The following is a 134,490-nucleotide window of genomic DNA, read 5'->3' as shown; positions in this document are numbered from 1 at the left end:
CGCTGTCTGTAGAAACTGGGTGTATGACTGGTATCAAAAGCAGCCTCTTTCAGCTTGTTTGTTCATTTTGTGTCTCTGATTGCCCAAGTGATCCTAGGACTCTGCTTTCTTCCCGTGTTCCCGGCTTCACCTTCTGCTTAAAAAACCCAAAGTCAATTGCTGCTTTCTCTCATGGCGCTCTGCCATAAGCTCCAAGCACTCTTGATTAAGAGAGGAGCGCTATTGATTTTTTTTTCTTTTTCAGACGGTTGCCAGAGCCCAGATGACCATATAGTCTGAAAAAACACTGGCAGAAATTTCAAAGAGGTTACACAACAAGGACACACATTTTTAAACAGCCTCATATCAAAGTTAGATGACGATTCCAAGGCTGTGAAAGTAAAGATAACAGTGATCACTTTGGTAACGCCTCATAACAGGTCATCACCACTTCTTTCAACTGATGCCTTACACTCAACACAAGTCTCTGTTGATATGATGCAGATAAATACAAAACATATCTATCATTCATATATAAAGACAAGAATACTTGAATAAATAAATAATAATGTTCCCATACAGGTTTATTTTAATTTAAATGAATGGTTTGATTAGTATAAAAAAACAGTGGTAAGATATTAGCTCTGCTGTATCATGGGGGAAAAAACACAATTTGAGCTGCTGATCCTCACTCCAGTGGTTTAATGAAACCCAACTGGAGAATTAAATGCTTCCAGCTATGTATTTATCTTCATGTAGTGATTCTAATATTTACATAACAAATGTAAATGAATGTGATGTGACTGTTTTGCAGATTTTTATGGAGATTTGGTAGAAATCTGTATTGTGAAATCTTGATTTATGATTAGAAATGTCATGTCATGTCATGTCATGTCTTGTCTTGTCTTGTCTTGTCTTGTCTTGTCTTGTCTTGTCTTGTCTTGTCTTGTCTTGTCGTATCGTATCTTGTCTTGTCTTGCCTTATTATCTTATCTTTTTGTCAATGTAATGCAACATTTTGGTAGATATTAAAGCAGAAGTAAGCGATCCGGTGGTTTTGGCTAACTTTTTGTCAGCCGATGGAGTTAGCAGCCCCCGCCCTCGTCATGGATCTATTGGTCCTCGTCCCTACGTCACCACATTCACGCGCATCCCTTGGCTGCACACACAGCCCTTCATGCCGTTCTCTCTCCTCATTGGATAAAGGTTGTGGGATACAAGGAAGTATACAAGAAGTTTTCTCCTCGGCTTACAGCAGAGCAGAGTGACTGACAGACCCATGTTTCAGACCAAACACTCTATATAAGTGATTGCTGTCGGAAGATAGAACTATTTAAGACTTATATTAACACAAACATTCCGCTTAGCTACTTCTGCCTTAAGATAAAATTGATGGGTTATGATACAGAAATATTGGAGGTCCCAGTTCTCGAACTAAAGTGCATGGCTAATGATCTTGATGATGATTTTCAACCAACAGTTAAACCTTTCAGAAGTCAACATTGGCAGAAACAGACATCATAGATCATAATCTAGTAGTAGTAGTAGGCGGCTACATTTTCTCTTTTGACAGCGCAGAGCTAGCTGCTATCCTCTGGTTTAACTAAGACAGACTTCATTAAACTAAACCTGTCCTGATCCCAGCTCTGTGTAATGTAAGCAACACTTGGCCTATAGGACTTCTTTAGGCAGGAATCTCATCTTCTTACATAGCAAATTATAATATAAATTCTCTTTTGATTAATTTCACTGTAGTGTTGATGTGGTATGATGGTGGCTAATGGTAGCAAACGTTAGGTGCTTTCTTCACCCTGAGTCACTGTTACACAAAGTTAACTGTGCATGCAATTTTCAAATGAACCATTTCCCCACAATTATTACTTTTTATGGCGCTCTCTATGGAAATTAAACAGGTTAACTTTAGTGGGCTATGTTTGGAGATGTGCTGACTGCACTCCCACTCTGTCAGACTCTGTAGAGGCAGGAGCTGGTTGCTTGTTCACTTTAAAATTTAACCAGCCTGCTGCCCATTTGGATTTCTACTCCAAAGAACTTACACTAGAGTGAGCAATAAAGTGACATCCAACTGTAAAAACACATGTACTTCACCTACTGGGTATAAGTTAGCTAATATGCTGATTTCCTGCTTTCCTTTAAATCTCACTACAGCTAACAACACTGTGGTCTGTTCAGATTAACTGAGATGATTGTACATAATGCTACTGTATATGAGAGCAGAGGTCAGAGCCACATTAACCTCAGTTTAGAAACAATCCATCCTCATTGGACCACAAACGTGTCTTTACAACCTCTCATAAAGCATTCTGGAAAGACTTGGCTGCAACCAAAAACCTATCAGTGTACAAATGGGACACTTCCACACAGCCTAAAGTTTGATGGTCCACAGCGTATTCCCGAAGCTCTACTCTGTGTCCACACTGCTGCGTTTTCCACAACAGTATCAGGATGTACTCTAACCAGAGGGCCTGACGTGACTCCGGGTCACAAGTGTACTGGTCATGCGGTGTGCTGCACGAATGAATAATCGCAAACTGTTCTCTCTTTCCTCCTGTCTGCTTGTGTGTGTGTCTGCTCTCTCATTGTGAGCATGAGCTCTCAATTATCAAGGCTGGACACATGATCTCTCTGCCAGATCTCAGAGGAGCCTCAGTCACTGTCTCATGTTTCCTCACAGCTCTCTCTGACACGGCCGTTGTGGTGCAGCTATACAAACAATTGATTCATGTAATATGATACAGAAACAAATGCTTTGTCCTCAACCTTTACATTATCGGTTATAGTAAATTACAGTCTCAGTTTACTGTGAGGATAACGACCCCTGATATCAATAATCCAAGATTTACACACAGTTGTTATAATGAAAACCATAAAATAAATACTTAAAGGGATAGTTCAACATTACATCAACAACTGGCCCATTGCCATAATCCCTATAGTTTTAGGAGTAGTTTCATTACCTTTAATTGTCAGTGCAATTTATTATTAAAGCAGAAGTAAGTGATCCGGTGGTTTTGGCTAACTTCCTGTCAGCAGATGGAGTTAGCAGTCCCCGCCCTCGTCCCTACGTCACCACATTCACGCGCATCCCTTGGCTGCACACACAGAGAGGACCGCCCCTTTATGCCGTTCTCTCTCCTCATTGGATAAAGGTTGTAGGATACAAGGAAAGTTTTCTCCTCGGCTTACAGCAGAGCAGAGTGACTGACAGACCCGTGTTTCAGACCAAACACTCTATAGAAGTGATTGCTGTCGGAAGATAGAACTATTTAAGACTTATATTAACACAAACATTCCACTTACTTCTGCTTTAACTATTTTTAGAACAGTGGAGCAGAGCCGTGAGCTGCTCAGAGCTACACTACGGAGGCTAATGGAATTTCTTGGTTTCCCTCATCAAACTCATCAAATACACAATCCAACAACTCCAAAACGCTCTGGTGGACAAGTTGTGACCTGCACATTCACCACGCTATGAGATAATAATGGAACGTTATGAGAGAGAGTTGTTTTCAAGGTAAATTCATGCATGCATGTTTCCGGGGGGCAGTTTTTCGGCAAGCAGTCTCTGTATTTGCCTCTAAAACAACTCTGTCTCGTAACGTTCTGTTATTATCTCATAGCGTGGTGCATGTGCAGGTCACAACTTGTCCACCAGAGCGTTTTGGATTTTGAGTTTGATGAGGGAAACCAAGAAATTCCATTAGCCTCTGTAGTGTAGCTCTGAGCACTTCACGGCTCTGCTCCGCCGTTCTAAAAATAGCTTGCACCGACAATTAACCTACTCCTAAAACTATAGGGATTATGGCAATGGGCCAATTTGCCAAAATGTTGAACTATCCCTTTAAACACGATAGCAAAACTGCACCTCTGCCCAGTAAGCCTCAGTCTGCAGTGTTTCTGGTATTGACAACCAAGGAGATTTTCTTTGTGTGCCAGACTTGGTCCAGATGTGGAAGTGCATCTGACAACAATGCTGCACATGAGCCAATTATAGGGCCTTTCTTTCTGCCATCGGGGAAGTTCCATGCTGTTTCATGCAGCCTTGTAAAAATATGTCCAAGTCAAGACTGTTAATATTCTCCCTGACGGCGGCAGTTATAGCTATTTCATATTAAAAATGCCTTTGCTTTGAAGCAGGTGTTGCAAAATTTGGAGATCTGTACACAAGGTTCCGTTTGCCAGAGGAGCTGACAAGTTCTTTGGGAGATGATACATTTGTATGTGTTTGAAATGTCAGAAACGTCTGCACAGGCTAAACAGAGTAGGAGTTAAGCAGAATGCCACGGTGTACTTTCTAAATTTGGGTGACACTCCTGCATGAAAACCATCAGCGCGTCGTGGCTCTCTGAGACTGAGCTTCCCGAAGTGCAGCCAAACTCAAAGCTCAAACACCATAAAATCAATTACATAACATGCAGGATGCATAAACAGCATGTCTGCCCCAGGGCCCCCTGGGTAATAACAAGGCTAAATTCACGTCAACGCCACAGGCTGACATGCATTCTTTCGGCTACACTGATGAGTACGCGTGATTATGAAATCCACATTTCATCACTCGCTGCAGGTTTCTTCCCCGTGCTGACGATAATTATTAAGAGAATTACATACAGGTGGCACATGTTATTAGGAGGCACGCTGAACGACAGGAAGAAAAAAGAAGAAGCAGAGAAGGGATAGGGGGGGTTACACATAGAGGCCCATGTGCTTCTGCATCTTTTTTAAGTGTTGGTAATAAAAAGTAGTCACCACCTCCTGAAGAACTCCCGGCCAATGAGAACCCATTGAACAAACTTTTATGTGTCCTCAGGAAAATCCTTAGCATCCCCTGTGCTGCTCCCCTCAGCCAGTCCTCAACATGCGCAGGTAGGACTGACTTCAGGGAGGGAATTTCACATCCGAGGCTCCATCCACTCCTGCATCTTCTCCGCTGCGTCCCGCTGACCGAGCCCGTCTGTCTACGGTTAAGGAGGCTGAAACATGGCCTTCTACGTCCCTGCTTTGACCAGGTAAAAAAAAAAAATCTCATGTTGGATTTCTGTCAGTAATCTTTGTCTCTGAGATATTTTTTTCTTTTGTGCAGTTTCCATAACAACAGCAACTCATTTAAAACTGGGTGTTCACTGATAATCTATGTCTAATCTTCATTTAGGAAGAGGAAACGTCTATATTTCCCTCTGTGTGATAACTCAGTGACTTGATGGGCACAGCAGGATCTTTATCTTCGTGTAGATTAAAGAAGATGCCCATTTGCCTTTTAATCTGGCCCACACACGCACATAAACCTCTGCTGAATGACATTTTAACAAAGTGAAAGGGGGAAATACTCTTAAGTGATCAACACTAAGCTTCCGGTCTCTAACCCCTTGCTGGAAAAGAAAAGAAAAAAGCCTGGATGAATGAATTTATATTTGATTACAGCAGCAGCAGCTAGTTCTTGAAACTTTTGTTTGCACATTTCAGTTGACTGAACTGATCAGCAACACTGATCCAGTTCTAATTCAGACAAATGAAGAAACAAAGTGTTGGCTTACTCTGGCTCTCACTGGGTGGCAACAGAAGGAAAGTCCCATCAGATGTTCATAAATGTCAAGAAGTAAAGCCATGACATGTCATTACCTAATCGACTGACTGATTACATGATGGGATGTTTACTGGAATACACGGGGACTTTCTTCTGTTTCATTCTGAAGTTCTTCCTTCACTTTTGAACCCTGACAGCACTAAATGCAGTGTGATGTCTGGCGTTGGGTAGGGTGTGTAACCACAGCTCTTTAATCTTGGAGGATGCACATTACACACAATTATATTTACAGTAAATGTAGCGCTGCTGGTGCAGGTTTGATGAGGTTTCATTTCAGCGTACGGGCAAATAAACATTCTACGTTAAGACGGCTGCCTGCTTTCCAAACCTCTGGAGCCTTTCATGTTACTTCCAGTGACAGCTTACCCTGGTGGCTCTGTTTGTCTAACACACAAAGGGAGTTGAAGCGATTCTCTCCGTGCATCACTTTAAATGTGAAAACAAATGCAACCTGCAAAGCTGCACAATCACGAACAAACAAGACCTGTGTGGTGATTTTTAATCCTCCTGTCTCCTCCTGCTCTTTCCCTCACAACTGCTACAGAATTATAAGAGTGGCTATTATGTGAGGAGATGCTTAAAGGCAAACCAGTAACAAAATCATTTTAATTTGCTTCATGGATTATGTGACATACTGGGAAATACACGTATTTGCTTTCCTGACAAAGGTTAAATGAGAATACTCAGACATCCTTCTGGTGAGTAAGGACCTACAGTCAGGATGCTGTTTCACATGGATGGACTTTGACTGTGGCTCAGATCTAATTAATAGTCCATCCGTCGTATAAAGCTGTTGAGTACTTGAGCATCTTGACTATAGGACTAATTTGCCATGAAGACATTAAACAACACTGCTGACCAAGCAGCTGCATCAAACTGCTACAGCACAATACTGTATGTGTGGATACTGGATTTTTACTGGCATGACTTATGACAGCATAAAAAATCAGTCAAATGCAGAGCTGAGTTCCTTTTTAATGTGGCGGGACTTTGTGAAGTAAAACAAAACTCACTGCAATATTCATGCCTATATTTCCAATGGGTAAACTGTTTGCTTTCTTATTGCTTACTCAGCAACTCTGTTAGCTAACTAGAGGTTATGGACCGTGTTATTATGAGCAGCTAAGGAGGAAAACTCATTCATGTTTGTAAATCTGAGTTGGCAATATACTATATCTACAGTATCTCCTATTGATGGAAAACAATTACTGACATGGTGGTCAATAGTGAGTGTTGATAGGTGGCTGGAAATGCACCAACGCTGCAGATAGCCTACATTCAATTGCAATCCTACAGTACATTAACACAAATAAAATTAAACCAGCTGTTTTTTATAGGAGTTGTACACCGCAAATTTTGGGGAGAATATGTCAGTCCGACTGCCCATTTCTCTGACTACCCATTAAAGCAGAAGTAAGCGTAATGTTTGTGTTAATATAAGTCTTAAATAGTTCTATCGTCTGACAACAATCACTTCTATAGAGTGTTTGGTCTGAAACACGGGTCTGTCTGTCACTCTGCTCTGCTGTAAGCCGAGGAGAAAACTTTCCTTGTATCCTACAACCTTTATCCAATGAGGAGAGAGGACGGCATAAAGGGGCGGTCCTCTCTGTGTGTGCAGCCAAGGGATGCGCGTGAATGTGGTGACGTAGGGACGAGGACCAATAGATCCATGACGAGGGCGGGGACTGCTAACTCCATCGGCTGACAGGAAGTTAGCCAGAACGACCGGATCGCTTACTTCTGCTTTAATCCAACTTATTCTAGAGGGATATGGTTAGGTCTAGGGTTAGAGTTACTTAAATTGGAGAAATGGGAAGTCGGACTAATGGAAGCAAAAATATAGAAATGTATGGTCGGAGTCAGACAGACGCCATGCGCCCGCAAATTTTATAGGATCTGTTTTCAGGGGCCACAAATAAGAAAACTCATTCAGACTTGTTGTCAGTTGGAACTAACCAGAAATGTAATGCCGAAAAACTCCTAAGAAGGAACTAGGCGTGTCTTTCCTGTTTTTTCCCATTCTGCCGACATGGGTGTGAATCAAGGGGGGAGTTATAGGTTCTACAAGTGAAGACCACTTCCACGTTCAAAAAGCTGCAGTTCTCTGGCTGCCACTGGGAGCTGAGACTGGAAGTGAGCAACTCTCCATTGACCCCCATGTTAAAATAGCCGACTTTACAGCTTAAAAAAAAAACATATTTACAGCCTGGTACATTTTATTTTTTTCGCAGACAGATACCGCCCGTTAATTGGTTGCTTGGAGTTCAGTGGGCGGGTTCTCGGCCGGCTAATCGCTGCACCTCTTCAAATATGGAAAGTAGACTCCCACTAAAATCCAAGATGGCGCAGTTCAAATGTCCATAGTAGAGGCACAAAACAGACTCCCCCAAACCAATGGGTGACGTCACGGTGCTACGTCCATTCTTTTTTACAGTCAATGGTGTGAATATAGCATTAGATTAGCATTAGCATTAGGGAGATCATTTAAGTATTAAGATCAACCTAGTGTAATTTTTTATATCCAAAAATCTATTTTTTTGAAATTATTCATACAAACACTGATCTGATAAATCTACAGATCCACTCTTCTCTTGAGTGAAATTTCATATTTCATCGACAGGTATAAGAGTAATACTCACTTTCTCATCTAACTTTGCCATGAATATCAAACTGTTCACAGATAGTGAGTTTTAGAGGTGAGACGGTGAAGGCTTCCCTCCTGTCACATTCCATCAGTGACATTCATCAGGCCGGCCGGTGGATGGATAAGCAGCGAGTCCCTCTGGGGCTCTGAAGATGCTCCTTGAAGTGAAGGGCATAATGTTAGAGTGCGACACCTCCTCTGAAGACACCTTGCTGACCCAGCCATTAGTCATGTCTCTGACTGTACACTCACACACGTCCGCATACTTCCCCAGCCAGCGTACACATTTGCAAGAGAGTTCAAACAGCGGAGATGAGAGAGGCTACGGCCAAACCGCCTCATTTATTTCCCAGACTTGACGAGCTCCAACCTCTGCCTCTGGAAAGAGTCCTCGCTATCACTATCTGTCATGTTGATGATGGGTTTGGGACTGCTGTACAAAGCCGTCCTGTCTACTCAGGATACATAAAGAAAGCTGGGATAATGCAAACGAAGGTGTATTCATAATGTAGCTCTGCTTAGACAAGTGCACTGCTGTCAGAGGCCTTTTTGAAACGCTGCATGATATAACTGGCATTTATCATCCACCTTGTTCATTGTGGAAGAGTGATCGTAACCCATAGAGCCACATCTCCACTCCCAGTGCAGGCAACTGTGGTAAATAATATGTCCATGTTTAATTATGTTTTCAGTAATTTAAGTTCATTATTTAAAACAAACTAGGGCCCTGCAGCTGTGATATTGTGGAAATTTGCACAAACTATGCAGTCGGTTTCATAATTACTGAGGCCTCGTGTTGTATGAAGTGAGTTAACCATAACAATCTTCTCTGATCAGTTCAGGCTTCAATATTGATTCTGTGTAAGTATCAAAGCCTCTGTCTACATTCAGACACTGAGCCTTAAAAGGAGCCATCAGGACTTCTGTAACTTTGTGATGTCACAACAAAACAATCAGCACCCTATGCCCAGCCCACCAGGCCCCTGTGGGACTTACCCTAAATCCGCCATATAAATCTAATTAGTTCACTCAGAAAACTATCAGCAAATCAGAAGAGAGACTCACCAACCTGTTGTTACCTGAGCCCCAGGTGGAATTCTGAAAGGAGATTTAAAGCTACATTAAGGAGGTTTTTTTGGGGGGGGTTCTTAAAAACACAAATATAGGATTTTCTTATATATCAACGCTTCAAATAAAATATGGGAAAAGTGTAAAATATGAGTTTTTAAGATGGTGCAGTAACCATGGTTGATGGAAAGGTATCTGAGATAACTGCTAACTAGTGCTGTTCAGTGGCTTGATATCCTTAAGCTTTTACATGGTGCAGTATGTCTAGACTCATATCAGAATCATGGTGGAAATAGTTCATTATGGTTATGATAACACTTTATTTGACGCCTATCTCTATAACTCATTATAACCATATACTGAGTTATACTGCAGTTATAGCACTGTATAACTATAGTTATAACACTCATAAAGGCTTTATAACAATAAGCATAACACATCATAGAGTAATAGACTAACAGAGTTATAATGCTCTATAATTGTGTCATGCTTATTGTTATCAAGCCTTATGATAATTTATGAGTGTTTATAAGAGTTATACACGTTTATAAGCCAATTATAACACATTATAACTTATAATGCATTATTGATGTGGTCATTGTCAGTTACTAACAATTATAATGTATTATAATACCTGACCTTATAAGTCATGATAAAATGCTTTATAGTGTGTTATGATTATTGTTATAAAGCAGTATGATCATTTATGAGTGTTATAACTATAGTTATACAGTGCTATAACTGCATTATAACTCATTATAAGTGGATATAGTTATAGAGATAGGCGTCAAAAACAATCTTTCTTCCTCCACTTGGCAGTTACAGCCATATCAGTGGCACCAACCACTTAATAGAAAGGCTACACACCAGGAAAACTACAGTGCTCTCTCTTGTCACGGATGTGTTCATCAGGGATCCATGCATTGCTCCATAAAACATTTTTAAAGACAGAATAGCCTGTCTATAGCAGGTCATACATATCTGGCACACATACACACACACACACACACACAGAGAGAGAGAGAGGGAGAGAGAGAGAGCAATCACACAAGCCTAAATTAAGAATGTAATACTCCATGTCATAAGCCGACAGAAGCAGGCTCAGAGCAACAGGGAGGGAACAGAGCTCAGTACTGAAAGCCACAACGGAGCACACAGAAGGAGACTGGACCATTCTATGACAACAATCTAAGGACACTCTTCACTATCACTATAAATAATGTCACTATAAATCTATAACAGTATATTGTTCCATTTCAAAAAATAAAAAATAAACATGGATAATTCACAGAGCAGCAGCACAAAGGCAACATGATTAAAGTATAGTCAGTCAGAGCGTCTCCACAGCGGCTCGTCTCCAGCCCATCACAGCCAGCAGGTGTTCTCATGGATGGATGTTGACAGACATTGTTCTCTCACCAGTAGAGGCTCAGTGTGGCAGTACGGAGCGCTCAGCTCAGACTTCACCTTCTCTCTGTTTCCTACAGGCCCACACAGATGTCAACCAGAGATGTTTTCTCCATTAATCTATTGTTTTCCCTCTAAGAAAGTTGTCCCTCTTCTTGCCGCCTGTCCTTACATCACAGATGGAGAGCCAATCAACGTGGCTGTGGTCGGGTGTCAGGCTGACTGCCCCATATGTCTACAGTATGGCCCCAATGGCCATCAAATTTAATATATAAACACTCTGAGCATGTGCATTCAGAATTTCTTATGCATTGAAAGAGAGGGGCCGCCCCAGCTTTGCCCCACCTTCAGGCCTCCGTAGCCATAGCTACCACAGACACCAATCAGGAGATCCTTGGCATGGACCAATAATTGATTGTGTTTGTAGATAATAAATCATAGAAAATAATAACAATTGATTAGTAATAACATAATTTGTTTGCACTATTTTCTGGTGACAACTCTCTGCTCCACCTGCTGCCCATAACGTCCAGTCGCTGGGATGTAAAGCTGGCACACTTTGAAGGAAGAGTGTAAACGTTTTCTATCTCCTTATGTGGCCAAGATGAGCACAGAGGTCATTGGCAAAGTAATACTTCATGTCCTCCCCGTGGTGTTATATTGATTCACACACACAAGAAACTGTCAAAGAGAATGAAATGCATGGCTGAATTCCCACTTTCTCCATCATTCCTGCACAGAAAGCAACCGCCACGTCCGTCCATGTCGGCCTGCTTCCCTGTCTGCGTGGCCCTGCTGTCCCTCCTCCTGGCCCCGGCACTAGGACGTAAGTCTTCCACCCAGCAACGACGCACAATCACAGAACCAGTGTACCGTATACACTGCAAAAACTCAAAATATTTCCAAGAATATTTGTCTTATTTCTTGTCAAAATGTCTCATTTCTGGTCAAAACTAATCTCTTTCAACTTTAAATAAGACTCTCCTAAAAATGAACTTGTTTTCCACTTGTTTCAAACACATTTTCACTTGAAATAAGTAAAAAATCTGCCAGTGAAAGCAAGTTTTTTGTGCTTGTAATAAGAAAGAAAAACTTGCTCCACTATCAGATTTTTCTACTTATTTCAAGTGAAAATCTGCTTGAAAGAAGTAAAAAGTGTCTAAAAACAAGCTACTTTTAATATGTTGAGTCTTATTTTAAGTAGAATGAGATTGTTTTGACTAGAAATAAGACAAATATTCTTGGTAAGAAATTGAGTTTTTGCAGTGTATTACTGCATTTGAATGTTTGTTTGGCAAACACAGACAAAGAGGTGCCCAGGTTAATGTCATAATGCCGTGGCGTGTTGACTGTTGCTAGGTTGTTCTCTTTATCAGGACTCACAAAGCGAAGGGGCCAGAAATAGCAGACACACTGTACTGGCCTGTGTCGTAGGATTAAATCAGATTAAATGTCCCCTCTGATAATCACAACAAGCCCATTCTCTGCTGCTGTTTGGGGACACAATAATAAATCTAACGTGAATGTTTAGTGAGTGAGTGCCAGATATGGTAGGTGTGTGTGTGTGTGTGTGTGTGTGTGTGTGTGTGTGTGTGTGTGTGTGTGTGTGTGTGTGTGTGTGTGTGTGTGTGTGTGTGTGTGTGTGTGTGTGTGTAGGAAGTAGCAACACACACGTGCAACTGCATGTGACATGTTAATTGTGGTTGGTCTCCCGCTCGTTGCACTAATGACTGCTGGCTCTCTGAGCGTTAATGCCGCTGCAGACAGTAACTTTAACAACTTGAGGCCCATGCGCAGTCAGATAAGTGTTTAGTGGTAGTAAATATGGGATTATAAATACCGTCTCACCACTTGATCTCATTTCTCAGCACTTCTGTGGGATGTGGGAACAGCTTCCAGATGTGTGGTGTTCACGGTGCTCAGAGTAAATGAGCTGACTCAGGTTATTGACTGGGGAGCCCCTCTGGCTGTCACCATGTTAACTTCATTCAGGTTGTGATTTTTTTTTTTTTTTTTTTTTTAAAGAGGCGTCCTCCCTCTTCACATCTGGTTGGGGACTCATGAAGAGCGCCCTCTTCTGACTCACTCCAGGAATTAACAGTCCTTAGAATAATAATTTTATCATCATTCATACAAGCTGTTCTATAAATGATGAAAGAAGAAATGAAATCAAATACAACTGTGATAAATTACAGTTTCCATCCAGATAAATCATGAAAAAAATAAATAACAAAGGAAAGTGGTCCTGCCAAATTGACCTTCTGAAATGTTTTCAGATGACATATGGCTTCATGCAACATCGGCCGGTGAATTTATCAACATTATGTTTCCATTCCTGGGGTCAAATTTGGATCAGCAGTTGCTCCTGGGAGCTCTGCATTAAAAATCCCCAGAAGCCGCGTTGATCAGTTAAAATTTGTGCTTCTGAATGTGTGAATATATGAAAGGCAGTAAACGCGGTTGTAAGAAAAAACTGGCATTAAAAATGCATCACAGTGTATTGTGATGTTAATCCACTCTGGCATTAAAGACCTTGCTTTTCCCCTGTGTTTGCCCCCCTTCCCACCCCTGCAATACGCCAACTGAATTAAACTGACCGGTAATATATTGCATTTGTGAAACTCAGCCAAAGAACAAGTGTAACAAGATTATTTATTCTTGTTTTGTCCTGTCAGAACTCGACCTGAACCGGCTGGATGGCGATACCGTCTGCCCGCCCATGAGGAGCGGCCAAGACGACCTTCCAGGTGAAAAGAGTCATCTGTGAAACTGGGAATGATCATTTATAACCGTTTTCAAACAGAAGTGAAAGCAGCAGTTAGAAGAAAAAAACCACAAGCCTCAAAAATTCCTAAAGGAGAAAAGAAAGCATCTAAAGTAAGGTGGGGAGTTTAATTAGTGGAACAGGGTGGGCTGCCTCGTGCCTCAGGACACCTTTTAGATTTCAAATGAGCCAAATAAAATGTTCCACTTGAGCTTTACACAATTTTACTTGGAACAATTCAAACTCAGCAAGATTGTAATTGCTCACCACTGCCTTGTTTCAAACACTTCAACACATCTGCACGCACTCTGCTCTGTGGTTTAGTCAAGCCTCATCTGAAAAAAAAGAAGAAGAAAAAAGTTGTTAGGCTACTTGTTATTAGTCTGTATTAAATTCATTATCATGACAAAACATCATCATGCTAAGTTACCAAATAAATTAATCAAGAATCCTAATATGCGCAGGTCTACTGCTACTCCACACTTATGTGAGAATAATGTGAGAATATTATTCATATTTCATGAATGAATTTTAAGATCCCCACATGCATCATTCATGGTCCTCTGCAGGTTTTGATCTGATCACCCAGTTCCAGCTGGACGTGATCCCTCTGAAAGGTGTGAGGAAGGTGGACGGCTCCACCCCGCTCCAGGTGGCCTACCGCCTGGACAAGGAGGCCAACTTCCAAATTCCAACCATGTAAGTACAGTAAAAGGTAAAAGAAACCAGATAAAAAACACAGACATGTTGGAGAGAGAGAAGCATCGGCCTCCCTGATGCAGGTGTTGCATTATTACAGGTCTGGCACAGATGTTACTGCGTGGCGAGCAGCGTATAATTGGTAGAGAAAAACATGTCTGAACCTATTTGGCATCTCTTAGACAAAAAAAAAAAAAAAAAAGCAGAGAGGAGGTATTTTTATCTGTGCGTGTGTGTGAGTGAGTGGGGGGATTAGAAAAGCATGTGTTGCACTGTACTTGAATCGTTTTGTATCTCCAGGAAATCTGAAGAGGCATTTTTACCAGGCCCACTCTTGTGGTTGGGATTTGAATCTTGAGCACCGACTCCTTAAGAGGTTGAGAATGATAAACACAATAAAATAACAGGTGCTGACAGCAGCGGCTTCCTGTGGAGATTTTCCACAGTTTGTAATTAAAGGTTAGTTGTAGCAGTGTGATGCAGATGGGAGAAATAAAACATGGCCCCTCCCTCCCCAGTGGGACACCCCACACCTCTGATGAATAAAGTGGCTCCTGTTTGGGAACAAAAAGTCAATTAGTCCAATAATCCAAACTGAAGATTGCTAATCATTTCATCATCATTTGATTGGTTATGGGCAAAGCTCCATGCAATTTTTTCTATTTATTTTTTATAAAACCTTCACTGTTGAGAATAACCCTGCATGTTCCAAACTCCACACTGGTCCATTCTCAGTTAAAAAATGTGTGAAGGTCTCCAACTTCATTTGAGATAACTCTGATAACGATATTATAACTTTGGAAAGTTGCCCTCAGGTCACAGATGACTTTCTATACTCCGACAATCTGAGTCTAGAAATCATGTTCGGAGGCGGTTTAGTTTATTTGAGCGAATGAAGCACAACATTTATAAACAAGCACCGGGGTCAGCAGCAGACGGTGATGGGGGTCAAAGTGCACAACCGTGACACCCAGAGCCCCATCTGTGGTGAAGTTTGAGCAACAAATGTGCTTTTGCTTAAGGTTAAGAAAAGATCTTGGTTTTGGTAAAAAAAAAAACTTTTTCTACATTAGCTCATTTCCCAACCTTAAACATAACTCCCAATCATGTAATAATTGAATATTTTGGCAGATAACAAACTATATGTGGCCATATAATTGATATAGCCAATAGCAAACACATAAATTAACAGCAATTCCTCCTAATAGAAAATGTTTTACTTTACATTTCGTTGAAAATATTGTTGTTGTGGATTATTAATTCATGTGTGAAATTGGTTCCCTACTTTTCAATTATTCAAATTGCTACATTTCAGAAAACACATTGAACTTGGAGGTTTCAGGACTGTTGGATGTCCACAGTCCTGGCATATCTGCTTCTGCCAACAATTCAGCTCTGTGTAACAATAGGACTTTTTTTTTTTTTTATCATGGTTTTGAACACCATTGCACCAAAGTGAAAGAAATACAGGTTTCAGGACAGAGGGTGTTTTTTTTTGTTTTTTGTTTTTTCCACTTTACATAACCAAAGCCGTCTCTGGTGCTTCCCAGTGTGCCTGCTCCAGTCTGTTTTGGCTAATCTTTTCCTGCAGGCCTTAGCTTTCCTAAGAAGCTGTTATGTAACTGGCTGGCACCCTGCGTCTCCACCACTCAGGCCTGTCACACTGAATGTAAATACGTGTTTATTTCTCCTACGAGTCCGGCAGCACAGACTGCAGCTTTGAAGTCTTTTTTGCTGCAAGCTGCACTCTCCCTCCTTTTCTTCTGCAGGGCAAAAGCATCACATGCTTAAGACTTACTCACCTCGGGGGCAAAGCAAGACAGTATAGTCTTCGTTTGTTTTACTAGGTTACAGGAAACTCTTTTTTTTTTATTGCCTCACCTTGATCGTTTACAAGACAGTTAAAGTCCGGCTGCAGCGTCCATCTATGAACGTACCACCTACTGAGAATCTGGCTTGTTAAACGCACAGAAAGCTCCAGACTGGGGATACTAACCAGCACTGCATGTTATAATTGAACCAGTGATTTATGCACTGAGGCAGCTTCTTTTCTTCATAATATCTCATTTGTGATTCAATAGCATGCCTTAAAACCTCTGACATCTTTACCTCTTTGAAGCTTATAGCGTTAATTTGATTTGATTCTCAAAGACGGCCAAGCCTCTGTGTTATTTTTATCTGCGTCCCACTCTTCATTTACTGAGTGGTGTTTAATATCTGATCTTGATTTAACTTTGACATGAAAGATTTTTTGTGATTTTACAATCCAGCCTGGTCAGAGGCGTTTTGGACCTTTTCCTTTGAGTGTCATTCAATAAAAGTATGTCAAAATATCTCCAACTGATTGGACCCCTGTTGTCCACCCCACCCCCATTCTCAGGCTGAACTTCCCTCGTGGCTTCCCAGACGAGTACTCCTTCATGGCGACCTTCCGCATGATCAAGAACACAGTTAACAAGGTGTGGAACGTGTGGCAGGTGGTGGACGAGGACGGCTACAAGCAGGCCGGGCTGAGGCTGAACGGGGACCAGCAGGCCCTGGAGTACTTCCTGATGGGCGCCGACGGCAACCTGCAGACCGTCACCTTCCCCGGCCTCTCCGTGCTGTTCAACACCAAGTGGCACAAGGTGATGATCGGCGTGGAGCGCCACCAGGTCACCCTGTACGTGGACTGCCAGCCCGTGGACCAGAAACCCATCAAGGGCAAAGGCCCCATCAACACGGAGGGAGACACTCTGATTGGCCGGCTGGACGCCGATCCAGACACCTCCGTGGTGGTGAGTGAGGACGGAGGATCGCATGCTGCATTTAAAGGGATGGTTCAACATTTTGGCAAATTGGCCCATTGCCATAATCCCTATAGTCATAGCAGTAGGTTTGTTACCTTTAATTGTTGGTGCAAGAAGTTTTTAGAACAGCGGAGCAGAGCCGTGAGCTGCTCAGAGCTACGCTACGGAGGCTAATGGGATATCTTGATTTCCCTCATCAAACTCATTAAATAGGACAATCCAACAACTCCACAACGCTCTGGTGGACAAGTTGTGACCTGCACATTCACCACGCTATGAGATAATAACAGAATGTTACGAGACACAGTTGTATCGAGGTAAATGCAGAGACTGCTTGCTGAAAAACTGTCTCTGAAGGCAACGCGCATCAACAGTTTTGCATGAATTTACCTTGAAAACAACTCTGTCTCGTAACGTTCCGTTATTAGCTCTGAGCAACTCACGGCTCTGCTCCGCCGTTCTAAAAATAACTCGCACTGAGAACTAAAGGTAACGAACCTACTCCTAAAACTATAGGGATTATGGCCAATTTGCCAAAATGTTGAACTATCCCTAAAATCATGACTCTCCTTACGAGCTTTATCAGTGGAAAGGTGCACTCTGGGAAAACACACATTCAGGTTTACATGTGTGCTGAGCTCTGCTATAATTTCAAAGTTCTGCTGTCACGGCAGAGCTGCTCAGTTGGGTTCCAGTGGAAGGAAAATAAACTTAATCCCTGCAGAAAATCACATTGGTGGAAAATCTAAGCCCAACAACCCATATCTGGGATATTAATTCAAAACTACAAAGAAGTTACTCTACCATGACAAAGCATTTCAAGATTTTTTCTTCAGTATCACCCATGAAAATGCACCTCCAGTAATGGTAATGTCTCTTTTCAGTTTGAGCTCCAGTGGATGCTGATTCACTGCGATCCAAAGAGAGCCCAGAGGGAGAGCTGCAACGAGCTGCCGGCCACCGAGGTACAGTCACAAGGACTCAGATCTGCTCAGCATCTGCTGTGGTTTGTGGTTGATCTCCAGGTTGATAGGTTCTCCAGCATGTGGAAAGAAAAAAATAGAGCAGCAAGTTGCACTTCATCCAAAACAATCTACAAATTAAGAGTATTTTTATGGTCAAACTGCAGATTGGAGTTGCTCTACAAAATCTCTGTAGTAGGCAGAGCAGTTTAAGATCCAAGCAGACATGATCTCATTGGCTGTGCTAAACTAAACCTCTGCGCATGGAGCCAAAACACACAAACTCCAGTTAGCGAACTACAGACTTTAACAACATGCATTGTGCCAGATTTTTGTGGTCACCATTATTTCACTGAATACAGCATGTGCCGTTTGGCAGCTTCAGCAACATGATAAAAAAGTAACAAAATAATAAGATCAAGTCTCAGTATGGCTACTTCTAATAAAGTATAATAGACAAGGATTGAACAGGTTGTATTACTGAATGACCCTCTGTGGTGCAGCTCATACCTGCTGCTACTTGATTACCAGCTGCTGTCTGAGACCAGTACAGGTGGTTTTCCTCACCTTTGTTGCTAAGTAACAGCAAAGTGAAAAACATGAAGAGGATGACTTGAACATCTTCACTCATTTCACTGTATTTGACATGATGGAGGCTCAATAGGATAACTAGATTATTATTAGTTCCATAAAAGTAAGGTCATTTAGCCGAACTAGCAGTGAAGCTACTTCAGTGTGCCTTTTTTTACCAATAGATTTTATAGGTTAGCTTCATCTTTCATGCAGCTAGAGAAAATATGGTTCTTCATGTCTTCAGGTGTGTTTTGACAGCTAGTTTTAGCCTAACTTAACGATTATATAGTCCTGTACTGTAGCTACATTTATATTTTATTATTAATAATGTCTTTTCATTGATATCAGGACATTTTTACCAATTCCAAAACTTTTTTCACAATTTTTCTTAACAAACTTGCCTCAGTAGCCTACACAAAATCATGCTGTGTAACTTGCTATTGCCATCGCCAGTTTCTGCCTTGTCTCTTTCATGTCTGTGAGAGACAGATTACAAACAAATGGTCTTTTAGCCTATGACTGAGAAGGTAAACAAATGCGGACGCCCTATTCTGTCATTCAAAGTAATGACACCCACATTTAGCCGACTTGATATTGTCAAAATAGTGTATTTTTTACTCCCACACAGCTAATTCTCCAGTCATACAACCATCTGGTGTGTAGGGAATCATTCAGCTTCAGGGCTGCTACAGTAAGAATCTTTCTCCAGTGTTAACTGATGGGAAATCATTTAACTGCAAAAAAACAGTTGATAGGACAATGTTATCCAGGTAGGAAACCTCTGTGTAAGGTGCTGTGAAGCTCATGGCGTCTATGACAGAATATGATCTTTCATTTGAGTTCAGCTTTAGCACAAATTAATGAGATTTCTGCCTCTGAGAAATGCTTGTAGCCTATAATGAAAATGCCACTCTGCTGTCTCACATCTCATTGTGTGTAAAGGATGCTCTGCAAATTAGGATTACCTGGAGAGTGTTTTCATTCAGTCACTTATATCAAGATGCAAATGTTTCTATCCACTGTAGAGAGCAATGTTTCCTGGCCTGGTGCGCTCTATTAGATTCAGGCTAACATGGGGGAGTGTTGATGGTACTATGGGCTGTGTATTAGCATGATACTGTTTACTCACTACTATGATTATGAACAGGTTCTGCTTCAGCTGACACTTTTGGTGAGGGTGGTGTGACTACTTTCACTAACTCTCCCTTTATCCGATTTCTCTTGCTTCTTCAGATGTTTGCCAATGCTGAGGTATTTATTTTTCTACTCTACTCTTCTTTTTGCTTTGTGATTTAAAGCCAATAATCTACTCCAGGCTTTGGTTGTCTAATTGCCTCATTGCTTTGTTCTATATCTAATTTGGTTTGGTGGTTTTGTTCTTTTTTCAGGGTTTGTGTAGGTAGACATTCATGAATTCATTTATGCAGCATTTCACATGTGAGCAGCAATGCGTTCAGATTGCCAATCCATTCAGCACAGAGACGTATGGATTTAAGCTGATGCCCCAGTTAGCAGCTCCCGGCCTGCAGGCTGTTAGAGGGCGTATAAGAAGCTTGATTTAAAAGGATAACTGTTATCACTTCTCTAGCTTTAATCTCCTCTTAAAACCCATATTTGTTTTGTATTTTTTCAATCCATCGTCAGTATCTGTCCCATTTTCTGACTAGTTGTCTCCTTTCTCAGCCTGACAAATCAGTCCAAGGACCCCCAGGACCCACTGGCCCTGAGGGCCCCAGAGGGACCACAGGAGAAAATGGCAGAGATGGAAGAGATGTAAGTATTTCCTCCTTGATAACAACCATTCTCCCAACAAATGTCTTTGTCTGGCCCATTTCTGTCAACATGTAACTCTCTCTACATCTCTCACTTCCTCTGACTGTGTTGTTTGATCCGTCTCTCCAGGGTCTTCCGGGGTCTCCTGGCAGTCCAGGCTCACCTGTAAGTACAAAGTGTTGAATGATCCTCCGTTCTTTGTGCATTTACTGTGGTTAACACTTCGTTTGCCATCTGATACATTCACTTGTCTGTGTTCAATCACACACAACAATATGACTCTGGATTGTTATCCATTTATACTACTACTGAATTTATTTCTGAAATTCAAATTTTTTAGGAGAACCTTAGCTAGGATTTATTTTTTTTAATTAATTTTATTTTATTTTTTGCTATTAAGAGTTTTTTATTATGAGTATTTACAACTTAAAACAACAAACAAACAAATCCCACACACATACAGGACAGACTTGGACTCAAAAAAAAAAAGAAAAGGAGGGGGGTTGCAAGAGTGTCATTCAATTCTCATAAATAAGAAAATGAAAAAGAAATAAAGAAGGAAATGCAAATCAATTCATGAGGCTGTTATAAATAATGTCCCAGTGGTCATCCAGTTTTTGGTCAAAGTCTTTTAGCAGGCATGCTGCCCTTTCCATATTCAAGAGATCCAAGAATTCTCCCAACCATGACTCTCTGGTGAAACATCCCGGTTTGCAAACTTTCCAGTTCATAAGAATAAGTCTTTTGATGGTAAGACAGCCCAGAGTCCAGAGCCGGTCTACTGTGGCTCCCCCAGTGTTGACTGGTCTCATACCAAGTAGGCATATTGTTGGACAAATAGGGAATTTCACCTTGAAAAGTAATGACATAGTATATGATATAGCGTCTAACCAGAGAGATTTAACTGGACAGTCCCACAGTAGATGAAGCAATGTGCCTCAGGTGCCACAGTTATGCCAGCATACGTCTTGGTGTTCCTTATTCATTTTGGATAATTTAACTGGCTATGTCTGTGTTCAATCACACACAACAATATGACTCTGGATTGTTATCTATGTATACTACTACTGAATTTATTTCTGAAATTCAAAATTTCTAGGAGAACCTTAGCTAAGATTTATTATTGAAACAAATAAAGATACATGTTTTGTTCACAGCACACTACAGACCTTTATCCCTCAACCCTGGCTATAATTTATGCTTTATTTCATCAGTAACCAAATAATTAGCTACCTTGTCAAGCTAATGCATCACATTGGCTCAGTTCAGTGTAATTTCCTCATTCCACTGGCTGTTTATTGCCAACACATCAACTCCTTGATGTGTAGCTGCCTTGACACCTCAGTGGTTTTTCTGCATCCCTCATCATTCCTTCTCTATCCCCAAATCCTCTGTCTCTGAACCTGAAGCTGAAGAGATATTTTGTTAGGATTTGTTTCTGAAGCTGTGTGAGAGTGTTGTTTTCCATCACACTTCCATCCATTCCATGATCCTACTGTTTAGCGTATCCATTCTGCTTTGGACATGCTACTGTAGCAGATAAGTTGGATACAGTTTAAGTTTTTTTCTGAGACTCAGTTGAAGCACTTTGCAAAGCATTTTTGGATAGCAGGTGATTACAATGAAGGTTACATTTGTCAGAAAGCTCTGCAGTGATTTGTGGGGAAAGTGAATCAAGCTCTTGTCTTTCTTACCCTGCAGTGGATCAGTATGTGGTTTTCTAGATGCCTCTTTTCCGTATCCGCTCCTCCAGGATTAAACCTGTTTTCTGCTTCACACAAAATCATATGAGATGTCAAAGAAAGTTTGGGCTTGCTGACGACGAGCATGTCAGGATTTCAAGTGTTGGCGGCTTTCAGGGCAACTCAGAAGTCAACACAGGAAGGAAAACAAGAGTTGTCTTTCACTCTGTAACCTCTCCTCTTCTACTCATCACAGACAGACAACAAACATCCTGACAAAATGGATTTGCACTGATACATAACAGACCTGAAACTTTTCTGATTGAATGTGAAGGTAAACTGAAGGCAACACGCTTCCCGGTGTCTCCGTCATTTATCCCTCAGCTGGGCTCCTGTCTGTTATCTGCATGGCCCTGTACGAGCCGGGGCCCCGTCGCTGTGAGGAACAGCAGCCATGAGAGCGGCCCACCTTCCAATTGATTAAATGTTGACTGTCGCCGCCTCTGTGTATCTTAGCAACAGCATGGGGAGATGCAAGAAGGAGATAAAGCTTCTGTTCTTCTTGTTGTGTCTGTTTCCTAGGGCGGCAAAGGGGAGCAGGGGGAGATCGGTCTTCCTGGACAGAGAGGCCTTCCCGGTCTTCCAGGAGTTGCTGTAGGAAACATCATTTCATCTAAAGACACACATGCTTTAGACTATCTGCTTGTTGTGTGTATGTGTGTGTTATTCCAGGGCCTGTTTTTATTCTAAAACAAAATCAATATCCAAAAGGTTTATAGAATCAGCGGCCACTGGTCACAGTTTACTGGTGTGGTTGGATAAAAGGTCTGACTGTGAGCTTCTTGTCTGCAGGGTTCTTCTGGCCCCATGGGCCCCCGAGGGTCTGTAGGAGAGAGGGTGAGTCAACACTGACATCATTTCAATATCACTCATCATGTATTCCCTTTTGCACAGAGTTACAACTAGAGTTGCTGATGCATCCCTCTCTTTGCAGGGCCTCCCCGGTTTCCCTGGACCTCCAGGTCCTGCTGTAAGTGACACAATCTAGTTCATAATGTTGTGTCCGGGTCACCACTGACCCGTCTTTAAGGTTTTTAATGCATAAAAGTACCACATACATTTGTTTATAGCAACAAGTTTGAGTTTGAGTTTGAGTTTGAGTTTGAGTTTGAGTTTGAGTTTGAGTTTGAGTTTGAGTTTATTTATTTCGATCAGCAAAAAATAAACAAATAAATAGAACCACAAAAAACAGTTACACATCCCTCTAAAAGCAGGGCTGCAGGGCTGATCGAAAGGGTCAGGGCTGAGGCTACAAGCTTATAGATGCCCTAGCAACAAGGCTTTTTGACTTTGTCAGGAACCTCTAATTAAACTTTTTTTTTTCACAAAATTCTAAAATGCTCTGGTTAAAATTATGACATTTGTGGTGTTAGGGTTGATTTTGACCCGGTTATAACCATAAGGACAATAATTAGAGTTAAAACTGAACTCATAAGTGCTAAACCAACCTTTTCATGGATAAGGAAGTCTAACAATGTAACCAAGAGATGAGGAATAAATGGGATAATGAATAATTGTTTCAGTGTGTTTTACAGCTGATTTAAGACTTGGGTCAAAACCGACCCTAACACCATAGATGGTAGCAGAAAGCTGACCAGAGGAAGGTTCTAATGGAAGACAAGGGGTAGACTGACAAAAAAGGCCCAGAGACCCACACCAAAAAATATTAAAACCAATATTTTCATGGATAAGGAGCCTAACAATGTAACCAAGAGAAGAAAAACAAATTGGATGAAAAAAAGAAAAGAAAAGTGTATTTTACAGCTGATTTAACGGGTCAAAACTGACCCGAACACCATAGATGGTAGCAGAAAGCTGACACAAGACGAAGGTTAAAGCAACATGCACAACCTATAATATATGACACAGTATGTGATTATGAGGAAACTGCAAATACTGACACCTCTGTCTGTTGTTTCACAGGGCCCAGCAAGCGAAGGACCAGCTGTACGTGTTTGCTGCTTCTTCTTTGTTCTTCTGTTTGTTTTACTCCCATACAGTACTTGTAGCCAGCAGTTGTTCTCCCATATGAAGTGTACATGTGTGTGTCTAACAGGGCCCACCGGGGAAAGCAGGAACCCCAGGAGATGAAGGAAACATCGGGCCTGAGGTCAGAGACTACACTGAAAAAAAAGAAAAACATGTTTTATGAATAGACAGACCAATGTGTAAATAATGAGTAGCCAAAAGTTACTTTTACTAAAGTATTGCACTGAAGGAGAAGTTTTATGAGGATGTCTGAATCACAATGACCACCTATACCTTCAATTGATTTGATTTGGTTTGATCAGAGGCAGTGGTAGTACAGTAATGGCACTGATATACTAAGTATGTATAGTATATTGTATCTCTTTTCCTCTCTGTAAATGACACCACTTCACTATACAACCTCAGTAATACACAGCGTTAAATGAACACCTGCCTGACACTGACCATCTGAGCTTGTATTTGGTTATGTTTCATATCAAATGTTATGATTGTTGATTTTGTACCGACAGGGTGCACCTGGTCCCAGAGGGACTCCAGGTACAGCAGGGATTCCTGGTCCTCCTGGTCCACCAGGGCCTGTGGTAAGGAGCACATCTAACACACATGCTGTTGACATATACTAATTCATACCTAATTTAATTGTCTTTTCGTGCATACGTATGGGTTTAAGCAGCATGCAGATACAGATACTTGACATTTCAACATGAGTAAAAAGCCTTCTAGACAAGGTTCAGACATTAGAGTGTCAGAGGCTTCCAGGGAATGTGGTCCTGGTCTTGTCTGAGACACTACAATAAAATACTGTACCACTGACTGTGTCTTGCCACAGTTGACAAAGCTGAATGATCAGTATGTGCATGCCTTTTATCAGTATATCTGTATACTGATCACCTGCTGCACAGGTGTAACTCTAAACCTCATACTAAGCTCTATTCACTTTCCTCCTGAACTCACATCTCTATGTCAAATCACGATCTTGTGACGGCGTCGCATGCTGAGGTCTCATTTTCACATTACGTCTCTGGGAGTGGGGACTTATTTGGACATCTAAACCTCTGCGGTTGTTTTAGATGTGGCTCTGCTGTGTTTTTAGGGAGCGCCTGGTGCCAGCAGTGAGGGAAGTGGGGAAGCTGTGAGTGTTTCACTGTTTTACCTTCTGCCAAATGTTTCCTGGGTGCATGGCAATTGGATTGGTGACAGTGAATTTCTTATCAGAATGAGTCACTGAGGTGAAAGCGGCTCTGCGGCAGCCGTGCCTGTTGAGGTATCTGGCTGTCTGTTTGGTCCCGTGTCTCACTTCAGTCCTGTCTGTCTGTCTGTCTGTCTGTCTGTCTGTCTGTCTGTGTCTGTGTCCGTAGTGTCCTGCTGCCTGCCCTGCTGGACCTCAGGGACGCGCTGGTCTGCCAGGGATGAAGGTGAGGAATGTCAATGAAGGTTGTTCAGTGATTAGTCAAAGCCAAAAAAAGACTTTAGCAGTTTCTTGTTGAGACTATCAAACACAAGGCCTCCAGTCTTGACTGTCATGAGGCAGTACATTCACATTAAGTTCATCCTGTCTGAGTTGGGAAAAGCAGCTGCTTTGTGTTTTATCATATTATGTTACAACTGATACAGCCAGCAAAGATGCACATAGCCCCATTTTGAAGCTCCACCATATTTTGGCTAATCCAAAAATGGCCATGGGCACCATTGATCACTTGCAAAAGCGCGTCTCTTTCTCCTAAAAGTTTCCCCAAAATGCATCGTCCCTTTGGCATTGTGTGAGCACTGCAAGTCAACATGTTTAGATGTTTTGTCTCCATGGCAGAGGAGCATTGAAACATCCCTCATGTCCTCCTCTGAGTCTGAGCCCAGTCCTTTATTGACAATAGTTACTGTACTAGTTTTTTTTTTTGTCTAGCTAACAGAATACAATTGTGTATAAAACTGAAAAAAATTAAATTAATTAAAAAACCACCAAAAAACAGGAATTTAGGGTAAGAGTAGCCTATAAGGTTTGACATCACACATTGCACTCACTGTCAAGGAAAGGTAGCCATTTTTATTTAACACATATACAGTAAAGTAACTTCCATTCATCAGAGTAAGAAAATGTATACAGCATGATATACTGTAGGATAAACACATTAACAAAAACAAGGACAATTATAACTAGCCTACAGTGCTGTTCTTGACTCATTTTGACAAGTGAACAGACTATTGTGCATGTGATGACTTGGCCTATAGAATGAAATGATGCTGACATGTTTTGGAGAGAACAACCATTAGACTGAGAATCAACAATCAGTTTAGATTTAGATTGTTTTGATGGACATTGTGCTACTGCAGCTATCCTCACTTAATCATTTGCAAAGATGTACAAAGACATTTGCAATTTGATGAAATGAATGAGAAATACAATTCTGTTGTGAACAATTGCTGGGTGGTTTGTCCATGTTGTTTTGAGAATGTAATTTCTGTTTCGAAAAATGAGCCAATATGGAGAAAAACTGCAATTAAAGCACACAGTGGAGAAGCTGATGTGTATTTGTGGCCTTTTTAACTAAATTAATTCTTGTTTATCAGTTGATACAGCAAAGTTTCCCTCAGCACCTTTTACAAATAATTTTTAATGAAACTGAATGGAAAACATTAAGAGTATGATTAAATTGCTGATGCTCAAAGGCCTGTGTTGAGCACATCAAGTGCTTTAATTAATTTCAAACGGAACCATAAATTGTGAATGTAAAAATATATTTTGTTTTAAATGTGTCAACCACATTTCATTGTTTCCTTAAGGGTCACAAAGGTTTGGCCGGGGAGCCTGGAAAAGATGGACTGGATGGAGATAAGGTATGTTAGATGATGAACATAAACATACACAGTGTAACATGATTATCTCTCTGTTCTTCTCACAGTGGAATGAAATTGCTCCTGTTTGTTTCTTCCCACAGGGAGATGCAGGAGAAGCCGGTCCTCAGGGGCCACCCGGTCGCATGGGAGATGATGTAAGAGAACTGATTCCTTTCAGTGTATTTTATTTTACCACGTGTGTCTTTATGAGGAGAAGTGATGCATACCTACTGTCTGTTGAATGCTCTTTTGTTGCTATAGGGTCAAAGAGGGCCCATTGGATTCCCTGGAGCTGAGGGAGAGAAGGGAGACAGAGTAAGTTAAACCAAGGTCTCATCACATTCTAATATACAATATATTGATAGATGCTTTCTTCAAATCACAAAGTGTCTTTAATAAAACTGGTTGTAATGTTTCTCATCACAGGGGCCTCCTGGTTTCAACGGTGTTCCAGGACCCACAGGCCCGCCTGGTGGTCCTGTAAGCAGTCTCATTTGAATCGGTCCTGTGTCATCTGCTCTTTGAACAAACAGACAGGAGGAAACTGATAACTGATTCTACTGATGTACTTGTGATTTAATCTCCTCTTTCAGGGTGTGGAGGGAATCCGGGGACGACAGGGTCTGCAGGGGCCCAAGGGTGACGATGTGAGTTCTTCACTTCAACATGGATTCTGGATTATATTTCAATTTATTATCAAATCTATTGTTTCAGTTTTAAGAACTCTGATTTGATTTTCAATTAGGGAGCTGTGGGGCCTCAAGGAGAGCAGGGACCTCCAGGAGAGAAAGGAGACGATGTAAGTATACTGATGACTTTGTGATGGATTCCTCCCTCAGCACCGATGTGAGTCTGGGTTGTAACTGTGCTGTGTGGCCTTACAGGGGGAGCCTGGGGCAGATGGCTTGGACGGACTACCTGGAACTGATGGAGCTAAGGTGAATTTGATTTTTAAAAATCCAACATTTTATTCTAAATTCACATTTAATCCTCTTGGAGCTTAAAAAAGTTAGCACTTAGAGAGCTTGTGGGGGCAACAGCAGTGAATTGTAATATGTTTTCAATCATGGAGGGCTAAAGGTGTTCTAAAACGTTTTTTATTCCAAAATAGTTGAATATAAGGGGCCACTGTAGTAGTAGTAGTAGTAGTAGTGTATTTGATCTCTAACACAAAATGATTTACAGTTGAGCATCAATCACAGTCAGTCAACCTTCCATAATACCATCATTCGTTCATCTAGTTCATAAATAGATCAAAAAGGTGTAGGCTGAAGCTATCTAGCTTATAGATGCCTACCCTTTAATTCAAATTTTCCAATTATATCCATTAGAGCTCTTCATGATTTCAGAGTCATAGAAAGAAACACGTATCCAATAATTAACAAATTGTCAAAAATAAAATCAATAGATGATTAAACAGTATAACAGTTGCAATCAGAGTCATAGAAAGAAATAATTATCCAATAATTAACAAGTGTAGCCAAAAAAAATAAAAAAAATAACAGCATTACAGTTGCAGTCAACACCCAATTATTCAATCCTGTTTATAGCTTTCTATCATACTATTTTTTAATCTATTTTTAAATTGTGTTATGTTTTTGCATTGTTTGAGATCCTCTGACAAGCTATTCCAAAGTTTTACTCCCGCCACAGAAATACACATGCTTTTTAATGTAGTGCACTGGAGGGCCCGTTTTCCCCTCAAGGCCCCAAGTATTAGCCTGGTTCACATCTGCTAATAGAATACCTTGGGGAAGTGAATTCATTGCCAAAAAATGAGTTTTGTGTCATTATTTATTTTAAAATTTGTTATCCACCCTGTCCAAGTTGCTCATAACTATACTTTACTAAAAAAAAAAAAAAAAAAAAAAGAGTTTGTTGGGCGGCCCGGGGTATTGTGGCTAATGTTAGCTGACTTTAGGAATCATATTTTACTCAGCTGTGGTTACATTAAACAACACTTGGATTCATCATTATTCCATGAAGGCACCATATAGTAGCCACTGTTGTGTTTGTGTGTGTGTGTGTGTGTTCATTATTATTCTTGTATGCATAAACTGTGAATCTGCTTTACAGGGAGAGGCTGGCACTCCTGGAGCTGTTGGTATCAGGGGGATTGTTGGTATTCCGGTAAGTCCATCATCATTATATTATATTATATTCATTGTGTTTCTACATCAATAACAGTCTGTTACAGTAATCATCAGCTAGAGGTCGTATTGATAATTACACATTTGGAGCATGTTATTTTAATTGCAAAGCCAGTGAAGGCGGTGGGCAGAGCTCCTGTCTGAGGCCACAGAGGAGGTCAGATAAATAAATCATAAAAGTCAACCAACCAGCAGGAAGGACAATCCGATGCCAAGATCACACAGCACCTTTGCCTGTAGAGTTGTGAAGTGAGAGGCGGCGGATGCGGCTCGAATAGTAAAACCCACTTTAAAAACACACTCGACACTAGAGGAAAGTACATGATATTTTATAGCCTTATCTCACAGTCACAAAGAAGCTGTGCAGTTTCCTGCTTCTATTGCCAGGAGGAAAACTTTTACTGATGTTGTGTCAATTCTTGGTTAAAGTGCATCTTGAGAACTTTAGAACTTGGAAAGTAAGAATATTCATCTGTTTTTATTGCCGCGATAAGATAAACCATAACACATGACACACGAGGTTTGTTTTCTGCCTCTTCATTCGTCATGCTAGCAGAAGTAGCAGTGTGGTCTCCACCAGTTTTGTTCTGACCGAAATAAACAACTTTCTTTGGACTGGCAATTATTTCAGTGCTAGACAACGATGGAAAGTATAGTAAACATTGATGTAAATACTTTAGCATGCTTTTAGCATATAGCTCTGGCTAATGGTGCGTTCAGGTCATATGGTGTGGATGGGAAAGGTAGGAAAGGTTCTCATGTTACTGTTTGTGTTCATAGCATAAAGACACATATTGTTAAATGGGCATTATGATGTGCGTCTACATTCTAGAACGGCATCAATTGATGTTGGATTGAATTAAACTAAACAGTGGTTGTTGTGGGGCATCCATAGTTGTTTTCTATTCAAGCAGTTTTGTGTTGGTAATGCCAAAGTAGAGAAATTGGATCAAATTAAAACAGGCTATGTTTCAGAAGTTACTGAACTGAAATGTGTGTGAGTCAGAAATGTATGATGCAACTGATAATTAATCATCTTCATTGGTAATTAATAAAAAATTATAATGAATCTGAATTTCTTAACAAAAAGCAGCTGATCTTTTTATGTAAAAAGCCAAACAAAGAAAACATTTACCATTTTTGCTTTAAAAATTAAAATTCAATTAAAATCATTTTCTGTAAATCTACCAATCAATTATTCAACTTATCATTGGCGCCTGATGTAGCGGTGAGTATGGTTGTGGAAGTTTTAGATTTTTCATGTTACCTCATTGACCTTTTGCCTGGTGTGCACTCTCCACACAGGATTGAAGGACGTGGTAATGGTGACACATTCATTTTCCGCCTCTTTACATAAAACGTGTTGTTGTTCCCAGGGCCTGCCAGGGAAGCAAGGAGTAGCAGGACCCCCTGGTGAAAAGGTAATTGGAATCATCTGCTATTTAATGAGGCGTTTCCACATTGTATATCCAACATGTTATTGCTGACGACTTCAGTAGAACTCGTGCGCAGAGTGTTTGAGCTGAGGGAAATAAGAACTGACTAATTCAGTGCCATTTCTTTTGTGGATTTAGGGTGAGACTGGTGCTGAGGGAGGCATTGGACCAGTTGGACTTCCTGGAAAGATTGTAAGATTACCCCATCAAGCCTTCTGTCACCCCCTAATTATATTCATCTGTTTACTCTAGCTGTTTTGATTCAAGCCATATTTTCAAACCCATCCAAACTCATTTGTTTCCAAACAGGGTGAGACGGGACAAGATGGAGAAGATGGAACACCAGGAGTTAAAGGAGCAACTGTGAGTTTTCTGTTTATTCTCTTTCGATATGTATTATTAAGCTGGTGGCTAAACGCTAACTGTATCTATAATACATTTTCAGGGTGAAACAGGAAAACAAGGTCCAGTAGGGCCTACAGGTCCAACAGGCATCCAGGTGAGACAGTAAAAGTTAACAGCAACATTATTCAACATCATTTGTTACATGTCGATGTATACAACATAAAGCTTTGTATTCCCAGGGTGAGAAAGGTGATAAAGGAGACACAGGGGCCAAAGGACTGAAGGGCCACACTGGGTTCAAAGGGGATCAGGTCAGAGAAAAAAAAAAAAAGTTTTTTTTTTTTAACAGAAAAGTTTTTTACTGTTTGTTACTGATGATGATGATGTGATGATGATTATAATGAAGATGATGATGATGATGATGAGAGTCTCAGGTGCAGTGAATGAAATGACGTTTTTCCATGTGGCGTTTAGGGACCTATTGGACCAGTGGGATCAAAAGGAAGTCAGGTGAGAAACATTAGAATCTCTGAACTGGTATAAAATGACTCTTCAGAGCCATTTCAACACTGACTCGCTATGTTTCTCACGTGAACAGGGCGACCCGGGTGTTGTCGGAGATCCTGGAGTAAAAGGAGACCAGGTATGTTGAGGCGCTAATTCTTTTCTTTTTTTTAAAGGAATCATCTGTTGAAAATTGCTCACTGTTCCTGTCAGTATAGGTTTTAAAGAGGTCGTCTCATCTTTGTCTGTTGCAGGGTCCTCCTGGTGTTACTGGACTCAAAGGAGGGGTATGAAGTTGTTTTCACATAGAAACACAGACTCATACCATCGTGCTACAACACCTGCTATTTTGGTTTTCATTGCATATGGATATAACACTGTAAACTAGCTGATCTTGTGCCCCAAGAAACTCTAACATATAAAACATACAATCAATGAAATATTAGCTATTGGTAATGATGTGTTTTTTTTAATAAGCGAGGAGAGAAGGGCTCAAGAGGAGCAGCAGGCATTGATGGCAGACCAGGCCAGCCAGGTCACGAGGGTTTGGCTGGACCAATGGGAGCTCGAGGGCTGGAGGGAGAACCAGGCCTTGCTGGAGCAACAGGTCCCCGAGGTCTACCTGTAAGTGTAACACGTGTAAATGTAGTGCATGGACACACTGTGACACTTCTGAAATCACTTGAGTGAAAGCTGAGATGTAGAGCTGATAGTGTGGTCCATATCATCATTTATATTATCAACCTATGATGTACTCGCTCAACCAAACTCACTTTCACTTTGACATGTTCATGATTTCACAGGGCCCAAAAGTGAGTGACGAGAAGCTTCGTGAAATGTGCTCAGCTGTTGTGGCAGGTGCAGTTTGTTCGTTTTAATTTGATCTCATCACATATTAAAGGGACAACGAGGAGTTTTGGAAAAGCGAAGCGTTTTCACACTACATTTATGAGTATCCGCGCACCGTGAAATTATTTGACCGGCGCAAGACAGACTCATGTTTTCATTCATCAAGAATTAAAGTCAGAGGTTGGAAGACGATCACATACCGTCGTAGTTCCGACCATAAATTCAGGTGGGAATTCTCATGACTCGCCACGAAACCGAAAGTAAGGAAACACTGGTCGGCTCGCCCAGCATTTCCACCACCACTAATAATAACAAAATAACCATAGAGACAAAACCATAGATTTATCTAAAATGGGCCCATTAACAAGTAGCCTGGCTCTCGCCAGACCCTTGTAGTTCCGCAAAGCTCCACCAGAGGCGCTACGCTCAGCTTCACACAAGGGTCTGGACTCGAGGCCAATGCAAACTTCTTCCCCGGAGCAAAAAATAATGAACCAATCAGGATCGCCGGGCGGGACTTTCTGAGGTGTGACGTAGCGCTGAAGCGACTGTTTGAGTCAAACAACAATGGCGGCTCGCAGTGAGGAGTCGTGCGTTGGCATTGATTCTGCTATTTCAACTGTTTTGTCGAATCTATCGAATATTAATTCTTTGAAAGATGAACAGAGAACGGTTTTGAAGGCATTTATTGGTGGCAAGGATGTTTTCGCTCTTCTTCCGACCGGGTTTGGCAAGAGCTTGAGCACGTCATTCAAGATAACGGACAAGTGGTTTATCCAATCACATACAAGATTTTTTTACAAGGCCCCGCCTTCTGAAATGAATCGCCTATGGAGCAGTCCCAGACCCTTGTGTGGAGCTCAGCGTAGCTTTGCGGAACTACAAGGGTCTGGCGAGAGTCAGGCTAATTAACAAGTGTAGGTAGCGTAGATTCATCCACATTAATATGATACTTTTTTATTGTCGCGGAATCTTTCGTTCTGCCGATGGAGAAACTCCTCGTTGTCCCTTTAACTCATATTTAAACCACGGTATGACCGTTTTATCAGAGGTAGATAGTTTTAAATGCTCAGCATGTTGATAGAATGTGTTCTTTGTTGATTCAGAGCAAATAGCAGAGTTTAAGAAGGAGCTGCTGAACAAGCCGGCTGCCCTGGGTGCTCCTGGCAGCCCCGGACCAGCAGGACCTCCTGGGCTTCCTGGAGCAGCAGGAGCAGCGGGAGCGGCAGGAGCTCCGGGGCTGACGGGTCCCAAAGGCCCACCAGGATACTTCGGGCTTCCAGGCGCACCAGGAAAGAAAGGTCAGAAAACCTTTTCCTCTAACTCAACACTGAACGCTTCGGCAAGTATGTGCTTCAACAGCACAGTGGGAGATAAACCATGGTGTGGTGATAGCCTTTTGATTTTTTTCCCTTGGGAAAACATCCAGACCTACTGTACAGTGGATGTGGTGGCAAGAAATTAATTGAAGTCTCTTGAGAAAATAAAGGACCAAGGACCCAGGCAGTCCACCTTTATCCTCACCCCGGTGTAGCACACTGAAATAAGTCATGTACAGCTCTCTGCAGATGGACGGGATTCACCCATGCATAACTTTATACAATCAATGATTAACTAAACAAGACTGAATTAGGGTGCAGTCATTAAGTTTCCTAATTACATCCCCATAACTGTGGAAACAGCGTGCCTCTCCATTTCATCTCACCATTAATTTGTGCTTCCTCTGTTTGATGTTCTCCTCTGCAGGTGAAGCCGGGGAGAAGGGAGACAAGGGAGACATGGGAGAGGACGGCATAGGAATCAAAGGGAGTGCAGGTGCACCCGGTGCACCAGGTAAGTACATCTGCTCAGGGGGAACCTTGGGTCCTCAGAAAGTTCAAAGACTTATTTCTTTTTTAATGAAATTGAATTTAAATTTAAGTTCTCCTCATTCCGCACAACAGGGAGACTTGAGACTTGCGTTATAAATGCAAATATTCATGACTGACTGCCAGTTGCTATATGAGTCAGTGTTTCCCATTGGCCATTGCTCTTCAAATGTCATTTTTACAACTAGCCTCTATGGGGTTTCAACAAACTGCTGTGTTGCCAATTTAGCACATTTATTGACAGATGTTGATACTATTTGAAAAAAACAAAAGGCAGCAGTTTGTTAAACAGACGGAGGTTCTGTTCTGTGAGAGAGAGAGAGACAAAATAAGAAAGATATGATTAACAAGTAAATACATCTGAAATCACAGCACAGTCCCAAGACTCAATTCATGTTTTGGCCTTCTCTGACTCATCAAATACACAATCCAACAACTCCAAAATGCTCTGGTGGACAAGTTGTGACCTGCACATTCACCACGCTATGAGATAATAATGGAACATTACAAGATGGAGTTGTGTTCGAGGCAAATACAGAGACTGTTTGCCGAAAAACTGCCACCGACAGGAACGCGCATCAGCAGTTTTGCATGAATTTGCCTCTAAAACAACTCTGTGTGGTAACGTTGTGTTATTATCTCATAGCGTGGTGAATGTGCAGGTCACAACTTGTCCACCAGAGCGTTGTGGAGTTGTTGGATTGTGTATTTGATGAGTTTGATGAGGGAAACCAAGAAATCCCATTAGATTCTGTAGTGTAGCTCTGAGCAGTTCGCAGCTCTGCTCCGCCGTTCTAAAAATAGCTTGCACCAACAACTAAAGGTAATGAACCTACTCCTAAACAATAGAGATTATGGCAATGGGCCAATTTGCCAAAATGTTGAACTATCCCTTTAAGGCGTTGCTAATTGTAGCAGACAAATGAGGGGACTACCATGAACACTCTGCAAGTGATAGGAACTGAGACAAAAAGTGTTACAATCGTAACTAGCGGTCTCCGCTAGTTTTTAAAAATCATACCATTTTGAAAATGATTTGGCAGCCGTGGCCACAGGCTGGGAATCACTGTGATACAGGATCCATCATGTAGCGAAGCTTTAATTCCACTCAAAAAGTGAAACCCACGTCACTGAGGCTTTGCTAACTTTGACCTTGTTTGGTGTGTGTGCCTCAGGTGAACCAGGTGCCCCCGGCATCGGCAAGGACGGCAAAAACGGAGAACGTGGTGATGCAGGAAGTCCCGGCTCCCCGGGAGCAGCCGGTCCGAGGGGAGCCTCAGGACCGCCGGGGCTTTGCGATCCATCGACCTGCATAGGCCGACTTCCACCTCTCTACATGCTCAGCGGAAAGAAATCTAGCAGCTACAAAAACAAGTGAGGCATCGCAGCTCACTGACACGGTCCAGATCTCATCCTGTCGTGACCACGTTTGAGTTCGAGGACCTCTCAGAGGTCAGTGCCACGGCGATCTTTGGGAGTCCTCGGATGTCTCCATCTGAACCACGGATCTAAGAGACACAAAGGAAAACAGAGACAAGACACAACTGTAGAATACTGTATAGATATTTTAACTCGTTTGTGATTCAAGAGAGAGCTTATCTGATGGTGCATAACCAAAGATAGCTGCTGCTGATGCCAAAGCAACGTCTTCCAGCCGACACAGGCCTGCAGGTCCATGAAATGTCCCAGCACAGCTGCTGTCCCCTGGCCTTCCATAGGTACCTTCACCAAAATAAATACCAGCAGGTTGTGAAATATTTTTAAAAATTGGTACATCTCTTTGATTTCCACTTATGCATGTACTTTTGAATTTCTTCAATAAGCTCACAGAAGTCTTCTAACCCCATGTAATGGCATGTCAGGTGCTATTTTGACCCATTCTTTTCCTCGTTGCAATTATGAGCCAGAAAATAAAACTGAATTGGTTAAGTGAAAATGATTTTAAGATTTCACAAGTGCAGACATCTGCAACAATGTGCTTTTATAAATTTAAGGATCACATTTTCTTTTTGGGCCTGGTTTTGTCATCCAATTGCTCTTTTTCAAACATTGTAATAAAGTGGTATGTTTTGGATAGTACTGAATTAAAAGTGTTATTCACTGGAACACACAGTCCGTCCTAGAGCCGCTGCAGGTACGTGCTGTTAGAGGGTACTGAAGTTCAAAGATGTACAAGTGGCAGTGAGTCACATTATTACGTGGCATGACTAAGAGAAATGAGCAGATCTGTATTCACATGGCGAGGTGATCGATCAATGAAATTCCTCAGCCGCCTCATGATAAAACGGTGTCCTATTGAAAACAAGGTCCCTGGGATTGTTGTGGATTTACTGTAATGTGGATCCAGGAAGGCATCTCACTGTTGCCTGGATACAGCGGAGAGTCAACATCATCCCTACAGCTGTCTGCACAGCACAAATACATTCACAGATCAAATGTGACCTTTACCAAGCTGCAGAACAGAGTTAGCATAGCATCCGGCCCAAACACATCCCTTTGATTCCATAGATTGCACCGTATCTCTGAGCCGATGGTTTTTAAGTTGTATACATAAGTGGAAGGTTGCACGAGGTTCCTAAAGTTTGATTTCTGCAAAAGATATACAATTGATTAACATACTCAGCTTACAGGTATGGAGCATGATGGATGGCAGGAGAACAGAGGGACACTGTTTTAAATCTATTAGGGGCAGAAGTGAGTTGGATATCAAAAAAACAGTCTGAATTAATGTGACTACATAATGTAGTGTGTTTGACACTTTTCTGGCATCTCCTTCCAAGCTTTGATCCATCTATATATTGTTGGTTTTAAGAACTAAAAAAAAACATCAGTTTAGATTTACATCTCTCTCCTTCTACATCACAGGTCAGTCAGCCAATCAGAGCACTGACTGACCAAATATGAAAGAGAAACCAAATATGGAAAGGTTGGACAGTGGGTGCAGGTGGGCGGGGCTTGGGTATGGCATCAGGAAGTTACAGAAGCCATCACATTACAGTGAGGCAGTCATTATTGATATAGAAACTTAACATGCTGTGTTTAAAGATGACAGAAAAATATAACCTTATATTTAAACAACATGGGACCTTTAACATTCATATTAATTGCACGTATAAAGACCAGAGGGGTTAGGTAAAGTTTTGGCTTTTCATATCAAAAATGAGGTGTAAGTACTGATTCAAAAAAACATAACAAAGCCTGTATTATAAAATGAATCTGTTCCATTCTTTATTATACAGTACAGTACATGTGTCTTTCCAATACTTACATTATGCTACTTATTTAAAATATCTTGGCACAAATTTACCAGGAAAGAAATGGGAAGAACAAGTTGATAAAAAATGTAGTTTAGCTATGCATTTAAACATGTGTGTATTGGTTCAAATTGAGAATAATTTATCAATATAACTTAAAACAATTCAATCGGCAAAAATAGCTAATATGGATGATGAAAGAAAGATGGATGGCCTATATGTATTACAAAATATTACGTTTGGTTTTCTTTTTAAACAACTTGATATCCCACCTTATAACACAGTCTATTGGTAATTGTAAGGAGCATTTACACATCTCAAAAATCAAATAATAATACTGATACGGTCAAATTGTTCAATAATAAACCAGTGAAAGAAAAGCAGCTAATAGGTAAATTAAATGGCATGGCTGAAAGAGCAGTTCATTCATTGCATTCCCATGTGTATGACCAAATCTGGTTTGAACTTTACTGCATTTAAAAGCGCTCTCTACCACTGATAGTCTACTTGCCAGCCCATAGGGCCCCATTGTGAACCCGGAAATGTTGAGTACCCCAAAGTTTTATGTTAGAAATAGATAGTATGGGTCCCCAGTATTCAGAAACTGCCGGATGCTAACTTATATATATTGGGCAATTAGAGTAACAGACGTAATTAGCATAAATTAGCATAATTGCCTATATGGGCAATATTTCAACAAAATTGACTTGGCTGATCTGGGCAATATTGGATTGGTTTTAGGGGTTATTGATGATGCTGAATCCATTTCTGACATTTTCAAAATTCAAAATGGCTGTCTAAACCGGAAGTGACCAGATTTTAACCGCCAGTGGGCCGATTTTGATGGATTTCAAAATCTGGTCATCGGTTTAGACAGCCATTTTGAATTTTGAAAATGTCAGAAATGGATTCAGCATCATCAATAACCCATAAAACCACTCCAATATTGCCCAGATCAGCCAAGTCAATTTTGTTGAAATATTGCCCATATAGACAATTATGCTAATTTATGCTAATTACGCCTGTTATGCTAATTGTCCAATATATATAAATTAGCATCCGGCAGTTTCTGAATACTGGGGACCCATACTATCTATTTCTAACATAAAACTTTGGGGTACTCAACATTTCCGGGTACTCATTGTTGGCAAGTAGACTATGAGGCTACATCACATCTACACTACTACATCTAAGTTTTAAAACACGTCACCAAATGCACTGATTTTAAGTGCTGAATTAAAATAAAAAATGTTTCAGTGTAGATGTAGCTTCAAAAATTTCACAATGAAGCTTTGCTAATAGGAGCAATTTTCTCAGATGCAAAGCTGCTCTGAAGGCCAAACCGCGTCTCATTGGTTGAATTGAATCTCAGAGAACAGTTTGTTGGCTAAGTGATGTTAGATTGAAATAAAAAAGACAATATCAGAAAGCAAAAGCATACACACTCAGTCTTATGGATTAGCTAGCTAAAACAGGCTGAGATCTTTGGCTAGTCTTAGCTAGCTGGTTAGCCTAACCGAGCAGCTAATTTTACAATGGCCATTTTTGGGTATAATGCAAGCTAGTAAGTCCAGCCTGCTGGAAGTTTTGGATTCATTCATTCACGGACATGAATGATTAATAATCTCTCTTTTTCAATATTTGACACCCCATTCTGTGTTTGGAATACAACCAGTTAGTCAACTATTTTTTCCCCCCAGTTAACTCAGTTACTGCAGTTTAAAATGAGCGACTACTGTCCACATAAGGATAAAAGTCAAATTCAACCTTTTGCTAACATTAGCAAATGACTTGCCAATAATTTGTCATACAAGGCAACAAAATCAGCCAAAAGATGTGTGCGGGTGCATATCTTAGATGAAGGATGTGTTAATATTTAGAAAGTAAGTAGGTTTGCTTCAATACAATCTCCAGCCAAGAGACCAATCAAGAAATATTGGTCAGACTAAGAGATCCTACTGTACTGTATCTGCCCTCATATCATCTTAAGAAATTAAGTTGTGTTGTTGCAGCAATGTGACTTTCTGCATGAATAAGCCTCCATCAGGTAACCTGAGGCTCATATAATGTTAATGTTTGACCTGTTGATCATCTTGGCAAGCTTACATAAGATTTCTTAACTTGCTCCTTCAAAACTGATACCCACAATTCCCCTTTTGCTTTTGTGGTTATTGATGTATTTCTTTGTGTTTTTGAAAGGAAGACAAAGTGTTTTTGTAGGGGCTATTTAATAGGTTCGAGATGACCAATACGTCTGAGGTTGGGGAGAAGTGTAATTGGTCCGTGAGGGACGTGAGGCAAAACATCTTTCAAATGGTAACCACAATGCGATTCAGTCGTTGGGATGCAGGGAAGCAACTCTCCAATTTTAGGTTCCAAGGGACAAATAAGAAAAGCTATGTGTTTCCAGAGCAGGGCTGAGCTGCCACAGCGCAGGCTCTTAATAAGCCTCACTGAACAGAAAGGAAGTGACACGTTTAGAGAAAGCAGTGTGAAACAAGCAGCTTTTTAAGAAAGGTGAACAAAGGCGGCAATTATACCACCTCCTCAAAGCCATTCACTGCCCAAGTCCATGCATACCTCGGAGAGAATGGCCAGAGCCACTTCATTAAACATAATAGTAGATGTGTGATGGTGACATTTCTAACTCGCCGTCTGTCCTTTAGACTCAGAGCCCTGTCTGGGAACAAACGATTACAGGAGATATATGTCTTGTGCATACAATGTCATTAAAATTTAATTGGATTTCATTACAAAATTAGATACCACCCTTTTAAAATACAGATGGATGGATACTATTTTACTTTTTAGGCATATAACTAGAATTTAGCAATGAAATCCGTTCCAACTGCCAAGACTCTGCTTCATGAGCTGTGACAGAGGGAATTTTTGCTGCCTCCAGTTTATTCCCAGAATAAAATCTTATTTCATTTCTGTCTAAATAAATCAAACATGTTTACCTTTTACAAATTGGGCAAAATTCCAATTTACGTAAGTGTGACTTTCTTTAAGACCAATTCTCTTTTCCAGCCTGTTCTGCAGCAGCAATATCATCCAAAATAAGGCGACATTAGCACACTGCTACCAGCTTGGAGGCAAGAGGAGCACCAACGTGGTCATCCATCACTCTCCACACTAACTCATTAACACTCCTCCTACACAGAATCACTATCTGAATTTGAGACAGTGCCTCACACAGTCCTCCCCGCTTCCAATCAGTGACAACTAAACAGATAATTCCCTTGACTGAATTATTAGCAGCAGACTGGTAGAAGATGCTGCGAGTGACAACTATTTCTTGACTGAGTACAGTGTGGGCTGCGAAGGATAACTGATGCAAAACGGTGTGAGGCAGGAAAAAAAAAAAGAGTGTGATGTTGACATATTCCTGCAAGAAAACGCCTGGCTGTACTTTTGTGATAATTACTGATGGAACGATATAATATCTGAATCCCAAATCTTCACTCCCGGTGGGGGGGTTTAAGAGGAGGGAACTGCATCATCCTTGTTATCTCCCTATATATTTTACAGGAAGCATGCAAGTGAGAGAAAAAAAAACTGTTTAGCTGCCCTCTTTACCCCATATTAAATCTTAAAAAGTCCCCCGATGCTCAATCCCCATCCGTCCCAAGTTTCATACCAAAAACAAACAAAACAAAGAATCTGACCGGCAGCACATATTGCTTCAGCCCTCCGTACTGAGGTTATCTCGAAAAGGAAAAAGTTCTTGATTCAGACTGACACAACAAGTTCATAAATACAGTTGGATTTCAAGCTCTTTGTGTCTCTTCTTTCTTAAGTCCCCTTGACATTTTTGGTGTGGGGTCTTTGTGCCAGGCTGGCGTAATAGGCACACTGGGTGGGGTCGCACTGGCCAGGTGGACCTGGAGGTCCGGCCTGACCGTGGGGACCGGGGTTTCCTGGCTCTCCCTGGGCTCCGGCTTGTCCTGGGCTTCCGTCTTTACCATAACCAGGCATGCCGGCTGGACCTGGAGCAGAGAGAGCAGCAGTTAGAGAGCGTCTGAAAGCAACCTACTGATAACAAAGACAATGGGTAAGACACTGGCTGTTACCTATTGGGCCAGGGGCGCCATGCTCTCCTCTATCACCAATACCAGCCTCTCCCTTCTCCCCTCGTCCTCCTTTCTCACCTGAAAAGAAGAGGAAAACATAAACAGTCAGTAGGATTTCTGCACATTATCCGCCTCAGTCATTTATTAATCAGCCATTCTGAACACCAGCCAGCATTGCTGAGTGTTGACAATGGTTCATGACATAAAATTTGAAGGAATTATGCAACGCAGTGGGTCATGGACAGAATGAGTGGGAGTCAGATAGACGGAGAGCGAGCGCTTAGTCAGCAGATACAAACACAGTAGCTCTTCACTTCTCCGGCCTGTTAGGATTATGATGAAGATTGCAATGAATATGTGTTTACAGGGCAGACAGAGTAAGAGGGCTCACAGGTGGATATATAGAGAGCAACCGACTTTAATGAAACACTGGCACCAACGTTCTTTCTCCTGCTATCAGCCTGAAATGTGGCTGTAAAGGGAGGCCGATCAGTCCATTTTGTGTAGAATTGCGATTCATAACCTGAATCACTATCTGCATCTTGTTTCCACTCAGATCTTATTTCTGAGTCCTGATTGGAGGATGGTGATGGTGATGCTGGTTCCTGCTCCAGTGAAAAACTAGTACATGTGCTGCAAAGCTAAGCTATCTATCCAGCTGCAGTCAGCAGGCTAGCTCTAATGGATGTTAACTGTAATGACAACAAAGCTGTGGCTAAACTTAAAGGGATAGTTCAACATTTCTGGCAAATTGGCCCATTGCCATAATCCCTGTAGTTTTAGGAGTAGGTTCGTTACCATTAATTGTTGGTGCAAGCTATTTTTTTAGAACGGCGGAGCAGAGCTGTCTTGTAATAGCGCGGTGAATGTGCAGGTCACAACTTGTCCACAAGAGCGTTTTGGAGTTGTTGTTGTACCATTAGCCTCCATAGCGTAGCTCTGAGCAGCTCGCGGCTCTGCTCCACTGTTCTAAAAATAGCTTGCAACGACAATTAAAGGTAACGAACCTACTCCTAAGACGATAGGGGTTATGTCAATGGGCCAATTTGCCAAAATGTTGAACTATCCCTTTAAATATTTAGATATAACACTTTGTAATAACACAACCTGTACGATTAATCTGAAAAAATTGATCAAATGACAAAATATTAACGCAGGAAGTTATTTTAACTCAGTTGGTGCTGTGACTCTAAAAGTCTTAGAAAGGTCACAAACAGGATCAGTAACACCGCTGTGAGTCTCCGTCTTACCTTTAGGACCCATGGGTCCTCTGGGTCCTTCTCCTCCATTTTGTCCAGGCATGCCAGGCTCTCCAGGCGGGCCGGGTCGTCCAGAATTGCCCTCCTTCCCTGGAGGGCCCGGAGGTCCTGGACGGCCGGTTGTACTCTTCACATGAGCTGGCTGCATCTGAGCCATGAGGTAAGCCAGTTTGGCTGGACAGAAAAAGAAAATAGAGCTGAATCTCATCCACCGGTGATAAATGAGATCTAAGGACAAGGACAGATCCAGAAAGAAGTGGACTCCTCACCATCTAATTGTTTGGCCAGCTCTTCCTGGATGAGCCGTCGCATCTGCTCCAGTGATACTGACTCTCCCTGAGACAACAAGGATGTTAATGATTCACTCAATTATTAAAAACCTAAACCTCCGTCCTCTGGGAATAACGCCGTAGCATCAACATTGCTTTCAAAATCTCATGAATGTTTTCCATGGATATGACTCACCCTCTGTCCTGGGAGACCAGGGTTTCCTGAAGGTCCTTGAGGCCCAGGAGCCCCCAACTCTCCTGGTGGTCCTGACATGCCCATCATCCCTGTGTGGCCCTTTCTGCCCGGGGGACCGGGGTTTCCAGGCATTCCTGACTCTCCTGAATGTCCTTTATCTCCCTTTATACCTGGGTCACCCTTGATAAGATATCAGACAAGTCCTTCAGAATGACTGATGGGTAAAACTGGATATCATCCCTACTGTATGTACTAACTACCAATGTTAATTAATTGTTAGAAGTTCCTTTGTTTTGTTCCCCTTTATGTATGTTTAATTTACTGACCCAAAAAACCTATAATATAATAAAAACACTAGTGAAAATAGACCAGGATGATTTAACATTGGGAAAATACAAGAATTGTATTTAGCCAGCAGTGAGTGTGAGATGCCTCTGTGTTACGACTTGGCAGGTAATGGCTGTTCAGAGATCAGTATCTACAGTACAGTACATGGTAAACCTTAGCAAGCTAAATACAGCAGCAAGACAAACTCCTTTATTTCAATAAAACCCTGAACCATTAATAAACTGATATATTTGTCTCAGAATATGATCAGATCTTCACTTGATTACAACAATGAACAAACAAGATCCATTGTAACTAATGACACTGTAATATCGGTGAGGAAAAGCAGTCTGGAGGTTAGATATTCTTTGATTGGTGAAGAACACAAGCAGCATCTCCTGATGTCTCTGCAGACTTATGATGAAGACGTGTTCCTCTGCTCTCCAAACACACACATGTCTGCATGTCTGAGCTTCTTGCCACAGAGCAGCTTGACACTCCACAACAAAAGATAACAATTGTTTGTCATAAGCTTAGGCAAACCGTGTTTGTTTACACTTGGACCTGAATGAAGATGAAGATCACATCACACTTTATGTAACCAGGTCACTCTGCATAAACATTACATTACCAGTTCAATATTCAGTCCTGCACTGGCCTTGCAAGCTTGGAAAACAGTGTTTTATTTATATATTTAACAAGTCCATTTGTAGTTCCATATACAGTATATACATATACACTACTCACAAAAAGTTAGGGATGTTTGGCTTTTGGATTACATTTCAGAATGCATCTAAAATGCACTATGACCTTTACAGGTGAACTTAATTGAACCATCTCTAAACTTTTGAATGCACATGTCCAGTTCAATGTTTCACCTACTTATTGAATAACATGCTGTTCTCTAACAGGGTGATTAACTACAAACATCACAAGCACCGTCTGGTTTAGTGGTTCAGTTGTCATTGAACCACTAAATGTTCTGGTTCTGGTTTGTAGACAGTCCTCTCCTCTCCACCATGTTACCATGGTGACATCATGAGACCAAGACAACACTTTGATCAAACTGATCAAATTATTGGCCGGTGCATATTCTCATTTGTCCAGGTCATAGTATTTCAAAGGAGGTTAAATCGAAAGCAACTGGACTTAGTTATTTGTCTAGGAAGACGTTTCACCTCTCATCCAAGAGGCTTCATCAGTTCATGTAGCAGCTGACCAGGCTGGGACTGGTCCAACTATCTGGTGTGGAGACTCACTATTTAACCTCTTGTGTGGGCGTTCACAAGTGATGATGTCACTGGTTCCCTTTTGTGCTCCAAGTGCCAACGACAGTAGTTGGAGTGACAGTCGTTGGTGGGAAGTTGGTTTCGACTTCGTTAGTGCCCTATTGTGTTCTAACGACAGTCGTTGGAGTCACTTGCCAATCATCAATGATCAAATTATTGAGACATTGAGATTTTTGTTGTGCTGTAGCCACCACTGTTGTTAGCTTTTGTTTGAGATAAAGAAATGACCATTGCATCCTTCTACTTAAAAGGCCTCATGATAGAATATCACTGTAGCATCAACTTTTTATAGGGATATTCTTCAAAGTCAAATATCCCTAACTTTTTGTGAGTAGTGTATATATATATTATTTTTATTTTTTTATATCTGTATCTGCTGATTCATGTTTATGTTTGTTTATCTAGAAGTAGAAATCAAACTCACATTTACTGCATCCCTAAACAATCCTGGACAGTGATTCTGGTTCAGATGATGGATTTGTTCACATCTAGGGATGGGTACCTTTCGCATTTGAATCGATACGGTATCGATACTCGGTACCTGGGAACCGATACCGGTACCAATCGGTACCTGTTTTCGGTACTTTTTGTGTGTGTGGTAATTAAAAATTTTTTTTAAATAAAAATGTCTAAAATTTTAATATTTACCTCCTAACAACATCACAACTCCTCAGCCTTTAAGAGTATTTTATGTTTTAGGGATGGGCAATGATTTTAATATAGCCTAATGGAATAGTCATTCAATTAAAAAAAAAATAAAATAAAATAAAAAAAGTTTATGAGACTATAGTCTTGTCTGAAAAAATGTCAGTTTTTACTGTGGGAAAAGGAGAAACATGGAGAGACTCCTACAGCCATCAGAAAGCTCTGTGTGAAACTTTGTGAAAAAAAAAAAAAAAACTGAAACTGCAGTGCAAACTCTGCAACATGTGGACTTCACGTTTTGACGAGAGGAGAGGGGGAGACTTCATCCTCGTTTAGATGTGCTCTCATTACGTGACGAGGACTTGAATGGCGCCGCTGTGATGAGAAGCGGGACTCGGGACCGGACCGCTTCGGTACGGATTGTCACAACAGTTCGTTCGTCATTGTTAAATGACGGACGGCTGTTTTTCACGTAGTGATTTAAAACGACGGGCTGGCTCTACCGCTTCTCCGCGTCTCATTTCAGAGAGTGAGAGAGAGAGTGAGAGAGAGAGAAGGGGGGCGGGCGCGAGTGTGCGGGGCTCATGCAGACTGCACTCTTGCTGACGCACGACGAAGGTGCGTTCAGGTACCGAAATGTGGTACCGATTGACTTTATGTGAATCGATACTCGGTACTTTGGTGGGAATTCGGTCGGTACCAAAAAAGTACCGAATTTCGGTACCCATCCCTATTCACATCCCTAGAACTCACCTTATCTCCTTTGCCACCACGATCACCAACTCTGCCTGGCATCCCCTAGAAACCAAAAGGAGAAGGTCTGAGCAAGAATTCCACACATAGTGAAAGATACAATACGATACATCAGTGGACGTGGGAGGTGCTGACCTGCTTTCCCTCAGGACCCAGTGGACCAGAAGGACCCTGGGGGGATGGAGATCAAAGTTAGCAACAACTGCACAAATCTGGGATTTGAAATCAAATTTTTGATAAAAAAAAACACACACACACAAAAAAAAGTCTCCTACTCACCGCGGGGCCTTTGGGCCCACTAAATCCTGGTAATCCCGGGCTGCCAGGCTCTCCCTTGTCCCCCCTCAGACCCTGTGTGACAGTAGAGACGAGGCTGTCGGTCACACGGCACGCACGTGGCATACTGTACTTGTGTTCTAAAAGCCTGGTTCATTACTGAGGATTCAGCAAAGATTAACATTTAGCTGCAGTTCTTATCAACATGCAGCAGTGGCCTGGATAAAAATTTCATAAACCAATCTTGCGGTGGGACATGCCAGCTTGAAGAGATTAAAATTCATATTTACAAGGGACATGTGTGGCCTGAAGACAAGCTGGTTGTGGCGGCCGCAGAGCGCAGGCATTCTCTAATGTTTGCACAAATTACAGGTTGATTCATGTTCTTCCTGCTCACCTCCACTTGTCAAGAATCCTCTGCTTTATTTTGCAGAAATGGATACGTGCTCCCTGGCTTCACCGCTCACTGCACCATCCATTTTTTGCACGGCAAATTTGGTCTGATCTGACAACACTTTTTTTTGGCAGCATCCTGATCCGATCCTGCTTCTAAATACCTTCAGCCTCCGCTAAAATCACCCTCCATCTCCTCCTCTAACCCCCCCTGCATCTGGCTGCTGCCCTCCCCCGTCCTCCGGGCTATTTCTGATGCTCTGCTCCCTCTGCTGACTGATACCATCGGCTCCTCTCTGATAGCTGGCTGCGGATCGTCTGCCCTCCAGTTAGCAACAGTTACACTTCCTCCCAGGAAACCATCGCTCAGCCCACGGACCGGTGTGCAGCTCCTTCCATTTCTTTTTCTAAACACTCTGTTGTGAATAATACCAACACGTCACATTACAAACAAGCGCCGTCTTTATCTTGCAGGTCTCACAATGTCTGTCTCAATTTGCTACAATGAATGAATGAATGAATGTTTTATTTTCGTGTCATGTCACCACTGTGGCCCATCCCATATGAGACAAGACAAGAAATAAAGAAAATGCAAAAATATTCAAATGAAAAAGAAGTTTTAGCTTCTCAGCATCGTCTAACCACACAAATTCCTTATTTGGATCTACTTTACTAAACAATTTTTGTCTTATAGAGTCATAGAAAGGACAGTAGAACACAAAATGAATTTCATTCTCCACCTCTTGGATGTCACATAAATTACAAATTCTATCATCTTCTGCTGTGCCGACATATCTGCCTGTCTCGATATGAAGACCAAGAATACAGCTCTCATAGAGCACACAGGGATCTTTTCTTTTTAGACAAATTATACAAAACATAGTTTTCTGGGCCAAATACCTGTTTTATTTCACAGTAAGTACGCAGTTTTGGTTTACCCCAAGTATCTAATGCCCATCTATCTTTACTTTGTTGAAAAAATAATTTCTTTTAATACATTAATCTGAACTTTCTCTTTGTTATAATAATGGCCTTCATATCCAGCTCTCAGCAAGATGTCATATATGTCCCTATCCCATGCCCCATTGGTCTACATTTCGTCTCCCCAACTAATGACATCTGTCACCATGCCCTCTGCTTTACCCCTGCTCACTCCTCATCATCTACCGTCCCAGTGTCTCTCCACCACGTCCCTCATCACAAACCCTCGCACACTTTAATTAACCTCATCCATGTGCTCAGCCAAACTGCACAATTGCATAAAGCCCTAATGGGTGCCATTTCTTTCTGAAGGCTGGGACAGCGCTTGGCAACGGCAGGTTACCAGGACAGAGGTCTAACTTGTCGCTCATTTCTCACTGTGGATCAGCCGCTTGTGTGTGAGTGGGCCAACATGAAGAAGAGGGATTTATAAAGTATCTTTGGAGTAGGCAAAGAGATATCATATAGTTCTGTGTCATGCAAAAGTTTAGGCACCCCTGGTCAAACTTTCTATTAATATGAACAGTTCAGCAACTAGAAGATGAAATGATCTCCAAAAGGCATAAAGTTAAAACACTTTTTTGCAATATTTTAAAAGAATAGTTCACCCAAAATTCAAATTGCACTCATTATCTACTCACCTTCATGTGGACTAAGGGCTGGGAGAAGTTTCAGAGTCCTCCGTGGCTTCTCTGAGTTACAGGGGTCTCGGTGTAGCAGTGCATGTCCATGTGATGGTTGAGAACGGAGCTCACTTTTCTCCGTCCAAAAAGACACACCAAAAAACATCCAAATACCTCCATGCTGCTCGTCTGTAATGTCCCTCTTGTATTGAAGCCCCGACATGAGAAATTGTTCCAAAAAAATTAAATAAGTCTATATTCTAAGCTTGTTTGTAGCGGAAGCTCCCAGTGTTGCTCTGCCGGAATCTCGCGCGATTTGCGGAGCCGTGCAAATCACGCGAGATTTGCACAGACACAGGCAAAGCAGTGAACTGAGACACTGGGAGCTTCTGCTACAAACAAGCTTAAAATATAGACTTATTTAATTTTTTTTGGAACAATTTCTCATGTCGGGGCTTCAATACAAGAGGGACATTACAGACGAGCACTATGGAGGTATTTGGATGTTTTTTGGTGTGTCTTTTTGGATGAAGAAAAGTGAGCTCCGTTCTCGACCGTCATATGGACATGCAGGGCTGCACAGAGCCCCGCTGTAACTCAGAGAAGGGACGGAGGACTCTGAAACTTCTCACAGCCCTTAGTCCACATGAGGGGGAGGAGATAATGAGTGAAATTTGAATTTTGGGTGAACTATCCCCTTAAGAGGGTTTCCCTTTAGGGGCCCTAAACATTCGCCTGATTTACCTCGTCTGATGATGTGGCAAACTGTGTGAATACTGAGACTTCAAAAATTAAAGGACAACCTTGACAAAAGGTTGTCCCCCCCCCCCCCCCCCGTCCCACATGACCTTGTTGGTATCCTGCATCATCAGATGATTCAGACCTGATGTAGGTATTGGTCTGCGGATGTGCTTATGAAACCTCTGCAGGGCACGCAAACCTGCTGAGGGAATTGGAGGCCGTGCGTGTGTGTGTGTGTGTGTGTGTGTGTGTGTGTGTGTGTGTGTGTGTGTGTGTGTGTGTGTGTGTGTGTGTGTGTGTGTGTGTGTGTGTGTGTGCCTCCAGGAGATGGTCCACTACAGCCTGATCTCAGCGCTCTGATGTTGCTTGACAATAAGTTTTCTCTCCTGCTGACAGCAGCCCGGTGGATTCCCCTCAACCGCAGCTCGCTCAGGGGAAAGTGATGTTCCAACCCGGTCAGGACGACGTTTACTCCCATCCTCCATCACAACCTGACAGCTCATCTCTCCTAGAAATACTTCACATCCTCCTCACACCTTCACTTACAGCCCACATACAGTAGCTCTTTCCTCTATTAGCTCTGAAAACGCAACTTTTCCCCTTTTCCTTCCTCGCTTCTTTTCTAAAAAAATCGACCTTTTCTGCGAAATACAGAATAATCTGCGCTGTCTGGGAGCTACCTGGGAGCTTGTTATTCTGACTCTGCAGTCTGCATCAAAAGCCTGGACAGAGAGACACTCAATTTCAACATGAACTCACCGGTGTGCCAGGGAGACCGCTTTTTCCTGACGGCCCCGGTTCACCTGGCTTGCCCTAGGATTGAAGAGAAAAGACAGAATGAGAAAATTGATGAGCAAGGACAGCAGGAGGAACGACTTGAGTGCCACTTTACGTCCATATCCATCTATCTGCCCGACACCGTGCTGTGTCTGTCTTGTGTTTGTGTCAGACAGCCCTGCTGTTGACTCACCGACTCTCCTCTGTGTCCAATCAGTCCCTCTGGTCCTGGAGGTCCCTTGGAGCCCTGCAAATATATATTTATATTAAAAAGTTTTATGTTGAAAACACTGCGTCCTCCATATTTCACCTTGAGGGCGAACTTCAGGCTGTCACGACAATTTGATACTCTTTACTAAAAGTGAACCTCTAATGCAGCAGCGAGTTAACTCCCATTTCGGTGGAAGAGGTAGAAAGAAAACCTAATGTGATATTTGGAGACTTGTGCAGTGAGAACAGCCTGTCTCCAAACCCCGGCCTACAGAGGATGAGTGAGCTTTTCTTTTTGAAGTGTTACATCCTGGAATGAAAGTGCTGTGGCCTTTCACTGTGTATCTGAGAGGGATTTCACTTTGCAATTTCATGAAGATGAATAGGATGAAATAGAAATGTCGGAAGATATAAAACTTAATGTTCACAAACACTACTGGACCTTCAGTGTCACACAGACATGATGAATTATGGAATGCTGCGTTGTGTCCAGAACTTGTTTTAATTTTATTGAGTATGTTTCCAGGAAAGGCAACAAAAAAAAGATCATTCACAGGACTGAGCCAGGGAGGAAAAATGTTTGCAATACTTTGAGCATAAAGGAAAACTACTCTAAAGTGGAGGAAACTGTTTTGTTTTCTCATAAAGTCACTATATACCCAGGGGGCAAAGCAAAAAAACGGACACGGAGCGTTGTAAAAGGTTTGACAGCAGAAATGATATCTAGGAACTTGAAGGATTAAAACCTGGGTGGACAACCCCCTTTCTTGGGTCATTTTGCTGGTGAAATTATGTAAATGCAAATATTTAGGTACTACAATGTCATAAATAGTCATACAACTATACAATTTGGCAGAGAGTATCTTGACACATAGGGGGTGGCATGAAAAAAAGATTCTGGGGTTTGTTGCAACTCGATTTTAAGATATCACCCTCAACATCCCAAAAAAGACCAAAAAAAAGTACTGTTCGCCTGACAAATTCTCATGAAAATTATTATTTTTCAGCACTTTATGGAGAATATCTATACCTAACATGTATATAGAAAACTTCCTTAATTCATAAGCTTCCATTTGAGTCCAAGATAGCCTTTCTACTAGCTACTGGAAAGCTACAGGCTGTCTCCAAACAATGCAACACCTATTATGAAAAACTACATGTTAACTGGCATGATGATAAAACATTCTATTTGGTCTCCCCAAAGTCAACAGATAGATAGAGAAGACCGTTGGCCACAGCAAGTGGGGCTTTGGAGATAGAAAGGCTATCTGGGACTCAAATGGAAGCTTATGAATTAAGGAAGTTTTCTATATACATGTTAAGCATTTAAATATTCTCCATAAAGTGCTGAAAAATAATAATTTTCATGAGAATTTGTCAGGCGAACAGTACTTTTTTTTGTCTTTTTTGGGATGTTGAGGGTGATATCTTAAAATTGAGTTGCAACAAACCCCAGAATCTTTTTTTCATGCCTCCCCCTATGTGTCAAGATACTCTCTGCCAAATGTTATAGTTGTGTGACTATTTATGCCATTGTAGTACCTAAATATTGGCATTTACATAATTTCGCCAGCAAGAAAGGGGTTTTGGCCCCTGTAGCTTTCCAGCAGCTAGTTGACCGGGTTGTCCACCCAGGTTTTAATCCTTGAAGTTCCTAGATATCATTTCTGGTGTCAAACCTTTTACAACGCTCCGTGTCTGTTTTCCACAAAACTGGGATTTTGCCCCCTGGGTAATATTGAGATGGACTGAGGGAATGAAAGAGACTTAACATACTGAGTTTACTTTCCTCCGGGGTCACGCTTTTGATGTTTATGCATATCAAAAGATACAAGTGCAAACCATGAAAAAAACAAAACTAGGGGAGTAATTTCCACTCTGGATTCAGGGACATGTCCCATCTCACTTCTCATAATCCTATTTTTGTCTCCTGGACTTTTATTGTTTCAGGTTGGTCTCTGTCCTACAGCCATAGTACAGAGGAGAGAAGATCTAAGTGGATAGAAAATGTTGAATACACACTTCTAAATCACCTCAAGCTTTTTTTTAAAGTAATGACCAAACTTCTTTTCTCCCTGGGTTTTGCCTCTTAGGTTACATAAAAGCTTATAGATAATGCATGATGGTTGTGCAGCCTGAGAGAAACACCTTCAGACACAACTGGGATTAAAAAAAAGGTTAAAAATCATCTAAAACAATATCTGTGATATGAAATGTATTAAAGTGAACATACCTCCTTCCCAGGTTTGCCGTCACGCCCTGGTGATCCAGCTTTCCCATCTTCTCCCTGCTCAGCACATTAGGAGAGATACAGAGAAACACCAAGAACTAATGTGAGTTTACTTCATTTCCCTGGAGAAATACAGTATGTCTAAACACTTTTGAAGTTTGGCCTAATTTTTTTTTTGTTTTATTGCAGTGTCATGCTCTACTGAGACTTTATTAATCAGTGAAGAGCTATTAGATCACATCATTGGGTGATATAAGATTGACTTCTCTGATTATCACATCGTTTAAAGGATGCTATGGCATTAGATGAAAATTAGTATGAGATGCATTTCATACATTTGAGCTCGCTAGCTAAAGTGTTCCCATCATCACATCAATGTATATACATAATACATATAAATCCTACATTTCTTTTTAACCCCCATTTTTAGCATTACAGTATATGTGTTTTGTTAAATGCTGACTTTGATCTGACCTTTCACCTCAATTTTAGGTATACCATGATTCAGTTTCTTCTGAGGAACAGGTTAGGGACTTTTAGAGATTCAGTGCATGAGCCTTCCTGTAACCGTTTATATAGCTTGTGATCTCACTTGTTGTTATTACTATGATTTTATATCTATGTGTCCATCCATCCATTAGCTATACCACCTGTACCATAGAGTGGTGGGCGGGGCTGGAGCCAGTCTCAGCTGACCTTGGTTGAGGACAGGGTACACTGTGTACAGGCTGCCAGTCAATCACACGGCCCACATATAGAATATCTATGCATCTGTGTGGATTTATTGATTCAAGGGCTCCCTCTCTTGGAGGTAGCAGACACAGGTCACCGGCGTTGGGAGTCGCAGAGCGCGGCACTGTGTGAAAACATTGCGTAATAATGTCTAGGTGTGTTTTTTAAAGGAGACATATTCTGCCTCATTTTTCACAAATTAAAGTAGTTCCCAGGTGTCTTAAAGATAAAACACCCCTAGGTTCAAACATCAAGGCTCTTTTCATCCTCTCAAAAGAACGGGTTTCAGTGCCTGTCCCTTTAAACGCAAATGAACCACTGCTTGCCCCACCTCCTCTACTGGTACCAGGTAGGGGTGGGGTTATGCAAATTAGAAACCTAGCTACAACACTGGAAGACAACTGAGAGAACAGCTTATAAAATCACATGGATTTCAACCTAGGGAACCTGAAAATTACAGATTTTTTTGTCAATTCTCGCATTTTGGGGGCAGGAAGGCAAGACAAACACCCAGATATATGTTAAAGAGCCTTCAGAAAGAGATATTTCCATAATATGTCCCCTTTAAGGGCTGATATGTTCATATAATGGCCTATCGTTAGCTAGTTAGACGTTTTGCTGAAATGATTGTTCCTTTTAGTCTGCTGTGTTGGAGCCACCTGCAGCAAGACGACTGTACAGCTGACCACAGTATAGTCTATTCTTTTCTATTCAGACCAGCCTGCCACTCCTCATTCTCCACACACGGCACACAGTCGGAGCAGAAAGCAGCTCCACACACCGTGCTGAGGCTAAATCTCTACTTATTGCATAGTTTTCTGAATAACAGTGAAAATAATTCACGTATGACTGTCATTTAGTGACAGCAACTATAAGTGGTGGAAGATAAAAATCTCAGTGTGCCTGTGGAAACTCTTCAGTGACATGGCGTCTGCTGAGAGGCTTGCCTGTCAGAGCTGTTTGGAATGAGCCGTGCCATTGGTCACGGCGCTGTCCTGTGGGTGCGTGTTGTGTGACAGAGACAAAAGCAGCGGCTGCGAGAGTGATTCTCTGTGAAGAAGACGTGTGAGGGAAAAAAAAACAAAAAAACGCACGTGTCAGACACAGCTTTGACATGTCGGCGCGGCGTGCCAAAACACCGGCTGTGGCTGTGAGCTCCTGCAGGTACAGCTGCTGAGCAGAGGCGGACGCTCACAGGCTGATATTCCTCGCTGGTTTCACCGTTTTACAGATCACACAGCTTTCAAAAACCTACAGTAGGAAGTCTGATACTTACAGTATAGAAAATGTTTTTCTCAATGTGCCATTTTTACAGTTTGTGATGGACTGCATGCTTGGTCACATGACCAATCAGGAGACTTGAAATGCTGGATGTCATTTGATAAGGACGAATGGCATAATTGCAATTGTGGGCTCATTAAAGGGATAGTAGCATTTTTTTAAAGTGGGGTTGTATGATCTACAAATAGCCCCTAAGTACTTTAATTGCAGTAGAAGACTCTCTGCACTCCTCCCGTTAGCAATGCCAGCCCATAGCCCTGCCCAGAGATTTACAACATACAGTGTTGTGAACAGACCCAAAGAAACGGCCTATTTTCGTGGCCTAAAAGAGTTTTTACCTGAAAAAAAATACACAGTTCCATTGTTCACTATAATATAATTTTTTCCAGCCCCTCAAAGTGCAGGAAAAACGCAGTTTTTATTTGGACCTAATCAACTGCTGATCGGCGGGCGCTAACCCTGGGCGGAGGGATACGTGAGTTGGTTAGGTCCAAATAAAAACTGCGTTTTTCCTGCACTTTGAAGGGCTGGAAAAATTGTATTATAGCGAACAATGGAACTGTATATTTTTTTTCAGGTAAAAACTCTTTTAGGCTGCGAAAATATGCCATTTCTTTGGGTCTGTTCACAACACTGTATGTTGTAAATCTCTGGGCAGGGCTATTATGGGCTGGCGTTGCTAACGGGAGGAGTGTAGAGAGTCTTCTACTGCAATTGAAGTACTTAGGAGCTATTTGTAGATCATACAACCCCACTTTAAAAAAATGCTACTATCCCTTTAAATTGCAAATTATAACATTTGCATAATATATTAAAGTCTCCTGTAGGAACCCAGGCCTGTGCAGACACCACAGTTTTTTTTGGGTTAACTGCTCCATCATCCAAATGAAAAAGTGCAAATTCATCAAAATAGAGTCAAAAACTGTCACTTAAAATACACACAGGGAGATTTCTGCTGCTTCATACAGTCACTCCCCAAGTACCATTTTTCTAACATTTCTAAGGTGAAATGTTTAAACAGAACACTGCTGTCAGCTTTCACTGCATGGCCTTGTCAAAATAAGATAAATGAGATGAAATTGTCTTCAAATATTTATACCTATGTCCTTTTTTATTTATATGTCAGATATCATTAAGGTTTAATTGTACATATGTAGTATTAATATCTTTCCAGAAAGTATCACAGTTCACATCTTAAAAATGATGTGTCTCCAATGCACATTATATCTAAACTCTCGATGTACTACATGTATATCCTACTCATTTTTCATGAGAGTCAATGGGGCTCCCTACAGATGCTGAAGCTCATTAGGTCTGATAATGGAGGCTACAGAATCAGTTTACTAGTCCTACTCCGAGCTGATATGTTCAGATACAAGAAAAGTGGCACACTGACCTTAGATCCTGGAGGTCCAGGTTCTCCTCTGTGGCCTTTAAAGCCCTGCACAGGGAGATAGAAAAAACACAATGTTTCAGCCACAGCAGCTTCTGCACAGCCGTTGTCTTCCATCACATCTGTTTACTGGTGCTGACTTACAGGGAGTCCCCTCAGACCAGGGTTTCCTGGTGGCCCAGGTTCACCTTGCTTGCCCTGGAAAGAAAGCAGAAACAGTTACATCTTCATGTCTTGGCACATTATACAGTCACATGTTGAGCATTTCCATCTACTCACAGGTTCTCCTGTTTCGCCTGGTCTGCCATCTTTTCCCATCTTTCCAGACTGACCCTGCAGATCAGCACATCAAACGGATTACTCAACATCTTACCATTACCTGTGTTGGGCAAGTTACTTTTAAAAAGTAATTAGTTATAGTTAAGAGTTACTTTCCCCAAAAAGTAACGTTATTACACGTTACTGAAAAAAGTAGCACCGTTAGTGACGCTGTTTATTTTGACGCTGTATTCCCATCACTGACCATTACACTTCCACATCAAAATGCAAGAACTCTACGTGTTCTCATGTATATTAATGAGGCTGTACAGTACATCAAATATGTTTTCTTACCATCAAGCCAGGAAGACCTGGTGGTCCCTGGACTCCTTTCAGACCCTCTTTGCCCTGGTGAAAACAAACAAACAACAGGTCACTGTCACCGACTGAAAAGAAATGATTAATGGCCACTATTACCACGCAGGCTGGCTGACCTACATGCTGGAGGGAGGAGGTTTGTACAATAATGACACATGGGTAATACGTTTTTTGTGGCAAAAGTGCACAGAGTGCAGCCTGACCTTTTCTCCAGAGGAGCCCGGGGGACCAGGAGGTCCAGGCTGCCCATCGTTACCCTAAAGAGAGAAGAGACAGTGTCAGTGGAGGTCAACGGAAATAGAGAGTGTGATTAGAGATCAAATCCAAACAATCTGAGTGTGTCTATTAAAGAAATGAGACAATTAAGAAAAAAAAAGTTACTTACAGGTGAACCCATTAAACCAGCAGCACCTGGATGACCAGGGGGTCCTGGGTGACCCTGTTAATACAGAAGTAATGATAAAATCAGATTATGGGCTTCACTGTCGGCAAAAGAGGACGAAGACAGAAAAGCACAAGACGCAGTCATCAGCCTCGATGTACCTTGTCTCCTTTGTCTCCGGCACCTCCAGGAGGTCCTCGATCACCTTTTATACCCTGTGGTGAAAGAGAAAGAAAGATTAGAAGAGAGGTCACGCTTCAAGAGGAAAGCATCCATCTGAAAAACTATCTGTCAGAGGAAAATAAAACCTTAAATTATTGAAAATTTAACCAAAAAAGAGACGTAGCAATGGTTATATTGCTTAAGAAATACGATTCGATGGCTTTTTCTGAGTCGTGTTTCAGTATTAAACTTCTCACCCAATTACCTGAACCTTGTGAGGTAAAAAAAAAAAAAAACAAGGTGACAGGAGACAACTACAGTGGCCATTTGGGAGCTACAAGCGTGCAGTTAGTGTGCGAACTTGCCTTTGCGCCGTCGGCTCCAGGGGGCCCTTGAGGTCCTGTTGGTCCCGGGGGGCCCTGTAATGACACAGCAGAGCATCAGTCTCTGTCCAGCCAGACAGCACAGAGCACTGTCACCTGCTCCTAATTGTCCAGCGTCGGCCCCTGAGGAGGCCGAGCTAATGATGCAGACAGAGCCTCTCCATCCTTCACACCAACTGTGACTGATGATGACAAAAGTACAGCTCGCACCTCATGCATCACGGTGGAGCAGCAAGCTTTATATTACCCCTAAGATGAGGAGTTATCATAACAGACTGCATTACAGGAGGAGTGAGCTGGAATATTACAGTACGTAATGACTTTTGTCCTACTTGGTAACCGTCTTGACCGCCTTTCCCTGGAGGTCCCGCGTGTCCTTTGTCTCCAGGGATTCCTGGAAGCCCAGGTGGTCCTGCTGGACCTGCAGGGCAGTCGGAGCACACGTCCTGAAAAGACACATTTGTTATTCGAGCATCCAAATAACAAGTTTTTTTTTCTCATTAAAGAGAAGAAACTCTTCTTACCTTCAGATTTAGGTCAGAGAGGTCTGCTGCCTTTCCCTAGAAGACAGGGAAACGAAAGGGTTAATCAATCAGGGAATGCAAATTTGGACCTCGGCTCAATTCACAAAGTATCCATTTAATATAAAATTAAAAATCTAATATAGGCTACATGGTCAAAAATGGATCTCCCACCCACATGTGGCTGCTGAACATCCAGGTCAGAGGCCGCGGGGCATTAAACTGCTGTTGTGACTCTGACGCCTCATAGTCGCTTTTACAATTCATTCAATTCATCAAACTGGGGCAACCATCCCCATGCATGGGGCAGCATCATGGTGAAACAGGAAGGGGCCTTCTGCAAGCAGCTGCTACAGAGTCATAGGCACTCTGTTGTCTGAAATATCCCTACATTAATATTCCCCTTAGTCAGAACTGTGATACATTTCTAAACGGCCCTGTGCTTTTTTTTTTTTTAACCAAACAGTGTCGATATTATCCATTACACATAATTTATTTAGAATGAAAGTCTTGCAAGAGGGAAAGGATCCTTCACATGGCAATTAGGGAAATGGGGAATACAATAAATTAGCTCGCAAGCAGAAGACAAACAACTTAGTCAGTAGAGACACACAGCTACAAAGGCACATACAGATTTTAATACACAACACATTTTGTAAGTTTGAACATTTTTTTTCTTTGTATATTTTGGGGGCTTTTTCACCTTTAATGGATAATATAGTCGAGAGAGAGATAGGAAATGGGAGGCAGAGAGGGGGAATGACATGGACATGCAGCAAAGGGCCACCTGAGTCGGGATTCGATACAGGGCCGGCTGCAGTGAGGACTATAGCCTTCGCATATGGGACGCCTGCTCTACCAATAGAGCTAAACGACGCCCTTAAGTGGAGTTGTCCCAATGTCCCAATTTCATGTAAATCATACATTCACCTGACCAGTTTTGACCACTGATTGGTCACAAAACTTGCACCGTGGTGCACGGTCCAATTTATTCCAGTTGGCCATCAAACATGGCTTCCTGCCATGAGCAGGGGGGGCAACCGCCATTCTGACATCCCACCAGTCCGACAATTCCTTTAATAGCTTATTTTTTTCCCCAAAAGGGTTTGCACTGGTTGGGCTTAGGCAATGAAGGCAATGAAGAAATGAGTCTGTGCTCTGCTGAGTAATTACACACAACCATGTGTGTATTCCTCTATCAGTATGTCTTAAAGAAGGGAGTCACCTGTTGAGTAACGCACATTTCCTTATAGAAAGCCTTGTCAGAATGGTGGGATGTTCGGCTCTTTCGTCCCTCTGCTGTGGCTCTCGTGGTTTAGAGAGGGCGAGCTCATTTTTTTGGGGGGGTAGGAGGCTAAATAATGGCCATTCATTTTTTGTCCATTGTAGGCTAATAGTTATTTCTTTGGACATTGAGGTTGTGGCTCCAAGTGGGTTTTGATATGGTGGGAAAGGGCCCAAACGGCTCTTTTAATGCTAAAGGTTGCCGACCCCTGGGCTAGGGCTAGCTGGTTAGGCTAGGCAAGTCTATTTGTATAGCCTGTTTTTACAAACTGTTTGTCTCAAAGGGCTTTACACAGCATCATAACAACATCCTCTGTCCTTAGATCCTCACATCCACTGAGGAAAAACCTCCCAGGAAAACCCATTTAACAGGGAGAAACCAGGAGAAACCTCAGGGTGAGCAACGGAGGAGGGATCCCTCACCCAGGATGGACAGACGTGCAACAGACAAGGTCAGCATGCTAACCAGCCGACATTGTTGTTACTTTTCCACCTATGTGGGCAGTTGTTTGGGAGCAAACAAATTATGTTTACATAATGCTGTCAATTATGTTGCTGAACTCACAATGGCTATTGCAGGCTGCTTTCAATGCTAACATTAGCTGTGGAGCAATTGCAAAACTTACAAAAAGCTCCTTTAAAGCAGCACTATGCCGTTTTTTCATGAAGCTAAACATCCCAAGTTTCACGTACTGTGGCTTTATGAAACATATAATGTGCACGTGTTAGCATCTGTAGCCTGTTAAGCATTTACTATATAGGTTCCTGTTTGTGGTGACCTGAAACATGTAAATTACACACATTACATTAAATTTCTCTTATGGCTTTCCTGGGTTCCTGAGGAAAATCTTTCCTACGTTCAGCAGTCAGTACAGTAGCTGACTGTCTGCCTGCTGCGTGGTGCTGAACAGGAAGCACGCACCTCATATTTAGAGCTTTTTAGCTGACAACAGCAGCCTGCTGTGGCCAAAAGTAATGGGAGAGGGCAAAACTGTTAACAATGGTGGGTCAGGAAACCAAAACAATTAGCTGAAACACACTTAAATATGGCAGCTCCTCAGAGTTTGATAATTATTTTTCATTTTCATTCACAAAATACTGAACTGTGCAGCTTTAAGTTGATCACTGATAAGCCTACCATGTATGTTTGAAGAATGATTATGCTTTTTTTAAGTGCATAATTCTGCTCCCCTTATATCTCACTTTATATGTAACATACTATATCTGGAAACACTATGTTTATATAACACGAGTGCAACCAATGGCTCAGCTTCTACCTGCTATGTCTGTACTTACAGGCTCTCCAGGTGATCCCTTCTCTCCTGGTCTTCCTGGTAAACCCTGCATTTGGAGTAACGGCAGATAAACTGATTATGAGATGACACTGCTATCTACAAAAACATACGCTAGTTGAATCATAAAACATTCAAATAACCGAGGGGAAGAAAAGACAAATGAAGGCAGGGCAATGTCAGAGGTCTTTACACAATGAGACATCGGCATCAAAAAACTTCAATAATAAATGAACTCATAGTTAATTTATGCACTTACATTATGTCCTGCTGGGCCCTGAGGACCAGCAACACCTGGTGCACCTCTCATGCCCTGAAACCCACGTAAACGCATATTAGAGAAACACTTAACCCTGAGCATAAACATATTCAATATTCATCTGTTGAGTTTTTAAATATTTACCGCAGGTCCAGGTTCCCCGTTGTTTCCTTGGGGTCCCTGTGAAGGACAAGCGTTTTAAAATGAGAAACTGTTAAATAAATACAATAAATAAATAAATAAATCATTATACAGCAGTCCTGGCTGGAATTAAAGATCATACCGGTTGTCCGACTTTGCCTTCTCCTGCAGAACCCCTGTCCCCGGGTACACCTGGTTCTCCTCGAGACCCTTGTTGACCCTGATAGCAAAGAAGCACAAACAAACAAACGCTCTAATTTCACCATCCAACTCAGTTAATGTCAGTCGGGCACACTCTTAAAAATACGGGTTCTAAAAGGGTTCTTCTAGAAATGCTGAGGATCCAGAGAACCCCTTTTTTGGAAGAAAGAGTTCTAGGGATTATTGAAAGTATGGGTAGGATCCTGTGCCACCAGGAACATACTTCCTGATAACACTTACTAATAATGATGCAAAATACAATTCCTTGTGATTACAGATACAAATACATTTCATATATTCGTTATAATATAAAAAACAAAAAAAAACAAGTTCTTCTATAGATCGCGTTGATCAAGCGGTAACTTAGTAGAACTTGAACCTCAGCTTCCCAGTCCAAAGTCAACGACATTACCCTCAGAGCTATCCAGCTAACTGTGGTCAGCCATTAGGTCCACCATGCTATTATCTTATATTACACCTTCTGATTATACTTACTAATAATGTCAGTCCTATATCTGAAATGTTCTGATACCAATTTATTTTCACAACCATAAGAAAGCAAGCTCTTCATCAGCAAATCTTGTTGACCCAAGCAAAGATTAGCTGTACCAAAAAGGGTTCTGCTATGAGGACAAGCCGAAGAACCTTATATGGTTCTCCTTAACACTTTTATTTCTAAGAGTGCAGTAATGTTTGGTTAAGAGTCGGAGAGAAAACTGTCACATTCAGCAATGCCCGTTGATCCCAGAAATAACACAGTGCTTTTAATCTGTGATGATGACAAAAAAAAACAAAAAAACACAATCTGAAGTTGACATTTTGCAACTTAGAAGAGAAGAAGTATTGTTGATGAGGGTGAACGATCTGACACCATAAATCCAGAAAATGCCCCTGTCCAGCCTCCCCAATTCTGTGGCCTCGACATCCAGCTCCTCACACGGCACAGAGCTGCTCATAATCAGAGCAGCGGTCACAGTGCAGTGGACATAGAAATTGCTTTTGCTGCTTTCAACAAAAATGAATTGTTTTTCTCATCTGTGCCGGTGGGAAAAAAAAAAAAGTTTTCACATCAACAAAAGAGCACCTGTGCATGATAAAAAAAAAAAATCCCCGGCAACCTACAAAGCTTAGACACACACACACTCTCACACTGTTACAAACTTCTAAAATGACATTACCTTTAGCCCTGGGGGTCCTTGGATTCCCTGTGGTCCTGGATCTCCCTGTAATGTCACAAAAGAACATAAATCAAGCAGTGTGCAACTTTAAGAGTGGAATTAAGCTCATTCTGAATAAATCATTTAGACATGAACATGTGTACGAGCTGCCATTCTTTATGCACAAAATTGTTTGAGAGGCCTCCGGGCTGCACCTGGCAGCTGTAAAAAAGCAGAACCGCTGTGAGCCAAATGTGTTGTGCTCCTGTGTTGCTTTAATGTGATATGTCTCAACAGTGTTTTTCCTGTTTGGCCCTGCCTCGTCAGCAGGATGGCCACATGTCAGGGTGAAAAATGATGAAGAAACATGTTGCTGCGGAGCTAAATGTGCCTAGTCAGGCTCATTTTCCTATTGCGAGGTGGTTGCAGCGTGCAGCTTGTGTTAGCGCTGAGGGGATGTTTACAAGCAGAACACATGTGGAATACAAGAAACTGTTTATGAGATTTCTATAAAGAACAACAGACATATCTATCGTTAAATTGTTGTTCCCTATGACTATGATGCTTCTGTTACCCACCAGGAAGTCAGTGAGGATTAAGAGACATGAAGGTGATGAAGGTTAAGTTCCAAACTTTATCCTATGCAGAACTTTATTTCAAACAGTAGAAGTAGAAGATATCAAAAAGAAAAGAAACATGTTGCAAAATAATGCACAGACCATCTAATTTCCATATTCAATGAGAAGAAGAAACATGTTAGACTGATAGAGAATGTATGTGACAGTAAATAGGGTAGAAATCCATCAGATTTCACTTCCATGGTTGGAGCCAACCAAATTATACATTTTTTATTCCACTTCTTCTTCCTCTTTCTTGTAAGAATCACCCACAATGCAATCTGAGTGCCACTGCCAACAGTTAGTTTCAGTTGAGATTCCACTGTCTTATGCTAGCGGTGGTGAACGTGGTCTCTTGCTGCTTGTCTGACGTCAGTTGAGGCAGTTTATCAGACGTCATGCAGGGTTCCCTCTGGAGCTACAAAAACTTTGAAAAAGCTTTTTTCACATTGGCAGTAGAAGACTTTCCCTACACGACCAAGGGATAGGGATAACCCAATGTTAACTCAGGTTTTTAAATTAGACTAAACGTGTTCAGGAAGCTGCAGTCACGGTGAGTACAGTACAAATAAAAGAAATAAAAGAACTATTATAAACGGTTTTAATCAGTCAGATTTAATTGAACTTGGTAACTGTGACTTAAAAACCCCAAAGAGATACTTACCGTCACTGAAACATGATTAAACATCTTTATTGGCTTTCTTTTATAAATACCCTGTTGCCCATAAAGTTTAAGTAAAATATTTTTTGTATCTCTTCTCATGAAATGATTGTGTCAATGTGACTTATCTTTTCAAAACTGGTATCTGGTAACATTATGGCATCTCAGGGTGATTACTGATGTGTACAAACAGGAATAAAAAGAGGAATGTGTCTGAAAACAAAAATATATAAAGTAATTGCAATTCTTAGACTATGGTTAAACATCATTCTATCTACATTGCAGATAAAACATTGCAAATGCACTGACAGGAAAAATGTGTCTTACATTTTGTCCATCTTTCCCCTTCCCTGGTGGTCCAGGAGGTCCAATCACACCAGGCTCTCCGGATGGGCCTTGGGGACCTGACTGTCCTGGTTTACCTGGCTCACCCTGAAATAAATGTTAGAACAAAATTGAATAGGTTTTTAGTCTTTTGAGGCTAAAACAGGTTCATTATCAGATGTTTTGATAAATCATTTCATGTCTTGTCTAGTAACTGCAACACTCTTCCATGGAGCTCTTGTATTGTGTATGTGGGAGCAGAACCAAATTATTTGCATAATAATTAGTAGAAAGAAGACAAAGAAAACACAAAAGCCTGAAGACAAAGAAGATGAAAAAGTCGTGTGAAGAAGGAGAAAATGTTCTGAATCGCTATTGTGAAACTCCTACATCTAGCTGCTGCTGCTGCAGGATTGGGATGAATTCAAAGACTTCTCTTCTGAAACAATGATGAAGGACATGCAAGGTCACACTCTCTCTCTCTGCAGGCTGATTTTTATTCTGCACTGCCAAAAGCCATTCAGATCATCGTCTGAATCCATCCAAGTAAAATGAAGCGGTAGCTTTTAAAAGCAGGTGACCGACCTTGTCTCCTCTCTGTCCAGCCGGACCGGGGGGCCCGATGATCCCCGGTATGCCCTGGAAGACAGACAGTTGTTGGTTTTATGCTGAAGTGATTTGTCATGATATTTCATACCAGGCAGACAGCATCCCTGTACGGGTCATGGGAGACACGCAGGCATCAGTGGGCTTTCGCTTTACATGTTAAAAGGTGGAGAGAGGAACCTACCACATTCCCTGGTAATCCACGAGAACCTTGAGTGCCAGGTTGGCCAGGTGGACCCTGAAGGAAGAAACGCATCAGCCATTAAAGGGATAGTTCACCCAAAATTGAAATTTGGACTTGGGCTGGGAGAAGTTTCAGAGTCCTCCGTGGCTTCTCTGAGTTACAGGGGGTCTCGGCGTAGCAGTGCATGTCCATATGACGGTTGCAAATGGATACCAACTGTCTTCGTAACAAAAAGACACACCAAAAAACATCCAAATACCTCCATGCTGCTCGTATGTAATGTCCGTCTTGTATTGAAGCCCCGAAATGCAAAATTGTCCCGAAAAAAATTAAATAAGTCTATGTTTCAAGCTTGTTTGTAGCGGAAGCTTCTTGAAGCTCCTCTTCCCGGTTCGTCAAATTTGGACGAACCGGGAAGAGGACGGACCCTGGTTAGTCCAAATTTGACAAACCGGGAAGAGGAGCTTCCACTACAAAACAAGCTTGAAATATAGACTTATTTAATTTTTTCCGGGACAATTTCGCATTTCGGGGCTTCAATACAAGACAGACATTACATATGAGCAGCATGGAGGTATTTGGATGTTTTTTGTTGTGTCTTTTTGTTATGAAGACAGTTGGTAACCATTTGCAACCGTTATATGGACATGCACTGCTACGCCGAAAATTTCAATTTTGGGTGAACTATCCCTTTAAGGTTTAGTAAAGTTGTCTAGTACAGTGATTCTTAACCATAGGGCCGCGGCCCACGGTTGGGCCGCCAGCACCCCCCAGAGGGCCGCAAAAAACTTTCAGTTTTGCACCTGTGGGCCGCGAGGGCCGCGGACTGCGTAGATCAGGCATGTCCAAAGTCGGCCCGCGTCTCTGGCCTCAAACAGGCTGAATGACAAGAGGGAGTGAAGCCTCTTGTCAGTCATCCAGGATCTTTGTCTCTGTGGGGGGAGGCGGGGCCGCTACCACACACACAGTGCAGCATGTGAACCTGTGAAGAACAACGCTAGGTAACGTCAGTGTTGCCAACTTGGCGACTTTCCAAACCCTCTTAACGACTTTCTTTTAGTCAAAAGCGACTAGCGACAAATCTAGCGACTTTTCCGGTGCTGTAAACGTTTCTGGTTTGGAGACTCGGACGTGAAAGCACGTCATCACTGCTGTTTTCAACAGTGCTGCCGTGCGCCCCCCGACCCCGTCCCTACAGCACTCGCCGGCGGTGTCACGGAGCTGTCCCCGCTGCAGAGACCCACTCCATGCCGCTGACACCCCCATTACACAGAGTGACATAAACAGCCTCAGCTCAGTCACTACTCACCTCATCTACTGTGATGACACACGGTCAATATCTATTGAAGTGCTATTTTGTTGAGACTTAATAAGAACATTTTTTGATTTTTGAAAAAAAAAAAAAAAAAAAATTCCAGACAGTGTGATTTTGGTAAAAACTTGTTTAGATTTGTTTATCTGTGAAGAAATGAAAAGAATGCCATTTGCAATAAAAAAAAAGTATTAAATAGTTAATTATATATATATATATATATATATAATATATATATATATATATATATATATATATATATAATATATATAATATAATAACTATATATAATAATATATATAATATAATAGAATAGAATATAATGGGCCCCGGGCCAGTTTGTACTATAAAAATTGGGCCTCAAGGTCAAAAAGGTTAAGAACCCCTGGTCTAGTATGTTGAATGGTGAAATCACAATAAAGCAGACAACTCACAGGGTCTCCAACACGTCCCGTCTCTCCGGTCGGTCCGGTGTCACCTTTAGGACCCTGGAATAAAATACATATTTATTCATATTCATTCACAATGAGTGTACCGGGAGGGAGGTGAGGGATCAGAGGCATCCTACCGCTAGTCCAGCTGGTCCCTTAAAACCTTGTTCGCCAGGCAACCCCCTTTGGCCCTGCAGAGAAGACACATGAATTAAACATGGTGGTTTTTAATATGTGGCTCTGCATGCTGAATTATCTAAGATTCACTTTCATATATTCTTTTTCAGGCTCATTATTTCAAGTTTCTCATAAAACTCCAGTGCTAGAAGGTCTATTGTGACTCCTGATGAAAAATACTTCAAATTGGTAAAGGCTGTGCAATAAACCGTGAAGTTATTCCAATGCTCTGAAATAAAATGACTAACCGATCACCTTCACCTTCACATGGTGCATTCAAAGTCAAAGATAACAGGCACAATACTTGCTCATGGGATTTCTTGGTTTCCTTCATCGAACTCATCAAATACACAATCCAACAACTCCTTGTGACCTGCACATTCACCACGCTATGAGATAATAACACAACGTTACCAGACAGAGTTGTTTTCGAGGTAAATGCAGAGACTGCTTGATGAAAAACTGCATGCACATCAGCGGTTTTGCATGAATTTACCTCGAAAACAACTCTGTCTCATAACGTTCCGTTATCACCTCATAACTTTTCCACCAGAGCGTTTTGGAGTTGTAGGATTGTGTATTTGATGAGTTTGATGAGGGAAACCAAGAAATCCCATGAATGAGCAGCTCACAGCTCTGCTCCACCGTTCTAAAAGCTTGCACCGACAATTAAAGGTAACAAACCTACTGCTCTGACTATAGGGATTATAGCAATGGGCCAATTTGCCAAAATGTTGAACAATCCTTTTTAACACGTTCTGCTTACTGTATAGTGCAGGAATTATTTCTGATTTCTTTTTGTGCAGCTTCCAGGCTTAGTGGATCCTACATGCACTAGTGTTTCTTGAATTCTATTCTGGTCCACATAATGTACTGTACATCTATAAATTGTAGCAGATAGAGAACCAGGTCAGTGCATTACTGCCTCTTACAGTTTAATTTACTTAGCCAATTAAAAAAAGTCCCCAGAGCTCTCCCATTGTGGCCGCCCTGCTCTGCTGCAGCCACGCTGGATCTCTGCTGACATCTAGTGGATCTCTCTGGGTACCGGCAGGTGCACAGATTCAGCCTTCGGTTTTTGTTAAACCCAAGAAGAAAAGATCAGCGGCAACAACACAGAGGGGAGAAACTCACCATCTCCCCTGGTTTCCCTTGATCTCCTTTCTCTCCCTTGTCTCCAGGTATTCCCTAGAGGGGAGATCAAACGATGTAAAGTTTAAATGAAGGAGAAGCAGAGAAGAAAAGGGAGGATGAAAGGAGCAACATAAAAAGAATATCAACATTCAGTCTATCAGTTTATAAATCTAGTGTGTATAAACCCAGCACAGGGTAAATATCAGTCTATATCTCTGAAGCGTCGACTAAATGTTCTCTAGAAATCCCATCATGCCACTGTGGAGTCTGGTTGGTGTGATGACTCACGGGTTCACCGGGCTCAGGGATGACGTTCGCCACCTGTGAGGGAAAAAGCAGAGGGAAGGAGATTGTTCACAACATCTGCACTGAGTGCTGAGTCAAACAGTATGGCTGACTCTGTGCATTGTGTTAACATGCGTAATAGAAAAAGTAGAGTTTTTTTTTTTTTTTTACTGACATTTCCTGGAGTGCCAGGCGGTCCCCTCGCTCCTGCTTCACCCTGAGGCAAAAGAGACAATATGTTCACGTAGTCTGCATACTGATTACCTTATTACAGCTGACAGTGCAGCGTGACCGTTACTGAGACGACGCTACTGTAAAACAGCAGGGAGAATTCAGCCTGTATGTGAATCATTTTACATTAGAAAGTTGAGCGGCGAACAAAACAGGTTTTTTTTTTTTTTACCTTGTCTCCCTTATCACCTTTTGGCCCACCTGGTCCCTCCTGTCCTCTTTCTCCCTATGAAAGAGAGGCCAAAATCACAGTTTGAGAAAAAGGCCTTTTTTAAAAATGAAATCAAGAAGAGTGGCTCGTACAGGGGCACGCAGGGAAACCCAGCGGCCCTTGAAGAGGTCCCAAGAGGTTACCCAGCCAAATTAGGAGAAGTTAATTTACCAGAGTTTGTTTCACTAAAAAATGATTTCCGTTGCATAATAATATAAAGTGACCTCTAGAGGAGTGGTTCTTAAACTTTTTCCCATCAAGGCCTCCTAAACTAAACAAATTACACCACAACCCCCACCACAACTTTTGGATGAAAATAAATGATCTTCTTTTTGCCGGAGACCCCCTAGAGCACACACTGCAGCTCATGGGAAAACCTAAATCCATCCTGTGACGTCCTCAAATGAAAAAAAAAAAGAAATCTGCATCACAAATGTCTCAAGGCGGATGACTACAATGACTTTGTGCTGCTATGTGACTCGATTCCAACAGAGGGTGCTGTCTATACTGTATTTAGATTGGATTGAATGCCACAGCAGAAAATGAGCTTTTGTGTTGGTTCCTAAACTTTTCTTCAGTCAGTGACGCAGGTCTGTACTGTGTTGTTAAAGTTGAAGTTATCTACACATACTGTATCAAACAGTCTCACAAAATCAGAACAGAGAGGGATTTGAGTAGTTAGTAGTTATTCATGAATATGAATATGATCATGTATTTGTTTAAAAGTTTGTTTTTTGTCTGTTTGTTTGTTCTGCTTACTTTCTTTGTATATTATAATGTACTATGTATTGTATTTCCGTTGATAACATGGACCCCCTCGAAAATGAGATGGCACATCTCAAGGGGCTATCCTGTAAAATAAAGTCATAAAAGTATTCTCTGTGATTATTATTTTCTTCATTCATTGATGCAGTCATGCATTATAAATATGGACTCGAGGCAGATTGTTTTACTATTATCAAAACTACTGGCCATTAATGAAATGACTGCATCAATGACTGCATTATGTATATATAACAGTGATAATAATGATGATGAGAAAAGAAAATGCATTGATCTCCAACATTCCACACCAAATGGAGGAATCAAGTTCTTGCTTAAAGGGGGAGCTGTCGTACCAGGTAAGCTACACACTACTCGTACTTCCCTACTGTACATTATTGTGTCTTCAGTTCTTCATAAACCACTGACCATAACCCACTTTTTTTTTCTTGCACGGCTGCATCATTACACGGCCGTTGTGGCCTTTGCCCATATTGCCCTATGGCCAGTCCGTCACTGAGTGTGTGTCATCAGTGACCGGTGGTGCATCAGACAACTGAAAAGATGTTTAGGCCGATTTAAAGGGACAACGAGGAGTTTCTATTTGGTTATAAAAAAAGTCTCATATTAATGTGGATGAATCTCCGCTACCCACACTTGTTAATGGGCCCATTTTCGATAAATATATCGTTTTGTCTCTATCGTTATTTTGTTATTATTAGTGGTGGTGGAAATGCTGGTCGAGCCGACCAGCGTTTCTTTACTTTCGGTTTCGTGGCGAGTCATGAGAATAACGCCGCTGAATCACCGTTTATGGTCGGAACTACGACGGTATGTGATCGTCTTCCAACCTCTGACTTTAATTCTTGATGAATGAAAACATGAGTCTGTCTTGTACCGGTCAAAGAATTTCACGGTGCGCGGAGGCTCATAAATGTAGTGTGAAAACGCTTCGCTTTTCCAGAACTCCTCGTTGTCCCTTTAAATGTTGATAATGCAAAATGTCAGTATTTATCTAACAGCACGTTCTTGGCTTTTGAAACAAGGACCATGGTTGTCTGGGCTGGCAAATATTATAAAGTAACCATGTCGACCAGATTCATGTGGTTTAACATAATTCAGCAACATGTTCTTGTACTTGACTTTCAATTGCCTGGCCCTTCCATTACTGAGTCAGTATGGCCCTGTGGGAAAATATTGCCCACCCCTGCCCTAGACAACCTTGAGGCTGCTTTAATGGATGTTCCATATTTAAATCAATACTGAATTAATAATAAAGTGAAATTTAGTAAGATGGGTTCTATACTGTAGCTCTGAATGAGCATATATACCTGCTGCTCCTTGGTAACATGCACTGAGAATCACCATCACACCTACCGGGACGCCCCTGTCTCCCCTCACTCCATCAGCACCTGGTTGTCCGGGGGAACCACCTTCTCCCTGTAACAATCACATCCATGTCACATGACAAAATAAGTTTAACTTCTTCAAAAAAAAAAGAAATAGAAGCATCTAAAGGAAAGTCAACAGCTGTGAACTCACTCTCTCTCCTGGAGGTCCTCTGGGTCCAGGTGGCCCATCATCACCCTGGAGAGAAGACATGGCCACTTTTAAAATGTCACATTTGCATCGGGAAAATACACATGTTATCTCCTAAGCTGCATATGTCTTCAGTGGTGTCCGGTGTGGTTCTGACTATACGATTAAATCACATTACCTTAGGTCCAGGCTTTCCAGGAAAACCATCTGTTCCCCGCTCTCCCCTGGGCCCCTTCACACACACAGGATTAACATTCAGATGTCATCATTTAAAGAAAACCTTTGTTTGTAAGAAGCATTTGCCAGATAATGTATGTACGGAAAAGGTAAACGCACCACAACTCACTTTAGGCACTGCGTTAAATTGAAGTGCATCAGTTTGAAATGTTTTAAACAAGCAACGGTGCTTTTACCGGTAGCTCAAGCAAAATGTCAGTTACTGTAAACACCTTTCACATTTCACTCTAAATAACTTTAAGGGTTGGAAGTTATGAAGCTCACAGGCAATAAGCTTTCAGTGTTCACAGTTAGTGAACTTACAGCAGTGGTTTGAACCTAACTGAGGTTGATGAGAGCAGTGAGAGTGAAGCACAGCAACAAAGCTGTCGGCTATAAAACCAGATGATCATCAGATGAAGACAGTCAAACGCTAAAGCATGGGTGATACGAGGGTTTCACCACTTTCACTTTACTGGTGTCATTTGTTCCATTGTTCATATGAAGGCTTTGAGACGTTATTGTAAAGGTGACACAAACCATGGATCCGTCGTTTCCAGGAAGACCATCGAGGCCGTCTTTACCAGGAAGACCCTTGGAAGATAAAGGACAACGGGCTGACATTTAGAGACCCGCGCAGGGAAACAACAATAGAGACTGAACACCGGAGACACAAAGTGCTATTAATAACAAATTATGTTTCAGAAAACAAAACAAAAAAAATACCAACTCACAGGCTTTCCAGGTTCTCCGGGTTTTCCTGAAAATCCAATTTCACCAGGTAGACCCTTCGTAAAGAAAGAGGAGAGGAGATGTGTGAATGTGTTGATGATTTACTTGTCAAAGGGAACTTAACAAAAGCTGCCGTGTCCTCATTTCACTTTCTGGAGCCTTACAGGAGGTCCAGTGTGCCCTTGGTTTCCTGGAGGCCCGGCTGGACCATGAGGACCCTGAAAGATAAAAATAAAAGATAGGTCAATATACTGTAATGGAATATAACTCACAACCATAAAATACAGATTTCAGATTGATTTTTTAAACTAATATAAACATTATGCCAGTAAAAACATTCATGAAATATTGTCTTGCCAAAATATTATCTGCTTTTCCCCAATAAACTTCTTCATATTAACGCCTAAAAACACAGTGTACGTCAGTACCAGTGAGCAGCCACTAGAGGGCGGTATTATTACACTGTGAATGCCTCGTTCAACCTTGAATACACTTGAAGACAGGTGTATTTCTATTGCGCTTAGGGGAGCAATTTGGGAAATTAATTGACATAACCTGTTGGTTTTAATCTGGCCTGTTTATTTTGCCTCTATTAAAAACACAGTGAAGACACCTGTGAGAGAGAAGGCATTCTCTGCTTCGTGGGTCATATTGAATATTGAGCAGCCCACACAATTAAAAACACCCAATTAATTTTTCTCAGTTCTCCTTGAGAAGTTGGGAGGAAACACACGGGGACGTTCGTTTAACAAGTTTATCAGCAAATACGTGTTCATTTTTCATGTTGCGAGATGTTAAGAACAAACAGAGCTCTTACAGAAGGCCCAGGGAGGCCATCCACTCCAGGCAAGCCGCTCTCGCCCTTCTTTCCCTGAAAGACAGATGAAGTTAATTAGCATCCATGTTAAAATCATTCAGTAGTGAAGCGGCTGCTGAGGACCCTGTGGCCACATATTCCCTTTTCAAATTTAGGAGCTATATGGAGAGTTTAAAAAAAAAACCTGTTAACTTTCTCCTGGCTGCATGTTTGGAGGTTCATTCCAGTATTTCTAACCATAGTACGATACATTCAACACCAGAATTTGGCAGGGGAAAAAAAAGGCTTTCAAACAACAAGGCATTAAAAGCTGTGAAAACTTTTTTTTTTTTAATTTAATATGTCTGCAATTTACCAATATAATCTTGGTAATTTTCCTGGAAAGAGCATTGGTACATGTTGTAGTGAAAAAGTTCTGAGATACTTATAATGGTTGAAGTTTTATATGTTTTCAGTTAATAAGGAGTTCTGTCTAATAAATAATAATAAACGCTATTTGGTAAGAACTTATTTAGGACTAAGCTAACATCTGTCACATCTGTTTTGAACATATACAGAGGGTTTAGAACTATTTGAATCCACCTGTAAAAAATGATGATACATATTAATTCAGTTCCCATGAACATCTCTGTGGCCTCCATGTGGCATGTGACACTCCTACAGCTAAAGCAAGGCAAAGCTAACCAGAACTAGCCTAAGCTAATGCCACAATAACATTCTTGAAGACCCACTATTTTGGTAATTAATTCGTTTTTTCCATATAAATGTGAATCATGCAACAGTTAAAGGCCCCATGCTGTGCACTTTTCTCTGGGTTTATTTACCTGCTGATATCCCTAACAAAATGTATCATTGGTTTTGAGTACCTGTGATCTGCTTAATATCGTTTATATTGCCCCTTTCTGTTGCCTCTTTCTGGAGTTCTAACAGGCACAGGTCATTTGGCCGATCAGAAGAGAGAATGAGAACCTCTCCTCTGATTGGCTGACTGTTTTAGAGTGGCATGTGGTCGGGCCAATCACAGGCAAGTAACTGAAACCTAAGCTGCATTCATACAAATTGAAAAAAACCAACTGGTCACGGTGGGCGGAGTTACCTTGTGTGTGACATCACAGAAAGGAGGAAGTGCTATCTGCTCGTCTCAAAGAGAATGTTCCTACAAATGGGCGGTGTGTGTCTCTCCGTTTATGACCAATTTGATGCATGGGGCAGTATATACGTGGCCCAGAGGCCTCCCCAAGCACCAAAAAATAACCAAAATCACATTTTTCATGCCATGGGGCCTTTAAGTACTGCCATAACAATGGGATCTGAAAGCTAGCATACTGCTGCTAAAGTTAATGTAACTTTCTTAAAGAGACTGGCAGGATCTTTGATTTTACTGTTAACACTTTTTATTATTATGTCATTTACTGTAGTTTAGTAAAACTAAACAGCATTAATCACATAAATGTAAATTGAATTATTTACATGTACTGATGCTAACAACAGGTTAAAATGGACAAGAAAGCTAAAAGGAGAGATTTGTCCTTGTCCTACCAGCAGAGAGATATTACTGCTCTTTTCTAGCAGCATTTCCCTGCTAGGGATGAATAAAGTATTCTCTATTCTATTCTATTCTATTCTATTCTATTCTATTCTATTCTATTCTATATTTTTATTCTGCAAAAGAAGTTAAAGCAGAAGTAAACGATCCGGTGGTTTTGGCTAACTTCTTGTCAGCCAATGGAGTTAGCAGCCCCCGCCCTCGTCATGGATCTATTGGTCCTCGTCCCTACGTCACCACATTCACACGCATCCCTTGGCTGCACACACAGAGAGGACCGCCCCTTTATGCCGTTCTCTCTCCTCATTGGATAAAGGTTGTAGGATACAAGGAAAGTTTTCTCCTCGGCTTACAGCAGAGCAGAGTGACTGACAGACCAGTGTTTCAGACCAAACACTCTATAGAAGTGATTGCTGTCGGAAGATACAACTATTGAAGACTTATATTAACACAAACATTCACCTTACTTCTGCTTTAACTCTATTGATGATGCTAGAAAAATAAACAAAGAAACCAAACTCTAAAGAGCAGAGATTCAGGCGGCTAGAAAAAGTACAGCTGCTAATAAGCTAATCAATAACAATAACAACACCAGTAGCAATACACAAGAAATAAAATGCCACAGTTTTCCTCCTGTTACGCATCCACAAACATCATAATCTAACCTCTGTGCAGAGCAACACCCCACAGAACAACCTCAACAACATTCTCATTACTGTGCCGCCCCGTAGTGAGCGCTGGTCGTGTGGGGATAGAGGTGAGCAGATTGGCCCTCGGCGGCGGTGACTCAAATGTCTGATGAGGGCTTTGCTGTGGCGGAGGTGAGGACTCAAGCATCCAGCCGACTCCATCAGACCAGCCCATTATCCCTGCTCTCAGCCCACCTTAACAACCCCTCACTCCCCTCCTTGCCTAGCGCCCTCCTCCATCCTTGTGTACCTTCAGCTGAGGTATAACAATCCCTAACCCTTGAGAAAATAGGTCAAGCTTCTTGTCCATCTGTGTGTGTTTTTAGAGTTGTCTTTGAGAGCGTCCTGTGGGGCTGTGTAATGATTCGGCGGGACCTCTGCTGAGCTGCACAGAGGGAGAATGTTTCTAGATATTGCGGGAATCTGAACCCAGTGTGTGTGACCGCTTGATTCATGTTAATAAACTGCAAATCCCTTGATCTCCGAGGAGCTCGTCTGGCTGAGCACAAAGTGTGTGTTCTGCTGGTAAAAAAAAAAAAAAAAAATTCTTTCATTCATGGCCAGAGGAGGTTTGGCTGGACTCTGCTGCCCAGCTGAGCAGCTGCAAATGTTGTTTCCAACATGCCGCTGATGAGGAGTTAATTGCTCCCAGAAAAGACAGAGGAAGGGATGCCACTATCTTTGTTAATGTTTTGGAAGAACAAATTATGTAGGGATGCTGTGTCTGTTTTAATTACACACTGCTGTGTGACGGGAGCAGGGTGGAGCGGGATCCAGACGCAGCACAGCTTCTGTCTGGATAACTACTCTGATAACAGCTACAGTGCAGCATCAGCTTTGATTAGCTTGAGGAATAAATATCAGTTTCTTTGTCCTAAATAATCCCACTGGAATATGATAGAGTAAATACTGTTATGGGACTACAGGAGAAAATGTCCAATTTCTGCAAATTACAGTTTCTGTTCTGCAAGAGCAGCGCTGGAGGCAAAATCAGTTCATTCTAGTCAAAAATCAGTTTTCTAAAGTCAGACTAAAGCGATACAAATCACCTACCACCTAATAGACTACTGTATGCATTTGGATCTTTTTCATGCTTTTTTTCTTGTTACGTACCTTATGGGTTTTGTGATTTATACTGTACATTACATAGTTGGATATCTGGTGTCTATTTTCTCTGGATTTGAAAGAAATGTACTTTTATTAAAAACTTATCTCATTCTGTTAATGTGTTACTAGTTTCTTGTGCCAATTACTCTTCATTTGAAAAACTAAATAGCTGGGACAGGAAAGGGACTTTAGGACTTTGACACTGGAGACCAGTTTGCCTTGTCAATCCTGCTTGGCAGCAAAATATCATGTATATTCAGAATATTCTGCATTTAGTATGAATATTTAACTAAACTAAACTAAAGATTGACTCCAGCGTAAGTTATATCCTAACTCAACATACCTCAATACAGTAGATTACAGTGTAAGTACATTATATGGCCACGACTTGAGTGGAGATCAAATATAATATACTTGTGAACAATGTTCAGATAAACTTCTTCGATATTTACCCTTTGGCCAAACTCTCCAGGCTCTCCGGGCAGGCCTTGTGGTCCAGGAAGACCCTGAGGAATAAAATGCTGGCAGTCAGCAGGAGTTCAAACAGCATGACGAGTGTTTTCATACACTGCTCCACACTGCATTTGAACAGATGACTGTTCCACAACAGCAAATCATCAAAAGCTGAACAGCAGGAAAGAGGAAACATAAAGGAAGGAAGTATTAAATCATGTTCCTTACAGGAGGCCCTGGGGGGCCGTCGGCCCCTGGAGGCCCAGCAGCTCCAACCTGTCCCTGAAACAGGTCAAACACACAAGTATGTTTTAAACATATCACAATATTCACAATGTGGTGAGTTACAACTTGTGCTTAAAACTGTATATATAATGAATCATTTGAAATGTACAGTCTTAATAAAGCCATATAGTTTTCTTAGCTATGTCTCTACATTGTTTATTGCTGTAATAATCTGCTGCCAATTACAATTTCTAATACACATTGGATAATTAGACTTAATGATAATTAATAGGTGGTTCTTCATATCTTGACTTGAAAAAAAGATAAACCATTTTATGATTGAACAATTACTCACCTTGTCACCCTGCAAGCCTTCTCTCTGAACCTGAAATTAACACAAGTAACTAATTACATTAAGTCAGACTAATGATTTTCATATTAGTATATCACTGTCTTCTAACGTGGTCTAATTGCTGTAATGTAATAAGGCCATAGGCGATCGGTAACTCTCATCTCCCACACACATAAATGGTATTTCTACAGTTTTCTTGTGCAAGCAGTAGATCATCATGGAATCATTCATGCAAATAAGATGTTATTTCTTTTTATGATAATTGAAAAAAAAAAACATACTGGCAAAATGTGCTCATCTTACTACACATACAGAGCTGGAACATTCATGATTGCAGTCATAACTAATTCTCCTTGACTCTTGAATGAAGCTTACATCATAAAATGGAAATCATCAAATTTTTAAATAATGATAACAATAATTGTAAAAATGTGTAAGTGTAGTTACAAAGGAACTTTTCTTCCATGGGACTTTTTCGTTTGGTTTTTAAACTGCTGTTTGTTGTCTATTCCACTTCACGCTACAATGTTCTTCATCATTCATCTTTAAAACAAGCCTGTAATTTCAAAGAACATTATTCTCAGAATGTTTTTCTCTGCTGTTGATACTCACCACATCACCAGGTAATCCAGGAATGCCTCTCTCGCCCTGCGACACAGTTCACACAACAAGGATGAAAAAACCCTGTTATTAGAATCAAGAGACTCTCTGAGCGAAGTCCCTCAGGCAATAGAGTAATGACACGGCAGCGACCATAATTTATGAGATGACGCGTGTTAAAATGTGTACTTAATTGTAGGCCCAAAGGAAAAGTGAAACTTGTGGGTACAGTGGCGCAGCAGTTCTTTGTGCCGTTTGTATATAAGCATGGATCTTTGTGCATGCATATGGGTGGGGTGTAAACATGTGGAAGAATCATCAAAGTGGGTAATTACAGACAGACAAATGAACTGCGTTTTATTTTCTCAGACAAATGAGTGGGCTGACTTTGATGGTGCGCGGAGGAGAGTGAGGAATGTCTGGAGAGCACAGACAGACAGTAGCCTGGGAAACTGATGATGCCTCTTTAAAATGATTCATATCAGCTTGATAACATTCTGCTTAAGGCAATATCCACTTTAACCCTCAGGTGACCCCTGGACATTTTCCTACCACCCCATGGTCAAAGGAAAGTTCACTGGGGGCTGATTTTTGGCAATGAGGTGTATTTTTGGGTCAACTCTGGATGTCCCAAATTTCTGAATGATAGTCCAATTTTTGGGCTCGTAATGAAAAATAAACACGTTAAGGATCCTTCGTCGGACGGAAATGTCCACCTCCGCCTATGGGATTTTTAATGTATTTTTGAAAAAAAAAAAATTAACTAACAGGTATCACCATGTAACGCTCCAATTTTATTACTCACATTTAGACAAACGTTTTTTGTATTACAAGTTTTCTGAAATTTTATGTTTAAACATGTAAATGAGGCAATATCTAATGAAATATGCACTGATTTGTTTACATTTACATTTCCAGAACTGAAATGGATAAAGCTATTTTCAAAATTCTTTTTTTTATTTTGTTGACATATTTGTGTCTAAAGTTTTCACCAAGGGACTTTGGATATCTCTTTTTATCACTCTGTAAATGAGAAAATACTGTCAATACCGTAAAAAAATGAATTGAATGAATGAATAAAATGTTGTATGAATGATATATCAACAAAAAAAAACCTCAGAATATAATTCTGGAATAAAGAATTAAAAAATAAAAAAATGTTCTTTTTAAAAATCAATGAAAATAGAGAACTCATGTGTTGTTGCTGCAACAACAACTGGCCAGGAAGGGGTTAAAAAAAATTGTAACCCATGTCAAAAGTGATTTTTATGATAGGTCAAGATCCAGCCTTATATGTATCACAAAGATTTTGGGAGTAACTGATGTCTAAATGTCTCTTACTATAAGTTGAAATTTTTGTCCAGGGGTAAAAATTGAAAAAGGCTGAAGGGTCGTCTGAGGGTTAAATTGATTATGATAAAGTGAGCAGGTGTTCTGCGTACGGCACAGGAAGAGGGACGTACCTTGTCGCCTTTAACTCCGTTGGGACCGGGTGCACCAGCCAGTCCTCTCAAACCCTGATGGATTTAAGATGAAAGCTTCATTAACGCAAAAGGTGAAAGAGCAGAAAGTGAACTGTTAGTAACTGTAGAGGTTCACAACTTACATCTTTCCCAGGAACTCCAGGTTTTCCAGGAAAACCATCAATACCCACCAGACCCTGAAGTGGAAACAAGTGGACAAGAAAACATGTGTAAAACATTTCCAAACTGTAAAAGACATTAGGAAAGTTTCCATCCGATTGCAGTTGCAGATTTTATTTGAATTCCCTGCAAATCGCTTTAGGTCACAAGCTTTGTGTGCTTAAGTATTTATTCACTGTGACTGTTCCCATTGCATTTTGTTTTTACTGATACATCACCTCTGCCAAATCTCAAAACTTTATTGTTGCCATATTTTGACCCCTTTCTCTGAAATTTTAAGTTTTTATGCACAGTTGAAAAGGCACATAAAACAGAGGGATGTTTATACACTTAATATTGGGTTTAGATAGTAATTTAAAGTTTGTTGTTCTACTAAAATGAAATAATCAGTGACCTATAAGGTAATTAAACTTTTGCATTTGCTTATCTAAACACCAAATGCTTGTTAAGTCTTAATGTCACAGTCTGCTCCCAGAATGTTACACACATCTCCACTGTGTCTGGGGCAAAAATACAAAAACAAAGACTTCTGAATAGTCAGCATGTACTGTACAGCCATGGCTAGCAGGGCAGCACAGATGAAGCTAAAAAAAACACAAACCTCAACAGAAAATCCAAAGAAAAAGAGCTGCCAGTGTGCTGCAGTAGCTATTAATGCTACACAAACACATTCACATAAATGTCAGCAACAGAAAACAAAAGAACTAGTTGCGGGATCTTATTTGAGTATCTGCTGGGAGTCGAGGGCAGACACAAACTGAGATGTCTCCAGTGTTAGCATGTTGATATGTAGCAGGTGTAATGCGCTAACAATGGCACAATGCTGGGAATGTCATTGGTTCTGCAGGGATTTGGTCATAAATCATAAAGTATAAAAAATTAAAAGGATCACAATAATAATAACAACTTGTTGTCTGGGTACTATGAATATCTATGTATTAAAGGGATACTTCACCCAAAATTCACCAATTTTCTACTCACCGTCATGCCAAGGAAGGGTTTTCATATAATGGCGGCGGATAGAGTTCACTTTTGAATCGTCCAAAACACACACTATGAAACATCCAAACACCTCCATACTGCTGGTCTGTACTGACCCAAGTGTCCTGAAGCTGCAACATGAAAAAGTTGTTGAGAAAAAAATAATTTGATCTGTTTTTATCCTTGTTGTAGCAGTAGCTCCCAGTGACTGCGCGAGATTTGCGGCGGGATGTTCTTCTGTGTTTACATCATACATCCAACGACAAACGAACATCTCGCAGCAAATCTGGCGCATGCGCACAAACATCAACAGAGCCACTGGGAGCTACTGCTACAACAAGGATAAAAACAGAGATCACATTATTTTTTTCTGAACAACTGACGAGCAGTATGGAGGTATCTGGATGTTTCATAGTGTGTGTTTTGGACGATTTAAAAGTGAACTCTATTTGCGCCATTACAGTATATGAAAATCCCTTGCCAGCTGGACCCCCCCTGGAACTCCTAAAGAGTTTTGATAACTCTAAAAGTTCTCCAAACCCTTCCTTGGCATGACGGTGAGTAGGAAATTGGTGAATTTTGGGTGAAGTATCCCTTTAATACATAGATATGCATAGTACCCAGACAACAAGTTGTTATTATTGTGGTCCCCCTAATTTAATCTATTTATGATTTATGACCAAATCCCTGCAAAGTTCTAGCATGATGGCATCGAATTATCGATTTTGGGTGCAGTATCCCTTTAATATTTAAACGTGGAAGAGGTGGACAGTGTCATTGCTGTAGCTGCCAACATGACTACTGAATTGAAGTGTAACCCAAAACACATCCCTGGCTTTTCCCTCAGCAAACATGGGCCCGACCTGAACCCCAGCTGCCTCCTCTAAACCACCTTGGCCTTTTCCCTTTATCACTTCACCGAGGGAACGACTTTTCCAGTTTTCACCTACAGGAAATTGCTTACTGATTGACTGAGCGGCTGACGGACAGCTCCAAACCTGGCATCAGGATGTTTGAATGGAGCTATAGAGCTGTAGCAGCATCCTCACTCTGCCGTATGGCAAAGTAATCAGTGTACTGATCCCGTATTGACTGTTTCATTTAAACTGCTTGTTGATGTGCTTTACATTTAAATTCAAGTTGACGTCTCGGTGCGATAAAGTCATTTTTACAGCTGTTTCTTATAACTCCCTGTTGTGATCACTTAATCTGTTACTCGCAGTATCGATGAAATCGCCGATCGCAAAAACATCTCGTCTTCAGCGGGAAGCCGTTGTCGATGCGGTGAGATAACCTTTCACTGGTTTATTAGCGGTCCAAACAGCAGAGAAGCATCAATGTGATGGCAAAAGGTCTGAGCAATTCAGAGGAAAAGTGCAGACATCAACAATTCACACAGGTCTGAATGAGGCGCATTATGGTCCAAACGCCCCCGCAGAGTCCGACAGGAAGTGTGGAGAGTGAATCAAGGAAGCCACATCTGTTTGTGCTATTACGCCCCTCACTTCTCTGCTCTCTCTCTGTTGTCTCTCTCTCTCTCTCTCTCTCTCTCTCTCTCTCTCTCTCTCTCTCTCTCTCTCTCCAGGTCAGAAATGAACCCTGTCGTCAGGATTTGCAGTGTAAACTCCACACAGCTTCAAGGCACGGTGGGAAAACTTGGACATGTCAAAGTAAGTCTCTCGCATCCCCCTCAGCAAGTATGATCAAGATGCTGAAACTCTACTGTATGTGCTGCAGTGGAGCTGCGTGGCCAACAGCTGTTCACACATACACATACATGTATGATGTGTGAATGTGAAAGGGATAGTTCAAAATTGAAATTTCACTCATTATCTACTCCCCCTCATGTGGACTAAGGGCTGGGAGAAGTTTCAGAGTCCTCCGTGGCTTCTCTGAGTTACAGGGGGTCGAAACAAACCCGAAAAAAATTAAATTAGTCTATTTTTCAAGCTTGTTTGTAGCGGAAGCTCCTCTTCCCGGTTCATCCAAATTTGACGTAGCTTCCGCTACAAACAAGCTTGAAAAATAGACAAATTTTTTTCGGGACAATTTCGCATTTCGGGGCTTCAATACAAGACGGACATTACATACGAGCAGCATGGAGGTATTTGGGTGTTTTTTGGTGTGTCTTTTTGTTACGAAGACAGTTGGTATCCATTTGCAACCGTTATATGGACATGCACTGCTACGCCGAGACCCCCTGTAACTCAGAGAAAATTTCAAATTTCAATTTTGGGTGAACTATCCCTTGAAGCATGGAGATCTGTTCACATAAAATTAAAAAAACAAACACTGTCACTCACGCTGGTTCCTGGACTTCCTTTGTCACCTTTTACACCTGAATCACCCTACAAACAAAACACAAAGAGATAAAAAAAAAAAAAGTTAAATCGAAAATTGAAAATCATCATTTATCATTAGGTGAAGTGTTCTCAGCTTACTCACAGTCACGCCTTTTGGTCCGGGTGAGCCAGCGATTCCTGCATCTCCTTGAAATCCCTGTGTAATATAAATTGAGGATCCTCATATCAGTGGAAGTTATTGCACCCCCTCAAGTGTAAAAGTTGCTGACTAAGCAATACACCACAGGCCAACTGGGGACTGCTGAGTCAGAGAGCTGAATCAATGTGAGACATTTTAACTGACCAACTAAGAAACCTGAAACTCCAAAAAAGAAACGGCAGCTGTCAGCGAGCAGACCTCCCCCTATGCTGCTGGACTTTGACCTGCAGCCTCACTTCCACTCCTTTTTCACACAGGGAAGCTGTAAAAGTCAATGTTTCTGGAAATTCTGAAGAAAGATTCTTTTCTTTCTTTTTTTTCTTTTCTGCAAAAATGTGTTTTTAATTGTTTTCTAACTAACGATAGTGGTTATGACGATTACATCTAATATGTATACATATGTAAGAAATTGATTATTTATTGTGTAAAAAATATTTGTATTACAGTGTTAAAGCAGAAGTGAGTGATATATTTGTGTTAATATAAGTCTTAAATAGTTATATCTTCCGACAGCAATCACTTACATAGAGTGTTTGGTCTGAATCACGGGTCTGTCAGTCCCTCTGCTCTGCTCTGAGCCGAGGAGAAAACATTTATCGTATCCTACAGTTTTTATCCAATGAGGAGAGAGAACGGCATGCAGGGCTGTGTGTGCAGCCAAGGAACGCCGTGAATGTGGTGACGTAGCGACGAGGACTGTTATGGTGCGTTCAAGGAAACTCGTATTTTTCCGACCGTGAAGTCGTACCAGTTCGATCTGGTACGAGTTCACCGGTCGGAAGTTACGAGTGGCCGTTATAGTGACTTTCACCGGTAAAACAGGTCGGAAAAACACGAGTGGGTTGCCTGAAACGCTACAAAGTCGTAAGTTGTGACTTGAAGCTGTAATTTACGGTTTCAAAAGCCTGCCTGGAACGCAGCATTAGCGAAAACGACCGGATCACTCTCTTCTGCTTTAATTTGGACTTTTGAGAGAGCTCCACAGTTAAATCCCAATTGCTACATTATCCATTTATTAAACAATAACTTTGTTATTGGCCTTTTTCGTGAAACACATTTTGACTTATCATACAGTATCAAGGAAAGCACAGGTGTAAACAATGAAGTTAATTGGCCCAGTTTCATAATGTCATGGCCTGCATAGAGCAAAGCTGTTCTGTTCTGCCCTACTGTTTACACTGATACAAAATGGTCTCAGCTATTTGTTAGTAACAAAAATCCTGATAAGTTGTTGTGGCTAAAGAACTCTTTCACTGGACCAAGTAACATCAGCATTTCTTTTGAAAAAAAAAAAGGCATACATTATGTAGGTCTAATATTCACTCTGGTTTTGCTCTGTTTTGTCTGTCTTTATCTGACTCTTTAGCTGCTACATAGACATTTGACTGTCGCTAGCTGACGTGAGTTGCTAACTTGCTACTTGTGCCAGGTAGCAGATGTTTTCAGCAATAAAATCTCTGCAACATCTGCCTGCTTGTTGTTACTGTAAAGTAACGTGACATAAACATAAGCTTGATTCATTCGCTGTAACATGAAAACATGGCTGTGTTTTAATATGTTCTGGTCACAGGCAGTACTCAAGTTTATCTTCTGATACCTAACAAACATTCATACCAAACAATGGCCGAGTAACTGTCAAAGTTATGTACAGCTACCTCGATTTACTCTGGTTTGATTCCACAACAGCTGTGGAAAAGATACTGTATGTATTTTAGACTGTAAACTAAAGTAACTAGCACAAGCTAATGTTAGTTTACTCTGACTGTCTATCAGCTGCCTGTGCTGGGTGTTGAATTCTAGCACACAGTAAATGTTGGTTTGATTCATTAGTTATATAGTAAAACATACAAATCTGTTTTGTTTTGTTTTTCTAGCTTTTAAAGATGCACAGCTATCAAACACTTGTCAAGTAACTGTCACAGTATAAAGGGCCGCTATTACAGTGATTCCCTTACATGTTAAAGGGATAGTTCACCCAAAATTGAAATTTCACTCATTATCTACTCCCCCTCATGTGGACTAAGGGCTGGGAGAAGTTTCAGAGTCCTCCGTGGCTTCTCTGAGTTACAGGGGGTCTCGGCGTAGCAGTGCATGTCCATATAACGGTTGCAAATGTATATCAACTGTCTTCGTAACAAAAAGACACACCAAAAAACATCCAAATACCTCCATGCTGCTCGTATGTAATGTCCGTCTTGTATTGAAGCCCCGAAATGCGAAATTGTCCCGAAAAAAATTAAATAAGTCTATATTTCAAGCTTGTTTGTAGCGGAAGCTCTTCTTCCTGGTTCGTCAAATTTGGATGAACCAGGGTCCGTCCTCTTCCCAGTTCGTCCAAATTTGACGACCCGGGAAGAGGAGCTTCGAGTAGCTTCCGCTACAAACAAGCTTGGAATATAGACTTATTTCATTTTTTTCGGGACAATTTCGCATTTCGGGGCTTCAATACAAGACGGACATTACATACGAGCAGCATGGAGGTATTTGGATGTTTTTTGGTGTGTCTTTTTGTTACGAAGACAGTTGGTATCCATTTGCAACTGTTATATGGACATGCACTGCTACGCCGAGACCCCCTGTAACTCAGAGAAGCCACGGAGGACTCTGAAACTTCTCCCAGCCCTTAGTCCACATGAGGGAGTAGATAATGAGAAATTTCAATTTTGGGTGAACTATCCCTTTAATCTGTTAATTTATTGCCTTTGGGTTGTAATAATGTCACATCAACTCTATTATATATGCCACACCACAGTTAGAAGATGGGCTCTATGTTTTAAATAGTTTTTCACAGTGCATTTCCCTGGTTTGGTTCCCTGCATTGTATTGAAAGTGGCCGATCATTCCCCGGGTCCTGGGTCATGCAGCCTGTCACAGTCCATTGGCCAAACCTCAGCATGCCAGCAGTTCCCCATTCTCCCCCAGCTGCTACTTCATCTAAGGGAGAGTCAACCAAGCTGCAACCCCCCACCCCTTTCACAGGAAATCAATAACAGGCTGAGAGGTAATTACCCAGAAAAAAACGTATGTATGCCCACTTAACAGAACAAGTGCATCACTGAAATCTGTGCCAAAAACAGAATGATGAAAGATCATTTTTCCCCCCGTTTTCCCCCAAATCAAAATTATTTTAAAAGGTTTAAAAATTGGCCAAATGCATGTTCACTGTTTACAAATTGGAAGGCCATATTCACGCACCCTTGGTCCAGCTGGACCCGACTGCCCTGGATCACCGGCCTTTCCTGCTGCACCCTGTCAACAAAATAACACAGAGATGAAAACACACCCATCTGGAGTCAGAATGCTTCAAACAGTGAAACCACAATAACTGCACGTCTTACTTTGTCTCCTTTGTCTCCAGATAAGCCATCGATACCTGGAATTCCACCGAGACCCTGTCAAATGATTAGAAACACATAATTACCACCAATGTGAACTTTTAAGATCCTTAATGTGACAAAATGAAATCCTCCACGTGTCCAGGTTCACGAGTGTCACACCTTCTCTCCTTTTTGTCCAGGAGCACCTGTCAACCCTATGCTGCCACTATCACCCTGTAAACAGAAGGCAAGTATTAACTTTGACTGTTCCACAGCGGACACACATGCATGACGGCCGGTCGCACACTGACAGTGACAGTGACGTACGGTCAGGAAATCAACCTGGTGGTGCCACAGAACACGGTTTAGTTCACTGGAGGAATAATGCGGAACAAAATACAAATGTTAGAGATGAATTAATGGATTTCAGGGTTCCTACACATTTGAAATTTCAAAATTCTATACTAATTAACAGACTTCTCAGTTAAAAAAAATCAAATAACTTGTGATATTTGAGTAATTAGATGTGTATCATGTAAATAAATTATGCAATTAATCATTTGTTTGCATTATTCTGAATTTGTATGCCATTATGTCACCAAATCATTTCCAGGAGATTGTAGCTAATAGCGCATACAAAATAATTAACCCAAATAACTCCAGATGAGACCAAACAGATAAGTATTAAGATAAATATATTTCCATACAATAATTTCAATTTTCCATACTTTTCCAGACCTGGAAATGTATAAAATCAAATTCCATACTTGTGTAGGAACCCTGAGATTTGATTAATCAAACAATGGATGACAACATACATTTATTTAAAGAAAAAGACAAAATTCACACAAAACAGAAAGGGTTAAGTCAAGATAGCACACAAACACATAAACACACACACACACATACATACATACAGGAGCCAGAATATGCTAACAGATGTCCCCAGCTTTGCCAAGACCCACTATGGTCTGGTCACACATCCAACCATAGACTCAAGGAACAATGGCCTTCCACTGTCTTCGCAGTTTTGCACTTGTGCTTCTGGTGTGCAACACTGATGTCATATTCTGTGCCAAGGAATCCCTCGGAATCCGAAGGCCGGACTGAGTGAAGAGTAACGGCTGTTAAATTACAGTGTACCACGAGGTCTTGCCCACCGCAAGACTTCCCTCAGCTTCATAAACCACTTTACAAGTCACAGAAGGTTGCCCTTTAATTATTTTAGGAGCTTATATCATTTTAACGCACGTCATTTTCGTTCATCGTGGAGATTAGGAGCGACCCCCCCCCCCCTCTCGCTCTGCCGTGCCTCATAACGACAGAGACATCATCTATAACAACACTGCTACGCGGGGAATTGCCTTGTTCTAGTCCGTTAAAGTTGCAATTAGAAGCAATCAAAGCGGGATGAATTCACTTTCAACCCAAACGGGTCGATGACCGACGAAGCCATCTTCGACCACAGCTTGAAAGTGGGTTTACGTCATTTGTTTGGAGCAAGTTAAGGAAAAAAAAAAAGTTTACAACAAATTGCAGCCGTCTCCGTGAGAAAGAGAAGACAGATGCTCATGCAGGAAGTCAGAGACAGAAGAGCAACAGGGATACTCTGCATTAAAGTTTGATTTAATGCAGTTTTATCAAAACCAGCCAGGTTTTCAGAAACAAGAACTACAAAATGAAAATAAATTTACCATGAAATGAGTTCTGCCGTCTGTCTGACTGCATCACTTACTTTTTTTTTGTGGGGAATAAAAATTCAGATGCACACCTTCATAATTCAAAAATAATTTAGAGGCGCATTCTCCAAACTATGACAACTAAAGCACAAACATAAGTGAAAGGACTTATCCCATCTTCCAGGCCTCTTGTGACAATTCTAAGTGTCTCTCTCAGGACAGCCTGAGTGATGCACGCTGAGGATTTTGTCAAAAGGAATAAATGATACTGGGAGACTCCCAGCTGGCACTGGCGGGCAGCACAGACACTGTGATCTGGCCAGACCGGGTGGGCGTCTGCTCAGTATACATCTACACATCCTCTGTGGTCATCTGTCCTGTAATTCTGACAATAACAGTTGTAGCATTTTCCTAGCCACTCCCTGTCAGAGTATAGATGTAATAAGATAAGATCTCAACAGTGCGGCCAGCCATAAACATTAATGTCTATCTGCGTCTGACCGCACGGTGACGTTACGTTACATCACTGGCTGACCGGCTGGTTAAGAGTTTGCCCGTTGATTGTTACTCTTGCAAAACGATTTGACATTACATCATCAGAGGGCGTTTACAGGCCTTTCAACAGAAATAAATAAATAAAAAACTAGCAACAAATTTAGCAACTTTTCGGAAAAACCTTTGTTGCAGCAGGTCACAACTTGTCCACCAGAGCATTGTGGAGTTGTTGGATTGTGTATTTGATGAGTTTGATGAGGGAAACCAAGAAATCCCATGTGCCTCCGTAGCGTAGCTCTGAGCAGCTCACAGCTCTGCTCCGCCGTTCTAAAAACAGCTTGCACCGACAATTAAAGGTAACGAACCTAATCCTAAAACTATAGGGATTATGGCAATAGGCCAATTTGCCAAAATGTTGAACTATTCCTTTAATGGGTCACATTTCAATGATCGTTAAATACTTTACTACTTCATTCTTTTTCCATTGTCTGACAACAGAAACTCAAAAATGAAAACTTTTGTGATTTTGGCCACTTAAAGCAGAAGTAAGTGGTCCGGTCGTTTTCGCTAATGCTGCGTTCCAGGCAGGCTTTTGAAATCGTAAATTACAGCTTCAAGTCACAACTTACGACTTTGTAGCGTTCCAGGCAACCCACTCGTGTTTTTCCGACCTGTTTTACCGGTGAAAGTCACTATAACGGCCACTCGTAACTTCCGACCGGTGAACTCCTACCAGATCGAACTGGTACCACTTCACGGTCGGAAAAATACGAGTTTCCTTGAACGCACCATAACAGTCCTCGTCCCTACGTCACCACATTCACAGCGTCCCTTGGCTGCACACACAGCCCTGCATGCCGTTCTCTCTCCTCATTGGATAAAAACTGTAGGATACGATAAATGTTTTCTCCTCGGCTCAGAGCAGAGCAGAGTGACTGACAGACCCATGTTTCAGACCAAACACTCTATGTAAGTGATTGCTGTCGGAAGATAGAACTATTTAAGACTTATATTAACACAAATATATCAGTTACTTCTGCTTTAAAGTAGAGTAATGCAGGACAAAGGGGCGAGACTGTCTGAACCCAGGCAGAAATATAAACATACCTCTGTGACCTAATGAATATGCAAATTAGCATTTTACATTAACTAGCAACATTCACTGTCTTTTCCAGCAAGCTATAGCTACTTTCCATTGCAGGTAGTTGTTTCCACAACTGCTCTTAACTACAGCCTGAGCCTACACAGTCCAGCTGCTGAGTGATGAACATCATTATGTTTTGTCCCGAGTACATGCACACATGCATATGAAATATGCATAGAGACAAACATGTATTCAAGCGTATGATACTCATGCAACTATCAGGATGCACACACAGTTTTACTTACCTTCTCACCTCTGTCACCTCTGACAGAGCTTACTCTGCCCTGCAAATAATTAATCAACATGGATTAATTATTATCGAGGCGGGGAGAAAAGCAGAATAGTTGGAAGGCATGCAATTTGAAATGACTATGTATCTGATCATGTATCTACCAATGACTACAGCAATGAACTGACTGAAATTCTCTCAATTAGGTATAAGATTACTGAATATTGTATCTGAGTGGTGCACGTATGAATGTTCACAGTTGTAAGTTTTCATACAGCTTCTCCTTTTGCTCCTTTGATGCCTGCTGGTCCGACGGCACCCGCAAGGCCGCTGTCACCCTGAAAACGTAGGCACGTTCACACAATAAAAAAAAAAAGAAGCGGAACAAACAACTTCGCATCATTATGAAACTTGGATCTTTTGGCACACACAATGCTTAAAGGCAGTGAGAGATGACCTTATCACCCTTTGGACCTGCAACACCAGCTGCGCCGGTTTCACCCTGTGAGAAATAAAAACACAGACGTCTGACCAAAGCTGTAGAAGAAAAGGATTCCCATTCATCTGTGGAAGTAATAGACAGGAGGAGGGGAGAGGGGGATGTCTGGAGAAGTCATGTGTCTGTACCTTCTCTCCTGCACCACAAGAACAGTTGACTTGAGGGCCTCGCTGCTGCTCCCCAACAGTCGGTGTCGGAGCGGGGATCTCTATCGGGGGGGCCTCTGTCACCACTTTCTTGGGGCACTGAAAAGATGACATTTGGGTCAAAAGGCATGATCAGACAGAGAGATTAATAATGGTGTGACTGAGGTTGCAAGAGGAGCTGATGTCCTGGAGAGTTTTAAGAGGCTCAGCGCTCTTGAGGTTATTTCTAAAACCTCTGTTTACACTCCGAGTAGAAAAAAAATAGCAAAAACACTTTTGTCAAGGTCCATCAGTCGTGACTCAGGACCACAATGAGAAGTGCATTCTCTGTTTGTGTAGTAACATGACAGGGCAGTGAGGGTTTCCTTCACTCTCATATGAAATGAGCTAGAAATGTGACTTGAGAACAGAATAGTTGGCGAGTTCTGTTACAAAATATACCCTACTTTTCGGACTATAAGTTGCTACTTTTTTCCCCGCCCTGGTGTCCCAGCTCTCGTCTCTGCACACCGCCACACAAACGCGCTCTGTAACCCGTAATCTTTTGTTCATGACGGTTAAGACTACACAAACACACACGCTGTAACATTGTATATGTTATATAACGTTTTCCACCGCTCCATTTAATGATTTTTCGTCGGCTTCGTTGTAAACAAATGCACATGGAGGAGAGGAGCGTAACCAGAACAGAGGAAAAGCGAGCGGACTGTCTCAGTTCCCTACTGTCTTTCTGTGTAAATATTTCATGTTACAACATGAAAACCTGCAGCTTATATTCAAGTGCGGCCTATATATGTATATTCTTTTAAAATGTAGCTGGTGCGGGGCGGTGCGTGGTTAAAGCGACCGCCCCATGTAGAGGCTACAGTCCTCAACGCAGGCGTCCCTGGTTAGTATCCCGCGTCGGGCAGACCTTTCCTGCATGTCATTCCCCCTCTCTCTGCCTCCCCCTTTCCTGTCTATCTCACTATGTGCTATCAAATAAAGGCAAAAAAGACCAAAAATATACTTAAAAAAAAAAGAAAAATGTAGCTGGTGCTGCCTATACTCAGGTGCGCTCTATAGTCCAGAAAGTACAGTAAACAAAAACTGTTCATGTGAGTTTTAAAGGGCCCATATTATGCCCCCCCACTCTCTCTCTCCCCCCGTCCGTCATTTCACATGAAGTGGTGCGGGAGGAGCGGTCGGTACCGCGGCCGCCAGATGATCCTTTTGAATCATTGACTGAAAAAGAGCCGTCCGTCATTAAAAATGAAATCGCGGACCGGAGAATATTGGAACGATACAGCTTCTCATCAGCGCAGCGGTCCTCATCACGGAATGAGAGACATCTGAACGAGGAAGTCTCCTCTCCCGGCGCAAAACCACCTCAATATTCTCCGGTAGCTTCTCATCAGTCGCACCGTGCACAGTTTGTGCTGCTCCTCAGTTTCACTTGTTTTTTTATTTGACAGTTTCACACAGAACTTTCTGATGGCTGTAGGAGTCCATGTATCTCTCTATGGAGAGCCACTTTTAGATTGCTGAGATGTAGAGCTGCAGATTGATTTGGGGACAATACACTAGGAATACAATATGGTTGGACAACGTAGACCCATGTGAAATGGTTGAAAAACAGCGTAATATGGGACCTTTAAAGACAGAAATTGGTGTGGTGGTTTTAGATAAGAAACCAGCTGATGTGATAAAACATAACTTGCAATTCGAATCAAATGTGATTATAACTTTTCCTTAAAAGGCTCCATTTTTTTCTAACATTGTTATTTTCTAATCTACATAATCACTCATCTATGTCTATACCACCTTTAAAAAGCTGATATGTTGATTAATGTGCATTGTCCTAATCAAATAAATCAATAAATATGCATGGATTCACAAAGCTGCAACAGTACTGCTGTAGCCTGGAATACTCACCGGTCCGTTGGGTAAATCACAGCAGGTCTCCAGCTCTGCATGCTTGGAGTCACAGTAGATCATCATCCTCTGGAGGTCAAACTGCATGGACACAATGGACCAATGATGGACAGATCAACCTCAAGAAGATAACAAAACAGTATCTCCAGAGTGGACAGACTGACATGTTGCAACACATGTGGAGACTCACATCGATCGGCACGCTGTCATACAGCCTCTTCCCAATCACCGTCTTCCCCTGGATGTCAATGTCCTCCCTGTCTTCTATGGGAAGAGTCTGGATGAGTTTGCAGTCCAGGTACAGAGACACGGCCTTGGCTTCCACACTGAGGGCGATCTTGTGCCAGTTCCGGTCAAACAGGTTGTCAACCTCGGGGTTCTTGAACACAGCTCTGACAGCGTCTTTTGTCAGGCCGACAGCGTTGTACTCCACCGCCTTGTTGTCTCCGTCCAGACGGATGGACACCTGACAAAGCAGAGGCAGGGTGATGTTAACGACAGGAGCTGCAGTCAGTATTACCATAGTGTGTGTGTGTGTGTGTGTGTGTATTCACATGGTAGGGTAAGTAAATAGAAATAATATCAGGGGTCTGAATTTAATTTGATCTGGTTAAATGAGGAATAAAGACACAATTTCAGTGTTTTAAACACAGTAACTAAAGGAGATTGTGAGGATTCAGTGTTCTGGGCCCATTTGTTGATCTTAGTCACATTTCTTACTATTTCCATGTGTCTGACCCACCTGTGGGATTCCGTATTTGTCAAAGACCTGCCAGAGGTACCAGTCTTCACGCCTTGAGGTTTTCCTGAACTTGAATGTCGTCACAAAGGCGTATTCATCCGGCAGTCCTTGGGGAAACACGTCTCTGTGAAATAAAAGACTGCAGTTGATTTCACTCTGCATGCAACACATGATAAACACAAGAGGCAGTGACCCCATAACAGTTCAGATATTAATGTACAAACCTCAAGTCAAACACAGTGTCTATGTTTCACCTGGGAACCACTCTGTTTATAGCTGCAGGTCTTACTGCTTCCTTAGAGGAGTCACTCTGCTCTGCACTATTCTGACTCTAGACTCAATCATTTTAGATTTAAAGAGGAACTACAATATGGAGGATTTGTATCTTAACTACCGGTATGCTACATTTTTACCTAGACTAAACAGCTTCGGAGTAATTGTGATGGTTTAATAAATGGCTTAACTTGTTACTAGGGAGAATGGACGTGCATGTCAATTATTGCGTACAGTATCTTGGCTGAAAGCCAACATTGCCAGATCGGGGTCGCTCCCCCGGTGTCCCAGCTCTCGTCTCTGAGGCAACGCGACACAAACACGCCCTGTAACCCGTAATCTTTTGTTTATGACAGATTAAACTACACAAATATACACTACATAACATTGTATATCGTTATGTACCACACTATTGATTGATTTCTCTCTGGCTTCATTGTAAACAAATGCACATGACCGAGAGGAGGGTTAGCAAAACAGAGGAAAAGCAACTGGACTCACATAGTTCCTCTTTAAGATTCAAGAGATGTATTAATCATTTTGTTTTCTCTTAACTGCATGTAAAAGCATGCATGGGTATTTCTTTTCTAAATATTCAAAACTACTTATTTTAGTGTACAATAATACTATTTCTCTGCATGTTAACTGATTTGGGGTGTTTTGGAAGCAAAGCTATTTGTTGTGGCTGTGTGCCCCGTTTATTTACAATATCAGCTGAGATGGGCCTGTCAGGTCATAGTTATCTCAAGGACATTTCAATCAAACGCAACTGGACTTGGTTACTTGTCTTACAAGACGTTTCCCCTCTCATCCAAGAGGCTTCATCAGTTCATGCATTTTTTTATGTGTAATTAAATATGTCTCATTTCTGTTCTTCTATCACTGAGCTTTATCTATTTCATTTCATCCTATTTCTTTTTGATATTTTACATTGTTTCGGTATTTTAATTGTGTTGTTTTTTATGTAAGCATCTTTGAGCATCTGTAAAAGTTATAAATACATTCATTGTTATTATGGTCATTGCATTATTACCTAGATCTAAAGAAGATCTAAATTTACTCTCTTTATATTTTCAGCATTAAAGGGATAGTTCACCCAAAATTCAAATTTCACTCATTATTTACTCACCCTCATGTCAACTAAGAGCTGTGAGAAATTTCAGAGTCCTCCGTTCCTTCTCTGAGTTACAGGGGGGTCCGCGCAGCAGTATTTGTCCATATAATGGTTGTCAATGGATACCAACTTTCTTCTCTCGTGATTTGCACTGACCGGCGGAACAATTTCTCATGTTGGGGCTTCAATACCAGAGGGACATTACAGACGAGCTGTATGGAGGTATTTGGATGTTTTTTGGTGTGTCTTTTTGGACGAAGAAAGTTGGTATCCATTGACAACCATTATATGGACAAATACTGCTACGCGGACCCCCCCCGTAACTCAGAGAAGGCATGGAGGACTCTGAAAATTCTCACAGCTCTTAGTCGACATGAGTGTGAGTAGATAATTGGTGAAATTTGAATTTTGGGTGAACTATCCCTTTAAGCTGTCCAATTAGGCTAGTATCTGTGTAATTGGAATTTGCATGGCACAGACACAAGAATCCAAAGTAGGTGGTAGTAAGTTGTCACACACTAACCGTTATTGTGTGTGTGGTGTGTGTGTATTGTTTGCAGTACACCTGGATGGTCACTTACTCTGTTTGCTGTACAATGGGCATGGTGCCAAGGCGAACATAGGAACTCTGGCCCTCATCCACTCTGGTTCCCAGAATATCCCTGACGTTGAAGTAGTCCATCAGGTCGAACCCTGCAGCGGAGCAGTAAAACAGCCTAGTTGGACTCAACACAGTCTCAAATGCACATAAATAAGCCGGCACCAGGCTCTGGAGTGGTGAGGCTGACTTATGGCTTTGTCAGATTTCTCGGGGTGTGCTGAGGTTTAATTGGGTCAACCCCACCACACCCTGCAGCCACTGTGTTGGTGGCTTTTTTTTGGAGAGCGATTCGAGTCACAATATTACTGAACAACTGGAAAATAGAAGCATTTGACGGCCATTCAGCGTCTGTTAGATTTGCTGCCAGAGGAAAAAAAGAAGAAAAAAAATGAAGGTCCTCGTGTGAGTTTGAGGATGTGTGCACGCACTGCACGTGTGTGTGTACGTTGCCCTCCAGTGTGTGATTTCCAAGTGGTGTGACCACACAGACCATATTTAGGTGGTTCGGAAAAGGCCACTCCCTTGTACAACAAACATGTGCTGTAGCTATGGCGATGCCAGCAGGATGAGAGCATGTGCGGCGCTAATGCTGCCAGTTTGTCCAGAAGATCTCGCTGAAAGCCGGTGGTTATGTTGTGTGGATTGAGCTCAAAGCTTACTGTGCTATTAGTGAGTCAACAAGATGAGGACAGCCTCAACATATTCCAGCCAAGGCCTCTGTAATGCAGCACAATCTATGCAGTGGAAGGTTTCCAGTGGGAATATTAACACTTTAACACTGATGTAGAAGAGGAAGCAAGGTGGTTACGTGAGAATCTGGCAAAAAAAAAAAGAAAAACTTATAGTGGATGTCATGGGAAAAAGGCAGAAAACAGGTGGTGAGACACACAGACCGCTGCTTGATAAACAGAAGAAGAAACAACACTGAAAACAAGCTACATCATAACAGGCTGAACAACTGAGGATCAGAGATCATCATCTGTCTGAGGGACTACGCCTCACTGTGTGCTGCTGAGGAGACTTTTCAAACTCAGAGAGTTCCTCTGTGCCGTCTCATTCGCCAGGAAGAAGTAATTGGAGGACATTTCTCATTGCCTTCCATTCATTTTGCCTGTGCCCCTTGCCTACATCGATTTACCTCTGCCGATCAGCAGATGGTGCTGTCTCTTCTGAGACTCACACAGAAGGATCAGTCTGCCTTGGGCCACATTTGTCTGTCAGTGAAGTATCAGCAGCATGGGAAATAATCGGAGCTTCAAACACACCCTAACTTACACACATTTTGTCATGACCAGGTCTTAGAATTACAGCTTAAAGCAGAAGTAAGCGATCCGGTGGTTTTGGCTAACTTCCTGTCAGCAGATGGAGTTAGCAGTCCCCGCCCTCGTGCCTACGTCACCACATTCACACGCATCCCTTGGCTGCACACACAGAGAGGACCGCCCCTTTATGCCGTTCTCTCTCCTCATTGGATAAAGGTTGTAGGATACAAGGAAAGTTTTCTCCTCGGCTTACAGCAGAGCAGAGTGACTGACAGACCCGTGTTTCAGACCAAACACTCTATAGAAGTGATTGCTGTCGGAAGATAGAACTATTTAAGACTTATATTAACACAAACATTCTGCTTACTTCTGCTTTAATATCTTGTATCCTCTCTTCATGTTACTCCATGTTATCAGTATGTTAGGACTATAGCCTGAACCGGGAAAGCTCACATATCAGAAGCTCTTAAAGCTCTGTGGTGCTTTTATTAATGACAGATGTGTAGTCCTTAAAGGGATAGTTCAACATTTTGGCAAATTTGCCCATAACCACAATCCTTATACTCAAAGGAGTAGGTTCATTACCTTTAATTGTCAGTGCATGTTGTTTTGAGATCAGCGGGGCAGAGACGTGAGCTGCTCAGTGAACACAATGGAGGTGAATGGTACAGGTCCCTTGTCTCTCATCAAACTCATCAAAAACACAATCCAACAACTCCAAAACACTTTCATGGACAAGTTGTGAGCTGCACATTCACCACGCTATGAAATAATCACGTATAATTATGTAACATTACGACACATGAAGCAAATACTCAGAACTACTTGCGCTTTTGAAATCACTAAGCCCAGCAGTCATGTCTGGGATGTAGTTCCAGCTATGCATTTGCCTCAAAAACAACTCTGTCTCGTAATGTTCCATTATTATCTCATACTGTAGAATGGTGAATGTGCACAACTTGTCCATGAGAGCGTTTTGCATTTGTTGGATTGTGTATTTGATGACAGGGGACCTATACCATTCACCTCCATTGTGTTCGCTAAGCAACTCCTGTCTCTGCCCCACGAATCTCAAAACAACATGCACTGATCAGTAAAGGTAATGAACCCACCCCTATGACTATACGGATTATGGCAATAGGCGAATTTGGCACAATGTTGAACTATCCCTTTAAGTTACGGCATGTTTAAACTCAAACACAGCATCTAAAGCTGAGTGGGAAAAAAAGATCACTGATAGAAATCTGATGTAAATTAAGTTAGTTTACTTTTGAATCAAACCAAAAGATCAGAGTTTATAGAGTGATCACTGATAAGTGAAAAAGTCAGTGTTGTCTCATCCTTCAGGCTTATCTTTAGAGCACTACTGATGCTACACTAAAGTCATGTTTTGCTGGGTGTCAGTCAGGCTATAGTGTAGAGGAAGCCCTGCAGCTGTGAGCTCTTGCTGCTCCTGATCCTCCCTGTGCACGTTTGCGCACCACGCCGCTCCTGTGGCTGCACGACGGCCATCTGAGCACAGAGCTGTAATTTGGACTGGCAGCAGATAGCGTATAATCAGCCCAAGAAAAAGTTATTTTGGACGGCCAAAAAAGCGACCGATGGGGTGATCTGCGGGAAAAGCCAGATGAGTTCACTGACTGGAGGGAAAAAAAAAAATTTGAAAGGCAAACACGTACACACGGTATTCTTTTAATCAGAGAGCAGACGGCAATATCTGCGTGGTAGATAGCGAGGAGCGCCGGGGCCGCAAACACACTGCGCAGCCTCTTGTGTGTGCTGCTCACTGGCCCTGAGGGGTCAGACTAGACAGCCCATGATAAACACAAGTCTGACTCAAACCGCAGCTCTCTTGGCTGTCAAATCACAATCAACCGGCAAATAGTCCTGACATTTCTCACGGAGAGTCACTCTCTCTCTCTCTCTGTGCTGTAATTATAAGCGGGAGCCTACAGGAGCTGCTGTCGTCGTTACGATAAGTGCTGTTTATCTAGAGCATCGCTGCAGAGGAGAACATCTTTATGCTCTCAGCCACAAGCTGAAGCAAACTTTGAAGATCCAGAGACTCGGCGCAGTCTGGAAAACCCCGAAACATCTTCGTCATGTCAGGGAGCTCAGACCTCAGACCGCTGTCTGATAACTTTTTGTACAAACTGGGGCCCTGTGTCGGTCTGGGCCTTCAAAAGTCACTATTGAATCTGACTATGGCCCAAGTGGCTTGTGCTACAGGAGGTTGAGGGGAAAAAAAGTCACCCTTTTTCTCACTGTGTCAACATCTAAAGTAAAAAAAGAAGACAACTAAATCCTCCTTGGACCACCCTGTGGGAAACATTGCGATATAGAAATCCATTTCTAAATGAGTAACCCTTACATCACCACAGTAACTAAAGATTTTAAAATGATTATAGTGACCAGCAGCTGTAATCTTACTGTAGGGAACACCATTTCATTTGTGGTGCTGGTGGCCAAATGTAAAAGAAATATAAATCAGTGTAGTGCACACACAGTGTATTTATGGTGTGTTCCACATTCAACTAGCTATTGGCTACAAGAAAGAAAAAATCGTATAATTTTCCGGCAGAACAAGAGTTGGAGAGAGGGTGTAACTAAAAAAAAAAAAAAAAAAGACAAACAAAACATAACTCCGACAGTTTATTCCAGTTAGAGTGCTCACCGCACACAGAGTGGTAGGTAAGAAGACATCAGTGGGTTTCAGTGATTTATCTCAAGTTTGTTCCAATTCCTACGCAGTTTAGAAGAGAGGGAAAACCACGTATTTAGCAGGAGGATGTGCTAATGTGTCCTGACAGTGGGAAGTGATGCTGTCGTCTCTAATCAGAAGCAGACACTCCTCTGCTCTCTGCTGCCAAATCACTGCTGATTGGCTGCTTTTTTTGATTGTTTTTTTGGCTCTAAGTTGGCAAAGCATCCATCCATCTATCCATCCATCCATCCATCCATCCATCCATCCATCCATCCATCAGCTACACCACTTATCCTTTAAGGGTTGTTGACGTTGGGCGAGAGGCGTGGTACACCCTGGATGTGCTGCCAGTCTATCAGAAAGCTGACAAATAGAGACAAACAGCCATTCAGACTTCACCTCTATGGACAATATAGAGTCGCCAATTAAGCCAAGTTGTGATGTGTTTGGACTGAAGGAGGAATCACAACGATAGTATTCAACAAGAGGTCCAGAAGCTTGTTGTTATCAGGCCACAGTGTCGACCACTGCCACTGTAGAAACATACTTGGATCAGGTTATGACTTCAATATTAAAGCTTTCTCTACCTGACAACAGAGGCCATATTAACTTAGCTTCTGCAGTCAAAAATACAATCACACATTTGCTGAAGCTCTGTACTGAAGTGCAGTTTTGATAGACTTTTAGTTTAGGTTTAGGTTTAGGTTTATTTATTTAGCACACATTTATATTCGATGGTGCAAGGAGGGAACGAAGCCAATTGGCTCGTACATAAGTTCCACCCCTGTAACTAATTACACTATGGCTAACAAATAAACATAGAGGAAAAAAAGGAGATAAAGTGCATCAACGTTAAAGCAAAATGAGCAAAAATGAGGAGACAGAGAACAAAGTGATTAGTAACAAATAGAGACAATGAAAATAAGGTACAAAAAATTCATAGATTGAAATCATAAAAAAGACAGAGTAAGGATGTGGGATACGGAGAGAGCGGTAAGTTCAAGAAAAGTTCAGATGTATTTTTAGCTGCTTTTTAAAGAGTGACTAGGAAGATCTGGATCTTAGCCAAGGAGGTCGTCCATTTGACTTTTGTTTATGCTCTTTGATACTCTACAGTAGTTTAGAGGGAAACTAAATCCACTGCATTAAGAGATACAGTTGCTACACAGGAGTATAGTTGTGTAAATCAATGATCAGCTCACAATTATTGTTGTTCAACTACACAACTAGATAACGCTGCATTTTGAGGTCTCTACCTCAATTTTGTTGTACCCATGCAATGACTTCTAAACAGTAGATTAAAAAAGATGTATGCAGCAAAAGTCATTTTTATATTGTGCTTGTGCTTCTTTTACTTAGATAGTTCAACATTTTGGCAAATTGGCCCATTGCCATAATCCCTATAGTCATAGCAGTAGGTTTGTTACCTTTAATTGTCGGTGCAAGCTATTTTTAGAACGGCGGAGCAGAGCCGTGAGCTGCTCAGAGCTACGCTATGGAGGCTAATGGGATTTCTTGGTTTCCGTCATCAAACTCATGAAATACACAATCCAACAACTCCACAACGTTCTGGTGGACAAGTTGTGAGCTGCACATTAACCATGCTATGAGATAATAACGGAACGTTACAAGATGGAGTTGTCCCTTTAATCCGTTTTATCCCTTTAATATAAATACACTCTTACTGTCAATAATTACAGAATATGAGGCAACAGTCCACAGGGAGATGGTAGGATTTTCAGTTAACTATGCATGGTTAGGAGAAATATATACAGTAATAGTTAGTGGTATTTTATTAGATCAAATATCAGTCTTGTGTCACCAATATGCCATGTTGCTCTCCAGTGAGAGCAACGTGGCTCTAAACATGTTTTAAATGTCATTTTTCATGTTGTGTTATGTGTATGTATGTTCTCAGCTGCCTTATGGTAAAGAGGACCAGTGTATGAATCATTAGCCAGCTGGGGTCTTCCTATGTAGGAGCTTGTATGTCATGTGTGTTTGGGTTTCCTCCGGCTGCTCCGGTTTTCCGCCCACAGTCCAAAGACAGGCAGGTTATATGAGGGGGAAACTCTAAATTAACCATAGCAAGAGCGTTTGTTCATATGTTAGCTCTGCCATAGACTGACGGGCTGGTGGGCATACACCCTGCACTGTGGCCAACATATCGTATGTTGTGGTAAGCTTCAGGCCTATGAATACCAGCAGTTTGACATTTTATTTACACAGAACTGCAAAAAATAGCATATATTTCTCTAAGTGTGTATGTGTGTGTGTGTTATCAAAATTACACACAACATAAAATAGTCTGCCAGTATCTGCATGGCAAAATATGCCCTGAAATAAAAAAAAAAATAACAAAAACCTCATCCATTTGACCTCTTGTTCAAACATTGTCGACACGTGGACTGTGCCAGCCAGATGTGTGAAGAGTTGATGTTTTGAAAAAAGCACGACTTCCACCACTCTGACATCTCTCTCTCTGTTAAGCTGGACATATCAGGAGTCTAAACAGTCACGTCTGTGCATCTGTTTTTTCTCTTAGCGTGATGGATGTGGGTGGGAGACGCAGACAGGAACTCAGATCCCCCAAAAGACACACTTGTAACAACATCCGACCTTTCTGGATAAACGCTAACTCGAGACTTCTGAGAAAACTTTTACACAGCAGCTTGGAATGTATGAAATAAAAGCATGAAATGATGGAGGGCTAATGATACACTCCCTATGGTAAAAGAGGACTTTAATTGCTGAGCTTGAAAATTACCGCTGCATTTAGAGAGTTTGACATTTTGAGAGATACATGAGGTAGGTACAGTAGATGTGATGAGATGTGTGAAACAGCTAGCTCCTTAGGTGTAAAGGTTTTTTTTTTAAAAAGAGAACTACAATGTTGTGTCACTTGAACTGGCGTCAGTGGTCTATTTTTGCCTATAGGAGGATTTAGTTTCCAGGCTACCAGGCTAAGCTAAGCTAACTGACTGCAGCAGAGGCTTTATACTACCTCTGAAACATGATTTGTGTTAAAGGGATAGTTCAACATTTTAGCAAATTGGCCCATTGCCATAATCCCTATAGTCATAGCAGTAGGTTTGTTACCTTTAATTGTCGGTGCAAGCTATTTTTAGAACGGCGGAACAGAGCCGCGAGCTGCTCAGAGCTACGCTACGGAGGCTCATGGGATTTCTTGGTTTCCCTCATCAAACTCGTCAAATACACAATCCAACAACTCCAGAACGCTCTGGTGGACAAGTTGTGACCTGCACATTCACCATGCTATGAAATAATAACTGAACGCTACCAGACAGAGTTGTTTTAGAGGTAAATTCATGCAAAACTGCTGATGCGCGTCATCTTCAGGGACAGCTGAAATTATTGACAGTGAACCATGATCTGCTGTATTTATATTAAAGGGATAAAACGGATTAAAGGGACAACTCCGTCTCATAACGTTGTGTTATCTCATAGCGTGGTGAATGTGCAGGTCACAACTTGTCCACCAGAGCGTTTTGGAGTTGTTGGATTGTGTATTTGATTAGTTTGATGAGGGAAACCAAGAAATCCCACGAGCCTCCGTAGCGTAGCTCTGAGCAGCTCATGGCTCTGCTCCGCCGTTCTAAAAATAGCTTGCACCAACAATTAAAGGTAACGAACCTACTGCTATGACTATAGGGATTATGGCAATGGGCCAATTTGCCAAAATGTTGAACTATCCCTTTAATATAATCAAATATCTTGTGGGGAGAAAAAATCAAATGTTTCCTATTTAGCCAAACAAACTGTACTTTGTGTTTTGCCAGTTGAATCTAAATGCATGCTGCAGGAACTGAGATGAAAATGAGAATAAATTGTACAGAAAAGTTTGTTTTTTCATATGAAATGGAAAAAGGATGAAAGTCAATGGCTACTGCTTAGAAATGCAAACAGAATACATCTGTAGTTTTCCTAGATGTTTCCCTGAGATGTAAAGTGGGCAGAAAGGGTTCTTTTAAATTTAACAAAAAATGTTTTGTTACTGCAAATAACTGAGGTTTTTATGCTGGCAAGATAAAAAAAAGGTAGAAAATGAAGGTGCAAGAACGCAGCACTTTCCCAGTCATGAATAAAACCAATTTGGTTTCCAATCAGGTGGAAATGGAGGAAAATTATACGTTAAAAAAAGAGAGTCCAAATCTCTGTAGATAAACAAGTCAGAAAAGTTTCTCTTCGTGTGAAAAAGCTAAATGTGGAAGTGTAGGAAACGCTTTGCAAAATAAAGACTTTACTTTTGTGGATGTCAACTGCAGCCAGCGCTGCATGTTGCCGTCAAGAGAGCAGCAGTTTGCACATACCTGGAACTTCTTCAAGACCATAACTGGTGCTGTTGGGCTTGAAGCGATCAGGTTGAACCTTCATGTTTGGACACAGGACATCTGAGGAGAGAGGGCAGAGGTTCAGTTTGGACATGCTTTTAGTCCAAATATGAAGCTGTGATATAGGAAGAAAAGGTAGACAACTGATCTACTGGTAACCCTCTGTATCCCAACTGGAAATGTGATCATGTTGTTATTACATTAGGAATGCGGTCGCTCTGAAACTTTATGAGGGGTCAGACCAAAAAGGTGTGATGTGTTGGATTGTTTAAGGAAGTGGTGATCTCATTGAAACACAGCCTACAGACTGATATGTGATCTGAAGAGCACCTGCCCAGACAGACTGCCCTCCATCTCTCCTTGTCTGACATCTGGGGAGTGAAGTGAAGTGTGTGGGTGAGAGGTGTGTGGGGGGGGGGGGGGGGGGGGGGGGGGCACATCCACATCCACAGGCCCGAGAGCAGTAACAGTCTTATATTTCCACTCACGCATATTTCAGTGACGGCGATGACAGTGAGAAAGGCAACACCATCAGGTTGAGTTTTTATTGGCAGGAGGGGTGTTTTCTATTTGCGTCCAGATGCCAGCTTCACTACTGAAGAATGCAGATATGTATCCTGCCTGAGTTTAAAATGTGTAAACATTGGCTTAGAGATTGTGACTGACGTCCATTCAACCTTGGAGGTGGAGGATTTCTGTCTGCACCAATTCATGTCCTCCGGAGGTGATGTAGGCCTACAGGACTTTCTATGGAAACTGTTCCTGGTGGGTCTGTGGATTTTCTAGGGATGCTGTCTTTGGAAAGACTAGGTTCTGTTGAATTTTTAGACTGGCAATGTAGGGCTGGCAATGTTGGTCAGTCGGTGAGTGAATCCACTAATTTAGTCCAGACTGAAATATCTCAACAACCATTGGGTGACTTGCCATGTAATTTGGTTCTGTCATGGACAGTCATGACAGGAGGTAGCCTATATAATAACTTTTATTCCCACAATTTTTCATCTAGGCGAGCCATGTCAGATTTTTAATTTGTTCTTCACTTTATCTTCAGTGCTACTCTGCTAAAGGGATAGTTCACCCAAAATTGAAATTTCACTCATTATCTAGGCTACTCACCCTCATGTGGACTAAGGGCTGGGAGAAGTTTCAGAGTCCTCCGTGGCTTCTCTGAGTTACAGGGGGTCTCGGCGTAGCAGTGCATGTCCATATAACGGTTGCAAATGGATACCAACTGTCTTCGTAAAACAAAAAGACACACCAAAAAACATCCAAATACCTCCATGCTGCTCGTATGTAATGTCCGTGAAGCCCCGAAATGCGTAATTGTCCCGAAAATGTTTTAATAAGTCTAGGCTATTTTTCAAGCTTGTTTGTAGCTTCTCGAAGCTCCTCTTTCTGGGAAGAGGACAGACCCTGGTTCGTCCAAATTTGACCAACCGGGAAGAGGAGCTTCCGCTACAAACAAGCTTGAAATATAGACTTAGGCTATTTAATTTTTTTCGGCTGAACAATTTCGCATTTCGGGGCTTCAATACATGACGGGCAGTGGCGAAAGTACCATTAATGCAAGTAATGCCGTTGCATTAGGGCCCGTGGCCAAAAAAGGCCCGCGGTGAACGGTAAAAAAAAAAAAAAAATTAATAAAACATAAAAAAAAGTATCAATTGGTGGTATAGGCTACTGTATTAAATCATCTTGGCTTTTACATCATTACTGTAATTCATTAACGTTATTCTGGATTATGAACATGCGCGCGGGCAAAGCCGGTGACAGGTGACAGTTCTCCTGTTGTCGGCAGCGCGGCGGCGCAGCGCCGTCCCTGACCGTCTCTCCCTGTCTCTTTCTCTCTGTGACACGTTCAGCACCGAGACAGCGGACAGCGCTGTCACTCACTCAGGGCCCCGGTCCAGATGGAAACGGCTTTTTTGAATCTGGATAAATACTTTATCAGATCGGCATCGCGTCCAGGCGGACGGCGTTTTCGGGGGGTGTGAAAACGGTATTTTTTAAAACATGTCCCAGAGTGGGAAAATCTGAAAACGCCGCCCCAGCGTATCCGTCTGGACGCCCAAAACAGATTTTTTCTGAAACGATAATGTCATGCCCCCCACCACTGTACCTGTAACCTGAGACACACACCGCTGCAGCAGGCGACACATTGGACGTAACAACAGCGGCCGACTACCGTCGGGTCGCTCAGACGCTGCGGCTGAATCACACCTGTTTAATCATCACTGATATTTACTCTGACACAACTCTCTGTCAACATTTAATCCCAAATTTGAGTTTGAATACAGCGGGGGACTTTCCATCTTCTTCTCTGTCTTTAGTGTTTATGTGTGGCAGCGCTATAGCGCCACACACGCCTGGAGTAGCCTATACCAGGGGTTCTTAACCTTTTTGACCTTGAGGCCCAATTTTTATAGTACAAACTGGCCCGGGGCCCATTATATTCTATTCTATTATATTATATATATTATTATATATAGTTATTATATTATATATATTATATATATATATATATATATATATATATATATATATATATTATATATATATATATATATATAATTAACTATTTAATACTTTTTTTTTATTGCAAATGGCATTCTTTTCATTTCTTCACAGATAAACAAATCTAAACAAGTTTTTACCAAAATCACACTGTCTGGAATTTTTTTTTTTTTTTTTTTTCAAAAATCAAAAAATGTTCTTATTAAGTCTCAACAAAATAGCACTTCAATAGATATTGACCGTGTGTCATCACAGTAGATGAGGTGAGTAGTGACTGAGCTGAGGCTGTTTATGTCACTCTGTGTAATGGGGGTGTCAGCGGCATGGAGTGGGTCTCTGCAGCGGGGACAGCTCCGTGACACCGCCGGCGAGTGCTGTAGGGACGGGGTCGGGGGGCGCACGGCAGCACTGTTGAAAACAGCAGTGATGACGTGCTTTCACGTCCGAGTCTCCAAACCAGAAACGTTTACAGCACCGGAAAAGTCGCTAGATTTGTCGCTAGTCGCTTTTGACTAAAAGAAAGTCGTTAAGAGGGTTTGGAAAGTCGCCAAGTTGGCAACACTGACGTTACCTAGCGTTGTTCTTCACAGGTTCACATGCTGCACTGTGTGTGTGGTAGCGGCCCCGCCTCCCCCCACAGAGACAAAGATCCTGGATGACTGACAAGAGGCTTCACTCCCTCTTGTCATTCAGCCTGTTTGAGGCCAGAGACGCGGGCCGACTTTGGACATGCCTGATCTACGCAGTCCGCGGCCCTCGCGGCCCACAGGTGCAAAACTGAAAGTTTTTTGCGGCCCTCTGGGGGGTGCTGGCGGCCCAACCGTGGGCCGCGGCCCTATGGTTAAGAATCACTGGCCTATACTACAGTCTAACACACCCCCCCCCCCCCCCCCCCCTTATTATTATAGGGCCCGCAATTTTTTTTTTTTGCATTAGGGCCCGTAGCAGGCAACTTTCGCCACTGATGACGGGCATACTACTCTTTTTGTTACGAAGACAGTTGGTATCCATTTGCAACCGTTATGGACATGCACTGCTACGCCGAGACCCCCTGTAACTCAGAGAAGCCACGGAGGACTCTGAAACTTCTCCCAGCCCTTAGTCCACATGAGGGTGAGTAGATAATGAATTTCAAAAAATTTCAATTTTGGGTGAACTATCCCTTAATATTAGTTTGCAGGCTAGAATAGACAAGTGAGCTTGTAAATGCCTTCTACCGGTAATTCAATTCTGACACCCGCTTATCATAGAGACAGTAGCAACCGTATTTGAAGCTGATATGCCAACACAAATGTACTGCTAGCATTTGTAGCTAACTCATGTGTCTGTTCTTTTTATTTCATTTCTATTTAATACATCACAGCGGCCATACTCTACCTGCTGTACATTTAAACTAACAGTCGGTCATCTCTAGTACTCAGCTCTCTGCTCCTGTCGCAGACTCTCCACCCATTCAGCTGTTTGTTTACATCTAAATTAGCTACTTACATTAGCTTAGCAGTTAGCGGTAGCTGCTCTCTCTCTCTCTCTCTCTGTCGCTCCCTCCGTGTGTCTTGAGCAGAAACGTACTTGTTGGTAAGTGTGCTGTATTTGTAACTGCAGTGTAAGTTATTGGACTGTGTTGTTTATACAACTTTAGTCTGCTGTCTTTTCTCAACACACTCTGCTAGCAGGAGCTGCTAACAGTTGATCCTCTGTCTACATGGTGAGTGGGTTAGGCTGTTGCCTGTAACTGGCTAACCAATCAGATGGTGCTATGGGCAGCACAGAGATGTACCTTAGACAAGCAGTTGCATCACAGATTAGATTATTTAAAAGTAAACTGAAGTTTAGCTAAGAAGAGTAACTACCATATTTCAATAATTTAAAAAATGAATAAACTTGCATCTAGCCTAATAATTTAATAATAATCTGTTTAAATAACTGACTGATAAGTGAAAATCACTAGATCTGCTTCACCTTACAACTAACTAACAAGGTGATCTCACCCATCCGACATGGCAAAAAATATTTTTTCTTTTGTGGATCAGGTAATAACAGTCAGGAGATCATCAGTTTGTAATCAATCTGTGAGGAGGAACTTCTCATTAAGCTGATTATTAGACTGACAGGGTCTGGACTACCAGTTCTAAATGTTATCTGTAGCCTGAAACATCACATGCCCTGCAGCTTCCTCAATAGATTGTGTGTGTCTTCCAACTACTGACTATTAAAAACTGCAATTTTCTTCAAATCACTGCTATAAAAATCATCATGTCAGAAAGGCTTTGAACCTTGTGGCATTCATTATGTTGACACTCATTCACATATCTTGTTTTTCCTTTTCATAGACCAGAGCAGGCCTTGTGGGAAAATCCAAGCAGCTAATTTAGCTGTCAGCATGTACTTCTATCCTGCAGGTGGTGTTATCTCAGTTTCACATGGTAAATTTTTAATTTCAGCTGTAAACTCTGTCCTTGTTTATGTTTGACTTGTGTTTGTTTAGCAGTGAAATTCAGGAGGCCTTTATTTCTTCTGTCTTAAAGTCTTTTATAAGTGATACTTGAAGATCTCTTGGTTTATGTTGTTAAATTAAATTAAATTACCATTCAGTGAATGAATGGAAGTGCGTCAGTCTTTTTTAAAAGACTTCATTGTCCCACCGCTCTGAGACTTAGCATGCTAGATAGCCGAGCTACTCCCTGCACTTGTGGGCCTACAACTATAATTTAGGTATCTGACTGACAGTAAAAATGGAGGCAATGTAAAAAAAAAAAAAAAAAAAACCTTTTGGTTTGGGAAATAGTTGTCTCAGGCAGGTTTTTATTATTCCCCGCGTTACCTTTCATCATTACGGCTCTTGAATTTTCTAAAAGTCTCATATTGTAGCCTATAAAGTGATTTTTATTATCTTTGATTATAAAGCAGATCCAGGGTCTATATTAACACTGTGGAAGTATCAAAGTGCTCAGTCCTCTGAGAAATTCTCATGGTCTGTATTCAGACTCTGAGACTTAAAACCAGCTGTCAGGAGGACTAATACCTACTAATACAAATATGTCTTCCTATGGATTAACACATCAAATAAAACACTGGGAAAGTGTAAAATATTGAACCTTTTAACACACTCTAGTTGTTAGACAAGGGCTTTGATATTAGAGTACTGAGTCAACAAGGTTACATAGGGTCAATATGCACAGGTATTCTTAAGCGAGCCCACACACGCGCTAATGAATCAGTGCAGTGCAGGATAAATAGTGCTCCTTTTTTAAACCTATAGATTAAAAGGTGAAAACATTCAACATGGACACTGGAGCAGCTGCACTGGACCCACTTGAAACATTAGATGTATAATTTTCTGGGTGAAAATAACTCACACTGCTCAGTGAGCCAGTTATGCTGACCACTGATATACTTAGAGACTCACTCGTTGTGATTCTAGAGATTACAGAAAGAAAACAGCGGAGCTTTCCTTCTGTGTAAATTTAGCCTTTGGTTAGTTCTACAAACTCGCCGTTCGGCATGTTTCACAATGTACAACCTACATTACCGCTTGGCAGTTTGAAAATCTGTGGAGTCAAAGAGCGGGGTCAAAGGTCAGCGGCTTTAAAATGAATCTCCACAGTGTCCTTGCACCAGCATCGCTCTGCAAGATGATATGGTCTTAAAAAGAATGGAGGTGTTCTAGAGTCTTTCTTCAAATGGATCTCTACTTTTTTTTTTTTTTTTGCTTTATCCTGACAATTCAGTGCCAAATTAAAGTAGGAGTAGTTTGTCAATGCTCATCTATGCACGAAGACCATGTAATCATGTCATTTCCGTTTTTGTATTTGCTGTTTGTGGCTAAGACTTATGGCATCCTTTTCTTTCCTGTCTGGCTAATTTTAGGCAGGAATTTCAAGCGTTGGAGTGCAAAGCATCCATCTTCTCTGTGAAAACACTAGCACGCAGATACTTCTTCCACTTTTTTCACACAGCTCCTGGACGACATACAGCTGTTACTTTACTTCTTGAGCCTATTTTTGCTAATTTATCTGGGAGGATAAACTCATTTTCTACGCCTATGTGCCTGTGACTTTTCTCGCCTCACTGGTGGAAAAACTATTTAGGTTTAGAGAGGCTTTCCAGTGCTAAACACCTCTGCACCAAAGCAGCAGTGAAAAAGACAGCTGCACCACAGAAATGTCTTGGTTAAAAAACTGTCATTTACAAGCCAGTTTGTGTAACATCCCCCTCACACTCTTCGTATTCAGCCAAATAGAGGCTGTGACAGGAGGACAGTATATGTGCAGCAGCTCTTTGTGGTAAGGGTGGGGTTTTTGTGGTTTGGGTCTTTTCCTCCGTATAGTGGTTAAAGGTTAAAATAAGAATCTAATTTGATTAAGTGCACGTTCAGGGTGAGGCGGGCGGACTTCAAAAGAGAAGCTTCAAAGAAAAAAAAAGAGGCCATGTGGCATTCAGTGTGAGCGATGTGTTGGCACTGAGCCTGGTGGCTGACTTACTCTCGCACAGCCTCCTCCTCAGCCGGCCCCTGATCTTGTCAATGGCATTAAAGTCCGTCACATGGAAGACGTGGGCATTCTTCGGCTCAGCTGCGATTTCCTCCAGCTCCTCCTTCAGCGCCTCCCCGATGCCCACTGCAAACATCCTGATGCCGGCTTTGGCAGCTGCCTTAGAGGGCTCCAGAACATAATCCTGGCTTCGACCATCTGTGAGAAGGATGGCCACCCTCTGAATGCCTCTGGCGCTGGGCCTGGCTCCGTTCCGCTCGGTGAAGATGTTGGTGGCGGTGTAGGCGATAGCATCCCCGGTCATTGTATTCCCCCCCAGGTAGCGTATGTTACGGGCAGCTCGCTTCACATCTTCCAGGGTCCTGTGTTTCCCCAGGTGGAACTCGGTGGTGGGTCTGTCGCTGTAACGGACCACGGCGACCCTGGTCTTGTCCGCGCCCACGTCGAAAGACTCCACCAGGTTGGCTACCCATTGCCTGATCTTCTCGAAGTTCTCTTTCCCGACACTGGATGAGGTATCCAGGATAAACGCCAAGTCATAGTGGACATTCTTACACCCTGGCGTAGAAAGATAGAGAAAGGTTTAAAGGGAATTCAATTTAATTCATCAATTTTCTACTCACTGCCATGCCAAGAAAGGGTTGGGAGAACTTTCGGAGTCATCAAAACGCTTTTGGAGTTCCAGAGCAGCAGATAGAGTTCACTTTTGAATCGTCCAAAACACACACTATGAAACATCTAGATACCTCCATACTGCTGGTCTGTACTGACCCAAGTGTCCTGAAGCCATGACATGAAAAAATAATGTGATCTCTGTTTTTAGCCTTTTTGTAGCAGTAGCTCCCAGTGGCCCTGTTGGGGTCATTCCTATGTTCCCACAGCCCTATGTTCCCTCAGCCCTATGTTCTCACATTTCTTTTGTTGTCACTGAAAATTAGGCCCTATGTTCCCACAGCCCTTTGGTCCCACCATTGGTTGGGTTAAGGCAATGAAGAAAGGAGTTGGTTAAGTTTAGTAAAAAGAACCGGTAGAGGCTAGACAGGCCAGATAGGTAGAGAGAGTCCAGTGGGAACATAGGGCCTAATTTTGAGAAAAACAACATAGACATGGACCCGCTCTGTTGATGTTTGTGCGCATGCGTGAGATTTGCTGAAAGATGTTCGTTCGTCGTTGTAAACCATTGGATGTATGATGTAAATGTAACGGATGTGCACTCACTCCACCCATAAAGGACGTGCTAACCAACCCGCCAAGTGGTTGTCAACCTCTTGGCGAAGAGGTTAGCATCGTCGCCTCCGGTGCGGGAGGTCGTGGGATCGAACTCCACCTAGGGCAGGCCGTGAGAAACACAACGCAGAGGGCCAGATATGACATCGGCTACAGTGGTGCCGTGACCCGGATGCCCTGGGTGGAGTGAGTTCAGCGGGGGTGAGTGTAACGGATGTGCACTCACTCCACCCATAAAGGACGTGCTAACCAACCCGCCAAGTGGTTGTCAACCTCTTGGCGAAGAGGTTAGCATCGTCGCCTCCGGTGCGGGAGGTCGTGGGATCGAACCCTACCTAGGGCAGGCCGTGAGAAACACAACGCAGAGGGCCAGATATGACATCGGCTACATAAACATGGAAGAACATCTCGCAGAAAATCTCACGCATCTTGTGCAACCACTTGGCGCAGTATGGAGGTATCTGGATGTTTCATAGTGTGTGTTTTGGACGATTCAAAAGTGAGCTCTATCCGCTGTCATTATATGAAAGTCCGTTGCCAACCAGACCCTCCTGGAACTCCTAAAGCGCTTTGATAACTCCCAAATTCTCCAAACCCTTCATGACGGAGAGTAGAAAATTGGTGAATCATCGATTTTGGGTGAAGTATCCCTTTAATCACACAGACAGTCAATACATGTTCTAGAGTTTTCACTCTTAATGGTCTTACCTGCTCTGCTCTGTGCTTCCACTCTCTCGCCAGAAAGAGTCAAGGCCAGAATGAACAAGACCAGCGTGATCCTAAATCCCACACGTAATTCCATCTCGGCCTCAGTTTGGGTTTGTTTTGTTTTAGCTTATTATCACCATCAAGCTGTCCAGTCTGTGGAAAAGGTCAGTGGAAACATCAACAACTCGTTCTTACATGAACTACTGTATAGCAGACACTGCAGCCAGTTAAGCCAATTTTGTGAATGTAGCCTACTGCTGAATTAGGAAAACATTTCAGAATTGAGGAGTCTGTGCAACTTTTTCATCACTGAATGAATAAACACCATCTGTAATCATTTCTACAACAGAGGCGCTGAAGTGGATGAAGGATGACTTTCCCGCAATGTAAAGAGATAAAGAGGTTCTTACAAAGGCTGCTGCCACATCTTTACAATGACGAGCCACTAGTGGAAACTGATTTAAAATTGCATTTCGAACTACACTATGTACAAAACAGAAAGCCTGGATTCTAGTGGAAAAGCAATTCTCTATCTCACCTCCCCCTCATTGTCTCCTTTTTTTATTTTTTTTATTTCTGGTATGAACGCTGGCATGAAATGTTCTCCACTCTCAGGACGTGATAATTTGAAGTCTGAAATACACTCTACAGCAGCAAGTGAATATTTCATCCAGAGAGAACTGGACTAAAAGATTGCTGGAACTTGCTGCCAAACTTTTTTTTTTTTTTTTTTTTTCAACCAGTTCCACCCACAAAGACAGTTAAGGACAATGTGAGGAGAGCACAGTTTGCTGATGTTGCACTGTGTGTCATCCTCCAGAGTTTTTGCTCATCCAACCAGTTTCGTTTTCAAAGGAAGTATCAGCCCTTCTCTGTTGGATTCATTTACGAGGCTGTTTTTGCACGGGTTGGTACTACTCACAGAAACCTGTCGTATAAACACAAAACTATTCTCGCACGTATTGAAGAGCAGTGGTTGTGATGCCTGCCATTATATGGTTGATGTGTGACTGACTGTAGCCATAACAGAGGCCGGTCCTGACTGGACTGGGGGAGTGTTTCACTGTGGGGGGTCATCAGGGGGAGGTTAAAGGAAAGTCTGACTTATGCACAAGCAATAAAATGTCCCCAAAGTTACTTAACATCCTTGGCCACCTTCCTGTGCAATCTGATATTTCCACTGAATTATGCTGTTAATGTACTTGTATGTCAGAGGTGAACTAATTAAATATTTACACAAGTAGTTTAGTTTAAATACTAGAAAGTTAGATGAAAACTCTTAAATCTGTACCAAGAAAATGTTAGGCTATCTTTAGAATGAGAACTGGAAACAGGTGTAATCTGGCTCTGTCCAAACGTTTTTTAAAAGATATTTATTGTTCATTGTTAAAACACATTTGATCCTGTATGTGCATACAGTAATACATAGACAGGACAGTGTTGAAGTGTAGAAATGATAAATTGTGTTTTTACAGGAGTCAAAGCTCCAAGGAGTGGGTCTGTGTTTTTAGGTGATTTCAGCATCCGGGTGTTGCAACTTCAGAGATCATGAGATGATGCACACTGGTCCAAAAAGCTCATTTTCCCATGAACAATGAGTGGAAAAGCAGCTGTAAAACCCTTTGGAATAATCACCAGGATTTTCAGAATAAGATGAAGTTATTTTGTCCCATTTACATCAACAGGAAGTCAGTCTGGGACAAGCATGCTCTTAATTGGCTCAGCTGCAGATTGACTCTGGTGTATTTTTGAAAATGCTTAAATTTTTTTTTTTTTCCTCACATCCATAAGTGACTCTACTTGTGACCGCTGCAAGTAAAGCTGCAAATTTTCACCTTTACACATTGGTTGCGTGCAGTGAGTAAGTGCTTGTGGACATATTTTGCTTTCAAAGAGCCAGGCTGACAGTTTTCTGTTTCTATAGGCTTTATTCTGAGCTAGGCTAGATGACCGTCCCCAATGGGGACCATGTGTCCCTGTAGCAGCTAACTAACCATCTAGATTTTTAATACACTTTACTTTCTTCACAATCTGCTAATATGAAGTCCACAGAAAGAGAGTTAAATGTCAAACTAATGCTTTAAGGGAGGCATGATATTATTGTATTTCTTTAAAATGACTGTTATTACCCTGGCACTTGCAGTTTTTCTCCTGTTTTAAAGATAAATATTTTGCCATCTTTACAGAATAGTTTACAGTTTGGAGCAAAGTGGAGTGAAAGAGTAATAAATGAAATAGAAAGTGATTTAAACAGAAAGTGATTCCAGGAAACGTGGTGTGGGAAGACAATTTTCAGAACAGCAGCCTGTTGACTGCGGCTTGGCATCTATAGCATATGGAATAGAGGCTGCATTATTTACTGTGGGTGAAGCAAAGTGCTCTGGCCTCCAGATAGCAGTTTCCTTATCTGATTCTTCATTGGGCTATTTCTGCTACTTGGTTTCACTGCCGCTATTAATGAGCAGAATAAGCACGCTAGCTGAATCGCTGTAATTACCTCCATTAGTCTAGCATTTAAAATCAGAGAAATTCAGCCCAGCAAGACTTCAACCAAAAGAAAAAAAGAAATGCAGCCTCTGCAGCTGAACGAGATTTGGATTCATGCTCCTAATCCGCTTTATACCCAATTTTGTGGAAGTCTAACACATCCTAATTTGTCTACCTCTCATCTCTGATTACGATGAAATATATTGTATGGGTCTCTCCCCGCGCTGCGCTCAATTAAATCTGCAGTTTTACAAGCAGATACAGTATCCAAGGTAAAGCTGAAAACAAGCTGCTTCGCCTCTGTCAACATCTGAACCTGAAGCCAGATTCCTTACAAACTGTGGGTCTGTATCATCGGGGCCTGTTTCCACTTCCTCTCTGAATGGCAGACCTGGGACTGCAACGTAGATGTCTATAACAGAAGCACCACGTTTATCATTTCCACAATGTAAAAAACAGAGAGAGTCCCCCCGCCCCCCATGTGCAACCAAAGAAGTAGAGAGAAAAAAAGAGAAAAGGTCTGTTCTCTGATAGAGCATCTGACTAAAACTTGTGGATATATTTTTTAAAAAGCAACAATTCAAACCTGATAAATCATAAAAAGTAGTTTAGAGTCAGTTCTTTTGGGGACATTAATGTAACAGATGTGTGACTAATGTTTGACTTACCTGTCCTGTCACTCAGTGGAGGTGTCAGTGTCTCTGCCTCCAGCGCTCGCCCCCTGGATCAGCACCGGGGAAGCATCGTTATCAGGTGGTAATAATCCAAAATACCTCCCCAGATGGTGCCAGAAGTCAAGATGAGATTATTATATAATCCAGGGTGACAATCCAGTGTACAGTGTTGTTTAAAAGTGAGATGAGGTGAGCTCCAAGCAACCTTGTGGATGGGTGGACGGAGTGGGAGGGAACTTCGAAGGGGGGAAGAGTGTTGGGTTTCACTGGGGGACGAGGTGGCTTCTACTGTTCTCAACAGGGCTGTGCTCGCACATAAAAAAAGGCTGAGAGGCGCAGCCAATTATAGACCCAACTTTCTGGATATTTTTGTCCTTTTTTCTCCCTCTCCCTCTCTCTGCTTTATGGCTGCACCCATCTGAAGTGTCGCCCTCAAAGAAAAGGCAACGGCTTCTTGGCAACCGCCTCAACTGTCCGGCCTTTGCCACTGTGATAGCCACAGCGGAGCCGCCCTGGGGCCGGTGGTGGGCCGGGCCCGCGTTTGGCTTCAAGCAGCCACACACTCATGAAGAAAGGCTGTATTTAAGTTGGGGAAATGATTACAGAACACTTGTGCCTGCAGCTTTGTGTTAAATGCCTGTCCCTGCACTGACTTACAGTAAAGCTCTATGATCTGTATCACTCATGCTGAGCTGTTTAGACAAGTTTACAATCATGTCAGGCCGCACATCTTTCATGTTCTTATATCTTTTCGTTTATTTATCTACTTGTCTTGGTAGTTTCTATTCCTCTTAGTCATACTTTGTTTTGTTGCACCGTGAACCTTCACCGTTTCCTTTTTGCTAATCCCATACTCATAGCTTTTTAAAGGTCTCATTTTGTATAAAGGGACAATTCCACATTCTGTTTTTTTATTCTTTCAATCATAAAGCAGGTCTATGTTCTGTATCAATATTGTGAAAGTATTAAAATTGAAGTCCACAGGGATCTGCCCACAGGCTATATTTACTAACTCAGCCTAAAGATGAGCTGTCAGGACTTCTGTAACGCTGTGATGTCACAACAACACAATGCTCTTCTGTTTATCTGATTTATCGTTCAGTAACACATTATAATTCCACCATATGCAGGTCTATGTTCTTTTGTAATACTGTGAAAGTATTAAAATTGAAGTCCACAGGGATCTGCACACAGGCTATATTTACTAACTCAGCCTAAAGATGAGCTGTCAGGACCTCTGTAACGTTGTGATGTCACAACATCACAATGCTCTTCTGTTCATCTAATTTAACACTTAACATAAAACGTACACACTATTAAGCATTAGTTAAGCATTAATAAATACTGAATTCATCATTTATAACACATGAATACTCATTGGTACGTAGTTTATAAACACAGTTAAAAATGTATTACTCATCACTGATAACCACAAACTGTATTTATAAACTACATACTAACGTATTCATGCATTATAAATGAATAATTCAATATTTATTAATGCTTAACTAATGCTTAATAATGTGTACTTATTATAAAGTGTTACCTACCTACCGTTCTTAAAGGGATAGTAGCATTTTTTTAAAGTGGGGTAGTAGAAGTAGAAGCAGTAGAAGACTCTCTGCACTCCTCCCGTTAGCAACGCCAGCCCATAGCCCTGCCCAGAGATTTAATTTACAACATACAGTGTTGTGAACAGACCCAAAGAAACGGCCTATTTTCGCGGCCTAAAAGAGGTTTTACGTGAAAAAAAACACAGTTCCATTGTTCGCTATAATATAATTTTTTCCAGCCCTTCAAAGTGCAGGAAAAACGCAGTTTTTATTTGGACCTAACCAACTCACGTATCCCTCCGCCCAAGGTTAGCGCCCACCGATCAGCAGTTGGTTAGGTCCAAATAAAAACTGCGTTTTTCCTGCACTTTGAGGGGCTGGAAAAAATTATATTATAGCGAACAATGGAACTGTGTACAGGTAAAACCACTTTTAGGCCACGAAAATAGGCCGTTTCTTTGGGTCTGTTCAAACAGTGTTTGATCCATAAGAAGACTCAAAAACAAGCTCAGTGTAGTTTTATCATGTACATTACAACAAGCTGATACTAGTTTTTACAGTTTGTCATGCAATCTTTCACTCCCTATCCTGTCCTCACAGGTAGAAAACTCACTATCTGTTTGTGAGCCCATAGATCTGCATGTGATTTACGTTTAGAGGGTTCACGTTCAGTTTACACTGATGTTCTTATCATGTGTGCTCGCTCGCGCTCCCGGCAGGGGAGGAAGCTGCGTTGAAACACAGCAGCTCTGTCTGTGTCAGACATCCTGTCCAGCAGACTTTCTGTGTTCTGCATCACAAGTCTCATGTTGGCAGCTCCTTGGTAGAAGTTTCCTTTTTAAATTGCTAATACAGCTGTCACCACGTCGGGAAACGCATCCAAATCTTTGCCGCGCAGCTGTCCAGGCACCGAAACACTCTAAACACCCGACCGGTGTCAATATTTGAAAGTCATGGACAACAAACAAGTTAGCCATTACATCCAGGCCTATTTACAGCGCCTTTGTAGCCAAGGAAGAAAAAAAAAAGTGAGTAGAGGCCAGGCTATGTATAGGCTCAGTGTGGAGTGGAAGGGAAGTGGGCTGATGATTTGGGGCAGATGCACGATATGAGTGATGGTGTCAGTCTGAGGAACCGTCTGTCGCCTTATGTGAGAGGGCTAAAGAGGTGACCAGCATGTAGGGTGAGCGAGAGGCTGCGGGCACCGTGTGCTGTTGGAGAACGCCATCTGTCATCTGACAGACAGCCAGCTTTCAACCGCCCACATCAGACAGAGAGAGAAGCCGTCCATCCAAAATATGTTCAAAATATTAATGCGTTGTGTTGAAGCAGAACAGATTTTGCATATTTATTAAAGGTAAAGAGTAAAGATGGAGTTTATGAAAAAAAATGTTATCCTTAATAAACGAAACAGAATAGATATTGATTTAGAACTTTACATTGCTTTAAAGGATAGTTCAACATTTTGCCAAATTGGCCCATTGCCATGATCCATAACTTTTTTTTTTAGGCCGAAAAACTGCCCCTGACGGGAACGCGCATCAGCGGTTTTGCACAAATTTACCTTGAAAGCAACTTTGTCGTGTAACATTCCGTTATTATCTCATAGCGTGGTGAATGTGCAGGTCACAACTTGTCCACCAGAGCGTTTTAGAGTTGTTGGATTGTGTATTTGATGAGTTTGATGAGGGAAACCAAGAAATCCAATTAGCCTTCATAGTGTAGCTCTGAGCAGCTTGCGGCTCTGCTCCGCTATTCTAATAATAGCTTGCACTAACAATTAAAAGTAACAATCCTATTCCTAAAACTATAGGGATTATATGGCAATGGGCCAATTTGCCAAAATGTTGAAACTATCCCTTTAACTTTCCACAGAGGAAACAGTGAATTTTTAGGCATTATGGTGTTTTGATTAGAAGAATGGTTCTGTGGCCCAAAATCCTTTTATGCAAATATATTCAATATATCTGCATATATTGAATTTGAAATAAGAATGTAAAAATTGCATATGAAACCCATGTCTTAACCATATACATGTGTGTATACTTATAGGCTATTGTTACATATTATGTCCAAAGCCAAACATTAGGCTAGTCCAAAAGTCTCAGATCACTATGAAATTGGGAAGATTGATCAAAATGAATGAGCTATAAGCTATATGATAGAGTGGTATAGGCCTATGTAATAGATAAATCCATCGATGATATGCATATCAACACCATTCTTGATATAAATGTAATAGGTTACATTCTGTAAAGGTCAGAGTTCAGTAAGTTGTGTGATGTCTGTGTGAATCAGGCGACTGCTGGGGATGTGGAGCTGGAGGGAAAGTGAGCTAACACCTCTCCAACCTGTTTCTCATCTCTGCCTGAGGCTCAAAGTCACATCTCTCTTCTCTAGTGTGAATATAAACCATCACAGCTGAGAAGTGTTTGTTAATGCTGACTGTTTGACATGTTTTGATGGATGTCGTAGTTTGGCCTTGACCGGGAGCCCTGATCAACAGGACAGGAGCCCTCATAACTTTTGAGAATTTAAGTTGACTAAGGCCTTGTCCACACCAGCCCGGGTTACTTTGCAACTGTGAACATGCGTTCCTGGTTTTACTGTTCCGTCCACAAGCAACCGTGCTTTTGGAACACTGAAACCGGTTTCAGCGGTAGCATGTGGATATGACTACTGCGATTATTCCCACTTACGTCAGAGCAGTGTAGTGTATTATCCACCTGAACTTTTTGCATATACCACAGCAGCTCCTACGTACCTCTACGTAGAGGTTGTTAGCTAGAGTTAACGTTAGCTTGCTAGTTAAAATGGACATGACAAAGTTGTTTATTGGCATGCTGTCAGCTGTATTCGGTTGTCATATCCAGTTGCTCATAAACCTAATTCAACAACGGAGGCGCCTGAACGAGCAGACTGCTCCTCTTGCTAGCGACCCCAACAACTGCAACTTTCTCAAGAAGACAGTGGCGAGGCGCCCAGCCCAGGTTCTGGACTATATTAAACTATTTTGATTGGTTAAAACACCCTTCCCATTTTACCACACATCGCCACCTATTGCTGTGGCATACATTATGTACATTGCATCACTTGGTAGCAGATTTTACGATAACATGTGGACGGTATTTTTATTACACCAATTTTATTTAAAGCCCCAGTATGTAACTTATTTGGCTTTTTATTAGCAAAAATCAAATATTCTTTCATAATATGTATTTCACTGAAGGTGAATCACAGCCGCATACAAATGAAGCTTTCTCCTACCTTAGAATGAGTTGTTACTCGTTACAATAAGGGGGCGACGCACCGAACCAAGGCGGCCATGTTGCATCGCCATTTTTTATGTTGAGTGGCAGCGTGACCGTAGGTAACCATGGAAACTCAGCGGAGCTGTGGGCTCGGCCTGTTAAAACTGTCACCACTGTGTAGTGAGGAAGGACTGAGGCACTGGTGTTGCATTCAGGTGCAGTCAGGCAGACGGCCGTCGGCAAACCAACTGGAGGTCATTTTACTCCACCAGAGAAAGACGGTAAAACAATACCACATCACCATGACAACATATTGTTATGCATTGTTTTGCCTCGTGCTGGTGGACCACTTGTTTACATAGACGCTTGTTTATCCTGTTACATGCAGCGTCTGTTGTCTGTCTGACGTCTGCCCCATTTCATGTGAACGCAACATCAAGAATACGTTCAGATATGCAACCGCACTGCTAGATGGGGGGAATTCCTACATATTAAAACTTTGGTTGCAAAATAACCCGGGTGTGGACAAGGCCTTTAAAGTAACGGACTATAGACTTTTGAAAGCCACTGTCTGATTATGGAGGACACACACCTGGGTGTTGACTGGAACAGAAGGACTCTGTGGCTCTACAGGAAGAGCCGGAGTCTCCTCGGGGCCTCCAGGTGTCTGGCCCGCTGGGGCAGAGGCCCGACAGCGGCCGACACCTCCAGACTCAACAAAAGTGATGCGGTGGAGAGGAGGATGTTTTCAAAAACCCACACAGCGTCGCGCTCTCACTCTAAACACTGTTCCAGTGGTCAGCCAGAGACTCAGGATGATGATGCGCTCCACCGAGCGTCGCAGCAGCTCCTTCCCTCCCGTGGTCGTCCCCATCAGTCCTCTGATCCTCATTTACCACTGACCCACATTACACTTTTCATTCTGTTCCTCTTCGCACATTACACATCATTTACCCTTAATTCACTCTTCATCTAATTAGTATTTTCCTTTGCACCTGAATCCATACTGAGATTCAAAGTCACAAAGGAGCTTTTTTTTGTCACATTGTTTCCTGTTCATTTAGTGTGTGTTTATTATTAGAAAACAGCTCCTGTGAACAGTAAACTGTGAAAGACTGAGGGGAAACTCATTTTCACATGTTCCTCTTCAGTGAAGCTTTGTGAAGTAGGAAACACGTGTAGGTATAGGTTGTCGTATAGACTTCACTTCATCGGCCCAAGACTGAAAAACTGAAATGGATTTTAGACATTTCAGACTGAATTATATCACTGTCTGTGTGGTTAATAACCAAAGGTCAGACCAGCCATCATTTATTGAAGTGACTATTTGCATCTCCCAAATCCCCCAAAGTGCACACAGACAGCATTATGGTACAATCTGAAAAAAATAAATAAATAGAAAATCTTTTTGAGGAGGAAACTCAGTGACATTCAGAAACTCCTGCTCAGAGCTGGAAGTAATGTCTTAAATTAGAAAAGCAGGGGTGCTAAAAATAGATCCATTAGAGGAGAGTGAACGGCTGGTTACCTCTTTATTTATTGAAGGTGGAAATGAGAACAGGTAGAAGCAGCTGGGTCATCACAGATATGTCTCTTGAATCCTGGTTAATCAGTAAACTTCTATATAAGGACTGATAACACAACACCACTTACATTATTTTCCATACACATGCTAAACTGTGCATGTTTTGTGCCGGGAGCTTCTCTTCTCCCTGTGCTCTGTCTGCTTCACCTAATTGAATGAGTGCACACTCCGATCCGAGGGGTGGGGGGCGGGGAGAGGGAGGGGGGGGTTAGCTTTTGGAAATGGGACAGCCCATAACTTAGAGCGACCTGGCTCATACTTTTTTATGAAATACTGCTCATTTATTTATTTATTTTTCCTATTTCGGGAGCACAGGGGGAAAATCCGCCAGACCATTAATGAACTTGAGATCATTTTGGCTCTGTGCCACAGTATGCTGGTAAAAAAAAAAAAAAAAAAAAAAAAAACATACCTCTGCTTGCGCTACTGTTTTCCTCTGAGGTGTCATCACCGCACAACATATGGGTCACTTCATTTCACACAGAGAGGAAAAATCCCTGAATATTTTAATTCCCATATTTAGGATTTGTTAGCAGTTAAAGGCCCCATGGCATGAAAAATGTGATTTTGGTTATTTTTTCATGCTTGGGGAGGTCTCTGGGCCACGTATATACTGCCCCATGCATCAAACTGGTCATAAACGGAGAAACACACACCGCCCATTTGTAGGAACATTCTCTTTAAGACGAGCAGATAGCACTTCCTCCTTTCTGTGATGTCACACACAAGGTCACTCCGCCCACCGTGACCAGTTGTTTATTTTCAATTTGTATGAATGCAGCTTAGGTTTCAGTTACTTGCCTGTGATTGGCCCGACCACATGCCACTTAAAAACAGTCAGCCAATCAGAAGAGAGGTTCTCATTCTCCCTTCTGATTGGCCAAATGACCTGTGCCTGCTAGAGCTCCAGAAAGAGGCAACAGAAAGGGGCAGTAGAAACGATATTAAGCAGATCACGGGTACTCAAAACCAATGATACATCTTGTTAGGGATATCAGCAGGTAAATAAACCCAGAGAAAAGTGCACAGCATGGGGCCTTTAAGAGACATTTAATACATGTAGTAGTAGTTGTAAGAGGATTGCTCATAATTATAATGTATCTCTCTATCATTCATTGAATGTACATTGGAGGATGATACAAACATGAAAAAACACTTTAAGAATTACATTACACTGTATTATGACAGGTTTAGTTACTGAATGTGCATCTTAAATAAACAAAGTGTTGCCAAAAATGTCCAATGTTAGTGGTGATTCAGGATTATAGACTGTGCTGTGTCAGTGTTATTACATTATTTTGACAACCTGGAAGCAATAAGGCCTTAAAGCTTAAATTAGTAATTGCAAAACTAGAAAGTTCTAAATTGTGTTTACCAGGAGGCACAACCAACTGTTGCTGCTATAGATATATAAATGTCTATTAAAATGAACAGAGGAACCTGGGAAACATATCCACAGATTGAGAAACTTGGTTTTTATACTTCCTTGGTGAGTAGCTGTTTGTTATTTATGACTTCAGGAATCAATTACTTCAATCTAAGAGTTTGACTTTGTTCCTCCTTGTCTCTCTAAGCAGCAGATATAATAGACTTATGACGGTAAAGCCACAATAAATAGCTGTTTATTTGCTTTGCTGAAGTTTGTGAAGAAATTATATAAAAAACAAAACTATGAACCAGTTTCTATCATTTGTTTTATTTGCTCATGCTGTTGCGGCATAATTATAAAGTGGATCTCACACATCTGGGCTCATTATAAGGAGTCCGTCTGTGAAGCAGCTGATGCTCAGTTTACATTATTGTGCTTCATGCATCCTTCAGACCACTCTTCATTAGACTATTGATTGGCTGTCTCTCCTGTGCGTGTCTAAGCACGACATTTTGTAAAGTCCTGAGCAGCTCACGTGCAACATCAGGTTCAATTACAGCTGGAGACGTTCCACGGGGACTCCGCTGTTGTGCTTTGTGATCAAGGGCTTTTTCCTCTTTAATCCCCAGTTAGGAGCACTTGGCTTTACGCCTTCGAGTGCATCTTCGCTGCTTCCGCCCACGGCCGACTGTGGGCTCAGGGTGCATCTCGCAGACCGCTGGATGCAGAGTTCCTGATGGCTCCTCCTCATGTTGTTCCCGTGCTCCTGGGAGGCCGCAGGAGGAGGCTCCTTGATGCCTTTTCCAGCACGCAGCAGCTGCTGGCCTCTCGGGGCCCCGTTCGGCTGCTGCCCTCTGCCTCGGACACCTTGGGGCAGCTTGCCTTCATCTGCAGATAATCCCCCCGTTGACGTGTTTGAGTTGCACTGATCCTCTTCTAAGCATTGTGCTCTCCTCAGCGTGAGTCGCCTCCTGTCCGTCTCCAGCTGGAGGCCGCCGGAGTTCTGGCACGTCGCCTGTCCCGCACGTGCTGCTGCGTGAGGTTTGACTCGTGGAGAAAGTAAAGGAGGGGTGGGTTTGTTCCGCAGAGGAGCCGAGGTACCTCGACACACCACGTCCTCCAGGTTCCTGTCTCCGTTCTGGTCTACGGGGCCGGAGCGGCTCAGCTGAGGCCTGGAGGACCGGTTCTCCTTCTGGCTTTTCAGAGGCTGAGCAGCAGGAGAGGGGGACAAGGCGGCTTTTACAGGCCTCTGTCTCACGCAAGACTTTGCTTTCCTTGTTTGGGGCTCATCGTGGAGCATCACGTCCAGCTTACAGAGAGCAGGTTTGACTTCATGCTTGAGTTTCTGCCTCTGAGCCTCCCTGACCTCCTCTGGAAGCTCCAGCGGGGCGAGCTTCGAAGGCCGCCTGGCCGATCGATTCTCGGCCGCTCTCTCTGACTCGGGCCTGGCCGATTGAAGCAGCAGAGAGTCCAACTGTGGCGCGCCCTCTTGGAGCGGCAGGGAGGCCGTAAGCTGACCCACTGCCTCCTTTCCATGTGTCGCTGACAGATGGAGGCCAGGTGTTTTTGAAACGCGGCCATTTTTAGCTGCCACTCTGAGGTTTTGACCGTTCAGATGCAACGCAGTATTTTTAACTTGGAGGGTCAACATTTCTTCTGGCTGGGGAGCCCCCTGAACAAAAGAGACATCAGTGACTCATTTATTACTGGAGTGATAATGTGGCCTCCTGTACTGTGAAGCCTGATGGCACCTATCCAATTAATAACAAGTGTGAAACTCTCACACAATAAATCATTCCCAAACCACTTCACACTGAGTTTGGGGTTAACTATAGCCCCTAACTCCAACCCCACTCCTTACTAATGGCTGCAGTGGTGTTGATAATATATTTAATAATGAGCTTTTTTTAATTGAGCCATTAATAAGGACAACTTCAGGGTTGCCTTGTTTTGATCCTCCTTCTGCCTTCTGGAAAAGAAAGAACAACCTTCACATAATTACAGATCATCTGCTTCTTATTTTCTGATAAGAATGGACAGCAGCTCCAGATTTATATGGAATAAATAGGCAAAAAATAAATAAATGTACATAAGGTTTTTTTTTTCTCACTCACAGTCAGTAGAGCTCTATTCATGACCAGTGGCTCCCTACCCCTACAAAAGGTCACAGCATGAATCTAATGGGATATCCATGTAAGAAATATAATTAATAAAGCAATTCTAATGAATATTTTTCAGAATTTCCCCAAATCTCTCCTTTATCTATACAATAATGTGAGTTCAAACATTTCAGAGACTTAACTGCTTAACTAATGACATACAACCTACTGTATGTCAAAGGGTCAGAGGGTGATATTACTTCCAGGACTTCAACTAAGAATTAATTAGGTTGAAATGGTGAATACCTGTGAAAAAATGTCATTCATTATTCCTGTGGGACCACAGAGGAGGCTTATGATTTCTTGTTCTGTCACTCTAACAGTGCAATGCTTTATGATTTTAACTGACATATGTTATTTAAGAAAAACATCACATTGGAGAAGCTGGAAACAGAATCAACTGTTGATAAACTAATCAATAAATTGTCCAGTTGTCAGAACTTTAATTACTCATTTGAATATTCAGTGAAGCCAGAAGAAAAACAAAGAAGTTTGGGAACCACAGCTCTACAGTTTACTTGGGCTGAGATGAATCAAGGGGACAACTGAGTAAACAAACCCACCCACTTGTTCTTGGCTCAGCATAAGAAGTATTAGTAGACAACTTATTATATATAACAAATTACCCCAACAACTGGAAAAGCCATTAGTTATGGCTTATATAGTTTATTTCTACCCAATTATAGAAGGTCAAGGCTTTCTGAGGATGCTGCAAAATAAAAACTGCAGCACATGCACCCTGGTCTTCTCTTTCTCTTTATTTCTGAAAGCTATCCATCTATCTATCTATTCTTTACTGCTTATCTGGGATCAGGCAGGACACCCCTCTCACCGGCAACATTTGATAATACAGAATACATGAGTCAAGGAGCCTCCTGTGTTACACATGTATAATACATAACTACCCAACAGTGCCCAAAGTGTCCTGACCTTTCAGCACAGGTGGAATAAAACTACACCAGATGATCAGATTTCCTCTGTGAAAGAACTAGTGTCAAATGCATTTACATGCCATGTCTCAGCTTGGTTGGACCCTCTATATTACAGTAAAAGCCTCTTCTGACACTTTCACTGTCACTCCAGCTAAAGTCCTGTGGATTACCACAGTAAAACACTCCAAAAACAAGCCTCCAGGTTGTTGATGAAGACAGCAGAGTAATACTCACAGGTCTGACAAACATCTCTTGCTTCTCGACTCTTCCTGCTTGAATAATTTCTTGCGGCGCAGCAGTAAAATGTGCTTGTTGTCCGTGTGTTTGTTTGGTGCGTGCCACCTGGCTCCGGGCAGTGACACTGTAGGTTTTAGCAGCCTTAATGTAATTAAGCAGATTAGGGTCACAGTGCAGCACGGTGATCTCTAATGATCTCCAGCTTAGTGCCAGGCAGCCAATGTGCACACTCATGTCCAGACCCTGTTGACAAGAGTTTGTTTTCATTATCCTCAGCAGGATTACTGTATATGCTAATATTAAATGAGTTGTAACTTGCTGCTGAAATGATGATGAAGTTAAATAGCAGGAGGGGGAAATTCTGCATTTTGCTGCCCACTAGATGGTGCCAGAGACCGCCTTCGCATATCAGCATTCAACAGTGGAGCTTCGTGGCCTCGTCATCATCATCATATAACCAGCTGTCAGGGAGCAACCTGTACAAGCTGTCTGTGCATTTGAATTGAATTTGAAATTTACAAATCAAAATTTCAGGTTTCTCTTCTTGTGAACTTCTAACCCTGTGTATGGAAAACTAGATTCTGGTAGGACAGAACAATCTTCCCTGTGTAACTTAAAGATTACTCATTAAAGGTCCATATAGTATACCATAAAGGTAGATGTCTCCTGTTGGTTATAAAGCTGCTCTAGGTTCTATATTAATACTGTGAAAGTATCAAAGCCTCAGTCCACAGAGAAATGCACACAGCCTGTATTCAGAAACTGAGCCTTAAAAATTAGGCATTGGGACTATTGAAACTTTGTGATGTCACATCAAAGCACTAAAGGCATTTAGCCAGCCCCAAGCCCCGCCCACCTGGACCCATCTTCCAATCATGCAGGATTTGGTTTCTCTGACTGTTTATCTAAAATCTGCTCTATTGTTATTCAATCACCCAGAAAACAGTCAGCCAATCAGAAGAGAGGATTAAACAGAGGCTACTCTCTTCAGATTGGCTCACTAGTGAGAGGCTGTGAGAGGAGATGTAAAACACTGAGATGAAAACAAAAACCATGTAGCTTCTTATACATCAACACTTAATTCAATAACCAATCATTTATACGCTATACGTTGGAAGCAGATAATATTATGAATTGTCGTTATTATTCTACCATAATTTCAAAGTCCAAAAATGAGATTAATTTAGGTAAATGTCTGTGCAGGATTCAAAGTCTTGGAAGCAACTGAACAGAGGATAAAGGTGCTGCAGCCACCAGCGATGTCTCTAATATTGTCTCCATTGACTGGAGTTAAACTTTGATCAAATTCTCTTCCAAGCGGCAGCGCCTGATAATAGTTTTTCAGTATAAATATCTTCAGACAGGCCAGATAAGACAATGATGTGGTGTGTGTGTGTGTGTGTGTGTGTGTGTGTGTGTGTGTGTGTGTGTGTGTGTGTGTGTGTGTGTGTGTGTGTGTGTGTGTGTGTGTGTGTGTGTGTGTGTGTGTGTGTGTGTGTGTGTGTGTGCTGCCTGCAGGAAGATCTGCAGATCTTAATCACTCTCAGACAGCAGCTTGTTTTAACTTTTGGCTCCATCGCTCCCACATCAGCCTCATTTATTGTATTTAGAGGCAGACTGCCGCAGATGGATGGGACTGGGGTTTGTGCGCGGTTGTGCCTCCTATACAGAACATCCATTTTTCACCCAGCAGACAGACTCAATCATTGTTGAAAATCTGCTGTTCTCCTCTCGTCTCCCTCTCTCTCGCCTCGGGGGCCCCAAAAAAAGAAGCGGCGCATGTCACCACCTGCTTATTGCGACGCTTCATCATATCATTGGTACGGTGGAGATGGTCCCGCTGCAGAACAACTTGGCTCTGCTTACATGATCATTTAAGATGCAAAATTACAGGCTTAACGCCAAGAGAAGGCCTCAACGCCCCTCTGCCACTGCTCTTATTGTGTCGTCCTCGGCGTTGCCTGACGTCCGTGGCTGACAGTATAATTACTGCAGTGTGGGAAGGGATAAAAAGGGACGTTGCCTGCTCATTCTCCCACCTACTGAACATCCAGCTGCACTGCATGGGCCACTTGGAGAAAAGAGCACTTCTTTTATCAGTCAAATTGACTATACAGTAATGCAGCCTTATTGGCCACAGTAGCTTTGACATAGGCTTTTAATATTATCCATATTCAGCAATATCTTAAAGAGTGATGGATTTTGATGGATGTGAGTTTGATGAAACAGTCCTGAAAGGAATAGTTTGGCATTTAAGAAACAGAGATAGGAGCTTTTTTTTTTGCCAAGTTCTAGATGAGATGACTGATACCACTCTTATACAGTATATGTCTGTCTAGGTTGCTATAGCGCCTCACTGCAAAGAACTGGAAGCTTGGAGACTTTAAAGCTCACCATAAGATAAAGTCTTTATTTATATCTTATTATTTATATTCTACATAATGTTTCACCACTTTATTTTGTAAAACGAAACAAATAAGTTGTAATATGTTATCTAATGAGATAAGCAGGCTTTATGCTAAGCTAACTACTGGCTCTACTTTCAGAGAATTAAAGAGGAGAATTAATCTTCTCATCTCACTGTGGGCAAAAAAGTAAATAAGCACATTCATTAAATTATTCAGTGAAACTGAGACTTATAAAAATAGAGTGAAAGTTAAATGAGGTGCAGTTTTCTTGCGCCTAAAATTTTTATACTGTGATTTAATCTTTATCCGAAAGTCTGAATATTTAAGTGTGGAACTGTTAAGTATTGCTCACAGTGTCTCTTTATATCAGCACTTATTCTTGGAGGCCAGACTTCTCCGATTTGAAAAGTTGGAAAGCTAAACCTTGACTTTAAAAAAGTCCCAAGAGGTGCGTTTAAATAATTATCACATTAAAATTGATATTGAATTAGTTCAGTTTGATAAAACTGGCTCATAGTGCAATTGAAACTGTAGTTTTAATGGATGCATGATGGTTTATCCCAAGGTCTGCTTTTATCAATGAAAAACTCATCTGTGAATTTTGGAATGAAAGGCTCATAATTTACACTTTTGCCATGTTTAATCAAAAGGGTTGATCCATAACGAGATATAGCACCAGAAACCATCTCGGTGTAGTTTTACATCTCCTCTTTCAGGTAAAGGCGTGAGGTGGGTTGGGCTTGGGGCATGGATGAGAGCTGTGGCTGCTTTGTTGTGACATCATAAAGTTACAGAAGTCCTGACGGCTTGTGTTCGAGGCTCAGTTTCTGAACACAGCCTGTCTGCACGTCTCTACCAACAAAAGCTTTAATACTTTCACAGTATTAATATAGAACCTAGAGCTGCTTTGTAATCAAACTAAACATGAAAATCTGCCTTTATATAATATGTGCCATATTATATAAAGGCAGATTTTTTAAAATAACCCGTGAGCTGAATATGACAGACAAGACGACAGAGGGTTTCAGAAGGAGGCTCATCATTTTATTCAAGTGTGTTATGGCTTCAACCAGGCTGTGTAACCCAGTGAGTCATCCACACCAAATCATGCACACACACGCACCAAAAAAAAAAAAAAAAAGAAAGAAGGAAGGAAGGAAAAAAAAAAGAATGAAAACATACAAATGTAAAATGTTCATTTCACTCTGAACAATTCTCAACAATCTACCATATTGGAGTGTACTGTACAGACATCAGTTTCAAAATTGTGACAGAAGACGCAAATGGGTTCGACATGACCGTCGAACCGCACGGATGCCAACGAGATGGGATATAATCTCCTGTAAGGAATATGGTACATGGTATTATTTGTTCATCAGACCTACAGAAGAACCTATTGCAAAGGATATTTCACAAAGTTATGGAACACAGCCTTTTTCTGCTATATTGTATTACACAGATAGTAGTGCAATTTGTGTCTCTTTGTCCCTGTTATAGGAAAACATGGCACTGTTGACAGAGAAATGGCCTGCACATACTGCCACATGCAGTAAATGACGCCTGGAAGCCAAGCACAGCTACTGTGCGCACCGGAACGCCGATAAACAGCCAAGGAATCATGAACGTACCGCCACACCACCTGAATCCTGTTCACCTTTGTTTGTCCACTTTGTGTGGTTTGATGCCACATGGCAGGGAAGTGTGAGAGAAAAACTAAATACATGTTGCACTGTTTGTCTGTTGAGGGCGGTGGCGGTGGTGTATGTGTGTGTGTGTGTGACTGCCTCTCTGCGCCATCTGTGTTATAGAGTAACATTCAGTTGAGGACCATCAGCGTGACATGTGGCGCAACGGCAGACGAATCTGAGTAATATGCGCGCATGTGGGAGGGGTATGAAAAACGATCCGACTCTCGGCTTGTGAAGAGCAAATGAGTTCATTTGTTTTGCCGCTTCCCTTGAAAAGAAGATCCATTATGGCTGATACATTCCCTAAAATGTTGCTTGGTAACATTTGACTGTGAAGTGAATGGAAGGCAAAGGCAGACGACGCATCGCCATCAGTGACGCTTAATGTGGGTAGATATTTGCTCGACCCCTATTAGCATTGGAAATGTGTAAAGGATTTGTCTGGTTTATCGCAACTTGGGTTTTATTCTCCTTGTTTTGGCAAAGCTCTTAATAGTTACGGTAACCAGCTGAGACCTTGGAGCAGAGCAGCGTCCAGGGAGACAGGAGGTGGTGAAACAGGTGTTAACAAGCCAATTGTTTAGCCAGATTATGCTGGCTAAACATAGAAATGTTGGTGATAATCTCGGTAACACTTTACTAGACGCCTATCTCTATAACACATTATAACCATACTTATAATGAGTTATAATGCAGTTATAGCACTGTAAAACTATAGTTATAAACACTCATAAATGGTCATTATGCTTTATAACAATAATCATAACACACTAAAGCATTTTATCATGACTTATAAGGTCAGGTATTATAATGCGTTATAATTGTTAGTAACTCACCGACAATGCCCACATCGATAATACATTATAGTTATCATGTTATAATTGGCTTATATACATGTATACATATCATTATAGACACTCATAAATTACGATAAGGCTTATAACAATAAGCATAACACATTATAGAGCATTTTATAATGGTTTATAAGGTCAAGTATTATAAAGAGTTATAATGCTCTGTTATGCTTATTGTTATAAAGCCTTATGGTAATTTATGAGTGTTTATAATGATAGTAATACACGTTTATAAGCCAATTATAACACATTATAACTATATTTATAATGCATTATTGATGTGGGCATTGTCAGCGAGTTACTAACGTATTATAATACCTGACCTTATAAATCATGATAAAATGCTTTATAGTGTGTTATGATTATTGTTATAAAGCATTATGATCATTTATGAGTGTTTATAACCACAGTTATACAGTGCTACAACTGCATTATAACTCACTATAAATATGGTTATAATGCTTTATAGAGATAGGCGTCAAGTAAAGCGTTACCATAATCTCTTATTATACTGGAAAACTAATTTACAGCTGTATTAAGTCCAGTGAAAAGACCAAAACCAAGAATGCATCCAACCATCTAAATACCTTTGGATTCCCTGACCCTGTTTGTGCCCCTCACCTACTGAAGATAGAAATCTTTAAAGCTGCACATGTCAACAATGGATCTCATGACCATATTTAACCAAAGGCTTTACTTGGAGTGACCAACCCACTGAGGATTACCACAGAGTTCATCACTTACGCTCAATTCCAAAAACTTTTGAAAGTATTTTGAATGATAACCGTTTTTACTTTCTCTGCCACTCTGAACAACAAGCGGTGAGGTTAAAAAGCTCAATGAGACTCATTGTACTGTTGTAGATACTGTGAAGAAGCTAACAGCAGGCAGACAAAATAAAGGGTGAACTGCTGAGCACAGTGAAAGAGACAGACATTTTTTCTCAGGAGCTGGTGGAGAACAAAACGAAGCTCAAAGGAGGCTCAACAATACTGAACTTGAAGACTCAGATACACAACTTCAACTATTAATGCTTCCACTGCTAACCACAGGTTATGGTAACCTCCACCCGGCCTGTCTAAATACTCCAACAGGACTAAAACATCAGCTATGGGTCTGTTTTCATGGTGGCAGCATCAGGACCGTATATGTTGGACTGACTCAGAGGAAACCACAGCCTCCTTCATAACGATGGCACATTGTGAACCACTGATGACTTTTTAATAGCTTTTAGAATAAGACATAGCAGGCTGACACCAGACAGACAATACTTATTAACAAGATCAGTCCATTGTTGGTTTTGGTATTTTCAGGGTTTTGCCGGTCTTATCCCTTTAAACCCGATTAATCTTCTGACTGCTTATGTTTGTCGTGGCATTTCCCAAAATATTAATCAGTTTCCCCTGTGTGCTCAGCACTATTCTATTAGCCAAAACTAGAATAAAACCAAGTTGCTATGAACTAGAATCATCTTTGAAGTTGTTATATGATAATCATGTATGTATTTTTTTAAAGTAAAAAAAAAAAAATGTGTTAATCTGCTTTGGCGCTGGGTGTGTACTTGGTTCTATATGGCAGATCAGATGTAGATTTTTCATTTCATCTGTTAATATGAACTTTCTGTTGTTGTTTTTGTCAGGACTTAGATCTGTCTATACATTAACCACTCTAAAGCCAGACCTCCGTAAGCTTCTGATGGGTTCGCTAAAGCACAAACAGATCCGCAGCCATGATATAGTTAAATGTGCCCACTTCAACAGAAACACTGACGACTGTTTCTTCAAGGCACGTATGCTAATGTGTAAAAATACATATGCATCTCAGCCATGAAAAGGCCATTTTTATTCCAAAGGTTGTTATAAACATATTGTACAGGATATTTAGATAAGCCGGTATAGTTCCAATAATGAAACAATGCTTTTAAGGCTTATCTCAGACTCCACGCCTGGTTACGTTTTGTCACGACTGAATAGGATCCATGGCATTTTACCATTTGCCCAAACAGAGTGGCATTCACCTTGTGAGGCATGCTCAGCTACCCAGGAAATTAATAGAAGCCTGTTAAACACTAAGCTGCAAAGAATACTGACGGTAACGCTTCTTTAAAAGTCAAGGTCCAGAAATTCAATGTAAGAATAGACGGTTTCTGGAAATATTGATTGAGTCTGAAGGATAGAGCTCGCTAAGGGGTTTAAAAACAGCTCCCAGCCCTGTGTTAACTAAAAAATAAAAGCTCACCTTTGCCCCAGTCTTTACAAACAATACATAGTTAAATATACATTTACAGCTAAAAACGCATTTAGAAATCATGTCTCAGCACATTAATTTAGGAGCTCGGGGGAACAGAGTGAACATTTGGACGGCTAGCACTGGGCCAGCTGTGACAGAAAAAGGCGGCTCGGGCTTTAAAACAGGCCTATAATCAACACAAATATCCAGAATTGCATCAAATATTTTTTTTTCCAGTCCTGTGGCTCTCATAAATGATGCCGCGATGCAAACTGACCCCTCGCGTTAACACATCCGCATCAGACACGGCACTTTGCCTCAGTGAGATGATGCATCTCAGTCGCATTTCTCCGAAAACTCTACTTGGAAATGAGGATTTCATATATATATATATATACATTGTATTGTGTATTGTCTTTGTTATAGGAGTCAAATGAAGAGAAAAAAAAGTGATTCATTCAAACCTGAGAACAAACATTATTGTACATTTTCTTTGAATGGAAAATTAGAAACCGGGTGACTAAAGCGTGTCCCTTTTAAAGATCTGCTGGGCTTTGGCAAAAGAAACAGCTTGTGTTGTAAATCATTCTTTAGGACTATTTGCCATTAAAATACTTTTAGAGTTATTATGAAATTATTTCCCCATTCATCACACAAAGTTCATGCACTGATCAGATCTTTCAAACATTAAAAATCCTCCATATCCCTTTTCTTTATTGGACATTTTACTCAAACGTAAAGGATCATACTGATGTTATTAAGTTTTCTTTCGCTGTCCCCTTGTGTTAACTTCGCACACTTTACTTTAGCTTGTTTCCATGTTGATACATTTTTCAAGTTGTGTATCCCTAATGGCTCCAAAGGGCATCCAAACTTCAAACGGTGTCGGTTCAGATCTGCACGCTTCCTCTTCTTAGCGAACCGTTCTGCTCTCGGTGGTTAGATCTGACTCAGGGTCAGCTGCTACGGGCATGCATCTCGTACCGCGTGGGGCTTTGAAGGATGATCATGCACATCCTTTGATTAAAATTTACACTACTTATAAATTCAGCTGGAGTAATTTAATTGCACTTTGGTAGCTGCAGGTTAAAGACAGAAAATCCACCTTCTGATCCTCTTACACTGTTTTATGTCATCACCACTGTGGATGTGTGTAAATTCGCTCCCCTCAGCCTGACTCATCAGCTCAAACCGGCTGCTACTGGATCAACATTTCCCA

At 41.7% G+C, this 134,490-nt stretch overlaps 2 protein-coding genes across 2 annotated transcripts; one reads left to right on the top strand and one right to left on the bottom strand.

The window, feature by feature from the left end:
• Positions 1-11,465: 11,465 nt before the first annotated feature.
• On the top strand, positions 11,466-35,356 carry col9a1c (collagen, type IX, alpha 1c; the record flags this gene model as incomplete). Its single annotated transcript, XM_083981575.1, has 37 exons — positions 11,466-11,529; positions 13,379-13,450; positions 14,037-14,166; positions 16,547-16,943; positions 17,840-17,920; positions 19,724-19,741; positions 20,174-20,263; positions 20,393-20,428; positions 22,528-22,599; positions 22,798-22,842; positions 22,940-22,975; positions 23,929-23,952; positions 24,062-24,115; positions 24,504-24,575; positions 25,088-25,126; positions 25,353-25,409; positions 26,773-26,826; positions 26,928-26,981; positions 27,088-27,141; positions 27,253-27,306; positions 27,420-27,473; positions 27,572-27,625; positions 27,711-27,764; positions 28,903-28,956; positions 30,353-30,397; positions 30,551-30,604; positions 30,722-30,775; positions 30,858-30,911; positions 30,997-31,068; positions 31,232-31,267; positions 31,356-31,400; positions 31,516-31,548; positions 31,739-31,885; positions 32,065-32,119; positions 33,217-33,411; positions 33,857-33,943; positions 35,154-35,356. 37 exons carry the CDS (start codon positions 11,466-11,468, stop codon positions 35,354-35,356), a joined length of 2,799 nt encoding a protein of 932 aa, XP_083837701.1.
• A 4,565-nt stretch (positions 35,357-39,921) lies between these two features.
• col22a1 (collagen, type XXII, alpha 1) lies at positions 39,922-115,174 on the bottom strand. Its single transcript, XM_083981669.1, has 65 exons — positions 115,001-115,174; positions 111,846-111,998; positions 109,902-110,468; positions 102,886-102,966; positions 94,569-94,680; positions 92,601-92,724; positions 92,049-92,324; positions 91,859-91,939; positions 89,927-90,043; positions 89,757-89,801; positions 89,575-89,637; positions 89,316-89,354; positions 85,933-85,986; positions 85,774-85,827; positions 85,631-85,684; positions 82,379-82,432; positions 82,237-82,281; positions 78,916-78,969; positions 78,773-78,826; positions 77,322-77,357; positions 76,713-76,742; positions 76,361-76,414; positions 76,132-76,185; positions 72,338-72,391; positions 71,685-71,738; positions 71,523-71,576; positions 71,329-71,382; positions 70,751-70,804; positions 70,576-70,620; positions 70,411-70,473; positions 68,233-68,286; positions 68,005-68,046; positions 67,833-67,865; positions 67,545-67,598; positions 66,371-66,424; positions 66,237-66,290; positions 64,491-64,544; positions 64,286-64,339; positions 63,704-63,808; positions 62,120-62,164; positions 60,883-60,960; positions 60,744-60,779; positions 60,600-60,653; positions 60,345-60,389; positions 57,768-57,803; positions 57,576-57,689; positions 57,226-57,279; positions 56,860-56,913; positions 56,702-56,755; positions 56,520-56,573; positions 56,293-56,346; positions 55,960-56,013; positions 55,825-55,878; positions 55,684-55,728; positions 52,278-52,331; positions 50,028-50,081; positions 49,817-49,870; positions 46,323-46,394; positions 46,179-46,214; positions 46,044-46,088; positions 43,030-43,209; positions 42,834-42,900; positions 42,556-42,738; positions 41,306-41,383; positions 39,922-41,221 (listed from the first exon to the last, which is right to left on the bottom strand). The coding sequence occupies exons 2-65, from the start codon at positions 111,937-111,939 to the stop codon at positions 41,028-41,030; spliced, it is 4,872 nt and encodes a 1,623-aa protein (XP_083837795.1). The 5' UTR covers positions 111,940-111,998; positions 115,001-115,174; the 3' UTR covers positions 39,922-41,027.
• Between the last annotated feature and the right edge of the window lie 19,316 nt (positions 115,175-134,490).

The sequence above is a fragment of the Trachurus trachurus genome (assembly GCF_905171665.1).
Source record: "Trachurus trachurus genome assembly, chromosome: 11".
NCBI classification, from domain to species: domain Eukaryota; kingdom Metazoa; phylum Chordata; class Actinopteri; order Carangiformes; family Carangidae; genus Trachurus; species Trachurus trachurus.
Note: the sequence above shows the minus strand (reverse complement) of the source record. Positions and strands in the feature narration are given on the sequence as shown.

Excerpts from the sequence above, each read along its gene's own strand:
- col22a1 (XM_083981669.1), bottom strand. The coding sequence starts at position 111,939 with ATGGAATTACGTGTGGGATTTAGGATCACGCTGGTCTTGTTCATTCTG. Across the intron at positions 85,987-89,315 it reads GAGGTGACAGAGGTGAGAAG|GGTGATAGTGGCAGCATAGG; the intron begins GTAAGTAAAACT and ends TTCTGTTTACAG. Across the intron at positions 41,384-42,555 it reads AGGACCCATGGGTCCTAAAG|GTGAGAAAGGAGGACGAGGG; the intron begins GTAAGACGGAGA and ends TCTTCTTTTCAG.